Source organism: Salvelinus sp. IW2-2015, linkage group LG19 (genome assembly GCF_002910315.2).
Source record: "Salvelinus sp. IW2-2015 linkage group LG19, ASM291031v2, whole genome shotgun sequence".
NCBI classification, from domain to species: domain Eukaryota; kingdom Metazoa; phylum Chordata; class Actinopteri; order Salmoniformes; family Salmonidae; genus Salvelinus; species Salvelinus sp. IW2-2015.
Window position 1 is genome coordinate 3,331,553 of NC_036859.1, and position 130,218 is coordinate 3,461,770.

Genomic DNA, 130,218 nt, shown 5'->3' on the forward strand with positions numbered 1-130,218 from the left:
GCATATGTAGGTTGGTGGTTTGCTCTGTGTGTCTGTGGTCTGGCCAGATGCAGACTTCTGTCTGTCTGTCTGATCAATGTTTCCCACTTACCTTTACTGAATAATGGGCCAAAACTGCATTCATTTCCGATATGCTAATCCTGCAGTTGTACCACTGATCTAAAATCAGTGAAGTCCTCAAAACGTTTTGTGATCTAACCCACCAGAAGGGTTGATAATAAACAGTAATGAAAGGTGCACTTACGTTTTAAAGCAGGGGTCCCCAGACATGAGCTGTGTACTAATGACAACCTGTGACAGAGGTGACAAAAACATGTCAGCCAAAAAGAAATGGCAGCACGGCTCATACACATCCACAGGCCCTATGAAATAGGATTAAGTGATCCTAGACCTGTGTCGAAGTACAAATTCTACCCGAAGCATGTACAATATACATTCATGACACAGGTACTTCTCCAATATCACAGGCTCAGAGGTGCCTGTCTGCACGTACATGTTAGAGCAGTCGCATCATTAGAATACCTAATCCTGAACCCTATGGAGTGGTATTACATACCCGTTAGGAACAGTTTACCCATACACATTAGTAAACATATGGTGACTAGGGGGGAGGACGGTGATAGCTAACCATGTGCTTACTTCCAAAGTGTGCCAATACTTGGGTATGTTGGCTATGACCCAATACTCTCACATGGTTCCCTTCCTGGTCTCCTCTCCCTCATGAACACTCATTAGTAACAGACTGGATAGCTGAAGTTGTGTAGGCTAATCAGTGTATTTCTTTCATCTATCCAGTCCTTCAAGAGCAGTGATCCCGGTGTAGACAAGTAAGGCTCCTCATTGTAGAGTGATAGGACAGAGCCAAGTAGACTAGGGCAGAGAAGGACAGACTCCAGTGTCATACACACGTCCTATACAGTAGATGTTTTGGAGGCCTGTCTAATTGTACCTTGAGTATAGAGTTGTCCTGTCTGGAGTTCTTGGTGTCGTAACCCTCTAGTAAGCATCGGCGCGTTGTTCTGCCAGAGCCAGCAAACTCTGACAGGTTCAGGTCAGCAAAACCCAGCTACAGAAGAGAGAGAACAGATCTATTCAGGTTTACGGTAACCGCTTGGCAACAGAGCCTCAGTTCCATAGAGTTCTAATACAGAGCACTCTATTTCTAACAATCACATCTGTAAGTAGCTATTGTGGTGGTCTTTAACCATTACATTTGTCAGCGGGTGATTGCAAGCAAACAAGCAAATAACTCATGGTAATTGACCATTAACACATTTAGCACCTCCTGGCTTCCACGCATAGCCTATTGATGTAGACCTTTGGAACATCTAAAAAAAAAAATTAAAGTCTAGTACATCCATATAATATAGCCTACACCTTCACAATAAATCCATTATATATATTTTAGACAGGTCTAAAGAAGCATGATTTTAAAAAACGTACAGAATAGTATACTCGTGAGTTGTCCTTATGTTAGGTTCTGATGTGGCTATGCCAAATCTGTGGGCTATACTGGTTCATTTAGCAGGCAAGATTTGCTTAAAATTCCGTGGCATTATTTTATGTCATTTTATAGTTTGAAGAATACAATTGAACAAATCTGAATAAAATATAAATATTTTCTCCAAACGATTTGAGGGAGTACGCACATGCGGCTATTCTGTGTTGAGGGGTTAACAAAGAAATATATAATTAATAACTCTAAATGAAGCATATAGGAGCAACTTTCGTTGTTCTACAAACGTTAGGCTATATGTTTTGATTTTTAATAGATTGTAAGGCTGCATGACACGACTAATAAAGATTTGAAAAAAGTTGCTTGAAAGGCATGAGCTCTGCTTTGTTTTTTGTGCGCAGGCTGTACACACTTCATTAGTCTCTCATTCACAATTTGACAAGCACTTGATAATGCCTCGAATTTTACGGTGGCATCCCCTTTGTGGCCATAACGCAACCTAGTTGCCCCCGGAGTGCTGCATTGTGCTCTTCACCCCGAGTGCTGTGCGCTCCAAATAGCCTCTCACTCACATCTCCATCACCTGATCGGGTCTTTCTCACAGGCTACAAGTGAAGACAGACATCGGGAAGGTAACTGCGCACGTCCTTATCCAATTCTGAGGTGCATATTGAAGATATTGGAAAAACTGTCCACATTTACTTTATCAGCCAACAAGATGAGTAGGCCTAATGAACAGCAAAAGCCCTAGCCTGTTAATCTACTATCCGCCATAGTACCAAAGTTGACCTATTCTGTGAGAGAAATAAATATTCCAAACATAGTCTGGGGACAGTTGTGGGATGCAATAAATCCCAAATTAATACAACCACTAGCATTAAAAACAACTTTTTTACACAATGCACAATTTTACACAATGCTAATGCAACAGATCAGAATATTAGCTTAAAATGTTGATAAATTAGGCTATTTCTTCATATAATAAGCGCAGCAATACGCACATGGCAGTACACTATAAGCGTGAATGTTCCATTAGCGGGAAAACACCATTATCAAAAGTGACCGCAAATGTGATTATGCATGTAATGGCAATTTATTATGCTGGGTATCATTCACAAGTAATGATATATAATTCACATGTGATAGGCTAATATTGTCACTCAGACTATTCTTGATTTAATCTTGTACTAAATAATATATGTGTGAAATTTGTTTTGATTTAGAATGGACCATTATCATGTACCTGTCTCGAAACAAGGGCAGCGTGAAAAAATGCATGTCATCTATGCACTTAAATAGCAAATGGAGGATGCTTTCCCTCTGGTTAATTTTCATGCCAGCCAGGTAGGCTATACTCCTGTTTTAAAGACAAACAATGCGCTTAATATTAACGAAAGTTGAGAAATAAATATAGTAGGCCTAGTCTATAGAAAGCTGATGGGATCCTCCTCTTTTTAGTAGAGGCCATCACTCTGTTTTCTCACGCAATTGCATAGCCTATTGAAATGTTGCACAACATGTGCTCATGGACTATCATGGACTATCATGAGGTGTTTGATTAGATTTGCATTGATGTCAGAGTGATTAGAGGGACAAGAGTGCAGAGTACCAGGCAGTTAGCAAGTTTGGTAGGCTACTAATGACCATCAGCAGCATCAGAGTCTAGGACCAAGGGGCTCCTTAACAGCTTCTACCCCCAAGCCATAAGACTGCTGAACAATTAATCAAATGGCCACCTAGACTGTACACTGACACCCCCCCTTACTTTTTTTTTTTTACACTGCTGCTACTCGCTGTTTGTTATCTATAGTATGCATAGTCACTTTACAAATGACCTCAACTAACCTGTAACCCTGCACATTGACTCGGTACCGGTACCCCCTGTAATAGCCTCACTATCGTTATGTCATTTTCTTGTGTTACTGACAAGTGATCGCCGGTGTGGCAGTAATACGGTCACCGCAACAGCTCTACTTTCAATGCACTTCCCTTTTAAGAATGAGTCATGCGGTAGTGACGTCATTCTTTAGTTACTGCCACATAAGGATTAATGACCGCTTAAGGACAGATAAGTGTTAAACAGCAATCAGTAACCAAAGACGGAAGTTCGCAGTAACAGGCTAACTAGCCTCTTTAACTTCGCCTTTACAGACAACGGACAAATGACTTTCAGGCGGTGAATGACTAACTAGAATTTGCATTATGATAAGAATGTTCTGTTATGTATTTACTTTAAAATGTCCGCATGCCAAGATGGTCATTGACTGAATTCAAAAGCAAAAAGATTACCTTGGCAAAGGTCTTTCCACCCTTCATTTCCTAAAAAGATGAAAATAAATAGTTATCCATCAAACAAACAATCCTTGTGTGCTGCAAGTACATCGCCACTTTCGATCTCGAAACACAGATTTTGTAGCAATAGTCTTAACAGCGATTGACATCTTGACAGCCTGTAGTTGACCAAGTAGACATATTTTAGCAGTAGACCTATTAGTATACCTACCAGTAGCATACCTATTCTTGTCATCAATTGAACTTGACATAGCATTCACATAACTTTGACAGCACTGTTGTAGTGAGTCCTGTACCTTGCGCACAGACACCCGGCACACACAGGGGTCCAGTACTCCTGTCCCGGCGTTGGCACTCATCTTACACAGGAAGGAGAACCTCTTCCTCCAGCGCACACAGTTAGCCTGGACCTGCTCCCTGGAGAAGACACAGTTAGTAGCAGTACAATCAAAAAACACAACTGTCTGATTAATGGCTAAGATAAATCTAGGCTGTCAACAAAGAACACGGTCAATGAGAAGATCCTGTGTGCGACAGATGAGACGTGGAACATAAAAGCCTTCAAGTAAAAAAAATAACAAACTTCCCCGTGCTCTTTCCCTTCCTATGGATTAGTCTCACATAAATAGATGTAGGGTAGGCTAAATGAATTATAGATTTTGAAAGGTGATGGCAGTGGTCTGCGCTTCTGGCCCCTCACAGTGACAGATGTAGGCTCCAGGAATGAAGAACACTATGCATTGGCTCTTTAGAGCAAGTGATATGTAAGGTGCTTCAGCATTAATGCAGGTGAAAAAAAACGTAGTTGTATTCACGCATGACTAAGTCGCTTTGGATAAAAGCATCTGCTGAATGGCATATATATGTACCATTCAAAAGTTCGGACACCTACTCATTCAAGGGTTTTTCTTGATTTTTTTTTACTATTTTCTACATTGTAGAATAATAGTGAAGACATCAAATCTATGAAATAACACTTTATATTCTTCAAAGTAGCCACTCTTTCCCTTGATTACAGCTTTGCACACTCTTGGCATTCTCTCAAACAGCTTCACCTGGAATGCTTTTCCAACAGCCTTGAAGGAGTTCCCACATAATGCTGAGCAATTGTTGGCTGCTTTTCCTTCACTCTGCAGTCCAACTCATCCCAAACCATCTCAATTGGGTTGAGGTCAGGTGATAGTGGATGCCGGGTCATCTGATGCAGCACTCCATCACTCCCCATCTTGGTCAAATAGCCCTTACACAGCCTCGAGGTGTGTCATGGGTCATTGTCCTGTTGAAAAACATTGATAGTCCCACTAAGAGCAAACCAGATGGGATGGCGTATCGCTGCAGAATGCTGTGGTAGCAATGCTGGTTAAGTGTGCCTTGAATTCTAAATAAATCACAGACAGTGTTACCAGCAAAGCAGCCCCACACCTCCTCCTCCATGCTTCACAGTGGGAACCACATATGCGAAGATCATCCGTTCACCTACTCTGCGTCTCACAAACACACGGCGGTTGGAACCAATAATCTCACATTTGGACTCATGAGACCAAAGGACAGATTTCCACCAGTCTAATGTCCTTTACTTGTGGTTCTTGTTCCAAGCAAGTCTTTTCTTATTATTGTTGTCCTTTAGTAGTGGTTTCTTTGCAGCAATTCAACCACGAAGGCCTGATTCATGCAGTCTCCTCTGAACAGTTGATGTTGAGATGTGTGTTACTTGAACTCTGTGAAGCATTTATTTGGGCTGCAATTTGAGGTGCAGTTAACTCTAATTAACCTCTGCAGCAGAGGTAACTCTGGGTCTTCCTTTCCTGTGGTGGTCCTCATGAGAGCCAGTTTCATCATAGCGCTTGATGGCTTTTGCAACTGCACTTGAAGAAACTCTTAACATTTTCTGGATTGACTGACCTTATGTCTTAAAGTAATGATGGACTGTCAATTCTCTCATCTCCACAGAGGAACTCTGAAGCTCTGTCAGAGTGACCATCGGGTTCTTGGTCACCTCCCTGACCAAGGGCCTTCTCCCCCGATTGCTCAGTTTGGCCGGGCAGCCAGCTCTAGGAAGAGTTTTGGGGGTTCCAAACTTCCATTTAAGAACGATGGAGGCCACTTTGCTCTTGGGGACCTTCAATGGGGCATAAATGTTTTGGTACTCTTCCCCAGATCTGTGCCTCGACACAATCCTGTCTTGGAGCTCTATGGACAATTCCTTCGACCTCATGGCTTGGTTTTTGCTCTGACATGTGTAACAGTATAACTTTAAACCGTCCCCTCGCCCCGACACGGGCGCGAACCAGGGACCTTCTGCACACATCAACAACGGTCGCCCACGAAGCATCGTTATCCAGCCATTTCACATCCGTTACACTCACCCCCCTTTCGACCTCCTCCTTTTCCGCAGCAACCAGTGATCCAGGTCAACAGCATCAATGTAACAGTATAACTTTATACCGTCCCCTCGCCCCGACACGGGCGCGAACCAGGGACCTTCTGCACACATCAACAACAGTCACCCACGAAGCGTCGTTAGCCATCGCTCCACAAAAGCCGCGGCCCTTGCAGAGCAAGGGGAAACCCTACTTCAAGTCTCAGAGCAAGTGACGTAACCGATTGAAACGCTATTAGCGCGTACCCGCTAACTAGCTAGCCATTTCACATCCGTTACACATGCACTGTTAACTGTGGGACCTTATATAGACAGGTGTGTGGCTTTCCTAATTATATGCAATCAATTGAATTTACCACAGGTATACTCCAATCAAGTTGCAAAAACATCTCAAGGATGATCAATGGAAACAGGATGCAGCAGAGATCAATTTCAAGTGTCATAGCAAAGGGTCTGAATACTTATGTAAATAAGGTTTGAATTTCTAAAAACCTGTTTTCGCTGTCATTATGGGGTAAGAATATTATTTTTTTATCCATTTTAGAATAAGGCTGTAACGTAACAACATGTCAATGGGTCTAAATACTTTCTGAATTCACACACACAATTCTCAACTGGGTAACGGTTAGACTTCCCTCATAGAACATTAGAGTTCAAGGAGAGGTCGAACAGACATCGGCTGTCGACCAAAGCAGACAGGTATTCTTGTAAAAAGGCTTTTAAATAATCACATCACTCAGTGCAGCCTTTTCCATTCTTTCAACTCAATCACACATTCAGTGACTCTGAGGAGGCTAATGGCCTGTCTGTGTGTGTGTTCGAATGAGCCTAAGGAAATGTATAATATTAAATAGAGCAGCAAAAACATATTTTTCTAAATAACAAGATACTCATTCAAAACCTCTTCACAGGTTAAAAATAACACGACAATGGCTTGAGTAATGGCTAGGTACAGTATGGTACGTTTCCATAATTGGACAAATGCAGGCTGTTACTCTGGGAATGCCCACCGAGTCGAACATTAGGAGCTAGCACGTGCTCCAGTTGTGTCCACTACTTTCCAGAGACTGACTCATTTAAGTGCAGTCCTCCTCGTGCGGTTGAGTCGGTTGACATGTGAATCTCTTAAAATACCACAAGGAACCGTTAGAGCTGTTAGATCGGTTCTCTCTAGGGAAAACAATAGTCTGTGTGTTCAAATGCCACGGACAAAGTCCTATCCTGAATTCTGAGGAGGGGATGTTACAGGGTCTAAACAGGAAGGAATGGTGAATGGATAACATGAGAGAACTGAGTTAGACGCTGTTAACGTGACTTGACTGATCCAATCTTTAACTGATTCAAAACTAGTTTTTAGCCAAATCTCCAAATGTAAAATCTCCAAATTTACCATGAAAACAGGGTTGGATTGGGGATGAATGATTTCCAAGTGTTTGCAACTAGTCTGATCAATAAGACCCTAGCCAGTCTAAACTAGGAGATATTGGAAAATCGGTTTTGACAAAATGATAAGCAAATACATTACTTTTGCTTGGCATCTCAGAGTGGAAAATGGAATCTTGCGAACGTTAAAACGTCTGCCAATTGAAGGTCAATATTAACGTTTTAAGGTAAGCTACATAAAATGTCAGATATCACAGATCAAGCAAGTCTCACACGTCTAGCCATGTTTGACAGTGGGCCTCGTGACTGGTGGTGTGTTGCTGTGTCAGTCACTCAGAACAATCAATCAGAAGTAGTCAAAACAAGATGTCAGACGAATTACCATGGAAACTACATCAAAATAACAAAGAGGTAAAAATAACATACAATTTGGAATACTAGGCCACATATTGTATAACGTTAATAAATGAAAAGAGACATTGTTAGCTATTAACTTACACACAGCACATTATTCACATGCACCGCACTGTATTCATGACTAAGGTAGTTAGCTAGAGGGTGAAGTTAGTTAGCTAACTATAGCTGCTAGCTGTATCTGGCTAACGATGCCACTATTGCCAGCAGTAATCGCTCTCACCTCTGTATGTTGCTTAAAATAGGAAAAGCGTTCTCTTACCGAGAGGACTCTTTTGTAAAGCCTCGGTCTAGCAGTCGTACTTTGCAGAACAAGACCCCGTTAACAAAGGGAACAGAAGATAGTTCGTCCAACTCGAAATCTACCTTAAATTTGAATTTCTTTTTCTTCATCATAATGAACGACATTATGCTAAAGTAACTCTGTCGGTCGCTAGCCAGACAGACGGCGCCTAATTATAATAGTATCTGTAGCTAGCCAAAGGTCGAGCTTCTTGACTGTCACTGCTCCCACTTGCCACTGACTGTCTGAGTTCATTTAGCGTTTGACGTTGAGTTCAAATACTTCACGCCCCCTTACCGATAGCTAGGGTTGATGAGTAACAGAGCGACTCCTAACTAGTTCACGGCGCAGTGAGTGTTAACACTACCGGCAAGCGACAATTTGAGAGGAGGCGTTCTAGTGCATGTTCAAAGAATGCAAGCAACAAGAGGTGGAGTTAGGGTAGATAGCCCGTCTATTCTGTTACACTTCAAGGACCGGGTACTGCCAAATAAAGTAACCATAGGACACCAAATCAAATTTTATTGGTCACATACACATGGTTAGCAGATGTTATTGCGAGTGTAGCGAAATGCTTGTGCTTTTAGTTCCCAACAGTGCAGCAATATCTAACATGTAATCTAACAATTCCACAACAGCTACCTAATACACACAAATCTAAGTAAAGGACTGGAATAAGAATATATACATATAAATATATGGATGAGCAATGACAGAGCTTCATAGGCAAGATGCAATAGATGGTATAAAATACAGTATACACATATGAGATGAGTAATGCAAGATATGTAAACATTATTAAAGTGACTTGTGATCAATTTATTAAAGTTATGTCAAGTTTGTATTAAGGCAGCAGCCTCTCTGTGTTAGTGATGGCTGTTTAACAGTCTGATAGAAGCTGTTTTTCAGTCTCTCGGTCCCAGCTTTGATGCATCTGTACTGATCTCGCGCCTTCTGGATGGTGGCGGGGTGAACAGGCAGTGGCTCGGGTGGTTGTTGTCCTTGATGATCTTTTTTGCCTTCCTGTGATATCGGGTTCTGTACGTGTCCTGTAGGGCAGGTAGTTTACCCCCGGTGATGCGTTGTGCAGACCGCACCACCCTCTGGAGAGCCTTGCGTTTGTGGGTGGTGCAGTTGCCGTACCAGGCGGTGATGAAGCCCGACAGGATGCTCTCAATTGTGAATCTGTAAAAGTTTGTGAGGGTTTTATGTGACAAGCCAAATTTCTTCAGCCTCCTGAGGTTGAAGAGGCGCTGTTGCGCCTTCTTCACCACACTGTCTGTGTGGGTGGACCATTTCAGTTTGTCCATGATGCGTACGCCGAGGAACTTAAAACTTTCCACTTTCTCCACTGCTGTCCCGTCGATGTGGATAGGGGTGTACTCCTTCTGCTGTTTCCTGAAGTCCACGATCATATATGAATTATTATGTGAGGGCTTATGTACCGAAGCCTTTAAGATGTTATAACTGCCAGAGGTTTGGGCATGTGGCAACAGCCTGTAAAGAGAAAAAGAGGTGTGCCAGGTGTGGAGGGGAGCATGAGTATGGGAAGTGTGGGGAGGGTGTACAACCAAAGTGCTGCAGCTGTGGGAGTGCTCATATTGTGGCATATAGTGGGTGTGAGGCTATGAAGCAGGCAGTGGAGGTGCAACAAGTGAGAGTGGAGAGAAGGGTGTCATGCTGAGGAAGTGAGGGTGCTCCAGGTACAGGGAGATACAGGTTCAAGGGAGAGATGGGTAGGAGCATCTAGACCGGGGATTACGGGACAGGTAGGAGGCGATATGGTATACATAGATAAGAGAAAGCTGGTGACGTTCATAGCAGGAGCTATCAATAGCACTGCTAAAGTAGAGTCTGAAACCGAGACGATTCAGCCAGTAGTGGAAGCTGCTGGGAGACATCTGAGTGTGACAGGGTTGACATGGGAAGAGGTTCGAGATGATCTCAGTCAGCCGAGGGTGGAGTCATGTATTACTGGATCTTAGTTATGGTGGTAATACTACAATGGAATGCTCAAAGCCTGTTGGCTAATGAGCAGGAGTTCAAGCAGTTCATTGTAGATATGCAAGCTAAGCCTGATGTGATTTGTGTGCAGGAAACATGGCTCAAATCGACTGTGGAGTTTATCATACAGGGATATGTAGTGGTTTGGAGGGACAGAGATGTAGGGGGAGGGGGGGTACCACCTTAATAAAGCAAGGACTTCCCTACAGGATGCTAGGCAGAGGTATTGAACAGGAATATGTGGTGGTGGAGGTGTGATTGAGAGGATTGGTGCTAGTGGTAGTGAACTACTATAATCCCTGTCATATTTTATCTAGAAGTGCTGGAGAGGGTGGAGGGCAAGAATAGAAGCAAGGTAATGTGGTGTGGGGATTTTAATGTCCACAACACACGCTGGGGGGGGGGACAGATGGATGGAAATGGGCAAGTGATGGAAAATCTGATAGAAATTAAAGATCTGAGGGACCAGGTTTGATGTAGCCACAGGGAAAGAGTCTGCCTTGGACCTCACTCTGGTATCTAGTGCGATGGCAGGAATCTGTGAGTGGGAGGTGTGGGAGGAGTCGGCAGTGCGGAGTGATCATTACCCCATAGTATGCACAGTAGGCCAGAGGGAGGAGGAGGTGTCAGTGGATGGAGTAGGCAGGTGGGTGTTTGGAAGGGCAAAGTGGGATCAGTTTCAGGAGCTGAGTGAGCACGTGATGGCTCAGGTGGATATGAGAGGGGATGTGAATAGTATGAATAACTGGGTGAGAACAGTGTTAGTGGGGGCAGTATCAGAGGGAAAGAGAGAGGCTGAGATCTAATATGAGGGAGAAGGGGATACAGGAAATTAGTTTAAAGAGTATATATTATTGAGTAGAACGTCATTAGATATAGTCTCAAATATTTTGTTATCTTTTTTAAGAACAACAGGGCTGGCAGGTAGGATTTAGATTCTCCCTGTCTCTGGCCCACACTCCAGTACAGTAGGTGGCGGTAATGCACCATAACGTTTGATGTTGCCGCTGAGAAACCCCACCGAAGAAGAAGAAGTACAGGGCGGAAATCAGGCCTACCACCTTCGTGTCGTCTGCAAACATAATTGTGGTGTTGGAGTCGTGCGCGAACAGGGAGTACAGGAGGGGACTAAGCACACACCCCTGAGGGGCCACGTGTTGAGGGTCAGTGTGGCGGACATGTTGTTGCCTACCCTCACCACCGGGGCCGGCCCGTCAGGAAGTCCAGGACCCAGTTGCAGAGGGAGGTGTTTAATCCCAGGGTCCAGGGTTCATACAGACAATGGCAAGTCAAATTCAAGGACTTTCAAGTACTTTTTCAAGCACTAATATTTATTTTCAAGGAACATCAATTTCTAATAGTTCATATTATGCAATTGTTTCTGGCAGTATAGCACAAAAAAAAAAAAACTCTGCAAAAAAAGAAAAGTCCCTTTTTCAGGACCCTGTCTTTCAAAGATAATTCGTAAAAATCCAAATAACTTCACAGATCTTCATTGTAAAGGGTTTAAACACTGTTTCCCATGGTTGTTCAATTAACCGTAAACAATTAATGAACATGCACCTGTGGAACGGTCATTAAGACACTAACAGCTTACAGACGGTAGGCAATTAAGGTCACAGTTATGAAAACTTAGGACACTAAAGAGGCCTTTCTACTGACTCTGAAAACACCAAAAGAAAGATGCCCAGGGTCCCTGCTCATCTGCGTGAACGTGCATCAGGCATGCTGCAAGGAGGCATGAGGACTGCAGATGTGGCCAGGGCAATAAATTGCAATGTCCGTACTGTGATCCCTAATACAGGGAGACAGGATGGGACAGCTGATCGTCCTCTCAGTGGCAGACCACGTGTAACAACACCTGCACAGGATCGGTACATCCGAACATCACACCTGCGAGACAGGTACAGGATGGCAACAACAACTGCCCGAGTTACACCAGGAACGCACAATCCCTCCATCAGTGCTCAGACTGTCCGCAATAGGCTGAGAGAGGCTGGACTGAGGACTTGTAGGCCTGCTGTAAGGCAGGTCCTCACCAGACATCACCGGCAACAACGTCGCCTATGGGCACAAACCCACCGTCGCTGGACCAGACAGGACTGGCAAAAAGTGCTTTTCACTGACGAGTCGCGGTTTTGTCTCACCAGGGGTGATGGTCGGATTCGCGTTTATCGTCGAAGGAATGTTAGTCACATGTCTGTGGAACTTGTTCAGTTTATGTCTCATTTGTTGAATCTTGTTATGTTCATACAAATATTTATTTACACATGTTAAGTTTGCTGAAAATAAACGCAGTTGGCAGTGAGAGAACGTTTCTTTTTTTGCTGAGTTTACAAGGAAAGTTCTAAGTGACCCCAAACTTTTGAACGGTAGTGTATGTCCTTTGATTTGAAAGAATAACACCTTGCTGAGTTAGTACAACTGTATTACCTCATCATTACCAAAACACAAAAGGACCTATGGTTCATTTGCTCAATTATTTACATTTTTATTGTTTGCCCACTCTATTTGAGGGTTATGTGGATTGTGGGTCCAAATCACAGAAAATAGAGTGTACAATTTGTCCGGGAAGAACATTGTAAATTCATTGTAAATAATGACGTAAAATGACAAAAAAGATCTACTTCATTAGCCTATCCATTTCAAAGCCTATAGAATGTCTACTATAGTGAATCCCTATTCAGTTATTGGAGGTTCAATCTTCCGTCTATCTAAGGCGATCCAAGGATAAGACGCCACCTAGTGAGCAATGTCTACAATGCGTGAAAGGCAGCTAGAAATTTGACACCTAACGTGACATGTTTTAAAATAAAATGTCTCTGCTCATTCCAGACCACCAAGCCAACGCCCCTAACAAAGTAACCTTATCCTGCACAGTGCAAGCTATTGTAAAGGCCACCTTAGTTATAAAACACGTTATTAACGTTGACAGGTTATTAGCCTACTTATTGCACTGCACAGCCAGGGGCTCTCACTGCATAAAGCAGTGTGCCAACCCCCACTATTTGGGTGCCTTCTCCATTACCGTTCTCCAAGCAGCAGGATGTTATGCTGGTAGCACGATCGCGACTACATTTTCTTCCAAAATAAGAGTCTCCCTGCAAAGACACGCTAAACTGGGAATTTAGCACTCTAGTGCAGTACCAAGTTTTTTTCACAGCTTTGCTACCACCTTTTAAAAAATAAATTCATATCAACTGGGGTGGGAAATACTCAGTCGGGTATCTACTAACCAAATATGGTTAGATTTTGGGGGAGGACTGTGTCATACGGCCTGCCCCCTCCATAGCCCCCAATGCAATACACTGTAATAGACTTTACATGGGATACATATTGGCTTGTAGAGAGAGCACTTACAGTTGAAGTCGGAAGATTACATACACTTAGGTTGGAGTCATTAAAACTCATTTTTCAACCACTCCACAAATTTCTTGTTAACAAACTATAGTTTTGGCAAGTCGGTTAAGACATCTACTTTGTGCATGTGTAACAGTTTAACTTTAGACCGTCCCCTCGCCCCGACCCGGGGAACCACTACTTCTAGGTTTCAGAGCAAGTGACGTAACCGACTGAAAGGCTGCTAGCGTGCACCACCGCTAACTAGCTAGCCATTTCACATCCGTTACACATGACACAAGTAGTTTTTCCAACAATTGTTTACAAACAGATTATTTCACTTATAATTCACTGTATCACAATTCCAGTGGGTCAGAAGTTCACATACACTAAGTTGACTGTGCCTTTAAACAGCTTGGAAAATTCCAGAAAATTATGTCATGGCTTAAGAAGCTTCTGATAGGCTAATTGACATAATTTGAGTCAATTGGAGGTGTACCTGTGGATGTATTTCAAGGCCTACCTTCAGACTCAGTTCCTCTTTGCCTGACATCATGGGAAAATGAAAAGAAAACAGCCAAGACCTCAGAAAAATATTGTAGACCTCCACAAGTCTGGTTCATCCTTGGGAGCAATTTCCAGACGCCTGAAGGTACCACGTTCATCTGTACAAACAAAAGTAGGCAAGTATTAACACCATGGAACCAAGCAGCCGTCATACCGCTCAGGAAGGAGACGTGTTCTGTCTCCTAGAGATGAACGTACTTTGGTGAGAAAAGTGCAAATCAATCCCAGAACAACAACAAAGGACCCTGTGAAGATGCTGGAGGATATAGATACAAAAGTATCTATATCTACAGTAAAACGAGTCCTATATCGACATAACCTGAAAGGCCGAAATTGAATTAAATGTCAGGAATTGTGAAAAACTGAGTTTAAATGTATTTCGCAAAGGTGTATGTAAACTTCTGACTTCAACTGTATATACCGGTCTCAGTTAAAGTGGGGTGTAAAATACCCAGTTGTCTCTACTAACCAAATATGTGCAGGTTTGGAGGGGGACTGTGTCGTACATATCCAGCAATACTTCGTTCTTCACCCCCTCCATAGCCCCCGATGCAATACATGTCAGATAGTAGTTTAACTGAGAAGGAACCAGTACACACTGCAAATTATTGTGAAGATGACTGAGATAAACAGACGGTAATCAAAAACATAGATGTAGGACCATTGATAAGCAAGGAAACACTTGAGTGTAATGATTTTGAGGATGAAGTAGATAAACAGCCAATAATTCAAATAAGCAAGGTCAAGAACACCCCAGTGTGTTTTGTCAGCTGAAACAACTTTTAAGCAATTTAGGCAGGAAACTGCAAGTAAGTCAGTGTTTACACTGACCCTTAATGAATGGGAAAAGGTCCATTCACAAAGAGGTGTCAGGAATTTTAAGACATATAGCTGGGAAGGCTTATTTGCAGCAGAAGTAAAGGAATCAAATCCCTATCGTACAATTATTTTTTAGGAATCGCCACTTTTCCGTAAGTAAAAAAAATGCAGTGAAACAGGACAGACTACACAACCATTGCTTCAACAGAGGCTTCAAAACAGCTATATGTGTGACATTATATTAATCTTTTGTGAAGGAAATGCTACCTGCAAATTTCATACCCAATGATCTCCTCCACATCCAAAGTTAATGCTCTCAAAATTGCAGTCGGTGCAAGAAAGCCATTGATAGCCAGTGTAAATAACGAATAGTTGAACCAAGTCATATTTCAGACAGATAGAAAAGTTCTCTCTACAAGAATATATGTATGCCAAGTACAGTATATTACAGTGTATTTTATTGGGGGCTATGGAGGGGACGGAGTGAAAAGCCAGCAGCAGGCCGTGCGACAAAGTCCCCCTCCAAAACTAACCATATTTGGTTAGTAGAGACGCTACTGAGTATTTCCCACCCCTCTAGCTGAGACAGGTAGAAGTTCTCTCTCTACGAGCCAATATGTATCCCATGTATAATATTTTACAGTGTATTGCTTTAGGGGCTATGGAGGGGGTGGAGAACGAAGTGCTGCTGGATAAGTACGACACAGTTCCCTTTTTTGAAAAACTAAAACTATACTGAAACTATTACCTTTGACAGAAAAACGAACTAAAATAAAATAATAAATCATCCTAAATTATGTTTAGATTTCGTTTTTTGCTTCTAAACTTTTCTAATGGTGTTTTCAAGCTTCTGAATCTGGCGGGTAAATGCTGCAAGTAGATGCCGATGTTTCAAATAGGCCTAGCTTGTGCATCACTATCACTATCTATCACTAGCTAACAGGGAAGAAATCCAAGGTCAAGCACAGAGCGTGACTGGGCCAAGCTCGAACAGCTTGTGAAGTTGCTGGAACCGTTCGCAATCCACACCGACCAACTTCAAACTGACAGCCAGTCGCTGTCTAAGGTGGTGTCATGCTGTCTCAATTTTGAGGCACACTTGCGGTCAACTACTGTTGCAAAACAGTTGGCACAAGTCCTCCTGAAATCACAGTGTGAGCGCTTCGCATGCATACTGAAACCTCTGGTAGCCAACTTCGATCCAACCCCTGCAGCAGCTTGCTTGATGGACCCAAGTGTGTCTGGCACTTCGCTCAACAGATATGGAGCCACTGATGAGGGAAGCAGAGACTTTTGCACTTTAGTTAATCAGAGTACAGCCGTGGAGCAACAGGACCCCAGGAAGATGCCAGCATGATGAATCCAGCAAGCATCTTGGCCACAGTGCTTCAGAAATGTATCTTCCTATCGAGGATTGTGTCAGGGGTCACTGTCCAGCCGGAGGGTCAACCTGGCAGGGCATTATCAAATTTTATTGGTCACACATATTTAGCAGATGTTATTGTGGGTGTAGCGAAATGCTTGTGCACTAATATGTAACAATTCACAACAATACACATAAATCTAAGGAATTAAGAAATATATAACTAATAATGTAAGAAAGAACACAAAAAAAACTAAGTACTGCAAAGTGGCTTAGCAGCTAGAAGCAGAGCCATCTTACGGGTGCACTATGCAGGATTCCCTCCACCATTTTCTGATTGCTAAAATTAGAATAGTTAGCCTAATTTCAGTTTATGTGACAAAACAAGCATGTATAGTGTAGAGCCCTCGAACTCAACTCTGGATCTCAAAGCCAGTACCACTGCGTTGTTTCATTGTTCCCCTCTAATTAGGGACTGATTTAGACCTGGGACAACAGGTGTGTGCAATTAATTATCAGGAAGAACAGAAAACCAGCAGGCTCCGGACTCGTAGGGTAAGAGTTGAGTACCCCTCATTGTACCATCTAACCTGCTGTGAAATATATTTTCTATAGCCAAAAAGATTGTATTTTCAGCTGTTTGAAGCTGGTGTACAAAAACGGAAGTAAAAGACGCAAAACAAAACTTAACAATGGGACGCATAGAAATAGTGCACATAGAACAGATCTACTGCTTCTTAAACTTGCTTTTATTGAGAATTACATATCTATAACAAACATTTCAGGTCGCCCAAAAAGTTACATATTGCAGTTTTAAGTGCCCAGTGTGAGCTGTGGAAATAGCTGGAAGAAGGAAAGGGGGGCATGTTTACAGTCACCTCTCCAATTCTGTCAGGCAATGATGGCTTTTTATCTAAAGCTGTGCCCTCTGGCACTAGATCTGGTTTGTGCTCCTGAATCCCAAGTATTCGTGGAGACAGTATTCTGTCTGTGGACAACTGTCATCAGACTTGAGAAACTGAATGACCACTTCTCTGGAACGCAGTCTTCTTAAAGATAAACCCGAGAATCTTGTTTGGTTGAACAGAAACACACACACACACAAGCTGGCTGTGAACTGGGATTGGTAATAATCTGAGAGATTTATGGAGTCCCATTGCTTTAAGACTTGGTCAGGTGGTTTAAGCATGTCCCAGTTTAGGTCACCTAGCAGGACATATTCAGACTTAGTGTAAGGGCTGGTTGGTGCGGATGGAGGACGATAACACCCAGCAACAGTCAACAAAGAGCTATTTGAAAGTTTAATGCTTAAAGCCAGCAAATTAAATTGTTTGGGGACAGACTTGGTGGAGACAACCGAGCACTGAAGGTGATCCTTGGTAACGATTGCTACTCCCCCACCTTTGGAAAATCTATCTTGCCGAAAAAGGTTATAACCAGAAAGGTTAACATCAGTATTCAAAACACTCTTCCTCAACCACATCTCAGTAATGACCAACACATCTGGATTGGAGCTGTGAATCCACACTTTCAATTGATACATTTTAGGTAATAAGCTTCTAGTGTTAAAGTGCAGAAAACCCAGGCTTTTACGAGAGCAGAAATCAGTGAAGCAGATATCAGAGCACAAGTCAGAATTGGGGCTATCAACAGTAGATGGGCCAGGGTGTACATGCACATTTCCAGATATCATCAACAGTAATACAATCAAGGCACGCAGAGGACAGGGAGAGCTCTGCAGTGTTGATTTATGACATTTGAATGTGCATTAGATGGCAACACATAACAAGGCTCCTACCCCCCCACGGTTAGTAGAGACCCTACTTAGTATTTTCCACTCCACTTTAGCTGAGATAGAAAAGTTCTCTCTACAGCCCAATACTATTAACATTCCAGTGACAACATGGTATTTTTTCATTATTGGTATTTTTTCATTATTGGTCTTTATTTTTTATAAATTACGTATTGCCTTTTCTTGTTGGCACAATACAAGTGGCCATTGATAATTTTAAAAAGTATACATTTTTAAAATTAGTTATCCCCATTGCAATGGTTTGAATATCGGGCTTTTTAAAAAAGGTTTCGAAATTACCATACAAACGTGGCGTCATCATTTGTGCTGCTGAAAGAATACTAGTGCGTCCTTCTTTATACCGCCCACCCTCAATATGACTGCAGTAATCCCGACAAGTTCGTTTCAGGTTATTTACTGATATGCAGCAGTATTTGTAGGATATATGAAGCTGTGTCAGATTGTCGTCTCAAAATTCGTGTACCGGTATGTTCCTTGTCGACCACGGAGATAATTGCGAATTTGCGACGGATTACGAGGACCGACCCTTTTCTCAAACCGCGGTTCCGTATTGACTGAGCACTATGCATTCAACTTTCTGAAAAACATTGGGCCTTGGCTATCTGTAGCCTCTTTGCCAACAGCAACAATGTATCATGTTATAAAAGGACTTGTTCTAACAGAATCCCGATGCTGGGATCCCGATAGTGAAAGGTCATACCAAGACCTATTCGATAAACTGGACACCAACAAGGATGGGAAGGTCGATGTTGCCGAATTGAGAGCGGGCCTAACCGCAATGGGCATATCATTCCGCAAAGGTGCAGCGCAGGTAAATGTAAATGTAGAGCCATGCCGTTTCCCGTCGTGAAGGATTTGGGATTGGGACATACACTATGTGTAGCAAATATACGCAACACAGACCTAGAAATATGCCATTCTCGTTCACTTAGCCTATTCGCCCATGTGTGGGCATTTCCCTGTAAATAAAAAAACCTACACTTTATATAAACTAAATACTAAACTTTAGCCGACTAACTAGTTTCTCCCTGTCACACGTGTTACATCCTGGAGCGATAAAGCAGTAGTAACAGTGTTCGTGTTTGGTGTTATCAGAGCAGGACTGGTTTAAAGGGGCAATCGGCGATTCAAACAACAACGCGGACACCCTACCACTGTTTCGGTAAACAGCTGAGGGATGAGACTGGATAAATGTTATATAAAAAGGGGGAGGGGGACTAAATATGGCTCCATCCATATGTTAGTACAACATTTGATTTATTGGCCCGGTTTTGACGAAACTTGGGTGGATGATGTGTCTTGCCATTGAGATGTCACATTTACAAAATAACACTGATTGGCCCAATGGGGGCGCTGCATCATTCTTGGAGGATGTCATGTTTACTGTTGCCTTGTTTTAACCATGTTTTGAGGCTATACAGTATTTGTTTACATTGAAATAACTAAAGTAAATCAAGCTTATGTTTTTGGTTCTGATGGGGTTAGACAGTTGAACTAATCTCATGAGGCTTTTATAAGTCATATTCTTCAAGAATCAATGAGTATGTATCATGTGTATGTATCACCCCCAAAAATGTATGTAGCAATCACAGATTATCCGGCAGGACACAGGTTTCATCATTAATATGACATCTACAATATGACATCTACAAATTACTCATCCCCAGTATTAGGGAATGAAAACAGATATTGGTTTGTGTTGTTACTAGCACCACTCGAGTGGAAGATACCTGCCCCATTGACTTGGCCATCTCCAGTCATTATGCAATATTCTTTACCATTCAATATTCATTCATGTGCACAACATGCTCTTATAGTTACACAGTAACGCTATAACATTAGCCTACCACTTAATGATAGCATTGAAAAACTAGTACTGTTCCTGTGTGAGTCAGTATGCAACTGCTTGAATTAGTGAGGCAGCCTATGTGATGCATATGAGTCGTAGTCGTGTGTGAGTAACCTTGCCAATGTACAAAGTTCTGTTTCAATGATTCAACTTCCAACAGTGAGGCAAATAAACTAATCCTCTCATTTGTGTTTGTGCAGACAATTGTATCGTCTGGTGACAAAAACAAAGATGGAGGGCTTGACTTCAATGAGTTCAACAAATATCTGAAAGAACACGAGAAGAAACTGCGCCTGACGTTCAAGAGCTTGGACAAAAACAACGATGGTAGGTCACCATATCATATCCTTCTCCACAAAGCACTGGTGATTTTTGGGGGGGGAATCACTGGTGACACAAAGTGTAGGGAAGTACAGTACTTGATGAGCAGCGAGATCACTACAGATAGACTTCAGTATTTTACATTTGTCCAGGACCCTAGGATGACGGGAGATGCATTCAATACCGTCCACTAGGGGCAACGTGAGCAGGTATTACCGTCTGGCTCCCAGTTTGCTAAGGCGTTGTGGATGGGGCTACAGGAAGGGTCACGGCTTCAATCCCAGCTTGGCACTCATTCTGTTTTCTGTTTTAACCTTATCCCAAACCTTAACCCTTACCATAACCAGTCGGAATTGATGCCTAAACTTAACCCTCAAGTTTTTTTATGATTAACCGTCAATTTGTTCTGTTTTTACAACTTTCACCTTTTACCTACTTTCACTTCACCCATAGATGTTTATCCCCCCTTGATACTGAAGTGAGACTGTGAGATCTTGTTGTGATGAGACCTGTCTCTGTCAGAATGACTGCACATGATTCTCATAACAATGTAGTATCACTGTTACAACAACAAGGCATGATAGAACATGCATTATGCTTATGAACATATACTTATGAACTAGAGAATGTAATTAAACAAAACCTTGAAATGTTTCTATCATTTTCTCCAGGGCACATCGATGCCTCTGAGATCAAGCAGTCCCTTGAAGAGCTGGGCATGGACATAACCAAGGAAGAGGCCCAGACGATCCTACAAAGGTTTGTCCTCATAAGCTAAGTGTCCCTTCATTAGCCATGTCATTTCTTACAAACTATAAGCATTTTAGTCGATTCAACTTATCAACTAATCATCAAAACCTTGATTAGTGCTGGGCTGGAACAAAAATTGTCAAGTTGGCTAAAGCAGAAGTAGAATGGTAACCAGGCTAGTACTGTTACTACCTGCTCTGTGACCTCATATCCTGTCTGTGCAGCATGGACATCGATGGCACCATGATGGTGGACTGGAACGAGTGGAGGGATCACTTCCTGTTCAATCCTGCCCATAACCTGAATGAAATCATACGCTACTGGAAACACTCCTCGGTGAGTGGGTTACCCAGTCCGGAGTCTGGAGTCACACCTGCACCCACACACCCCTTGAAAAACAAGATATGTACAAGCAATGTTGTGGAGAAACTCCTATCCTATTGACTTTCTGTCGACAAAATCTGCATCTCCAGTGCATTGTTTATCTCCAGTGGATCATCTTACAAATTCTGTTTCTAGGAAATAGTGAGTCCCTTTTATAGCTTTTTGCTGAGACACTACATGCTAGGCTGGTGTTGCTGCAACTTCTCAAGCCACAACTGGTGAGATAGCAGGTCTGGATAAGAAGTTCCTCTCTCAGCAGTGTGTGAGAATAGGCCTGTTGGTAGGGTAGGTGGTAGTGTGTGTTTGTCTACAGAAAGTTTTGTTGACCACATGTGTTGCAGTTTATCTTACAGGCCTGACTGATAAAGTTGCAACAGTATAAAAGGCAAACATTAACATTTGGTTGTCATGGGGGCTATTGATCACCACCGCACAAGTTTTCAAATATCTTTCCCGATGTATGCTTGAGTGCAAAGTGCTATGAAAAACGTTCAAAACTCTTGGTGGCGGTTGACGGGTATAAGGACAATTTAACATCATTCTTCTTTCACTCACTAGGTGCTGGACATAGGTGAGAGCATTGCCATCCCTGATGAGTTCACAGAGGAGGAGAAGACCTCGGGTGGCTGGTGGAAACAGCTTGCTGCCGGGGCGATGGCTGGGGCAGTCTCTCGCACAGGCACCGCCCCATTGGACAGGGTGAAAGTCTTCATGCAGGTTGAGTACTGGAAGGGTCGTTACTAAAGAGGATTGGGAATATAATGCTTTATTACTACAAGTATGATCTAACCACAACCCTTATTCCTAACCTCATACCTAGTGAAAAAAACGACCAGTATATGAATGCAAACATTTAACCAACCCCTGTGGTTGTGTTTCAGGTCCACTCCTCCATGTCCAACCGGATCACCCTGTTGGGAGGATTCAAGCAGATGATTAAGGAAGGGGGCGTGGCCTCATTATGGCGAGGGAACGGGGTCAACGTGCTAAAAATAGCCCCTGAGACTGCTATCAAATTCATGGCCTACGAACAGGTTGGACACCGTTTCTTCTGTTTAGTTGTCACATTTGATGGACGGAGGGGGACAAGCAGGGGGAGAGAGAGACCTATAGAGAAAGTTATAGCGAGATATTTAATACAGAAAGTAAATAATACAATGATAGTGGGAATAGGAAATGTGACAGAGAGGGGAAGACAGACAGGGAAAATGAACACCTCTACAGTATGTGAGAATGCTGTTCATTGACTACAGCGCAGCGTTCAACAGCATAGTGCCTTCCAAGCTCATCACTAAACTATGGACCCTCGAGTAGGTTAAAGTACTTGAATTTGGCACTCTGAAATTCAAGTACGGGTATATCTTGAAAATCAGACATTTTCTCAAGTTGGCACTTGAAAGTACTTGAATTAAAATGAGGGGAGAACAGATAATGATCAAATATGTTTATGAAAAATATTAGAAACATTTATTGGTTTTGCAAACTATTTTCCAGGCAGACTACCAAGTTTTATTTCCTCTCGTGTTTCACGCTGTGGTTGCCAGGCGAGCTCGCTCATTCCACCCACACTGCCACTCAGCTAGGCAGGTACAGAACTGACTGATTAGGCGCGGCCAAACGTCACATCGATAGCTAAAATTCCCAGGGCGCCCGCGATATTCCACTTTATCAAGCGGCAGCTGTGATTCTGCTGTTCTGGTGGCCGTTCACGTGCCATTTTCCTCATACAGCCCTCCCGCCCTTCTCCAGTAGGCATGTCCCAAAACTCTGCTCATCACTACTCAAATTTCAAAATCATCAGTACTGACTTAGCACTCATGTATGTAGTAAATAAGTAGTGAAACAGTGAATTATTGAGAAGAACTTGTAAGGTAGTGATGAATATTATGTTTCTTTTCTTTTCATGGGGTTGTGGTGCTATACTGCCATCTGGTGGCGACTAGTAACAATAGCATAATATGAACTATTAGAAATTGATGTTCCTTGAAAATAAATATGAATTTGAAAAAGTACTTAAGTCCTTGAATGTGACTTGTCATTGTCTGTATGAACCCTGGACCCTGGAGTTAAACACCTCCCTCTGCAACTGGGTTCTGGACTTCCTGACGGGCCGGCCCCGGTGGTGAGGGTAGGCAACAACATGTCCACCGCACTGACCCTTAACACGGGGCCCCCCTGTACTCCCTGTTCGCGCACGACTCCAACACCACAATTATGTTTGCAGACGACACGAAGGTGGTAGGCCTGATCACCGACAACAATGAGACAGCATACAGGGAGGTCAGAGACCTGTCAGAAAGACAAAAGAGCTGATCGTGGAATACAGGAAACGGAGGGCCGAGCACACCCCCATCCACATCGATGGGGCTGTAGTGGGGCAGGTCGGGAGCTTCAAGTTCCTCGGTGTCCACATCACTAAGGAAGTATCATGGTCCACACACACACACACACACTCCAACACAGTCATGAAGAGGACACAACAATGCCTCTTCCCCCTCAGGAGGCTGAAAATATTCGGCATGGGCCCTCAGATCCTCAAAAGTTCTACAGCTGCACCATCGAGTGCATCCTGACTGGTACGGCAACTCCTCGGCCTCCAACCGCAAGACACTGCAGAGGGTAGTGCGTACGGCCCAGTACATCACTGGGGCCAGGCTTACTGCCATCCAGGACCTCTATACCAGGCGGTATCAGAGGAAGACCCTAAAAATGTTCAAAGACTCCAGCCACCGATGCACCAAGTCTGGAACCAACAGAGCCCTGACCAGCTTCTACACCAAAGCCATAAGACTGCTAAATAGTTAACCAATAGCTACCCGTACTATCCACATTCATTATTTTTGCACTAACTCTTTTGACTCATCACATACGCTGCCGTTGCTGTTAATTGTCTTTCCTGTTGCCTAGTCACTTTATCTCTACATGTATGTACATATCTACCTCTACCTTTCACTGCTAGTCTACGGCTGTTGTTTACAGAGAGAGAGAGAGAGAGAGGGGTTCTAATAGTATCTCTGTGTTATCCTCATGGTGTATCTCAACTCTCTCCCCCATCAGTATAAGAAGCTGCTGACACCAGAGGGAGGGAAGGTCCAGACCCACCAGAGGTTCATGGCTGGCTCTCTGGCAGGAGCCACCGCCCAGTCATCCATCTACCCCATGGAGGTGAGAGGACAACCCACTGTTACCGAGGGTCTCCGTCACTGTCAGATCCCTGGAATTCATTTGATCAAGTAGCATTCCCATAATAGAGCAACATTAATCGGTCAACTGCATTCACGTTAGCAGGTGGTATACAATTCATTTAACATAATAAAAAATAATCTCGGGAAGAAATATGTCCCTGAAAATATATTTGTCAGGTACATTTTGAACCTAAAAGCTTAACCTAAAACGTTAGTGTAACTGAACATACAAACGTTTCATGGGAACGTTGCAGGAACATTTCTGTGTATCAGTTGTCAGGACGTCACCTGATGGTCCCAAAGAATCGTCGTTTTTTTTTCATTACACATCACACCTTGTTACCTTGTTACTTTTGCCAAACCCATCAAGGCCCTGATTGGTGAACCACTGATCCATTCACAGCTCTACGTTTTTGGCAAGGTTAGGGCACACGCACGCACGCACAGTGCTGTTAACATAGTGTTTTCAACTTTCATACTGTATTTGACACACTTTGACATGATTACATTGTGCATTTTCATTTATACAGTCATTATTACTCAGTGTGCAAAGCTGTCATCAAGGCAAAGGGTGGCTATTTGAAGAATCTCAAATATAAAATATACTTTGATTTGTTTAACACTTTGTTATTTCATAGTTTTGATGTCTTCGATATTATTCTACAGTGTAGAAAATAGTCAAAATTAAGAAAAACCCTTGAATGAGTAGGTGTTCTAAAACTTTTGACCGGGTATTGTATGTTAATGTGTTTATTTGGCAAACACCCTTCACTGATCAAATTAAAATCAGTTTCTCATTGAAAAGATTGCAATCTGTAGGATCAGCACAAATTAGGACTGCATTTCCGCTACCTCTCATAAACTATCAGTACTTATTTAATTGTATATAGCTGAGCGTCATCTCTCCATTGTCTTCTTTCTCCTTTTAGGTCATGAAGACCAGACTGACTCTGGGGAAAACTGGCCAGTATAATGGAATGTTTGACTGTGCCAAGAAGATTCTGAGGAAAGAGGGCATCAAAGCCTTCTATAAAGGCTACACTCCCAACATGATAGGCATCATTCCCTATGCTGGCATCGACCTTGCTGTTTACGAGGTATGCAGGCTGACGATTTCTATCACAGAGTCAAGGCTGTTTCTCATTCCACATTGTAGTACTGCAATGATTTACAGTTCACTGGCGTGTATTACCGAAAACAGACAATTCCATAATCTTGGACGTTTTTCAGGACTCAAGATTACAATCCAGTGAATCCACTGAATTGCGTTCGTCAAACGTTGTGTCATTCTAAATGACAGAAGGCTTACCACATTAATGTGACCACTGTCTGAACACAGATTCTCTTTGGCGCCAGTCACACCCCCTAAATCATGATACTTCCCTTGTCCCTTACCCCACCCTCTCTTTGTGTTCCCCAGAGCCTGAAGAATGCATGGCTGTCCCGCTATGCCAAAGACACAGCCAACCCTGGCATCTTGGTGCTGTTGGGCTGTGGCACCATCTCCAGCACCTGTGGCCAGCTGGCCAGCTACCCCCTCGCCCTGCTTCGCACACGCATGCAGGCACAAGGTAATAAATACATCTGGAACTAGATGAGATATTCTTTATTTATTGAAGCCGAAAAACATTCCAAATCATCTCTCCAGCAGCACAGAAAGAAATCTTTGACTAATGAAACCAGCTGCTACAGATGTCCTGATATGTAGGCTGTGTAACCTTTTTCTTTCCTTCTGCATCCTTTTTTTCATTTACTGTCTCTCAGCAACTCTGGAAGCGTCGGACAAGTCCACCATGACTGGACTGATAAAGGGGATCATGGCTAACGAGGGTTTCTTTGGACTGTACCGGGGTATCCTGCCTAACTTCATGAAAGTGATTCCTGCTGTGAGCATCAGCTATGTGGTCTACGAGTACATGAAAACCGGCCTGGGGATCTCCAAATGATGCAGGGACAGTCAGACAGGATGTTAAGTCTTTAGGTCTTTTGGACAGTTTAGTTGGAACTTAGTGATCTGCACAGACTTTTATGATCTCACGTAGACAACCAAACGTTGCCATCTTGTGATCACTCTGTGTACTGAGCGTTACGAGGAGAACCATGAAATCGAGGTTGGGTCTGAGATAGGCCAGTAGACTCTCCAAAAATGATGCTCTCCTCTTTAACTCAAGGTGAAATTCCAATATGGTACAATATACCTGTTAAGAACTGCATTATGGATCTTAAAACAGAGAGGGTGAGAGGACGAGGTATTGATGTCTTCAGGTGAACACTGTGGACGAGGTTCAAGAGCTTTGTCAAAACTATTTTTGTTCCACTGTAATATTAAACGCTCCATGCGCACATTTTAGAGAATCCCACACTACTACAGTTTACTCAAAAATTCTGTGGTAAATTGTAGTCTGGGTACCAGTCAATTTAGCTAACGTTCCACTACCTGTACTCCGTGTCATATGCCAAAGATATATTTATATGACATGGAGTAGGCTACAAGGTCGCCAGGTCAAGACTGGTACACATCATCAACGACCACTCGGGGTCGAGTACGATTATCCTCCCGGTGGGTCCTGCTTGTGGGTCTTCAGATGGCTGAAGAGGCCGATCCGGGAGCCACGTATTTTGATGCGGTATGGGCAAGGGTGAGTGGTGGTGGTTGGGCGTTCTTGATGGGAAGTCTCTCCTTTGTACCATGCCACTTTGTCATGGACAGCTTTTCTCCATGTCGACCTGTCGAGGAGTGGAATGTTAGCCAAAAAAGGCTGATACCCAGGCTAAGTATACTGTAGAATACTATACGACACACGGTAGTATCACTCGATCATGTGTAATACTTACTGTAGAATTCTGTAGTAAATTGTAGAATACTATACTACACACTAGTATCCCTCGATCAGGGGTATTACTTAATATATAATTTGGTAGTATACTGTAGAATACTATACTACACAGTGTGGTATCCCTAATTCATGTGTAGTACTTACTGTATGATTATGTAGTGAACTGTAAAATATTTGAATTTGAATATGCCCAGCCAATTCCCCTCCCCATATTCCAATTTGTGCCACCCGTGAGTGAGAAGCCTACATGCCAAGTATAGACCATATATTGTGTTCCCTACAGGTTATGGAAATGTGCTCTTTTAGTATTCGTCCAGTAGGTTTCCTCAAGGAGAAAGCCCCCACTTCTATATCAAAGACAATAAAACAAAAGCACTATAGTAAATACTACAGTAATGTCTGAAAAAAACACCACAGTAAATACTATAGTATATATTCTAAAAAATGTTAACTATAGTAATATTACAGTATTTATGCTATAGTAAATTGTAAATACTATAGTATATTAGTAATATATGCATAAAACACTATAGTAAATAGAACAGTAATGTCCACAGAGCACTGCAGTACATACTATAGTTTTTTTAACTATAGTAATACTACAGTATTTATAAGTGTGCCTTACACTAAGTTCAATATCATATTTTTCTATTTTATTTGGTTGGTTCTATTTATTTTTACAGGTTAGTGTCATTTACAACTGCTGTTTCAATGCTGTGTTTTCATGTGTTTTAACAGATGATTTACAAACATGTCTTTTTTTACTTTATGCTTTTCTTGAAAGACAATGCCTACCTTGTTGTTGTTGTTGACTGTTAAGCTGAATCTCAAGCAAAAAATATTCATAGTTACAAAAGCTAGCATGCAAATATTGTCTGTGAATCATTACTGGAGCTAGGGGGGGAAGTCTTAAAAAATTCTGCCTCTTTTTTTGCTAAGCTTGACTGAAATTCAAGTAGGTTGTGTACACTGTCAATACTGGTTTCCAATTCAGAATCACTTCAGGATCCCCCCTACACACACACACACACACACACACACACTCCATATGCATGCCATGCACCCACTAAACATTTTTACTACTTGAGGCCAATGGTTATGTTGCCTCAATGTCTTATGTCTTAATTATGTTTGAATATGTAATAGGTCTACTATACCTGAATCGATTGACATTGTGAGAGTTGTATGAATGTTCTCACAAAGCTTAGACTGAAAGGAAAGCAATGCCTGTGTTATGGGTCCAAACAAATGTTAACAGATGGTTGTCCACGTATAAATATTCACAATGGAATATTTACAACTTCAATTTAAATGAATAGTGCAAAGCCAAATGTTCAATGCTGTGTGCATGTCGCATCTACAGGTCTTGCAGTGCACGTTTGTGAATGCTTGTTGCGCGAATGATTTAATTGAACTGTGTCAATCAACTCTAGATCATTGTCATCCCTGTGGAGACATCCAAAAACCTATCCAATCATTTTACAGTGTACCTTTTTTTATTATTCATAATACAAAAATCAACAACTTCCATTGCTACATCAAACATGTTTAACAAAACAAAACACAGGTATTAACAAGAAAATAATAAAACACAAAAATATCAATAAAATATATATTTTTTTTAACTATTCTAGTGCAATTGTATTCACTCTGTAAAAAAATGTCATTATAGTGATTCAGGAAGATGTTATTCTTGTTGTTATTTACTAGGGATAATGTCTTAACAAGATAATTAAATTCAATCAGAAATATGTGTAATTTTGGTATAGAATTCTGGAATTTTTGGCAACAAGAATAAAAGAAATTCACAACCATTTCAATGGTCTTGTTATCATTGCAATAGTAACATGTTATATCCTTCATGTCAAAAACATGGGTAGTGTTCATAATGGTAAATAAGTATTCTGCAAGATTTTCCCAGAATTCTGACACAAATTTACATTCAAAGAACAAGTGAGTCAGATTCACCTTTTTCGCAGAAAACGCAGATATCATCAATAGCCACAAATTTGGACAACATAAAATTTACATGGACATATCTTATGTAGAATTTTAAAGTGCACTTCCTTAAATTTATTTGGTATACAATAACCAAGCTTTTTCTAGACAATGTCAGGAATAAGCCCGTTCCATAAAAATGTTCCTCTCGGCGTAAATTGGTTTTGTGAATGGAGAATTTGTCTTATATATTTATTACAACAAGATTTCTCAAGTAAGCCCACGCCTTCCAATCTGAGTTCTGGGTAAACTTTGTGATCATTACCAAAGCTAAGATGAGTTTTTCATTAGTGTAGTTAGAACACTGTGAACGGCTTTGATCACAGGAATCAACTCTCTGAAAGGTATTGGAAACTCATTCAATGTTATAAATTGTTCATATGTAAGAATATTACCCCTGATGTCAAAAACATCAAGAACAAAGTCAATATTCCTCTCATGCCAGCTGGGGTAGAACAATGACTTATTCCTTACAGTTATGTCTGAATTATTCCACAAAAGAGCTTTACGTGGGGAAAAATTGTGCAGGAAACATTTTCCAGGCCATTAAAGCTTGTTGGTGAAACCTAGCCAATTTAGTGGGTAATCATTCAGGAATATAATTACATTTCAGTAAAAATGTAACTTATTAAACACATTATTTGGAATGAAATGCCATATTGAATCAGTACTAATCAAACATATTTTCAACCAGTTGATCTTGAAAGTGTTATGTCAACAAAATCCAACACTTCTAGACCTCCTTGAGCCCTTTTATTAGAGAGGACTGACGTTTTTAGTTTGTGAGACTTATTTTTCCAGATGAAGTCAAGAAAGGTCTTTTTGATCTCTTTACAACTAGAGGGACTTACAAATAAAGATAATGAGGGGTACACAAAGCGAGACAGTCTCTCTGCCTTGGACAGAAGTACTCTCCCAAGCATAGAAAGATCCCTTTGTAGCCAATAATTAAATATATTTTTTGTTTTCTTAATTTTAGGAGAGAAATTCATATGTTGTCTGACTAAGTGCTTTTTTTGACAGATGCATTCCTAAATATTTAACACAGTCCTTTACAGGAATATTTTCTATTTCTTTATCATCAGAGTCATATAAACATAAGATTTCACATTTAGAAACGTTCAGTTTTAATCTTGATGCAATAGAGAATGCAGTGATAGCATTAAGGGCATGTGCGACCTGGTCTTTGTCTCTTAAGAAAAGAGTAGTATCATCAGCCAGTTGGGAGATTTAGATTTTTTTGTTAAAAATCGTTAAGCCATACAAATTTGCATTATTCAGAATATCTAGAGACAGAAGTTCCACAACCAAAATGAATAAAAATGGCGAAATTGGGCATCCCTGTCGTACACTTCTGTTGATATTGAATATTTTGGATGTATTAAGGTTTAGTAACACAGAACTATTTATATATTTGAAAAAACATGCGAATGACTTTGATAAAATTTTCACCGAAAAAGTTTACGGATTTAAGCAAATGTATGTTGATGTCGTAATCGATCGAACGCGATGAACTAACAAATGTTTTTGAAATTAAACAAAATATAGATTTAAACAATGCCACAAAAACGTTTCTTCATAGATAACTGTTCGCTATAGAGCTCAGCTTACTACTGAATATGGTAAATTGTTGTTTATCATGTTTACTGAGCTTTCAAGAATGTACTATATTTGTAATCTGTCTCTCGCTATTTGTATAGGAGAAACCCTGGGTGAAAGAATTGAAATGGGTACTAGAGGATTTGAAGGATGACCCTAGGAAAGATGTCTGTCGACCAAGTAGCAGGACCAAAGTTAAGAAAATTGTAAGACCTTTCTAAATGCGCCATCAACCATAATATGGAGGAAATGAACTATACATTTAACACATAAGGATAGTCACTTCACTATATGTACAAATGACCTCGACTAACCTGTACCCCCGCACATTGACTCGTTACCGGTACACCCTGTATATAGCCTCGTTAGTGTTATTTTATTGTGTTACTTTTTATAATTTTTTACTTTAGTTTATTTGGTAAATATTTTCTTAACTCTTGTACTGCACTGTTGTAAAGGGCTTGTAAGCATTTCACGGTAAGTTCTACACTTGTTGTATTCGGCGCATGTGACAAATAAAGTTTGATTTGATTTGAAGTAGCTAATGAGATCAATTTAGGTCTGCATTATTGGTGATTCCGGAAGAAGATAATGCGTTAAGCACACGTTATTCTTCCAGAATCCTTATACTTGATACGCATTCTCTAACTAAAGACATTTCTTACAGTACATAACCGCTGATAATCAAGAGTATCTGAAGGTTAAGAAGAGGACCAAACAAAAGTCAGAGAAGGTATCTAGCTAATAATAATTTATTATTTTATACAACACTCCCATACAATCAATAGATTAACAATGCCTTGTGCCATTTTGTGAATGAGGTGTATGCGTCTCAGTTAATGTAGTAGGCTTCTAAGATCTAAGCTCAACACACAACTTTGATAGAATAATCAAAAGAAAGTCCTAACATATAACTGGTAAACCCAGTGTCTTGTCTACATTTTCTCTGCCCCCCCAGTCCTATTCCCACTCCTCCAGAAGCAGGGCAGTGACGACCCCAGTCGTCCCTATAGCTCTGGGGGAGCTGGATTCCCCTGGGACCAGTGATGATGAGAAGGCCACAGACCGGAAGGAGCGGGTCTCCAGTGCCAGGGAACGCCATGAGCAAGCCAGAGCCATGATGGACACATTCACTGAAAAGTTCCACTCTGTCGCAGAGGATCTCGAAGAGATGAAGGTATAGGTCAGAGAAGGGACCAGTGGTCTCCCAACCCTAGACTTTGAGACTTTGAGTATGCAGCAACCTTTGTTCCAACCCAGCGCTAACTGATTCTACTGATCATCAAGACCTTCATTAGCTGAACCGGGTTGGTTAGTGCTGGGCTTTAAACAAAACCTTGTACACCCTGTGGTTCTCCAGGACCAGGGTTGGCGACCATTTAGAACTCTCCACCATAGGGCTGTTGATCGCTAGTTTGTCAGCATAGATATGTGTGAAAACCCTGCGCCTCTGAAGAGATACTATGTTTATATCAGAATCCTACATGAGCTGTAGAACTGTGATGTGCTACTTTCCCCCTTGACTGCACCTAGATTCCCAGGAAGAGCTCCACTCGACTGCGGTCATCATGCTCCCAGTCTGCCAATGAGGATGGATCACCCCTGGCCTCTACCCAATCAGATAAGGCCCTGAGGCGAGACTGGTCACGACATATGATTACAGCCGGAGAGGCCGGTGGTGACATCATTCGAACATCTTCATCAGCGTCATTATTATCTTTGCCAACCATTTATGAGGGCGTCAAGGGGAGCAGCGAGTCCAAACCTGATGTATCCGGAGAAGATGATGTCAAAAAGAGCAAGAAGTCCAAATGTAAAGTCAGGCAAGGCTTTCGCAATTTCACCAAGGCTCTGACTGGACTGTTGGTTCGTACGTTTTATAATTATTTTATTTTTTTACAGCTTTTTTCTCTGTGTCTGGTATGAGACCTTAACTGTGCGTGTAATTGGTATTGTTATAGAATAAATAGTTTTCCATCGGTGCTATGCTTCTGCTGGTCTACAGTATTCTCCAAAACACGTTACAATACCGTGGTCTATTGATTGAGTCATTGTAAGTTCCTTATTTATATGAAATAATGAATGACTTCATGTCTCTTTTACTTTTCATGAAACTCCCAAAGCGTACAAAAGATGACCATACTGGAGATGGACGGATTGCGCGAAGTGTGACACCATTCAATGACACACTCAACATGGTCATGGTTCCTCCACATCCCACTCACTAACTGGCATTTGTGAGCTACATTCAGACAAAAAGGCAGCCGCATTTGTACGGATGATATTTAGCAGAGGATATGTTTTTCTTATATAAAGGATACAAATGAATAATACAACTGTTCTGTTGGGAGTAGCGGTGTGTGGGTAGAATCACTGGGGAAGCCAGAAAAAAAGGCATATTACAACCTATGTGTTTTGATAATTGCGTTGTTTGCTCTATAAATCCTGTTAGTTCATATGCATTGCGACCGTGATGTACAGCTCTGTAAAGAAATTGAGACAACTGCAAAATGATCAGTTTCTCTGGTTTTACTATTTATAGATATATGTTTGGGTAAAATTAACATTTTTGTTTTATTCTATAAACTACTGACAACATTTCTCCCAAATACAAATATTGTAATTTAGAGCATTTATTTGCAGAAAATGACAACTGGTCAAAATAACAAAAAAGATGCAGAGTTGTCAGACCTCGAATAATGCAAAACAAAATAAGTTCATATTCATTCATACAACACAATACTAATGTTTTAACATAGGAAGAGTTCAGAAATCAATATTTGGTGGAATAACCCTGATTTTCAATCACAGCTTTCATGCGTCTTGGCATGCTCTCCACCAGTCTTTCACATTGATGTTGGGTGACTTTATGCCACTCCTGGACGCATGAATCAAGCCACGTACAAGGTTGTCCTGGAAGAAAACTTGCTTCCTTCTGCTCTGACAATGTTCCCCAACTCTGAGGATTTTTTTTTCCTGCCGGAGAGCACTAAACATTTTCGGAACAATAAACAACTATTGATTTAGAACCACCGAGAGTTACTGCAAGTCACAAAGAAAACAGGAGCTGCCTCCACTATTCCAGCACCATTTCAACGTCAACATTTCAACATCATCAAATCACCTCTGCTCAGTCTAATACAGTGACAACTAAAAGATACCAAAAACTATTTAGTCCAAATGTAAGCTAAATATGATGTGGCTGTCCATGGTTCTGATTTTTGTGTGCTTGTGCGTGTGTGTGCACATTCGTGCAAGTAGAAAAAACATGTTTACCCACCCTACTTCTAGAGAAACGCCAATGCCATCCTCCTCTCTTGCATGCCGACGAAAGTGTCTATCACTCCGTCATACATATCAGGCTTTTATGTTTTGTTTTCCTAGGCCACCTAGCTAAAATGCACGCTTGCTAGCCTAACTTCCTTTCATGGGCAACGTTAGCTAGTTAACATTAGCCTTCTAACATCTATCTACATATTGAACTCTCAGGCCAGGGGCACAATGTATGAATTAATGTTTGGATCAGGATCACTGTTATAATCATTGGCCAACTGCCAGTACTGAGAATTAAGTAAAAACACAAGTCCAAATCCCTATCTCACATCCATTGCTAATTTAGGAAAGGCTGGCTAGCAACCGGAGGACAACAACACAGCAAGATGCAACAATTCAAGTTGTTTCTGTTAATAACGTATGCTCTCAATGCGATTTGATAGGAGTGACGCCAATTCCAAACTGGCTTCCCTCGTAGAACAGCTAAGCGCATTGTTAAATACTTTTCAGCCCTTCCGCGTCACCTTACTCACAGAAAATATCTGCTAAATATAGAATCACATGGTTTATCCGTCTCTCTGTAACCGCCCATAACTTCACAACAAAGTTCCCAATGTCTGCAACTGATACAAACCATCAACGTATAAAGGTATAAAATATAAACAGTTGCATATTTCAATCATATTGAAAAACATTTCATGTTCACTCAATTGAGTTATATTTTGCTAATGTACGCTACTGTCTGTAATGTGTCTCAATACATTTCAGAATGGGTAGCCTAACATCAAATAACATTTTATTTGTTACATACACGTGTTTAGCAGATGTTATTGCGTGTGTAGCGAAATGCTTGTGTTTCTAGCTCCAACAGTGCAGTAATATCTAATACGTAATATCTAACAATGCACACAATCTAAAGTAAAGGAATGGAATTCGGTGCTTCTACACCTGCATTGCTTGCTGTTTGGGGTTTTAGGCTGGGTTTCTGTACAGCACTTTGAGATATCAGCTGATGTACGAAGGGCTATATAAATAAATTTGATTTGATTTGATTTGAATTAAGAATAAATAAATATTTGTATGAGCAATGTCAGAGCGGCATAGACTAAGATACAGTAGAATTGGATAGAGTACATATGAAATTAGTAATGCAAAATATTTCAGCATTATTAAAGTGACTGGTGTTCCATTATTAAAGAGGCCAGTGATTTCAAGTCTGTGTATATAGGGCAGCAGCCTTTAATGTGCTAGTGATGGCTATTTAACAGTCTGATGGCCTTGAGATAGAAGCTGTTTTTCAGTCTCTCGGTCCCAGCTTTGATGCACCTGTACTGACCTCGCCTTCTGGATGATAGCGGGGTGAACAGGCCGCGGGTCAGATGGTTGTTGTCCTTGATTATCTTTTTGATCTTCCTGAGACATCGGGTGCTGTAGGTGTCCTGGAGGGCAGGTAGTTTGCCCCGGTGATGCGTTGGGCAGACCACAACACCCCCTGGAGAGCCCTGCGGTTGCGGGCGGTGCAGTTGCCGTACCAGGCGGTGATACAGCCGACAGGATGTTCTCAATTGTGCATCTGTAAAAGTTTGTGAGGGTTTTAGGTGCCAAGCCAAATTTCTTCAGCCTCTTGAGGTTGAAGAGTCGTTGCACCTTCTTCACCACACTGTCTGTGTGGGTGGACTATTTCCGTTTGTCAGTGATGTGTACGCTGAGGAACTTGAAGCTTTCCACCTTCTCCACTGCGGTCCCATCGATGTGGATTGGGGGGTGCTCCCTCTGCTGTTTCCTGAAGTCCACGATCAGCTCCTTTGTTTTGTTGCTGTTCGGTGTGGTTATTTTCCTGGCACCACACTCCCAGGGCCTTCACCTCCACCCAGTAGGCTGTCTCGTCATTGTTGGTAATCAGGCCTACTACTGTTGTGTCGTCTGCAAACTTGATGATTGAGTTGGAGGCGTGCGTGGCCCCGCAGTCATGGGTGATTAGGGAGTACAGGAGGGGGCTTAGCACGCATCATTGTGGGGCCCAAGTGTTGAGGATCAGTGAAGTGGAGGTGTTGTTTCCTACCTTCACCACCTGGGGGCGGCCCATCAGGAAGTCCAGGACTCAGTTGCACAGGGCGGGGTTCAGATCCAGGGTTCTCAACCTTAATGATGAGCACTATGGTGTTGAATGCTGAGTTATAGTCAATGAACAGCACTCTTACATAGGTATTCCTCTTGTCCAGATGGGATAGGGCAGTGTGACGGCATCATCTGTGGATCTATTGGGGTGGTAAGCAAATTGAAGTGGGTCTAGGGTGTCAGGTAAGGTAGAGGTGATATGATCCTTGACTAGTCTCTCAAAGCACTTCATGATGACAGACGTGAGTGCTATGGGCCGATAGTCATTTAGTTCAGTTACCTTTGCTTTCTTGAGTACAGGAACAATGGTGGACATCTTGAAACATGTGGGGACAACATACTGGGATAGGGAGAGATTGAATATGTATGTAAACACCAGCCAGTTGGTCTGCGCATGCTTTGAGGACGCGGCTAGAGATGCTGTCTGGGCCGGCAGCCTTGCGAGGGTTAACACGCTTAAATGTCTTACTCACATCAGCCAAGCCTGTTTTGCTTATAATCTGCGCAATGATATGCCAAATCGTTTTATTGGGTCATATGTGGTAATATTTCTCTGGGAGCTGATCCGTGCAGTATTGTGAAATAATTAAATGGAGAAAGCAGTGCTGCCTTTTAAAGTGTTTATCCTATCAGTATCGAAACACGCTCCAATGACGCACAGCGACTGTTCTCTCTGGGTGGTGTTTTCTCTCTGCGTAGTGTTTTGGGAAACACATGATCCATCTTCGACTGTTGAAGAAAGATGCATCGTTAAAACACTCGTAAACCTAAATTCGGGAAACCGGGCCCAGGTTAGGTGTACGTGTGTCACCTTTTCAGTTCAAGAAACGGGTTTCTCTATTTGTCCCAATGTATATATAGTTTTTCCTGGTGGGGTATCCGTAGTTGGTGATACGCATTGTGAAGAAGAATGTTGATGTTGTCAAAGTTGAAGAGAAAGACTCAGTGGTAAACAAACTCCAAATCGTGTAAATTGGTGAGTAACTGCCACATACAGACTCGATTGATTAAAATGTGGTGTCATGATGTTATCATAATGTCACGTGTTGGCATTTCACACCCTAAGTATAGCCTAGCCCACGAAAGGTGTTGAACCAGCTAAAAATATTCCCTGCTGCGATCAGGGAGAAATTTAACTAGATATCTAGACTATAATCATTGCCAGGTTGCTTGGTCGTTCAAGTTAGTTTCTTCGTTAATTTGGAGCAGCAAATCCAATACCGACTTGTTGATTGTCAGAAGTGTCTAGACAGCTGGTGGGCCAAGCAGAGCGCTTCCATTTATGTAGCAGTTAACGTTACCTAGCTAGGTCAGCTGTACAGCTAGCTAGCTAGCTAAGTACAGTCAATATTCAGCTGTTACCATTATCACAAACTTTAGACATTGATTGTTCGCAGATTTGCTGGCTATTCTGTATAGCTAGCTAGCTAGCTAGCTAGTTATGCAATAGCAGGGTAGCACAAATGAAAAGGCAAAACATTTTGTTTAAATGTCCAATGTAGCCTTTTTTATCTCGGTATCAAATAATTTTTGTGTAATAATTAAAGCTGTAAAATGTAACCGACCAAATTTACATAGAAAAGTGAGTTTTAGATCTGTTATTCTCATTGATAGCAAGTCTAAGAAGTGGTTGATCAGTTCTATGTGTGCTATTTCTATCCTTCCCATTTTTAAATACATTTTTTGGGGTACTTTAATTTCAGTTTTCTACACCAGCTTCAAAAAGCTGAAAATACAATTTATTTTGGTAATTGAAAATATATTTCACAGCAGTTTAGATGGTACAAGGATTCTCTATCATTGTTGGTACAATGATATCATTGTACCTTCTAATCTGAAATTATGCGAACTATTAGCATTTTAGCAACCAGGAAATGGTGGAGTGATTTCTGCATATTGCACCTTTTTAAGTACTTATTTATAACAAGGGTTACATGGAGAAAATGTATGGCCCTCCTTTCAGCTAAATATATTTTACCTAAACCCTCTCTGAATGCTAAAAAAACAAACAAGTGACCCTCCCCTATACCCACAATAATAATTAAAACATAAAGTGGATAGCAGAGAACATGTCTACCGTTTACCCTCACTTCTTGGACAGACCAAAGCCTTAGATATGCAGTTTTACTGTTCTTCGTCCTGTAAGCATTACATGGCAAAGCAGGAATTTTAATAGCGCTGTGGGCCAGAAGGTTCTGGTTTCGAAGACCACCGTGGACAAGAGTAGGGGTGGAAAGATCTCCGTTATAGTAAAAGCATCGCATGAACATATCATGGTATTTTTTTCAAATTTAATACCACACAAATGACCGAAGTTACAGGATAATAATGGACAGAGAGGTAAGCCTAAAGTATGTGTTCATCTTATCATATTTATCCAAGGACAAGTCAGTGCATCTTGTTTGGAACTAAACACTCCCTGTTTGCAAATAATTAAATCTGAAACTTAGTAGGAATCTGAGCATGATACTTTCAAATATAATTTTGCTCTATGCTTCTCCGGGCATGCACTTCGTAGCCTATAGGCTATGGATCATTCGATTGAGACCACGCTAAATAGCCTATAGGGGCACTTGATATTGGAAACGGCGAGTGGAGAATCACAGATGAAGGGCAGCATCAGGCAGGCATCGATATATAGCCTAATAAGCAACTCATTCTAAAACACTGAGAAACATTGACATTTCATCAATTACAAATGACATTTTCCTCCAGGTAACCATTCTGTATATTTCGATTTATCCCTTACTGGCGTTTGTTTTAAATGAAAATGAAAAAAATGAATTAAAATGCTTCTTAGCGAAGAGCTATTTCTCAAGCAACAATTTAGCATGGACTGTCTGGGAATGGTCTGAGTGGGGAGGGTAAAACTGAAAACTAGCTGTTATTGACAGAGAGGTTTGGAAGTGGAACTCTCTTTTTTTTTTTATTGGTCTGTTGACTAATTGACCAAATCTCCATCCCAACAAAACAGGGATGGAGTTTCAGGCTGTATTTTCAAACAGCTCTTACACTAAAATGGCATTATCATTTTCACAATTTTACAGTGTTATTCCAACCTCATAGTGTGGGAATATAAACTCCGCAAAAAAAAAAACGTCCTCTCACTGTCAACTGCGTTTATTTTCAGCAAACTTAACATGTGTAAATATTTGTATGAACATAAGATTCAACAACTTAGACATAAACTGAACAAGTTCCACAGACATGTGACTAACACAAATGGAATAATGTGTCCCTGAACAAAGGGGGGGTCAAAATCAAAAGTAACAGTCAGTATCTGGTGTGGCCACCAGCTGCATTAAGTACTGCAGTGCATCTCCTCCTCATGGACTGCACCAGATTTGACAGTTCTTGCTGTGAGATGTTACCCCGCTCTTCCACCAAGGCACCTGCAAGTTCCCAGACATTTCTGGGGGGAATGGCCCTATCCCTCACCCTCCGATCCAACAGGTCCCAGACGTGCTCAATGCGATTGAGATCCGGGCTCTTTTCTGGCCATGGCAGAACACTGACATTCCGGTCTTGCAGGAAATCACGCACAGAACGAGCAGTATGGCTGGTGGCATTGTCATGCTGGAGGGTCATGTCAGGATGAGCCTGCAGGAAGGGTACCACATGAGGGAGAAGGATGTCTTCCCTGTAATGCACAGCATTGAGATTGCCTGCAATGACAACAAGCTCAGTCCGATGATGCTGTGACACACCGCCCCAGACCATGACAGACCCTCCACCTCCAAATCGATCCCGCTCCAGAGTACAGGCCTCGGTGTAACGCTCATTCCTTCGACGATAAACGCAAATCCGACTATCACCCCTGGTGAAACAAAACCGCAACTCGTCAGTGAAGAGCACTTTTTGCCAGTCCTGTCTGGTCCAGCGATGGTGGGTTTGTGCCCATAGGCGACGTTGTTGCCGGTGATGTCTGGTGAGGACCTGCCTTACTACAACAGGCCTACAAGCCCTCAGTCCAGCCTCTCTGCCTATTGCAGACTGTCTGAGCACTGATGGAGGGATTGTGCATTCCTGGTGTAACTCGGGCAGTTGTTGTTGCCATCCTGTACCTGTCCCGCAGGTGTGATGTTCGGATATACCGATCCTGTGCAGGTGTTGTTACATGTCTGCCACTACGAGGACGATCAGCTATCCGTCCTGTCTCCCTGTAGCACTGTCTTAGGCATCTCACAGTACGGACGTTGCTAGGCATCTCACAGTACGGACGTTGCAATTTATTGCCCTTGGCATACCTGCAGTCCTCATGCCTCCTTGCAGCATGCCTAAGGCACGTTCACCCAGATGAGCAGGGACCCTGGGCATCTTTCTTTTGGTGTTTTCAGAGTCAGTAGAAAGGCCTCTTTAGTGTCCTAGGTTTTCATAACTGTGACCTTAATTGCCTACCGTCTGTAAGCTGTTAGTGTCTTAACGACCGTTCCACATGTGCATGTTTATTAATTGTTTATGGTTCATTGAACAAGCATGGGAAACAGTGTTTAAACCCTTTACAATGAAGATCTGTGAAGTTATTTAGATTTTTACGAATGATTTCTGAAAGACGGGGTCCTGAAAAAGGGACGTTTCTTTTTTTTGCTGAGTTTATATGAAGCAAAGGAAAATCATGTTTTTGACTGCACTGGCCTTTTCAACATTCAGTCCCCTTCTTTGGTCTCTCAGCCTCTTCCACTTCAGTTCAAGAGGTCTAGGCCTACATCAAGCATTCTATGTTTTCTTTTGTATTTCTGTTAACTTTTATTGTTGACCGTTATCTATTTTATTTCGCCTTTATTTAACTAGTTAAGTCAGTTAGGAAGAAATTCTTATTTACAATGACGGCCTACACCGGCCAAACCCGGACGGCGCCGCCCTCTGGGAGTCCCAATCACGGCCGGTTGTGAAACAGCCTGTTGTGACGTTTCTAGCGCTGAGATGCTGTGCCTTAGACCGCTGCGCCACTCAGGAGCCCTAACGGGTTGTTCCACCTCAAAAAGTACAAGAAAGTGAATTTCGACACCCACCATCTCAAATTGTTATGAAAAATGTTTCAGTTGTAAGAAAAACAGATACGATTAGCATTCCTGCAACATTATTTTGTTAATAATATAATTTGATCTCTGAGAAATTAAGCGAATTGATTTCACCCTAATTGGCCATTTTGTTGTTGTTCTCAGATTCGTGTAACATTCAATAAACATTGGTCCAAATCAGATATTTGGTACTAACTTTTTTCTAACAGTGAGTTAGACATGAGGAATCCAAAGAAATGCTCAAAAGCCACACTTAGTATACAGTATCAGTTCTCTATGTCTGACAAGTAGTATGGAGCTGCGGCTCAGAGTATTGTTTCTTTATCCTATATAATGTGCTCTCAGTAAATTTGGTGGTGTTTTTTTTTTACCTGTTCAGAGAAATTAGTCATTAGTTGTTGGGTTTATGTCCCATCCTACATCCTGATATTACCAGGTTCTGACCACTAGATGGAGAGTTTCATGCAGTTAGGTGATTACAAAATTACATATTGTTTTTTTTACCCTGTAAGCAGTCTACGGACCAGGTATGATAGCAACCCATGCTTTGGTTTTGTTTCTGGCCACTCTTTCAAATTCTAACCTTGTAACATTGTGTCACAAATCCAATGCAATTCCGTGGTACCTATATTAGCATTTTCACAGTTCATGTCCAAATCATCCTAAAGTATCTAAAAAATTGATTGTGGAACTCAATGATGTTACAAATAGATGATTTTGATATGAAGCATGAAAATGCTAATATAGGTACCATTGAGATGCATTGGATTTATTGCCACAAATGCTAAAAAGTTTGCATTTGAAAAGTTTGGTCCAAATCGGATGTTAGGTACTATAACTATTGAATATTATATGAATCCTATAAATGAAAATGGACAATTTGTGTGCAATCTTTTAGCTTTTTCTCAGATCAAATTACATTTCAACAAAACAATGTTTCCGGAATGCTTATTTGATCTGTTTCTAACTACAGAAATAATTTCAGAACACTCTGCGATGGTGGGTGTCATGCCTTGCTGAAATGACCTGTAACGACCCTAATATGCAAGAAATGCTCAGAGGTTGGTGTGGGTGGCAAGCTACGTCTTGTTTATAAGATGGTGGTGATGATTTTTCTATTTATTTCACCTTTATTTAACCAAGTAGGCAGTCAATAACACAATAGATAAATCTGTATACAGTGTGTGCGAATGAGGTAAGGCAATAAATAGGCCATAGTGGTGAAGAAATTACAATTTAGCAATTAACACTGGACTGATAGATGTGCAGATGAGGATGTGCAAGTAGAAATACTGGCGTGCAAAGAGCAGAAAAACGAAAACAAATATGGGGATGAGGTAGGTAGTTGGTTGGATGGGCTATTTACAGATGGGTTGTGTACAGCTGCAGCGATCGCTAAGCTGCTCAGATAGCTGATGCTTAAAGTTAGTGAGGGAGATATAAGTCTCCAACTTCAGTGATTTTTGCAATTCGTTCCAGTCATTGGCAGCAGAGAACTGGAAGGAAAGGCGGCCAAAGCAAGAATTGGCTTTGGGGATAACCAGTGAAATATACCTGCTGGAGCGCGTGGTACGGGTGATGATGACTGCGTGCGTTTTCTTTCAGCTTGTCCTGGCTGGAGACCTGAGTGAAGGATCATGGGTAACACAGGTGACCGGATGTCCGGTGATCGCCATGGCGCTAAGGCCCATCGATCGGACAGCAGAGGCAGCGACAAAGACCATGAGCCCAGCAAGATGGTGGACAGCACAGACGATCCTAACATCTTCAACACACACGGACTGGGGTCCTCCAAGGTACCTCAGCACTGCACTGGATCATAGGATTTATTTTATGGAGGGCTTTGAAGACCTTCACTGTAGCCTACAACCCTTTACCCTAACCCATCAAAAAGTTGTAATGAAACCAGTTGGATGTGATCTGTTTTTAGGAGTGTGGAAACAGATGTAGGTGGGGGGAAATGTCCAGCCCTTTTGAAGGAGATGACGCCACCTTAGCTCAGGTCCAGGCCGCACGTAAACGCCACGGACGAGAGCTAAGAACACCTAGACCCTGTCATTCCCACGTTGTGATTTCAGCTGATTCTCCCCTCAGGCCTCGGACAAGGAGGAGCCTGACCTGGATGACTTGGTGAAGACGGGGCCTCAGTCCAGACCTACAGTCATCCGCTGGGCCGGAGGAGGGAAGGAGGTCTACATCGCGGGCTCCTTCAACAACTGGGGCAACAAGATCCCCCTCAATAAGAGGTAGGAGAGGAGAGGCCCTGGCTTGCACACTGTATTAATCATATACTACCTTTTATTAGTGACAACATTTTGACAGTACATTAACACAGATCTTTCCCCCCCCCAAGCCACAATGACTTTGTAGCGATCTTGGACTTGCCAGAGGGAGAGCACCAGTACAAGTTCTTTGTGGATGGACAGTGGGTCCATGACCCCTCAGAGGTAAACCCTATATAGGGCTCTGGCCTAAAGTAGACTACTAGATTGATTGATTGATTGATTTTATTTTCCAGTAAAAATACATATAAAGTACATTCGGGAAGTATTCAGACCCCTTGACATTTTCCACATTTTGTTACGTTACAGCCTAATTCTAAAATGGATTAAATAAATAAACATCATCATCATTCTACACACAATACCCTATAATGACAAAGCAAAAGCAGGTTTATTAAAAAAACAAAACAGAAATACCTTATTTACTATGAGACTCGAAATTGAGCTCAGGTGCATGCTGTTTCCGTTGATCATCCTTGAGATGTTTCTAGAACTTGATTGGAGTCCACCTGTGGTAACTTTAATTGATTGGACATAATTTGGAAAGGCACACACCTGTCTATATAAGGTCCCACAGTTGACTGTACATGTCAGAGCAAAAACCAAGCCATGGGGTAGAAGGAATTGTCCGTAGAGCACCGAGACAGGATTGTGTCGAGGCACAGATCTGGGGAAGGATACCAAAACATTTCTGCAGCATTGAAGGTCCCCAAGAACACAGTGGCCTCCATCATTCTTAAATGGAAGAAGTTTGGAACCACCAAGACTTCCTAGAGCTGGGTGCCCGGCCAAACTGAGCAATCAAGGTAGAAAACCAAAGCAATCAAGGTAGAAGGGCCTTGGTCAGAGAGGTGACCAAGAACCTGATGGTCACTGACAGAGCTCCAGAGTTCCTCTGTGGAGATGGGAGAACCTTCCAGAAGGACAACCATCTCTGCAGCACTCCACCAATCAGGCCTTTATGGTAGAGTGGCCAGACGGAAGACACTCGTCAGTAAAAGGCACATGACAGCCCGATTGGAGTTTGCCAGAAGGCACCTAAAGGACTCTCAGACCATGAGAAACAAGATTCTCTGGTGTGATGAAACCAAGATTGAACTCTTTGGCCTGAATGCCAAGCCTGGAAGTCTGGAAGAAACCTGGCACCATCCCTATGGTGAAGCATGGTGGTGGCAGCATCATGCTGTGGGAATGTTTTTCAGCGGAAGGGACTGGGAGACTAGTCAGGATCGAGGGAAAGATGAATGGAGCAAAGTACAGAGAGATCCTTGATGAAAACCTGCTCCAGAGCGCTCAGGACCACAGACTGGGGCGAAGGTTATTCTTCCAACAGGACAATGACCCTAGGCACACAGCCAAGACTATGCAGGAGTGGCTTCAGGACAAGTCTCTGAATGTCCTTGAGTGACCCAGCCAGTGCCCAGACTTGAACCCGATCAAACATCTCTGTAGAGACCTGAAAATAGCTGTGCAGCGACGCTCCTGATCCAACCTGACAGAGCTTGAGAGGATCTGCAGAGAGGAATGGGAGAAACTGTGCCAAGCTTGTACCGTCATGCCCAAGAAGACTCAAGGCTGTAATCACTGCCAAAGTTGCTTCAACAAAGTACTGAGTAAAGGGTTTGAATATTTATGTAAATGTTCTATTTCAGTTTTTTATTTTTAATGAATTTGCCAACATTTCTAAAAACCTGTTTTTGGTTTGTCATTATGGGGTATTGTGTGTAGATCGATGAGGGAATGTTTTTATTTTAAAAAAAAATAATAAATTTTTGAATAAGTCTGTAAAGTAAATTCAAGGGGTTGATTGATTGATTTAATTTATTTGACAATTATTTAAATCCATATATAAGGGTGCTCCAGCCGCTTACGCCTCCACATACAATTTAAGAATATCATCAAGGATAACACATTGAAGCTTAACAGCTTATTTCCATTGTGGTCCTTTTGAAGGGGGAATGCAACAATGTTAGGCGGCAATTGTAATGGCAACAGACAATGACAGACTGTTGTTTGTTTTATAACATGAGATAATTAGTACAATTCCCTTGCCTAATAAACAACTATGAACATACCCTTAATATATAAAACAAGGAAATTCCTAATATATACAAGACAATCACAATATGATAAGCAACAGGCACCAAAATACTATATGCAATCCCGGGCGTTTCCTTCTCAGCCACGTACTATAATCTTCCGACTCACTTTTGAGACATGCTACTATTTAGCCATTTCTTTCAGTGAGAACTTGAAACTACCTATAGAGGTTCTACATTTCAAATTCTTCGGGAAGACTATTCCAAAGAATGGCAGCTGAGCATAAAAATGTTTCTTTCCCCGTACCACTTTTAAATCTAAAAGGAACAACGTCAGTTTCACTCCTTCTGGTGGAATAGTTATGGTTATCCCGGACCAAGTTAAAGTAGTTACGTACAGTGGCTTGCGAAAGTATTCCCTTCCCTTGGCATTTTTCCTATTTTGTTGCCTTACAACCTGGAATTAAAATATATTTTTTTGGGGGGGGATGTATCATTTGATTTACACAACATTCCTACCACTTTGAAGATGCAACATATTTTTTATTGTGAAACAAACGAGAAATAAGACAAAAGAACAGAACTTGAGCGTGCATAACTATTCACCCCCCCAAAGTCAATACTTTGTAGAGCCATCTTTTGCAGCAATTACAGCTGCAAGTCTCTTGGGGTATGTCTCTATAAGCTTGGCACATCTAGCCACTGGGAGTTTTGCCCGTTCAAGGCAAAACTGCTCCAGCTCCTTCAAGTTGGATGGGTTCCACTGGTGTACAGCAATCTTTGAGTCATACCACAGATTCTCAAATGGATTGAGGTCTGGGCTTTGACTAGGCCATTCCTATACATTTAAATGTTTCCCTTTAAACCACTCGAGTGTTGCTTTAGCAGTATGCTTAGGGTCATTGTCCTGCTGGAAGGTGAACCACCGTCCCAGTCTCAAATCTCTGGAAGACTGAAACACGTTTCCCTCAAGAACTTTCCTGTATTTAGCACCATCCATCATTCCTTCAATTCTGACCAGTTTCCCAGTCCCTGCCAATGAAAAACATACCCACAGCATGATGCCGCCACCACCAAGCTTCACTGTGGGGATGGTGTTCTCGGGGTTGATGGGAGGTGTTGGGTTTGCTCCAGACAACGTTTTCCTTGATGGCCAAAAATATATATTTTTGTCTCATCTGACCAGAGTACCTTCTTCCATATGTTTGGGGAGTATCCCACATGCCTTTTAGCAAACACCAAACGTGTTTGCTTATTTTTTTCTTTAAGCAATGGCTTTTTTCCCAGCCACTCTTCCGTAAAGACCAGCTCTGTGGAGTGTACGACTTAAAGTGGTTCTATGGGCAGAAACTCCAATCTCCGCTGTGGAGCTTTGCAGCTCCTTCAGGGTTATCTTTGGTCTCTTTGTTGCCTCTGATTAATGCCCTCCTTGCCTGGTCCGTGAGTTTTTGGTGGGCGGCCCTTTCTTGGCAGGTTTGTTGTGGTGCCATATTCTTTCCATTTTTAATAATGGATTCAATGGTGCTCCGTGGGATGTTCAAAGTTTCTGATATTTTTCTATAACCCAACCCTGATCTGTACTTCTCCACAACTTTGTCTCTGACGTGTTTGGAGAGCTCCTTGGTCTTCATGTTGCCACTTGCTTGGAGGTGCCCCTTGTTTAGTGGTGTTGCAGACTCTGGGGCCTTTCAGAACAGGTGTGTATATATATACTGAGATCATGTGACAGATCATGTGACACTTGACACAGGTGAACTTCATTTAACTAATTATGTGACTTCTGAAGGTAATTGGTTGCACCAGATCTTATTTAGGGGCTTCATAGCAAAGGGGGTGAATACATATGCACGCACCACTTTTCTGTTTTTTTATGTTTTAGAATTTTAGAAGTAATTTTTTTCTTTTCACTTCACCAATTTGGACTATTTTGTGTATGTCCATTACGTGAAATCCAAATAAAAATACATTTAAATTACAGGTTGTAATGCAACAAAATAGGAAAAATGCCAAGGGGGGTGAATACTTTTGCAAAGCACTGTAGGTACCTGGGGACCATACTCTGGACAATCTCTTATGTACAAGACACAATTTAGTCTGAGAGGCTCCTCCACCTTGAGCCATCTAAGGCTTTCAAAGTGGGAACAGTCAAGATGCCTAAGTGCTGGAAGTTTAAGAATAATCCTGACTAATTTGTTCTGAGATGTCTGCAGTTGGTAGAGCATGGCGCTTGTAACGTCACGGTAGTGGGTTCGATTCCCGGGACCACCCATACGTAAAACGTATGCACGCATCACTGTAAGTCGCTTTGGATAAAATGGCTGAATGGGTCTGAATACTTTCCGAATGCACTGTACTTCTATGCCATTTTATCCAAAGCGACTTAGTCATGCGTGCATACGTTTTACGTATGGTGGTCCCGGGAATCGAACCCAATACCATGCCGTTACAAGTGCCATGCTCTACCAACTGAGTTACATATGCACACGGTACAAAAACGTGACAGGGATAGCAGAATAAAGTCAGTGACTTGACTTATTTCCATGTTATTTTTGAGACGCAACCCAGGCCTATTCCCCCCCCCAAAAGAAAATGGCCATTTGCAGTCATGTGTTTTGGCGATCCAGCTGTACTGGCTTTGTTATTAACTCTTTAAGCCCTGGTTAACCCTGCTATAACACTCCCTCCCTCCTGCAGCCAGTGGTGACCAGCCAGTTGGGCACCATCAACAACCTGATCGAGGTGAAGCAGTCGGACTTTGAGGTGTTCGATGCTCTGCAGGTGGACTCTCTGGAGTCCACTGACAGCTCAGGTCAGTAGGCTCTCTAATCCTCTGTTGTCCCTTTTTGGGTTAAGCATAGCATTGTACTGACCAAGATGTGCCAAGGCTAACACAGTCACGTCAAACCGTTTAACTAGAATAACAGCAAAGTAGTTGCGTTTCATTTCGTTTCACCTGTTTTTCTATTGATATTTATTTTGTATATACCCATACAAATTATGCTGATTCATGATTTCGATTGGCTGAGAAAATATGCCAGTCTTGTCCTGACACGTTAATTCTGAATCGGACAGTGGAGATCGAATTTTAAGATTGAAACTATGTTGCAAATGTCGAGAGACAGACAGAAACGTTTGTACACCCCCCCCCCCCCCCCCCCCTCGTTGTTGCAAACCAAATGTTAGGCTAGAAGCAAGGGGTAATAATGTGTAGATGCCTTTCACATTGGAGATCAAATTAATAAATTGGCTGGCTGAAAACAAGATTCTAATTCTTGTGTCATAGGCTTACCTGTGATAAACAGGTTTTGTACTATGGCTTAGAACGCTTCTCAACCAATCACAATGCTTGTTTTGACCAACCCGCTGTAGAATTAATCATGAGCAGGTGTTTAGGATAAGTTATGTAAGTTGGTGAAAACACAAGAAATCAGCATCACTATTTGAGAGTATATGAATGTCATGGTGTGTGTGTGTGTGTGTGTCCTTAGATCTGTCCAGCTCCCCTCCAGGGCCCTATGGACAGGAGCAGTACATGTTTAGGCCTGAGGAGCGCTTCAAAGCCCCGCCCATCCTCCCCCCACACCTCCTCCAAGTCATCCTCAACAAGGACACCAACATCTCTGTAAATGTCTTTCTTCCTCAGTCTCCCTCTCTTTCTATCTCTCTCTTGCTCTCCCGCTCTCTGTTCTCTTTCTCTCTCTCCCGTCGGCGTGTTGTAAATACAAATTTGGAAACGTCTTGATCCGTCTTTCCCTCTCCTACAGTGCGACCCAGCCTTGCTGCCTGAACCCAACCATGTGATGCTCAACCACCTTTATGCTCTCTCAATAAAGGTACTGTAGGAGAGCATCAACAGCCCCCATCCCACTTCTTACTGCAATACTTATAGATTTGAGTAACAGTCCCTTTCATAACATAGCATTAGTAATGTATTACTTTACATGATCGATCTGTCTGTCTCTCACACACTCACTCGCTTTCCCCTCCCTCAGGATGGAGTGATGGTGCTCAGTGCGACTCACAGGTATAAGAAGAAGTACGTCACATCTCTGCTCTACAAGCCCATCTAATCTGTCTGTGTAGGTGCAGAGTGCTATAGAGAGTTTACTGATGAGCTAGGGGGTCTGTGGCTGAGACTGGGGGCAAATCTCAAAGGACACCCTTTTCCTTGTACAGTGACCTACAGGGCTCCACAAAGGGCTCAAAGTAATGCACTCGATGGGGAATAGGGTTTAATGTGAGTGTCGGCGTGTGACCCTCACAAGGGAAAATACTATAAGAAAAGGGACTGAGAAGGAAACTGCTGTTTATGTTTGTGTGGAGCACTTAGATTCTTTGCATGCTGGTGTGTAGAAAGAACATTTAGTTCCATTTAAAAACATGAAGGTTTGAAGAAAAGTCTTCTGGTGGAACTTGGAAATGCATATAATCAAGATGATGTTTTATTAAATGAGCTTTTAAAGGATATGAACACGGAAAGAGGGCCGTTGAATGTTGCTGGCTTGGATTATCGTACGCTCCCATTTTTTCTCTCCATATTATTACTGTAGTTGGACAATGACTGGAGTCATTGGAGGTTCATGCAGGGTCTTGTTTGGTCCCAATGGGTCGATGACCACTAATCGAATCATGATATGCAATTGGACAGGCTGTAAATTGAACTGAATTGTAATGAAGTCAAAGTATAACAAACGATGGGTATTATGTAGTATAGCCCGTTTAAGCCCATCCCACTGGGCAAATCAACTTTGTTTCCACGTCATTTCAGTGTTAGTACATCTGTGCTCATTGGGATACGAGTCACACTTTTGAAAATGTGAAAATCCCTTTAAACTTCTGTAGAGGCCTCCATATTAATTATAATATATTAACTAGGGGTTCTCTTGTGGAATGTTGGGCCGTGGCTGTAGACCTGTGCTTAGTGCTGCTATTGTCTTTATGACACGATGCTGCAAGCACTTTAGTTACCCACCCATGTGTCTCCAACAAATGCTTTGAGCAGGACTGTTGACATAAGCTTTTAACTATGCAGGTATACGGAAAAAATATTGTACAGTAGCTTTATATTGGACCTCGGTGTCCAAGCTGCATTTTACTGGCCTAGGTACAGAAATGGCTGTGCTACGTGGGTTTCTCTCTCTAGCCCATTTTCTGTTCGTCCAATAGGAATCTATTTGTCTGTGTGCCATATTTATAGCTTACACTCCCAAATACTGGTTTGTCTTGAATGTTGTGGAGGAATTGAATGTCTAGTACGAACAGTTTACTGTAGAATATGTGGTGGATTTCACAAGTGTGGTCTCATTACGGATTTCAATCAAGATTCAAAATGTCATTCAGTAAAGTATAAAATGGTCCATATGGATTTCATAAGAATGTGAAAAAATTGACTTTCATCAAGATTGTTACATTACAAATGTTTGACCATACACCATTTCATATGTGTACTTTGTAAGAGTACTGTACCTGTGATACCAGTAATCAATGTGGGCCGATATGTAGGTAATATACTCCAAAGAGAATATATATATATATATATATGAGATTTTATTTGAAGAAACTGAGTAAAGAAACTATTACTGAAAGCCATATCTCACTCTGAGACTATACACTGGAACACCTTCCTAGTATTGAGTTCCACCTCGCTTTGCCCTCAGCCTCATTTCGTCAGGGCAGGGCCATGGACTCTACAAGGTGTTGAAAGCGTTCCACAGGGATGTTGGCCCATTTTGACTCCAATGCTTCCCACAGTTGTATCAAGTTGGCTGGATGTCCTTTGGGTGGTGGACCATTCTTGATACACACGGGAAACCGCTGAGCGTGTAAAACCCAGCAGCGTTGCAGTTCTTGACACACTAAAACCGGTGTGCCTGGCACCTACTACCATACCCAGCTCAAAGCTACTTTAAATCTTTTGTCAGGCCCATTCACCCTCTGAATGGCCCACATACACAATGTCTCAAGGCTTAAAAATCCAGCTTTAACCTGTCCTCCCCTTCACCTACACTGATTTGAAGTGGATTTAATAAGGGGTTATAGCTTTCACCTGGATTCACCTGGTCAGTCTGTCATGGAAAGAGCAGGTGTTCCTGATGTTTTGTACACTCAGCGAACGATATGTGATATTCTGGAACTTGATTAGGTAAAAACAAAACTTGAATTTTAAATCTGTTAGCTAACATGTGTTTTTTTTTCTTCAAAATGCTTTGCAGCATCGTTGTAAGCCAAGTACGGTAGAAGGTTGTTTGCCAATAAAAAGGGAAGACATGTCGACTCTAAAGTATCAGTCGTGCCTCTGACGGATGTTTGATGTGACTGACTATGTTCTATCTGGCCCAGCTGTAGAAAAAGCATCAACATAATCAGTAAATGTGGAGATGTTTGTACATTCCCCACGTTCTGTACAGACACACCTATAACGTCAAAAGTTGTGACAAGTTCTTTTCATTTTTTTCCTTTTTATTATTTTTTGAACACAAAAAGTCCTCTGTGATAACACTGTGGCAACACACACACACAGTGACCATCTTCAGAGACAGAGCCCATAGTCAAGCTCTGTGTCGGCATCCTAGTTAGCTTCATCACACACTTCACGCACACACAACCTGGCAAACCAAGCTGCTCTTCGATTTCAATCACATAGCATTATTTACAATATATAAGTACTACTAGACACAGCTAAATACTGCTGTTTGATTCCTTTCTACACAACGCATTGTTCACGTGCTCTGGTAAATGTACTGTTCTACTCTGATCCAATCGGACACAATCCTATACATCTATGGTTTGTGTTTCTGCTTTGGTATAAAATATTCATTTTCCTTCATCGTTCTCAATCTTCTCATCAAATCCTTATTTGTCAACTGAAACACACGGCATGGGGTTTTATCTTAGAATGTTTGGCAATTTACCTCTAGGGATTATCAATTGAGTTGAGTGCAAACAAGACCTTGTTGGCAGATCTACTGTGATATATATCTAGGATAGACACCAAACGCTAGTCACTCCAAGTAAGTGTTAGGAGCACATTTTAAAGGCAAGCAAAGCAACATTATCTATCCAAAGCTTAATATTAGGTGGGCGTGTAATACCACTGTTTGGTTTCCGTCATATTCTAAGAAAAGGCATACATTTATGATTTCATAGCTGTGACTATTTTTTTACAATCTGGCATAATCAAAATCTAATAAACCATACAAAGCAGAAGAGAAAACACTCAAGGAAGCATAACTATTCTTAATAAAAGGACGGTTAACGTCAAAATAAAGCAGATCGTGCGTAGCTATTGCACAGCTACCCAGATATTCAACGTTTGCGTGTAGAGCAAAAGTCTGACATGATTATCCACACACAAAAAGGTCAACAGAATACAGTGAAAAAAAACAAGTCATTCACAACGTGAAAATTGCTAAATGTACAGCGAGAACACTTAAAACAATCAAAAGCAGCATAGGAAGAAAAACCTTTGGGTGTGACAATCTTCACCGATTGTGAAATCTAGAACATTGGTCCCACCAGTAGCCTGCCAAAGTTTGGAACAGGTAGGAGAATAAGGAACATGTTGCCAATAACACCATTGGAATGCAATGACGGTCATAAACCAAGACAAATACCTCAAAGAAGTCCAATGGAAATTTAACAATCCAGAATGATATTCTCTGGTTTTGTGGTACATCTCTCACAGGAGCCCAATTTAGTTTTTTTGTAATTCACAAAGCAGTAGTAGCCTAGTGTGAAAGATTCTCATTTTGAAAGGTTTGTTCCATTAATGACAAGATGTGCTCGTTTATAAAGCACATGTCCAAATAAGGTGAACCAATCATCTGACAGTTACCGTCTCTGCTTCAAATGGCTCTCAAAGAGCAGCCAATCAAATTATATCTCCATCATAATGTCATAGATGGTCTCATACGAGGCTGATGTCTTCCTATAGAGTCACATCGTGCTTATAGTAGGCTATGTCATTCGCATAGGTAAGGCAAACAAGTATGCGAAGAGTTCAAAGTTCAAACTTTGGCAAGTAAATGGTGATCCTCTGTTCCACGAACAAAGGTTGAGACTGTTCCTTTTAAAACCTCTCGGATGCATCGACACTGCACAAAAACTACATTTCATTTCACTCAGTAGTATTCAGGATAGTAAGTAGTATAACATTGCACTGACGATCTTTTTCACCTTATCAAGAGTGGCTAAATGCTTAAGTTCCAGTGTCAGGCAAAAAGCAAAAATAGCTGGCGTTGCCATGATCATTTAAATAACAACATTCATTATTGCACATGCTCGTCTGAGGACTCCTAAAGAGGAGCTTGAATACGCGTGTTCGGCCTCGGCACAATTTCAGCCCCTAGCGCCTTCTTTAGCCCTTACCCATTCAGTGTTAGATCATCGGAGGGCTAGGTGGAGCCGTAACCATATTGCTTTCACCTATCTGGTCCATTCAGATCTGGGAACACCGATGGGGTAGGTGCTAGGGGAAGGGGCTAGTGATTGAAATGGAACGGGGCCTTTGTTCTGCTATCCAGAAGCCTTGGCTAATGGCAGACAGACCATTCAGAGGCATCATCCTCCACAGATAAATATAGCACACAATTACCTAGAAGTGCTACACCTATACATTCCTCCACTGCGATTCCAGCAGATGTACATATGCTAGATTGTGGATGTCATTGTATTTTTTGCATTGTATTTGCAAAGAAAGTCCTCATTGGTGAAATGCCACAAGAAGAAGGCTTGCATTTCTGTGGCAATCGAAGTTGAAGATTTGTTTGAAAAGAAATTGATTGATCATGTATGTATGTATGTGTGTGTACTGTACTTTGTGTGTATACGTTTGTATACATTTCCTTTCTCAAGCCTTGAGTTCACATGCGTTGACACTTATCCCGTCCAAAAGCTACCAGGCAGAGGAGCACACTATCTATGCTCTGGGTAGAAGCTTCCCTCAGCCACAGATCTAGGATCAGCTTAACCTCCCCATTACCTTAACCATTCGGGAAAAAGCAAATCTGACCTTAGATCAGTGTCTAGGGGCAGCTTAATCCTACTTCTTCTACAGCAGTCAAGGACACACATTACTGTTACCATCAGAGGCACATTTCAAACCACCTTCTTCTTCACACTCACAAGGCAAACATCAGACTGAACCAACAGTCTCTGGAGTTAAAAGACACCAACAGAAGAACAGGGGTGAGTGGAGGTGGGAGAAAATAAAGGGATGAATGAAGAACAGTCAAACGAGGGTAGAGGAATGAACACTAAAGGAGGAAGAATTCAGGTAAGGCTCGAGGTGCAGGAGTCTTGGGCAAGAATTGCCGGCAGGAGAGAAATGGTGGAGAAAGAAAGAATGGATGGAGTGCTCTGAGGGTTTACGTTCGATGCTATAGACTAGGCTGAGAGGTGGATGGGGTGATGGGTGAGGCAGAGGAGGGGTTGTGGGGTCTTCTGGCGTTGAGGTCAGAGGTCGTGGTGTTGGGCTGGCTGGTTCTTTAACAGGTCAGCACCTGGAGCAGGCACTGGCTGCCACGCTTCCTGGTTCCCGGACGCTGATTGGACTTTGCCGGGGCGTCACCATGCTTCAAGAAACTCCAATCAGTAGGCCGTTCATTGGCTTGACTTCGGTCTTCAGCTAAGAGGGAAAAACAAGGAGAAAAGAAAGAAAACAATTATTATTCACTGGTACACTCCAGTTACACACCCAGATGAGGCCACAGCCAAAAAGTTTATGAAAAATTGTTACAACTTCACACTGCAATGAAGAGTAGAGTTAGGTTATTCTGCAACGATTTTGAAGATTTGTTGCGGTTAAAGGTTAATGGAATACTTTATGTTTTTGCTTTGTTAGCATGAAACCACAACAATAGCGTAAGTGCTTGCAGATGAAGAAAAGCGGAAAATGCCATTGAGTGAGTGATAGTTGCAGCATGTATATTGTTATCTAAAATCTGTTATCTAAAAACCTTCCCTCAGTAAGTAACCTGTATTAAGTGTAACTACCGGTAAAAGTATTGAAAAGATTCAGCCTGCCCTGGCTTTCAGCCAGTCACACCCACTCCTGTCAAATGATTTCATTACTCTTTTGACGAAGGACAGCAATTAGTATTTTTAAAGGCTATCAGGCTATATTTGTGTGTGTGTGTGTGTGTGTGTGTGTGTGTGTGTGTGTGTGTGTGTGTGTGTGTGTGTGTGTGTGTGTGTGTGTGTGTGTGTGTGTGTGTGTGTGTGTGTGTGTCTCTCTCTCCTTGGGAGAGAAATAGTTTCTAGTATTTTAATGATTGCCTTCAGAGAATGGAAACTATGCATATATTTAAAGTCTGCAATGGTACAGAAAATCATCATTGTGGGTGGTCCCCATAGTGGATCACTTAGGCTGCGTTTACACAGGCAACCCAATTCTGATCTTTTTTTGCACTAATAGATTTTTTTTCACATCAGATCTTTTTTAGAGCGGATGTAATTGGTCAAAAGACAAAACACAGCCTTAGTACACTGAACAAAAATATAAATACAACATGTAAAGTGTTTGTCCCATGTTTCATGAGCTGAAATAAAATACCCCAGACATTTTTTATATGCACGAAAAGCTTATTTCCATCAAATTTTGTGAACAAATTTGTTTACATCCTTGTTAGTGAGCATTTCTCCTTTGCCAAGATAATCCATCCACCTGACATGTGTGGAATATCAAGAAGCTGATTAAACAGCATGATCATTACACAGATGCACCTTATGCTGGGGACAATAAAAGGCCACTCTAAAATGTGCAGTTTTGTCACAAAACACAATGCCACCGATGTCTCATGTTTTGAGGGAGCACGCAATTGGCAAGATGACTGCAGGAATGTCCACCAGAGCTTTTGCCAGAGAATGTAACGTCGTTTTAGAGAATTTGTCAGTATGTCCAACCGGCCTCACAACCGCAGACCACATGTAACCACGCAAACCCAGGACCTCCACATCCGGCTTCTTCACCTGCGGGATCGTCTGAGACCAACCACCCAGACAGCTGATGAAACTGTGGGTTTGCACAACCGAAGAATTTCTGCACAAACTGTCAGAAACCGTCTCAGGGAAGCTCATCAGGGTGTCTTATGGTGGCAGTGTGGTTATGGTATGGGCAGGCATAAGCTACGGACAACGAACACGATTGCATTTTATCAGGCCTCCCGAGTGGCGCATCGGTCTAAGGCACTGCATCGCAGTGCTTGAGGCATCACTACAGCCCCGGGATGGGATTTTCTTGTCCCATCGCGCTCTACCGACTCCTTGTGGCTGGCCAGGCGCCTGCAAGCTGACTTTGGTCGCCAGTTGTACAGTGTTTCCCTCCGACACATTGGTGTGGCTGGCTTCTGGGTTAAGCGAGCAGTGTGTCAAGAAGCAGTGCGGCTTGGCAGGGTCCTGTTTCCTGATCTTCGCCTCTCTCGAGTCCGTACGGGAGTTGCAGCAATGGGACAAGACTGTAACTACCAATTAGATATCACGAAAAGTGGAGAGATAAAGGGGTAAAAAGTTTTAAAAACTAACTTTTTTTTCTCGCGCATTTTGTCGATGGCAATTTGAATGCACAGCACATGAGGTTGGTGGCACCTTAATTGGGGAGGATGGGCTCGTGGTAATGGCTGGAGCGGTTAATGGTATCAAATGGTTTCCATTTGTTTGATGCCATTCCATTTGCTCCGTTCCAGCCATTATTATGAGCCGTCCTCCCCGCAGCAGCCTCCACTGATGCACAGATACCTTTTACGAGATCCTGAGGTCCATTTTCGTGCCATTCATCCGCCGCCATCACCTAATGTTTTAGCATGACAATGCAGAGCCCCAATGTCGCAAGGATCTGTACACAATTCCTGGAAGTTGAAAATGTCCCAGTTCTTCCATGGCCTACACTCACTAGACATGTCACCCATTGAGCATGTTTGGGATGCTCTGGATCGAAATGTGTATGACAGCGCGTTCCAGTTCCCGCCAATATCCAGCAACTTCGCACTGCCATTGAAGAGGAGTGGGACAACATTCCACAGGCGACAATCAACAGGCTGATCAACTCTGCATGAGGCAAATGGTGGTCACACCAGATACTGACCAGTTTTCTGATCCACGACCCTACTTTTTTTTTTAAGGTATCTGTGACCAACAGATGCATATCGGTATTCCCAGTCATGTAAAATCCATAGATTAGGGCCCGTAACTCAGTAAAATCTTTGAAATTGTTGCATGTTGCGTTTATATTTTTTTTCAGTGTATAAACAGCATTTAAATATAATTCTATGGATGATAAAAACCCCATTGAGGTGTTGATTTAGGACAAGGCATTGGTTTCTACGACTTATATTCATCCATTTGTATGACTTATATGATAGTCCTTAAATATTATTGTTTGATTGGATGGTAAAACTGTGATGTCACACAGCACGACAGGCACAACAGGCCAAGCCACAGTGTGCCAAACCATTTACCGGCATAAGGAGTGGAAGAGGAGGAGCTTAGAGAGGACATCCTCCGATCGTTCTTCTGGAGGTACTCAGGGGAAAGGAGGAGGAGGAGGAGGAAGGAGGGAAGAGACAAACACAGGATGAAGGAACAGGTGAAACAGACAGGGAGGGTGCAAAACAGAGACAACACTAGAGATACAGTACTGACACTAGGACAGGGTAACCAGAAACTGAACACAACACATGAACAACATTTTATGTGGTATACAAGATGGGAATACTTTGGTATACAACATAGAGTATGTATTGAGGAAAATGACAATCTCTTACCTCCAAGTTAGTCCTTGCTTTTTTCAGCACATCGCGAGTCCTTGATACTGCAATGAAAAGGTGAAATGCACAATAAGAAGAAACATCTAACTAGGACCTTTTTATGTAACACACACACACACACACACAGGGACACCAGACCAAACACACACACACTGGGACACCAGACCAAACACACACACTGGGACACCAGACCAAACACACACACTGGAACACCAGACCAAACACACACACTGGGTCACCAGACCAAACACACACCACATGGACACCAGACCAAACACACCACACCAACACACTGGCACCAGACCAAACACACACACACACACACTGGACACCAGACCAAACACACACACACCACTGGGTCACCAGACCAAAACACACACACACACTGGGACACCAGACCAAAACACACACACACACACAACTGGGACACCAGACCAAACATACACGCACACACACACTGGAACACCAGACCAAACATACCACACACACACACACTGGACACCAGACCAAACACACACACACACACACACTGGACACCAGACCAAACACACACACACACACACACACACTGGGACACCAGACCAAACACACACACACACACACACACACACTGGGACACCAGACCAAACATACACGCACACACACACTGGAACACCAGACCAAACAGACACACACACACACACTGGGACACCAGACCAAACACACACACTGGACACCAGACCAACACACACACACACACGGACACCAGACCAAACACACACCACACACCACCACGACACCCACCAAACACACACACACACACACACACACACAACACACACACAACACACACACACACCACACACACACCACACACACACACACACCACACACACACACACACACACACACACACACACACACACACACACACACTGGACAACCAGACCAAACACACACACACACACACACACACACAACACTGGACACCAGACCAAACACACACACACTGGACACCAGACCAAACACACACACACACCACACTGGGACACCAGACCAAACACACACACACACACACACACACACACACACTGGACCAAACACACACACACTGGGACACCAGACAAACACACACACACACACACTGGGACACCAGACCAAACACACACACACACACACACACACACACTGGACACCAGACCAAACACACACACACACTGGGACACCAGACCAAACACACACACACTGGGACACCAGACCAAACACACACACACTGGAACACCAGACCAAACACACACACACTGGACACCAGACCAAACACACACACACTGGGTCACCAGACCAAACACACACACACTGGGACACCAGACCAAAGACACACACACTGGGACACCAGACCAAACACACCACACACTGGGACATAAGACCACGCACGCACACACTGGGACACCAGACCAAAGCACACACACTGGGACACCAGACCAAACCCAAACAACACACACACTGGACACCAGACCAAACACACACACACTGGACAACAGACCAAACACACACACGCACACACACACCCACCCACCCACCCACAAACACACACACACTGGGACACCAGACCAAACACACACACTGGGACACCAGACCAAACACACACACACTGGACACGAGACCACACCCACCCACAAACACACACAGACACTCACGCTGGTTGACGATGAAGTGCTCCATGCTTTCCTTGGTGCGGCTGGTGCTCCTCAGTCTCTGATGTTCCCTGAAGCACCTCCCCCTGCTCCGAGATACGCCCTCTCAGAGACAGAATCTCCTCCTGCATACACTGCTCCTGCATGGGTCACAGCAATCAATCAATAAATACAATGATCAATCAACTCAATATTTCAATCAAACAATAAACGAAACAACAGTTCATATCTCTGCCTAGCAACCTGCATTACCAATAGAGTGCCTCACAGCCACCACATGGTTGACAAACCACCAATTACAACGAAATAATTCATAATATGCTGGTAGTAAATAATGTACAGTGCACCTTCTTAAGGTTATGGGTGGAACGGTCTGTGCTGGGCAGGGCAGCCCTCCAAAACATCTTCGTCAGGGACACAACCTCCTCTAGGATCTGTCTCAGGGTCTTGGTGTTCGACAGCAGACTCCTCACACACCCATAGTCCAGGAGGACCTATACAGAGACACGGACACAGTTAGCTAGACACCTTCAATTTCCTGAAAGTAGCTGTAGTGACAGACTGTTTACATTGAGTAGGTGGCCAGCGCGCATGATTTGATTCTGGGTTTCGAGATGAGGTCATCTCCAGTTCAGTTGTTGGCGCAAATAGTTCTACTTTCCCTTTGACCTCCTCTTACCTGGTCCTGGCTGCCCTCCAGCATTGATTGGCTGAGGCATGCCTGCAGGGCTGTTTCCATTCGCTGGACCAGATTCCTCCCCTCCAGGACCTGCTGCTGCAGAGCGCTGTAGTCGTCCACGTGCCCGATGGCATGGCGCCCGTTCCGGTTAGAGAACGAGCCGTCCGGGGCGTCACCCTCCAGCTCTGAGTGGGGGTCCAGATCTGTAGGAGGGGAGGAAGACGGAGAGACAAGGGCTTAGTGTCAGACTAACGGGTAAACGAGAGAATTTGAGATTATTATTTGGTTTTTTGAGGTAATGAGAGGGATTAACATCCGGAATAACATCCTTCCTGGACTATTTTAACCTTAGAACCAGACTTATGTAAAATCCTACAGATTTAAAAATCCGATATGTACAACTCTCATTTCCCCATTTGTCACAGCGTGATTAAACAGGATGCAGTTAGCGTTAGAGTCACACCATTGGCAGTGAGCGGGGTCTCCTCCAGGTCTGTGTAGAGAACGTGGTATGGAGATCCACAGTTAAACAGCCCAATGTCTCTGACCGGGGGAGACGGAGCTGGGTCTGCAGAACAACACACACACAGACAGACAGGGATGCTCGGCCACCACACACACAACCCTGAACATTCAACATTCACTAAATGATAATGCTTTCAATAAAGAAAAAATGTCTGTTGTTATTAGTTCATTAAACACAGCAATCAGTCAGTTCAATGGGATTTACATGAGACAAACCGGTTGGTCCTATTGATAGTGTTGAAGAGTGGGCCTAGGATTAAGCTTAGGCTGGTATTGAGTATTGGTGCCTTTCAAGCTGATATCAAAATGTATTTCCATACTGTAACCCCAAACCACACCAGACAACATGCCCTTACCATGCAGTAGCTGCCGTCTGTAGAGGCTGTCCCTCTGGGGGCTGTCTGTAAGGGCACTGAGAGACGGGGTACGAGGGGGCTCCATCCCCCCAATGACCCCCACCCCTCCGTGGACCCCACCTCCCAGCTTCTGCTCCAGGTGTTTGTGGAGCTCCATCTGTTTCAGGACACTGTTCTCCTGGACACTGGACTGGAGCTGGGCTCTGAGGCTCCTCACCTCCCCTAGCAGCTCCCCCAGCTCCACGGGCAAGGCAGGGACCCCAACGTACTGGCCCTCACACAGGTACCCTGAAAATCACAATAATAGTGTCAGTCAATATAACACTGAATGTCGTAGGCCCACAGCAAGTATAAAGTCAAAACAGGAACTTCTGAGTGTAATTTGGAATTCTATGCAAGCAGTGTCTGATATATGCAAATGTCCCAGTTATGTGCACGTATCTCAAGTTAGGTTAATATTTTAACAAATGTTTCCATTGCTGAGCATTGATATAAAGGCAACCTCCTGAATTGCAGTGCTATATGAAACCACTAGCTTGTGGATAAAGTGAGTAAGCTGACCTTGGTTGCCCTTGGTGTTGGCACACACTCTGTCGTACACCTGCAGCTCACTCTGCAGAGAGTGGAGCAGCTCCCTGCTTTCACACAACTGCTGCTGCAGCAGGGACACCTCATGCTGGAGCCTGGAGACCAGAAAGAGATACAGGGTGAATACACACACACACACACACACACACACACACACACACACACACACACACAACACACAACACACCCTACACACACCCTACACACACACCTATTGTTCTTGTCATGGCTGTTCTGCCTCTCCTGTCTGAGTGTGTGTATCTGCTGTCCCTGCTCCTGTCTGAGTGTGTGTATCTGCTGTCCCTGCTCCTGGCTGCGTGTCTGCAGCCGCCGGAGCTCCTCCTTCCACTGCTCCGCCTCTAGCTCCGCCTGCTTCAGGCGGGCACGCCCCGTCACCACCACCTCACGCAGCTGCTCCGCCTCCTCACACGTATCTGAGGGGAACCACATATGATGGCGGGGCAAAGTTAGACACTACATCCGATCCTTTGGAACAAGATTAAATGATTCAGCCATATAGAAAAAATATGCAGAATGCGGTTCCATGTTGACCACAGCGTGGGTTGGTGAGATGCTGTACCTGAGCTGGCCTGCCGTTGTGCCTGGAGAGCCAGGTTCTCCTCTTTCAGGACTCTGATCTCATTGGACAGCTGGCTGACAGAGTCCAGCCCCTGGATGTAGATGTTAGTGGGGGCTCCTCCGTCGCGGCCGGTGGTGGCCAGGCGTTCCTCCAGCTGCTGTCTGAGCCTCTCGTTGGTCCTGATGGTCTCCTCCAGACGCTGACGCAGACACCGCACCTCTCTCAGGTGCTCTTCGATCAGGTCCACACCTGGGGAACACAGGACGGAGACGAGAGTTCAGATTCTTGTTTACATCAGCATCTTTGTGCACAGTGCATATTGTGCACGCCTTGGTCATAGATGAAACGAGATGCTGTAAAATAGTGTCTAGCCACTATGTGAAGTTCATCCAACGTTGAAGTTCATGGATTAGCACACAAAGATAAGTTCAAAGAGAAATCTTTCAAGTGCCCTATGAATAAACATAACTTGTAATTTATATGGAAAATCATTTGATTAATGGAAAGGGGTCTTCATACCAGTGAAGCTGTTTTTTGAATCGTTTCCTGATGACCCAACCCTGGCTGGCTGAACCATGTTCTCCATATCCCACAATGCAGCATTCTCCACCAGGTCTGTGGTGGCCTTCAGGGCTTGGCCCGCGGGTCGGCTGCCTAGCTGGTGTGGGTAAAAGGCATGATGGGTAATCTGGCCGTAAGGGGAGTGGTCTGGCTGGTGGTGTGCGGCTGGTGCGAGGTTGGACAGAGCGTTGGCGTGCGGAACCACAAAGCCTGAAACCATGGATATGGGAGAGATGTCAGAAACACAGCCAGAGTCTGTATTTATGAGCCAAACTTAGGTGCGGTTAAAGGAGTAGTTCACTAAATTAAAACTTGATGTTAGATGGTTCCTCGCCCTGAAAGTAGTCTATGGGCCAAGATAAACTGTAATCCATGGTTCATTTTTCTTTAAACAGCCACTACAACCTTCAGCTAACCTTAGCCACCACACGCTAACAATCAATGGAAGTGATTGGGGCATGTGGGCATGTTTTAAAAAATGATGTCCAATTCACCTGAAATCAATTCCATATTTGTTTTTGATGTTACTTTAAGGTGATATGGCGCCAACTTGTGTTTAATGAGAGCCTGCTTCTGGTCCAGGTATGCTGTAATACCATCTATAGAGAAAGAATTCTTGTTAGAGGGTATTACAGTATACCTGGACCAGAAGCAGGTACTGTATCATCAAACACAAGTTGGAGAACACCATACTGAGTAATCTTCCTCGTTGGAGTCTCTAGTCTAGGATCTCTCAACCCCAACATTGACACATCCACACCAAGTCTTTTACTCTATTCGCGGTCTCATCCTGATCCACTCTAGGCATGCTATGCTAGCCCTAACATCATCCAATCAATCACATGTATTTATAAAGCCACTACTCCAGCCAATGCTGTCCCTGTCGGTATCACACGAATACATGCTACAGATTCTACTCCATTCTGTTACTCCCACAATCCATAGCAACAAGCCTGTCCCTCAGTTAGTATGCTCCAAAAACACATGCTAACGCTAACTCTGCTCACTTTCATTCATAGTCATCTGTCTGGGCAGTGTAACCAGCTCCTGTTGCATCGCTTCCATAGACAAGGTCCTGGTCTGGGGGTTAAAGGCCATATGCCAGGGGTCATGGTTAGGATACAGACCGGGGAGGGACTGGGAGGCGGGTAGGGAGCAGGACATAGGACCAGTCTGACTGACCAACTCAGGGGTGGAGTACAGCATGTTAGGACAGCTGCTGGAGGACTTAAGACAGGGTGGAGGGAGGGAGTGGTGGAGGTCTGGAAAAAAGAGTGGTGAAAGGGATGAGAGGAGGTTGGAAAGAGGATGGAGGGAGGTTTAGAGTATGTGTCTATGAATAGCACATTACCTAAGTTTAAGTGGCTACTATACCTGTGTTTCCTGGGCCATCTCTCGCCCCCTGTTCCTGCTCTTCCTGAGCGTATTCGCTGGCTTCATCCACATCTGAGCATAGCTCCAGGTCCTCATTGGTCCGGCACTCGTCTGACACAAAGGAGGTCCTGTCTGATTGGTCAGTGGTCTCCGAGTGGGCATGGCTGCTGCAGGGGGTGTCGGAGCGCTGCTGTAGCTTGGTGTGGAGGGACTCGATGATCTTATCCTTCTGCTGTAGCTCTTTACTCAGCCTAGGGAGAGGGAGAGAGATTGATTATCTCATCCTTTGCTACAGATCTTTACTCAGTTCCTACAAGACATACACTACCGTTCAAACAGTTTGGGGTCACTTAGAAATGACCTTGTTTTTGAAAGGAAAGCAAGTTTTTTGTCCATTAAAATAACACCAGTCTCAACGTCAGCAGTGAAGAGGTGACTCCGGGATGCTGGCCTTCTAGGCAGAGTTGCAAAGGAAAAGCCATATCTCAGACTGGCCAATAAAAAGAAAAGATTAAGAGTGAGGAAAAGAACACAGACACTGGACAGAGGAACTCTGCCTAGACGGCCAGCATCCCAGAGTCGCCCCTTCACTGTTGAGGTTGAGACTGGTGTTTTGTGGGTACTATTTAATGAAGCTGGCAGTTGCGGCATTGTGAGGCATCTGTTTCTTAAACTAGACACTCTAATGTACTTGACCTCTTGCTCAGTTGTGCACCGGGGCCTCCCACTCCTCTTTCTACTCTGATTATAGCCAGTTTGCGCTGTTCTATGAAGGGAGTAGTACACAGTGTTGTACGAGATCTTCAGTTTCTTGGCAATTTCTCGCATGGAATTGCCTTCATTTCTCAGAACAAGAATAGACTGATGAGTTTCAGAAGAAAGTTCTTTGCTTCTGGCCATTTTGAGTCTGTAATCGAACCCACAAATGCTGATGCTCCAGATACTCAACTAGTCTGAAGAAGGCCAGTTTTATTGCTTTTAATCAGAACCACAGTTTTCAGCTGTGCTAACATAATGCAAAAGCGTTTTCTAATGATCAATTAGCCTTTTAAATGATAAACTTGGATTAGCTAACACACCATGCCACTGGAACACAGGAGTGATGGTTGCTGATAATGGGCCTCTGTAGATATTCAATTAAAAATCTGCCGTTTCCAGCTACAATAGTCATTTACAACATTAACAATGTCTACACTGTATTTCTGATCAATTTGATGTTATTTTAATGGCCAAAAAATGTGCTTTCCTTTCAAAAACAAGGACATTTCTAAGTGACCCCAAACTTTTGAACGGTAGTGTACACGTACAGACAGACATAACCACACACACAGACATAGGCCACCAGAAAACAGGCCACAAACCAGCAGCATATACCTGGAAAGATCCACCACAGAGCTCAAATACCGCAATCAAGTTCCAATACAAGTTGTATAACCATTTTGGAGACACATCATTAGGACATAAAAACCCACCGTAAAGCAAGCAGCTCATGGCCCATCTTATCATCATGGAGCTCAGCACGGTCGCCTGAGGAGAGAGATGGAGGGGTAGTGGAGAGGAAAGGGAGGACAGAAGATCAGGGAATGTGTGTGTGTGTGTGTGTGTGTGTGTGTGTGTGTGTGTGTGTGTGTGTGTTCTCCACACTCACGCCCACTGATCTTGGTGCCCACTCGTTGTGCCAGGGCAGTGCTCTGTGCCAACTGCTCTCTGAAGCTCTGCCCCATGTAGTAGTCGATGTCGTTGGCACGCAGCAGCTCCTCAAACGCCTGTCGAATCAACCACATTCAGTTAATAGTTAAATATATTTTTCATTTATTTCAATTACATTTATTTGATTCAATCACTGTGGTACATAATGTCCTAATCTGTGGAGAGATCGTCAGAGTGTCATACCTTGGTGGTGTCTCCCAGGTGCTGTGTGAGGATGTGACACACGCCGCGGCCCTCCCTCATCTTCTGACGCAGGTGGGACAACTCCCTGGCCTGTGCCTGGATCAGAGTGTTGTACTTCCTGTGCAGAGAGGGAGGAATAGGAGGGGTCAAGACATAAAAGACAGAGATCGTCATCATCACCATTATCATTGTTATCATAGTCATCATCACCATTATCATTATACAGTTATCATTACCATTATCATTGTTATCATAGTCAATGCCATCATTATTTCCTTCCTTAATTTCTTCTCTCTATTTCTCCACTCACCCAGGCCAGGTAGCACACTTCCCCTCCTCCACCGCCCCTCCTTTCCCCTCCAGCCTGGAGCTCTTGAGTTGCGCCTCCAGTGAGGCCACTCGGGACATCAGCTCTCGCAGCTCCCGGCTGGGCTTGGGTTCCATGCGAGGCCCCAGGCTGTCGGACATCCAGCCCTCATCCTCCTCCACACCCCCGGGGGCCGGGGAGGCCTCGAATGCCCAGTTCACCTGATAGAGAGGAGAGAAAAGACTGAATAGTCACAGAAAATGTCATATCAGCCCATGAAGCAAGAAGCGAACAAGACACTGAAGCAATCAATCAACTGATCAATCAATCAATCAGGTCTTGTATGTATATGATGTACCTTGCGCGGGGGGCGTTCCAGACTGGATGCGTAGTCACTGGTGGTGGATAGTGAACGCACACGTAGCTGCAACCCACGAATCACCTTGTGACAGCGGGCCAGCTTAGAACGCAGGTCCTGGACCAATTGCTGTAGAGAGCCTGTCACTGACTCCTCCCCCTCATCATAAGCCCCACCCACCCCCCCATCACCATGGAACCAAACCCCGGCACGCTCATAGTCCTGCTGGTGGCTCAGTGGGGTGCACATCTCCAGATCATCAAACTCTGAGGGAGGAGCGATACAGAAAGAGACTAACAAGTTGTACAGATCATCACACAGGCAAGGTAGTGACAGGTGAGGTGTGTGTGAAAAGTCAAGTAGGTACTGTATGGTGAGGTTGAGATGTCTCAAGTGACAAAGTGAGATAAAAGCAGTGAGAGGTGACGTTGTAAGTGAGGTGACAGGTGAGAGAGGCGTGAGACAAGACAGGAGCGAGAGAAAAGACAGGTGAGACTGGAGAGACAAATAAAGGAGACACAGCTCAGTTACCCGGGCTGCTGGCGTCCTCTCTCTCTGCCTCGTTCTCACTACGGCCACACGTCTCATAGCCCAGGTCCTGTAGGTCCACCTGGACCTGCTTATTGTCCTGCTCAACTGATGTCTCTGCTGTGAGAGTGTGCGTGAGAACCATTACTCATTGAGTAAATTACATCGAGTGATTCAATGAAGTGAATCAGCTACACTGTATTTAATTTCCAGCCATTATTATGAGCAGTCCTCTCCGTAGCAGCACCCTGTGGTATGCATGTATGTTTTCGGCGTAGGTGTATGATGACTCACTCAGCAGTTCCCTGTAGTCCTTGAGTTGTTCAGCCTGTGCGTGGACCGTGGCCTCAGACACCATGAGTCTCTCCTGCAGCTCTCTGCTCTCCTGTCTGCTCAGCGCCAAATCAGAACGCAGACGAACCACATGCTCACGGAGACCCGTCTCCACATGCTGCCAGAACCCGCCCACATCACCAGTGACATCATCAGACCCCGCCTCCTATAGGAATCAAGACAAGGCAAAATTCACTTGAATGCCCCTCCAACTAGTGGGAAACTCGTCTATAAATCTTGAGTTCCGACTTCTCCCACACGCTGGCCTCTGACGTCACCTACTAACGAAATACCTTGATAACAGGCAGTAACAACGAAACATTATTTATAAAAAGCAATATATTAATATGATTTTTGAACATTTAATTACAAACATGATAGCTGTACTTTTAGTTTATAATTGATGCAGCTTGTTGGCCATTAGCCAATTAGCATTTTCTAAACGAGTTCAAACCATTTGAACGCATCCAACTGGTATTTACGACTTCACAACTGGTAATTTACACCTTCCCACTTGGTTATGAATGCAGCATGAGTTACAAAAAAATAAGACAATGCCTGCTGATTCACTTTTACATGAGTAACCTAACAAGCTTAAACCATAACGGTTGAGCTTAAACCATAATGGTTGAGCTTAAACCATAATGGTTGACCTTAAACCATAATGGTTGAAATGTTGTTATATCTATAGCTAAAATAAATATAATGGTAGCAGAAAAAAGACGTCAGAAACATTTGTATTCATTATGGAAACAAAGCATTCACATGTATAGCAGATTGAAAAATCCTTAATACAGTTGAAGTCGGAAGTTTACATACACTTAGGCTGGAGTCATTAAAACTTTCAACCACTCCACACATTTCTTGTTAACAAACTATAGTTTTGGCAAGTCGGTTAGGACATCTACTTTGTGCATGACACAAGTAATTTTTACAACAATTGTTTACAGACAAATTATTTCACTTATAATTCACTGTATCACAATTCCAGTGGGTCAGAAGTTTACATACACTAAGTTGACTGTGCCTTTAAACAGCTTGGAAAATTCCAGAAAATTATGTCATGGCTTTAGAAGCCTCTGATAGGCTAATTGACATAATTTGAGTCAATTGGAGGTGTACTGTGGATGCATTTCAAGGCCTACTTTCAAACTCAGTGCCTCTCTGCTTGACATCATGGGAAAAACAAAAGAAATCCGCCAAGACCTCAGAAAACAAATTGTTGACCTCCACAAGTCTGGTTCATCTTTGGGAGCAATTTCAAACGCCTGAAGGTACCACGTTCATCTGTACAAACAATAGTATGCAAGTATAAACACCATGGGACCAAGCAGCTGTCATACCGCTCAGGAAGGAGACGCGTTCTGTCTCCTAGAGATGAACGTACTTTGGTGAGAAAAGTGCAAATCAATCCCAGAACAACAGCAAAGGACCTTGTGAAGATGCGGGAGGAAAGTATCTATATCCACAGTAAAACGAGTCCTATATCGACACAACGTGAAACGCCGCTCAGCAAGGAAGAAGCCACTGCTCAAAAAACGCCATAAAAAAGCCAGACTACGGTTTGCAACTGCACATGGGGAATAAGATTGTACTTTTTGGAGAAATGTCCTCTGGTCTGATGAAACAAAAAAATAACTGTTTGGCCATAATGACCATAATGTTTGGAGGAAACAGGGAGACGCTTGCAAGCCGAAGAACACCATCCCAACCGTGAAGAACAGGGTTGGCAGCATCATGTTGTGGGGGTGATTTGCTGCAGGAGTAGCAACTACTATATCTCAGGCATTGGTAAACTAAGGGATCCGTTTGTAGATACACACAAATTTGCTGCAGGAATTTGCTGCAGGACTGATGCACTTCACAAAATAGATGGCATCATGAGGAGGTACAATTATGTGGATATATTGAAGAAACATCTCAAGACATCAGTCAGAAAGTTAAAGCTTTGTTGCAAATGGGTCTTCCAAATGGACAATGACCCCAAGCATACTTCCAAAGTTTTGGCAAAATGGCTTAAGGACAACAAAGTCAAGGTATTGGAGTTGCCATCACAAAGCCCTGACCTCAATCCTGTAGAAAATGTGTGGGCAGAACTGAAAAAGTGTGTGCGAGCAAGGAGGCCTACAAACCTGACTCAGTTACACCTGCTCTGTCAGGAGCAATGGGCCAAAATTCCCCCAACTTATTGTGGGAAGCTTGTGGAAGGCTACCCAAAACGTTTGACCCAAGTTAAACAATTTAAAGGCAATGCTGCCAAATACTGCCAAATACTAATTGAGTGTATGTAAACTTCTGACCCACTGGGAATGTGATGAAAGAAATAAAAGCTGAAATAAATCATTCTCTCTACTATTATTCTGACATTTCACATTCTTAACATAAAGTGGTGATCCTAACTGACCTAAGACATGGAATTTTTACTCAGATTAAATGTCAGGAATTGTGAAAAACTGAGTTGAAATGTATTTGCCTAAGGTGTATGTAAACGTCCGACTTCGACTGTATGTCCTGTGTCCTATTTCATTAAGTGCATGCAGAAACACAGAACACTCCTTTCCTCTCGCCTGAAAAAAAGGAGCAGCAGTTGCCTGCCCAGAGCCAGTGCTGCTTATATAAACTATCCCCAGGCTAAGAAAACAGCCCTACATAGACTGCTATAGCTACACCAACACAGAGATATGAGGAGAGGGGGAAGGAAGTAGACACAGAGAGAGAGAGAGAGAGAGAGAATGAGATAGACAGAGAGAGATGAACATTTTGAATTATACAGAGCGTGAGATGTTAACACTATTCCGGCAAGCACTGGTTTTGGGTAGAGGATTGTACCTTTACCTTCTCTGTGTGGTCTGGCTGACGGTGGGACAGGAGAGTTCCCAGGTCTAAGGAGTGAGGTCTGGTACACTGTCTCTTCCCCATTCCCTCTCTCATCCTTACTGCTGGGGGCCCACGCTTGCTCTGGGTGGGTCCCACTGCTGGTAGTACCTCTTCCTCCTCCTCCATCTCCTCCTCCTCTTCCTGTTCCCATCCTTGGCACGCGTCTGTTGGATCTTCCAGCTCTCCTAGACCTTCTACCTCCCCTTGGTTCTCTTTTAGGGCCTCGTTCTCTTGCTGCAGCCTCAGCAGTGTACTCCTGCAAGAGACGGAAAGTAAACCATGGGATTCAGTATGAATAACAGCTACACTGCTTAAGGGTTACTGTAATTGCTTGGATAACCTTATCCACTATTATGTATTTATATTGGTCATTCTTTATATGCGGTGACCACTGCACAGAGCACCGGACGAATTATCACTGTGAATCATTGCAATGTTGTATCATGTAATGTTTGTTTATGTGTCAATTAATGCCGTAAGGGATGGGCCGCCAAAAATACATGTAATTCATCCATTAATTCACGACAACAACTAACGCAATGACAATCAGACTGTGAGCCTTTGACAGTGCTTGTAGTAGGTAGATGTTGGACATGATCTGGGCTAGGGCTACAGTATAGACCAGTGGTACTGATTGTGCGGGCCCGCATGCCTTTAATTTGCGGCTCGCGGTGATGTTCCTATTTCCCATTCATAATACATAACAATGATACAATTTCAATTCAATGTGTTTAATGCAGGCCTGAACACCTCATTGAATGTATATATTGTTCCCTTGACGTCAAATAGGTGGCAGTATAGCGCAGCCGTTGAACAGAAAGGCCAAAATAGAACGTTTGCCGAAATAGAACGTAACTGCTCAGCTACAGCGACATCAGTTTTCTACTAGCTAATTTTGCAGTTTGGTCGACATGGATCGAATTATTGTAAAAAAGAAACATGAATCTATTGACAATGAAAATGAGGGGGGAGAGCTGGAGAACAACGTGACAGCTATGAATGAACAACCACCGGAAAATCAGGAAGATGGCGGCGGTGAAATGCGGCTAGCTAATGTTGCTAACGTGGCTCCGGTGGCTAAGAGACGGATACGGTCGATTCAAGAAGAACACAGAAAGTCCCAAGAGAAATGGACAAACAAGTATTTTTTTTGTACTGCATAATGGGACTAGCTCACTTTGTCCTATTTGCCAGAAGGCAGTCAATTGTTTTAAACAAGCAAATGTAGAGATATTTCCAGTCACACCATGCCCACTTTGACAAAAAATATCCGCCACAAAGCAACCTCAGAAACAACAAAATAGCGCAACTCAAAGGACAGCTCAAATGATGACAACAAAAATGATTGACAGATCTAGCGCTGTTGCAGAGAAGACGACAGAGGCAACATATGAGATTGACTGGATACTCGTGAGAAACAAGGCCCTCACAGACGCGGAGATTGTCAAATAATGTTTTTTTTGGCCTCCGCAGAAATATATGCTGATTTCACAAACAAGAAAGCTATTTTAAAGCACATTAAAGGACTGCAACTCTCAGACTCGACCATAACAAGACGCATAGAAGACATCGGCGAGGACATCGGTAAGCACCTGAGTACTGTGTTTGGGTTCGTTTCCCTCAAAACGAGTCATTCAGAGAGGAACTTTTATGTTTACTGCCCCTTCAGGAACAAACAGGAAGAGAGGATATTCTGAAAGCCCTTGTTACATTTTTTGCTGAAAACAATATTGACTGGTCAAACCTGGCATCTGTGTGCACTGACGGTGCCCAAAACATGGGAGGGAAGGAGAAGGGACTCAACAATGAATATTGTGAAACAAAAACAGAGAAGCAGACTGACCAATGCACACATGGATTGCCTCACAAGGATAGCAACAACAGACTATGCAGTTGAAGTCGGAAGTTTACATACACTTAGGTTGGAGTCATTAAAACTTGTTTTTCAACCACTCCACAAATTTCTTATTAACAAACTATAGTTTTGGCAAGTCGGTTAGGACATCTACATTGTGCATGACACAAGTAATTTTTCTAACAATTGTTTACAGACAGATTATTTCACTTATAATTCACTGTATCACAATTCCAGTGGGTCAGAAGTTTACATACACTAAGTTGACTGTTGCCTTTAAACAGCTTGGAAAATTCCAGAAAATTATGTCATGGCTATAGCAGATTCTGGTAGGCTAATTGACATCATTTGAGTCAATTGGAGGTGTACCTGTGGATGTATTTCAAGGCCTACCTTCAAACTCAGTGCCTCTTTGCTTGACATCATGGGAAAATCAACAGAAATCAGCCAAGACCTCAGAAAACAGACTGGTTCATCCTTGGGAGCAATTTCCAAACGCCTGAAAGTACCACGTTTCATCTGTACAAACAATAGTACGCAAGTATAAACACCATGGGACCACGCAGCCGTCATACCGTTCTGTCTCCTAGAGATGAACGTACTTTGGTGCGAAAAGTGCAAATCAATCCCAGAACAACAGCAAAGGACCCTGTGAAGATGCTGGAGGAAACAGGTACAAAAGTATCTATATCCACAGTAAAACGAGTCCTATATCGACATAACCTGAAAGGCCGCTCAGCAAGAAAGAAGCCACTGCTCAAAAACCGCCATAAAAAAGCCAGACTACGGTTTGCAACTGCACATGGGGACAAAGATAGTACTTTTTGGAGAAATGTCCTCTGGTCTGATCAAACAAAAATAGAACTGTTTGGCCATAATGACCATCTTTATGTTTGGAGGAAAAAGGGGGAGGCTTGCAAGCCGAAGAACACCATCCCAACCGTGAAGCACGGGAGTGGCAGCATCATGTTGTGGGTGGTGCTTTGCTGCAGGAGGGCCTGGTGCATTTCACAAAATAGATGGCATCACGAGGAAGTAAAATTATGTGGATTTATTGAAGAAACATCTCAGACATCAGTCAGGAAGTTAAAGCTTGGTCACAAATGGGTCTTCCAAATGGACAATGACCCCAAGCATACTTCCAAAGTTGTGGAAAATGACTTAAGGACAACAAAGTCAAGGTATTGGATTGGCCATCACAAAGCCCTGACCTCAATCCTATAGAAAATTTGTGGGCAGAACTGAAAAAGCGTGTGCGAGCAAGGAGTCCTTCAAACCTGACTCAGTTACACCAGCTCTGTCAGGAGGAATGGGCCAAAATTCATCCAACTTATTGTGGGAAGCTTGTGGAAGGCTACCCAAAACGTTTGACCCAAGTTAAACAATTTAAAGGCAATGCTGCCAAATACTAATTGAGTGTATGTAAACTTCTGACGCACTGGGAATGTGATGAAATAAATAAAAGTAAATAATTCTCTCTGTAAACGTCCGACTTCAACTGTACATTTAGAATGAATTCAGTCAAGGAGCAGAAGAGACATTTTCGCTCATCCAACTACTGAGGTAACCCTTAATATGGGTCGTATACATGTGATGTAGCCTATTTGATGTGTGTATGTATATTTGTGATGTGCTGTACATCAAATCAATTGTGTGTGCTCTATTGCTCTGAATTTGCTCTCAATTGATAATATTGGAAGAGAAAGTAGAATAAATTAAAGATCTGTGCGGCTCTCTGAATGATTGTCTTACCCCAAAGTGGCCCCCTTGCAAAAAATAGTGAGTAACACTGGCATAGACCATTTAATGTGTTCTAATAGTAGGTGAGTGGGTACTGTGTATGTACATACCTCATCTGGGCTAGGGAGGAGTAGCCGGTGGTCTCCAGCTGTGTTCTCATCTCCTCCAGTTCTTCTTCTATTGCCCTCTTCTGTTCAGCCAGCTGCTTCACCTGCCCCATGGCCCCCTGGGACAGTGCTCCACTCACCGGTCCTCCAGACAGCACCCCCTGCCCACAGGCCATTCCAGATTTCTGGTCAAGAAAGAGAGGAAAAGAGAGTTAGAGAGAGGGAAAGAGAGGGGTAACAGAATTACAGTTTCATAACATGAAAAAGGACTTGTTAGTCTGGGTACTGGTCTGCGTCTGCTTAAGCTAATCGCTTTGTTATTGTCTTATTTGACAAGGGAACAATGCAGCGTTGTTGAATACAGAAACAGTCTGGCAACCAGGCTGGAAGATTGTCAACATTAAGCTCTAAAGTACAAGGGGATGAGATAAATGTTGGAAATCCCATACCTAAGGCAACAACATTGGAACATTGATACTGGAACATTGGTACATTGTGAGAGGCAACCAGTCTGTCTAGAGAGACTACGATGAGAGGCAACCAGTCTGTCTGAGAGACTACGATGAGAGGCACAAGGGTAGTGTACAATTTAAGATTTAAAAGTAAAAAGTCACATGTACCTTAGTGGAGGCCAGGCTTTTGGCAGTCAGTTTATCCTCATCGTCTTCGATACTGTCTGAGAACTCATCAGTGCTGCCCTGTTCATCATCTCCCTCCTCCTCTTCCTCCGTGCTGAGCTCTGAAAACACAACAGCCAACCGATCAGATCAGACACTTCCTCGTCCTTCTTTTCTCTCTCCGCCTCCCTTTGTCTCTCAACCTCTCCCCTACCAAGTTTGTCTATATCACACTCTACCACTCTCCCTCTAACTATCTTTCTTCCTCCCTCTTTCTCTCCCTCTCTCTCTCCCCCTCTCGCTTTCCCTGGTCAGAATCAAATGTTATGTCAGGAGTAGACAGCCAAATATACACATTGAGCCCAGCCCAGCCATGGATAGGACAGCCCCTCTGTCTTCTGCCCAACCCTGTAGTGTGTGTGTGTGTGTGTGTGTGTGTGTTCACTCTGTGCTGGGGATATGGACACACACATACACACACACACACACTCTCCCTCTCTGTGGCGCTATGAGGCACGAAGTAATAACAACCACAAAGATCTATTTTTAACATTCTGTCATAGAATGCATGTTCATGCTTTTACAGTATGATTTGACAATTAGATGTTCAATGCTTATTTTTTGTTGTTCTAGTTTCACCATATTAAAATGACAATTCAAGGACTTAAAGTGAGGGACAGACAGTAAATGAATCACTAATCACAGGGAATAAATAATAATCTCCCAGAAATGACTTTGTCAAAGCAAAAAAATAACCAGGGGATTGACAATGATGGTGAAACATGGATACATTTGGGGGTTAAGTGGGTTAAAATCTTCCTAGAGGGGACAGGGTTGACGGAAAAACATGGAGACATTTGGGGGTTAAGTGGGTTAAAATCTTCCTAGAGGTGACAGTGTTGACGGAGGAACATGGAGACATGTGGGGGTTAAGTGGGTTAAAATCTTCCTAGAGGTGACAGTGTTGACGGAGGAACATGTCAAAATGCTGAATTTTGGCACTTAAGCAAGTCTTTGTTTAAATAAAAAATCTGATTTATTTAATTCTCCATTTGGTCTCTATTTAATAGTAAACGGCTTTCAAATTTTCAATATTGGTGCACAATTCCTACTTAAAATATCAAAGGGACGCAAAATGCACCCATTTTGTGGAATGACCCTACTGTGTGCATTCTTCGCATAACGACGCACCTCTGCCTCCGTTTAGACCGAAGATAATGAAATCTTCTATGGAAGAGTCTTATGGGAGAGATTATTCTTGGTGAACTGCCTATAACTCACTTATAACACTTGGCATTGTGTATTATTCAGCCTACAGAACAGTAGCACATTTTAGACAGCTGGTGTGTCTGACACTATGACAGAGCTATTTGTCTGAAGGAGTTCATACACGTAACTGCCAAAATAAAGGAAACGTCAACATAAAGTGTCTTAGTAGGGCGTTGGGCCACCACGAGCCACCAGAACCGCTTCAATGCGCCTTGGCATAGATTCTACAAGTGTCTGGAACTCTATTGGAGTGATGCGACACCATTCTTCCACAAGAAATTCCGTCATTTGGTGGTTTGTTGATGCTGGTGGTGAACGCCGTCTTAGGTGCCGCGCCAGAATCTCCCATAAGTGTTTAATTGGGCTGAGATCTGGTGACTGAGACAGACACACACCTACACCCTTTAAACACCCTATGTTCCTTTGAGACCCCTCTTTCAATGTCACTGAGATCTCTTCTTCTAGCCATGGTAGCAAAATAAAGGGCAACTGGGCATTTTTATAAACGACCCTAAGCATGATGGGAAGTTCATTGCCTAATTAACTCAGGAACCACACCTGTGTGGAAGCACCTGCTTTCAAAATACTTTGAATCCCTCATTTACTTGTGTTTGATTTATTTTGGCGGTTACCTGTATGTACAATAGAAGCATCTCTCTGAACGCGTTATGAAATGGTATATTCATGTAATTATAGTTGAATGCTATATAATTACATGATATTACAGTTAAATCATGACATATAAACCATATGAACTAATAATTTTCACATCTCCGTGTCCAGTCCTTACCAGAGCCTCTGGTGGTGACGGTGAGACACATATGAAACACACAGATCCAGACCGTGCAGACATGTGATGTGCTAAATTCACAGGAGGCTGCTAAGGGGAAAATGGCTCATAATAATGGCCAGAACAGAGCTAATGGAATGGCATCAAATACCTGGAAACCATGTTTGATTTATTTGATACCGTCCACTAATTCCGCTCCAGCAATTTCCAGGAGCCCGTCCTCCCCAATTAAGGTGCCACCAACCTCCTGTGCTATCTGTATATACCTTGTATAATCTATCCTGTTAGATATAATGAATGGAAATCATTACTAGTGTGAGGCAGAAGGACTGTTTCACATAATATACTATACTGATTATGTTTTCTCATACCTAATAGTGACTTACCTGTGTCAACGTTGTCAATCCACATCACAGTAAACTAGCCATGCAAACAACATGCTGGGATTGCCATGCACGTGGCAGAGAAGTCATGGGTTAACGACAGAGATGGTAGTGTAACTCCCTAAAAACACGAGAGATCTCTTTCTTCTGTGAAAGAAAACGTGTTTTATAATGATATTCTTAGAATATGTGTGAGCGTGTGTGAGAGCATGCGTGTGTGTGTGTGTATGCAAGTGTTTGTGGGCGGTAATGTTTAAGAGTGTGTTTTAAGCACAGAGACTATGGAGACAGAATGTAGAGACAGAGGCGACTCTTCAGACAGGGATGAGAAAAGCACATGATCACCCCTTTCTTTCTTTCACCTCAGGGATAGACAGAACACCCTTTATCTGTTCTCTACTAGTTGGGGGTGAAGGGAGGGTTTGTTGTATTGGATAAGGGGGCAAAAAGGGAGAGGGAATCCAGTCCCCAATTTAAAAAAACAGGAAATATTTTATTTACTTTCCATTTCAAAGTACAATTTTTTTTACCCCAAATCTTAATTGAAAATTCCTTCACTAATCCCAAAATCCTTAAAACCTAATCAATCTGGACCAATCGAATCTCGAATGATTCTAGGTATAATCTTATTATCATGTCTTTATCACATCGTGATTGGTACAAAGTCTATCAATATAAATGCAAGAAATAGGCCTGCTATCTAAGATACTTGGGTTGTGGGGTATCGAAGAGGGATAACAAGGTTAACAAATAACTAAGATAAGGATTCTTACTTTGTTGAGAAAACACTATTGACTACTCACCTAGTGGTCCATGCATCGTCTTCGAGACTAAGAATAACTATGAGCAAATTACAGAATCTTTAAAACCTGTGGAATGGAGATCTGCGGAGGAATACTAACTACTTGGCCATCCTTTTGATTTCAGCTAAAATATCTTGGGCCTGCATATGGTATGTACACAAAGATGTTATTAAATAATAAGATGGATGACTTGAAGACATTTACTGTAAGGCATGAGCTGGACTGTCTACACAACACATCACATTACCGTAAGGCTGGACACATTGACACCGAGAGACACAGTACAAATACAAAAATAGCATTACAGAACAGCCGCACTGCAAAGCATTACGCAGGCAGTTTGTAAAAACAATACAAACACAACAATTCAAAACACACTCACAGAATATATGAATAATAATAAATAATAAAACATCTGAGTTGCACGTTGCCACTTCATACAGTAATTAAAACCACCCCAAAAACGTGTTGTTGTTTAGAACAGGCATCGGTTATTGTGTGGTGTCTGTGTCATCCAAAGAGGAACAAAGTTGCCCATAGTCACTGACCTTAGGTCAGTATTGAGTGTTTGGATGACTAATGGTTAAGGTTAGGATTTAGGTGAATTTAAACCGATCCTAGATCTGCACCTAAGGGCAACTTCTACCTGCAGTGCATTTGTCTGACTCGTTGGTGCAGTGGCTAGACAGAATATCCTACAGAATTAGTAACAGTGCCCCCGGTAGCCCTGTCGGCCGGTCCCTGCCCGTCCCCACCTCCAAAGTCAGACTGCCTCTTAGCTGCCCTCTCCAGTGCCAGGGCGGTCTTCCGGGTCCTGGCTAGGACCTCCTCCAGCTGCCCTCGGAGTGCCTGAACAGAGTCCAGTTCGGTGTGCAGGGCCCGGGTCTTCTCTGAGCTGCTGAGAGAGGGGCAATGACACCGAACACAAACATCCTCAAACACTGATTGTGGTTTTAACAGTTGTTACTAGCCTACTACTGCATGCAGCAATGTGTACTGACACTGGCTTACACTGTCCACAAATGTGTGTATTTGTAGGCACCCAGGTGTGTGTATTTGTAGATGTGTTTATTCTTGGCCTCAGTGAAGGCCTCTGTTGCCATCTCCTACCTGTTTCCTCTGTCCTGGATGTGGCTCAGACTCTGGTATAGCCTCTTCTCTGCCCTCAGAGCATCATTCAGCCTGTGGTACTCACTGACCAACTGCTCCAGTACACTCTGACAGAGAGGTTGGGAAAAGGAAAGGGGGAGGAAGAGACAGAGAGTGAGAACACACACTCCACTCAGTAGGCACCAGACCTTAATTAACAAGGGCAATGTTGTAGACAAATAAATAATTTCAGAGGAGAGGGATACCTGGTGGTCAGTTTTGGAGGGCTCCCTGGCTACTACTCCTGGGGCCAGGATCTTAAATCTATCCCCCTGCTTCTGGGCCTGCTCCTGGGCCTGAGCTAGAGCTGAACGCAGGGCTGAAATCTCCAGCTGAGCCTCCTTCTCCTTCTTCCTGACCAGCTGCAGCTCCTCCCGAATGGCCTGTACCTCTTCTGCCCCCTCTGGTGTGGAGAGCTCCATGCTCTCCTCCTGGCTCTGGGTGGGGAGGAGTAGGAGAGTTAGTGTGTGTGTGTGTGTGTGTGTGTGTGTGTGTGTGTGTGTGTGTGTGTGTTGTCATCCAGTGTCCCAGAATTCACCTGGATAAAAGCCTCTTTCTCCTTCAGCAGGTTCTGCAATCGCTCTGCCTCTCCCATTCTCTCCTTCTCGCTCTTCTTCCGAAGCTCACTCATCTCCCGTTCCTGTGACGACAGCTGCCTGCGAAGCTCCTGAAGCTGGCCCGTCCGCTCGCCAATCACTTGAGAGAGCCTATCAGAGCAGTCCTGGGAGAGGAGGTCGGAGGGAGAAAAGAGAGATTCTGAAATCGACTGTCACTTTATATGTTACGTCCATTCTATCATAAATGTTTCCATTTCTATAATAGACTATTGGATTTTTCTTAGTGATGTTGGGCTGAGTACACTGTACAGCTGACATAAGCTCATCATTCATATTCTCAGAGACAGGTCCTAGATCAAGGGTGTGTGTGTGTGGTACCTGTATGTACTGGTCCTTGGTGCTGATGGTGCTGAGCAGGTCCTGGACCTGTGCTTGGTGTTCGTGGCTCTGGCGGCTGCGGTCTGACAGCAGTTCCTGAAACAGTTTCTCCTTCAGCGCGAGGCGAGCCTTCAGCTCCTCCACCACCCCACTGGGGCCTGCCTGGACCTTAGCCAGGAGGGCTGCCGTGAGGTCCTACACACACATAGGAGAAAACAAAACAAACACACACACACACACGTCAGTGTATCTGTCGTTTTTGGAGGGGTCAGAAATAAGAGCAGGTTTTTCCTCATTGGACTAGTTTGAGGTTGTTAAAGCACTGCAAGTCATTCATATCAACCAACAATGAAAAACGTCAACAATGGAGAGAAACTAGTGGAGAAACGTGTGTCCTTTGGTTACAAGAACAAACAGAACGCAAACTGGTGGTACAGCCAGTCCTTACTAGTGTGACCTATCTGAGCTGTTGATCTAGTTTAGCGCACGCATGTTTTTGCGTATGTGTTTGTATTTGTGCGTGTGTGTGTGTGTGTCTTTGTGTGTTTACCTGTGTCTCCTGGCTGCGTGTCTGCAGGGCAGTCTGTAGCTGGCTGATGAGCGTGTCTCTCTCTCTCAGAGTGCACTTCTCTCTCTCCTCACTCCGCTGCTGGAGCCACTGCAGGTTCCTGTGAGCTTCGGCTGCCTGCTCCACATCCAGCTCCTTGCCCCGCACCAACGCATCCAGACTCTATCACAAAGCAAACAGTAAAAACACCTCAATGTATATAGATGTGCCGTGTGTGAGAGTGGGTGTATCCTCATGGTTGCTCGAGGTATCGTCCTTTATAGTGTGTGTGTGTTTGTACCGTGATGGTCTCCTCGTTGTTGGACAGTATACAGCGCAGTCTCTCCAGGTCTCGCTCCTTCTCTCTAAGGGCCAGCTGTAGTCTCCTCACCTGCTCCTCCCTCTCCTCCAGACCACTGAACTTCTCATCTATCGACCGCTGGACGGAGAAAGAGAACATCAATCATTATTATTAGTGTCCATCCATCCATCCATCCATCCATCCATCCATCCATCCAGTAAGTGTCCTTACCTCCAATGCTCTGTCCCTGTCTCTGATGCGTTCTCTCAGTTTGTCCAGCAGAGCATCTCTGGGTTTGGAGCTGTCTGCTGATTCCGGGAGTTCAGAGTACTCCTACAAAGGGTGAGGGAGATAGGGTCAGTGTGTATGTGTGTGTGTGTGTGAGTTCATGTGTGTGTGTGTGTGTGTGTGGGTTGATGTCTCTCACCTGTAGCTGCCTCTCCTTGTCCTGAAGGGAGTGTTTGAGCTGGGTGATGCTCTTGTCTCTCTCCTGAACTTCTGTGCGTCTCTCCGCCTTACTCTCCTCCAGCTGAGCCTCTTTAGCCCGCAGCTCAAAGCCAGACTGAGCCAGGGCACTGCGCAAGTCCTACAGTGGGACAGAGGATAGGTTACACACACCACCTACATCATTGCTACAGGGGTCCAGATTGTACACACACACACACACACACACACCAACACATCCACACACAGAGCACACACACACACGCACCTGGTTGTGTTTGTCGGTGACCTCCCTGTGCTGCAGTGCCTCCTTTAGGTCAGAGTGGAGTCTGTCTTTAGCTCTGCTTAGGTCCTCAGCCTGTCTCTGGCTCTGTCTCTGGCCTCTCTGACTGGCCTCCAGCTCCAGACCCAGGGTGAACAGAGAGCTCTGTAACCCCACCAACTCACCCTGAAGCTGGGCTAAACTCGCACCCTCACTGCCCCCCTCTGGATCCTGGGAGAGAGGACCAAACGATCAAAAACCACTGGGGTTAGACTGGTCATGAAGAAAGGGCGTCTCCATCCATCCACCCATCCATCCATCCGTCCATCCATCCACCCATCCATCCATCCATCCATCCATCCATCCATCCATCCATCCATCAACAGTTGGGTTATTATGGCCCTTTATTAACTGGTGTGCTGCTGAGTGCTTGTCTGGACCTGTCTGGGGTGTGTGAGGTCTCACCTCAGTGTGTGTGATCTGGTTGCGGTGGGCCATCTCTCTCAGCTTACACAGTGTGGCGTTCTGCCCCTCAATTAGCTGGTACAGCTCCTCGGCCTGAAGAGGACATAGCGAATATTCTGCAAATCACTACTGAGTGTGTGCTCAAATGTAGTCCCCTGGCTGCGTCTCAGAACGGTTCTGGGGCAGCAATGTAACCTCAGTGTAGACCACACATACCTCGTTATCCTTGGTACTGACAGAATCGGTCAGGCATTGGATGGTGCGCTCCTGGAAATTAGCTCCCTGGCGTATGGAACGCAGTTCACACTCCATCTCAATGAGCTTCTCCTGCAACTTCTGGAGAGGGAGGGAGGGAGGAGGGAAACAGAGAGAGAGAAAGAGCGAGAGAGGATGAGTAAGTAGAGAGAGAGAGACAAAGGGGACAAGAAAGTGTCTGTGTGTGTGTAATGGTATGCGTTTGATGTATAGATGGGTAATGTCTCTCTGTAGCCGTACAGCGTTGTTGGCTTCGCTCTCCTGGCTCTTGGCCTGCAGGGACTGGACCTGCAGCTGGGCCTTCTGCAGCTCACTGACACACTGACCTGCTGCACACTCATACTGGTTCAACTGGCTCTGCTGCTCCTCGATCAGAGTCTGGAACACACACACACACACACACACACACACACACACACACACACACACACACACACACACACACACACACACACACACACACACACACACACACACACACACACACACACACATTACAGTCCACGTTTACCGAATCTTGCTTCGCTCACAAATGAATACTATGGGAGAGATAGAGACAATAGTTTGGCACAGTATTGCTATCCAACCGCTTTAGCCAGACCTGAGAGACACATCTGTATCAGGAAAAGGAACAATGCACTGAGCTGGGCTGTTGGTGACTGTACTTTCCAAACCAAATGTTCTGTTCCCCCATCTTTGTATGCTGTTAAAAGCAGATCCATCCTGCGGATATTCTCTCGAGAGCTCCCTGTGTTTTCGAGTGTATATTAAGTGCTCTGCGGTGTCCCTAACGTAACTTACGTAACCAGCGTGTCACCATCTCCCTTACAGCACTCACATCCTATATTTATAGGTTTACACTACGGGAGGAAATCCCACAACACACACACATGTAAGTAATATAAATACGTTAAATCCCTGTTAGAATGGGAACATAGGCTGATATTATGAGCTGGTAAAATCTTCTTATACTGTAATACATAGAGTAGAGGTCCAAAGAGCTACAGTTGACTATAGATACTTAAAGGTCCAAGCCAAAAACATACTACATAGCCATAGTCCAGGCCATTTGAGTAGCACGGAGAGATACCGCACCTGCCATAGAAATAGAATTACTTTGAATTAGAAAGTCCATTCTAGTAATTATATGCCTATGGTACATGCTATAATATAATGACATCCACTAGCCTGGTCTGACATTGCGCGGTAGTATCAGGGTTTGCTGCCTCCGAGGCTTATCGCTGCTGTGAAAATAGGCCAATAGTGGTGCCACTCCACTCCATGTCCCCCCATGCGCTAACCTAGTTTAGTGAACAGGGCTGGGGCTGGCTGAGGCCTGAAATCACATTCACATTAAGGAATGCTCCTAAATCAGACACAGACACTGCCTGAATCTCTGCCACAGACTATTATCTACTGAGGCTCACAGAGGAACGAGAGTCAAGATGATTGTAATTGAGCGCGCATAGAGCCACTGTACCAAAGCACCCAATGAACCTTCATTTTATTCCAAAAGGATGCTTACATATCTTCTGTATACCGTGTTTGCTCTTCATTTCAAGGGCCTTGGTTAGACTGCAAGGCAACATGACGTGAGACAGCCTACTCTTTGTTTTGCAGTAATACACTGAGCTTTAAGTACAGAGATCCAGCTTTAAGAGTCCGGGATGCAACTTGATTATGGAAAGAGAACCTGGATTTGTCAACGCAGTTCTCACCACTCATCAGATTTCTGTAGCAGCCCCAAGGCAAATACCTGCTATTTGCATTAATTATTTGAGGATATACACTGAGTATAGAAAACAGTACGACATCCAGGTGAAAGCTATGATCCCTTATTGATGTCACTTGTTAAAGCCACTTCAAAATCAGTGTAGATGTAGGGGAGGAGACAGGTTCAATAAGGATTTTTAAGCCTTGAGACAATTGAGACATGGATTGTGTATGTGTGCCATTCAGAGGGTGAATGGGCAAGACAAAAAATGTGTCTTTGAACAGGGTAGGGTACAAAACACCGTTTTGTGTCAAGAACTGGGGGGGGGGGGGGGGGGGGGGGGCGCAACTCAATACTAGGAAGGCGTTCCTAATGTTTGGTTTACTGTAGGTAGATCATACACAGTACCTCAGGTTCTACAAATGTAGGATCTTAATTTGATCACACTGTTGTGACAAATTCAAAACATGTATTGTATTCAAGGTTTATAAAGGCTTCTGAAGTTAGTCATTTCCAGTTTGGAAAATTTCAGACTTGGTTTTCCTTTTCGAAAAATGTATTAACCTCTACAAACGTTTCCATAAATTATAATAATTCATATTTCCTGTTGCTGCAGGATTCTTTTCCTGCTGTAGCAAACTGGCTCAAATCAAGTACCTCTGTACTGTGAAGATGACAATATCATTCTAGGTTTGTTAATGTGCCTCTGTGGTTGGCCAACCATGACAGCCCCACTCTCTGACCGCACACACACTCATTAGTATGGCTGACTGGCCTGACGGCTCTACATGAGAATCACTCACTGCTTTTAACACACAGACACACAAACAAAACACACACATGTAGACACCTGAGTCACACAATGATCTCACAGACACAGATGCACCCGCACATATACACACATTGATTCCAGTGCTACGGAGCGCACATCCTCTGTGCATCCTCTCTGGAGAGGGAGAGAGGGGGCGGGGGAGGAGAGGTTAACGTGATGTAGATGGACAGCTGGATTATCCAGCTAATTAGCCCGGAGTGTGGTGAGATCACGGAATGTTCTCACGGTTGGGAGCACTGCACTGTGCTGAATTCACAGATAACTAACTAACCTTCTGGAATAGTCTCCATATTCTGAGATTTGTATATCTGTAGATGATTAAAATATGCCACAAAAAGGTTTGTAGTAWAATAAGGTATCCTATTGAAATAAATTAAAAACTCCTTTTGATTTCAGCTAACTACAGACCAGTGGTGAACCAATGGCCAGAGCTGACTGGAGAGCTGCAGTGTTATACCTGGTGGGGGCGTGGGGGAGGACACTCATGATACAGATCCTCCCACAGCTCCTCCATCTCAGCMAGGTCCAGACCCCCATCTAGCCCTCCATCCAGCCTGATCAGAGGGGCCTCCAGGTCGGGCACATGGACATGAATCTCCCCCTCTCCATTCAGACCTCCATACAGCAACCCCAAGGCTGGCTCATGGAAGCTCAGTCTGGAGCCTCCGCTGCTGGGGCTCTGTCTGTTGAGTACAGGCAGTCTGCTTCCCTTGGGGCTCTGGACTGGCCGGTACACACAGTTCTGGACCAGGCAGAGGGCCAGTGAGAGGCGGGTGGCTGACCTCAGTGGAGTCACCAGGTGGTGCTCCTCGGAGAGGGAGTCGGAGAACCGATCATCCAGGGGGTCCTGGGGATACTCTAGCCCCTCGTCCCCATCTTGGATTGCAGACAGCTGGGTAGATTCTCCGGTTATGTCCAGGGAGTCTATAGAGGGGCTGGAGCTGGCTCGRCCCACCAGGGTACGGTCGCTGTCCGAAGCCCGGGGCGTAGGGTTGGACCCAGGGATCAGCGTGAGCGAGGAGGGGGTCCCCTCTGGATCTTTCTCCCCTCCTCTTCCACGTCCTCCTCCAATCACGCTGACCGAATACCTCGTCAATGGGTCACAGGAAATACTCCGTGCCAACTTCCTGGGTACTTTACACACAGCCTCGTAGTCTGAGTCCGCCACTCGCCACACCGTGCACCCTCGGCACTTCCTGGGTGAACGCGTGACAGTCCCACAGCGCTGTGACCCCACAGCCGTCACCTCTGACGCAGGCCCTGCGCACTGTGGGGGAAGCCCATGATGATGATGGTGACCCCCGAACTCTAACCCCTCCTCAGCCCAGGACTCATACAGAGAGTACACCAAGTCCTCCTGGAGCAGGGCACAGTACTTAGCATGGGTCAGACCGGACATGTCCACCATACCATCCCCCTGTACCCTTCCTCCCCCTCCTCCCGTATCCCCAGGCCCAGTAATGGCCCCTCCACCACTGCCTCCATCCTCCCTGTTGGTCTTCCGGTAGAGGCCACCGATGAGGCCCCGTAGCCGGTGTTTCTCCTGGAGCAGCCTCTGCAGCCGTTCAATGGACAGAGCCTCCACCCGGGCAATCACCGTGTCAAACCTATACATGCGGTCCAGTATGAAGGCACACTTAGAGCARGCGAACTCGCCGCGGCCGTCGCGGATCAGCTCTCGCCCCAGGGCGTGGGACAGGAGCACCTGCAGGTTGAGTTTGGAGGCGGGGTGGAAGATCCATCGCCGTTGGTTACCGCAGAGCTCCCTCGCGCAGATACGACACGCCTCCTTCATTCTGATGTCCAGCATTCCACACACACACAGTCAAGACGGAGGTCATTCACCTGAGCTTGGTGAATGCTTAGTCTAATGCCCGAAAACACCTTCATTTTGTATGATAAACAAGAACCTTTGTATTAAACKTCCATTTGCCTGAAGAATGAATGGCGTTCCCATTTCCCCAGAGTTCTTCCRCTGACGTCACCTCTGATGCTCCTTGGTGGGGTTGAGGTCCCGGGTTGCCGTTAAGTGTTGTATAAATAATKAATAACATTTGATTGATGGAGGTGAATGAGATGATGCGATGCTGTTATTTAGCTCCAGTATGACTGCTCATCCATCCACATCTGTGTATTATATCATTTATTAAGATGTGAATATAGGCATATTGCATGGAACAGTCCTCTTATCGGTTTCTCTCTCTTCAGAAGAGATGCAAAACAAACAGCAGCCATGTGGTTTCAGACAAATAAATACCACTAAAATTCAATATAAACAACAGATAGAGAGTCATTGGAGAAACTAAAATATTGTTACTGGTAGCCTGCAAWGGAAAAGCAGACAGCAGCTCACAAAATCCAATCCTCTAGATATAATGCCTTTTTCCCCTCTTCATATTCTGCCAGAGTTGCTGTTTCCATAGGAGTGTAAAGCCGTTGGATGGATTCTAATAGCATATTGCTTGTTTGAGCAGCAGATGGCAGCCAGCAAGTCGTCCAGTATCCTTGGTCACCGATTCTGTTGCATTCCGTAATGGAAATTCTGATGCAATGACTTAAATCCGAAAGGGAAATATAAAGTCATTCTGGTGTTATATTCTCTAAATACACATGAGCCTTTCCTCCTTTCGCTTCCGGTTGTTTCATTTCGCGTTTCCCAACACAAGAAAAACACGCGTACGTTCCGCTGCATCACTTGGTTTGGCTGTCATGGGAGCCTCCCGCTTGATCAGGTTGATCATCACCGGTAGGCTACCGCCGTATCCCTTTAACCAAACACCGTCACTGCAGAGAATTGACACACCAAAACAATTACTTCGGTAGCGGCATATCAATTCATGATTTATTATATCAACGGTGAAGATGGCGCGCTTCAGCCCAGCRGTATAGTAGATCCTTTTGGTAGATAATGATGTGGCAACGTTGTAGTACTAGCAAGAACGGCTGCAGCGGCGGAGCGCACCATTTCACGCGCTAGGGGTGCTAAAATATCTAATCGTCTATATCAATATATTAAAAAGTAGTCCTATATGACATGATAATACCGGTTTTACTGTGATATAATAAGAAGTTCATTTAAAGCTAAAATTCAATCAATTTTGTCAATGTTGTAATAAAATATTTTGATAATCTACAAAATGTCACCCGGGGTGCCATTAGTTATTTTGGTCCAGTCTACACTAAACTTTGTATTCCCTTCACTGAGCAGGTGAAATGCCTACTAGCATTTAGTAGCATATAGTGACATTAGTGTTTGCATAAACTCTTACACGATGTAAAGCAGTAGATATATTTTAAATAATATTTAAAAAAATAATAACATWATTTTCTCTAAATTTTGTCATAATAACCACCAGATTAGGGCTCCCGATTGGCGCAGTGGTCTAAGGCACTGCATCTCAGTGTAAAAGGTGTCACTACAGTCCCTGGTTTGAATCCAGGCTGAATCACATCTGGCTGTGATTGGGAGTCCCATAGGGCGGCGCACAATTGGCCCATTATCGCCGGGGTAGGCCATCATTGTAAATAGGAATTGGTTAAAAGTTTAAAAAAAATATATATAATTGAGCTTTTAAGGGGGCAATATCAATTTCTTATTAAAAAAATAGTATTTAATTTTTACCCCCTTTTCTCCCAATTTCGTGATTACGATCTTGTCTCATCGCTGCAACTCCTCAACGGGCTCGGGAGCTGAAGTTCAAGTCATGCGTCCTCCAAATCGCGCTTTTTAACACCCGCTCGCTTAACCCGGAAACCAGCAGCACCAATGTGCACCAATGAGCCCAGTAAAGCCCCCCCAGCCAAACCCTCCCCTAACCCGGACGACGCTGGGCCAATTATGCGCCGTCCTATGGGACTCCCGGTCACATTGGGCTCAAACCCCAGGCTGTAGCGACGTCACAACACTGCAATGAAGAGCCTTAAACCGCTCGGAGCGCAGTTTGGCAGGTCATGTTTCGGAGGATGCATGACTCGACCTTCGCCTCTCCCGAGCCCATCGGGGAGTTGCAGCGATGAGACAAGATTGAAATTGGGGGAAAATGGGTAAAATACACACAGAAAAAAAAAGATAATGGCACACACAGTCAGCCAGCCAGAGAGTTGACTTGGACTACAGTGTAATTTTCAGTGAACGGGTAGACTTTCCATCCTTGTGTTTCTAGCCTCTTCTATATGCAAATAAGATCTCCTAAATAGACTTACAAGTAAAGGCCTTCAATGCATTTCAAAGCAGAGGGGATACATCTGGACCCTAGATTTAGCTTTTGTCAGGAAAACATATCAGGAAAGTACTTCCATAATAGTGAAGGTGGTCACTCTAGCTCGATCATTAATCAAAAATGGGAAGAAAACAATAAAGCTCCCCATTTATATAGTCCAGATCTGCCATGTATGACATAATTGTACGAGTGGGATATAACCGTAGTGGGTGGAAACAGTGTTAGTTACACAACTGAGCAGATCTGAACAGATGGTCTGGCCACGGCTCTCATAGCTCCAGATAATGCTAAGTGCTGCGATAATATGTTTCTATTCTACTCAGTCTTCCTGACTGACCACATACCCTGACCAGGGACAAATCTGGACCCTAGATATAGCACATGGCCATCAAGTCACGTGGTCAAGAAAAATGATTGGATATTGTATTATATTCTAGAACTGTATATCACAGGAGGACCAGGCTCCAATGCCTTCAACCAGGCATCTGTCTGCAATATATAGATGACTACATAAAGCTATCCATCACAACTAGCCATAAGGCAGAGAGGAACCATGCTGTAAAGCAGAGAGGGAAATACCATGACACAGTAGAACAAGGGGGCCATGAAACTGGTTACTACGACTACAAATGCTACAAGGAGAGAACAAAGAGAGAGGCATTTGTGGTGCAGTGTGCACAAGCACTGGTGGACGGGTGACCGCTATTGTAGCGGGTGCTGTGAATGAAGGGATGTTGAAATGAAGGTAAACCGGTTTTGATGTTTTGATTGAAATTAATGATTGCATTTTCGGCAACATGAGGGATGCTGCCGCATATCAATCATATAAATTCACTTAGTGACAAGGGCAAACCAGGGACATCAAAACACCACATTGGCTACACCGTGAGTACACATTTTAAATATGGTTTGGCTGTGCTTTAAGCTCAATGGAATCTGCAGTGACCGTGTATCCCTGATAGTGTACAGACAGACAGTCATGCACTCACACTGTGACTTCACTTATCAGCTTTGGTCCTCAAAATAACATGTTGCCTCAAAACAGAATTTTACATGGCTAGAGATGACTACTAGGCCCAGGTCTCCCTTGGAAAATTAATTTTGTTATCCCCAAAGGGACAACTGTGTTATATAAAGCCAAGAGTAAGATATGAATCACAACAACAACCTGTGATTGTGCTCATACTTAACTATGCTTCATTTTCAAACCCACGTAGGCTTCATTGCCTTATTACTATATGAGTGTATGAAGAGGCAGCCATTTTGCCGAAGGGCAGAGCTGACCTTATGTCCTAGCTCAGCTTCTCACTAGTGCCTGATTATGGCTTAAAATTTTAGTGGCTTAAAAGGATAGTTTGAGAGTGGTTGGGGGTCCTTGATTAAGCTTGTTGAGGATTTGGGATTTAAAATGAGGACTGCTTAAGTACGAAAAATCTTCTTCGGGTAGAGTCCACCGCGACATCAGAGTTGCTTCAAACTCCTCTTTAAGCATAGCAAGCAAGAGAGAGAGCTGGAAACAACAAATCACACAAAAAAGTACTTGTCTCTCCTCTTCTTGAGAGCAACATCAAATTAGATMATTTATTTGATTTTGTGTCCTAGCATAAATAGCATCAGCTGCCACTGTCCTTTCCCTACAGCCCATCACAGTACATTTCTCTCTCCTGGACGGCCTGACATTTTGATTGATCTCATTAGCCGTGGTGTCTGGGGAACCAATTAGAAGCTAGGTGTTAGTGTCTGTCTTAGACAACACAACTTGATATCTGTGTGTGTGTGTGTCATTGTTAGCACCAGAAGGTCAGCATGACCTATTGACAACCTTGCTGAAACACGAGCCACTTAAATGCACACCAACACATATGCTTGCACGCACTCACTCAAAGTACATGGATTTTTACAACGGTGGGGGAGTGCCAAGATGGAGGTTCTGTGGCTTCAAAACAGCACCCCCCAGTCAGTCATCTAGTGTATATATAAATGATTGATTCAGACGCTTACAAGTGCACACGCAGCAAGCAACCTTTCTGTCTTGTATACAGTTGTGTACACACGATTGAGTTCATATATAGAACACGTTGACAGACAGGTGAAAAACAAATTCTACCTCACTATAAGGCGGAACTACAGGCCAGAATATAATGATGTTTAGGTCATTTGCTGTCATTAATGTGGCAAATAAATACAAAGTCTAATGTATGCCATTGCCTATGCCTGTTCCTCTTATTCATTCGTTTTCCACTTGCAAAGACCCCTCCTCCTGATATCGATTGGCCCTTTAAATGCAACAATGATCCATTCAGCCTAAGTGACAGCCAGCTAGCGGTGGTGGCCCTGGGCAGTAGGGCAGCGTCACTGTGTGAAATCTGAGCTGATATCGGTCCTGGCAGGCACATTTGCATCCCAGAGCCAAGCTGATTTACAAGGTAAAATGCCTTTAGAGGCACACTGGGGCTTTGACTGCTTCTATTGAGAAACTCCCACTACAACAAATATGTGTAGGATTCAAAGCTGTTGCCAGATGAATAGAGCCAAGAGCCTTGGGAGTCAACATGAGAGAAATACACGTGATCATATCATACTAATGAATTGTAATGACGAGCAATAGATAATGACTAATAAGTGATAATGGCTCAGAAGAGATAACTGTTGATTAGCAAAACTAACAAGTGACAACGATCAACCAAACAATCTTGCTCAAACTGACAGGTGTACAGTGTGGATACACTACACTGTACTGCAGCCTTACTTCAGTTGTAGGCCTGTGAGGTGTTGTAACACTTTTTTTACACTTGAAATAGCGTTGGATTTCTTTTCACTTGACACACAGTACCACACAACACCTATTTAATTTCTGTGACCTAGCTCCACTCCAGTCGACACACACCCGTAAGCCTGTTATGCTGCTGTCTGTGTAATCTGAGAACCCCTCCTCTCAGAATATGACTGATGAGAATGGAAAATGTGTGTGGTCTGTTCATAAATACATCTTCACATCATTTGTTTACCACAGACTAAAATAACCCAGGTCACCCTCCCTTCAGGCCGACAGCTCCCAACACAATACACAGGGATTAACAGCCATAGAGACATTGACGCAGACTGATCTAGGAATGCTTTATTACTCAGGTCTAGCAGCTGCTCTTTACTGAGAACTTATGCGGTTGTCATCTAACAATGGCTACTTTACTTTCAATGAATTCAATCAACTGCAAAGAAACAAAATACTTTAGTGGGTTATTTGATTTTCATGTACTTTTCTTTCGATGGTGACTACATCTTCTGTAGTGAATGTTACCTTACTTGGTGTGCCTGTCTKTCTGCTATGCATTTGTTATCCAGTAGAGGGCCTGCTCTCACCAACAGAGTGGGACCTGGTGCAGGCCTACCACCTCAAAGTGCACACTCTTTATTTATCCTAATAAAGAACTCAAAGCTGCGATGTTAAGTGTGTTTCTGTGCTCACTTCAGGATTCACTCACCTGCATCTCCTGCTCAATGCGCAGTCTCTCCCTGCCCAGCTCCTCCTGGTAGAACTGTAGGAGAAACAGCTGGGTTAGAAAAGTAGGCTTGTGTGTGTATGTGMGTTGTGTTTGAGTGATGGTGATATCTGTCCGACAGAGGGTACTATCTCRTTCTCACCAAAGAAGTACAACAGCTGTAGTGGTGATCAGATCATTCAGAGAGTAGCAACACCACATGCAACACTACCCCTCCCTGCCTGCTACCACAACAACACAACTTAACACATCACACAACACAACAGACAGATTGAACAGAACCAGCTGCATGGGTTACAGTAGATATAAATTAAATTAAATGATTCTGAACCAGATTAAAGCATTACGTTTTACTTCTCCGTCTTATGACAACTCCATTGACAATGAAAAATGGATGTCCGACTCCTAAATCAAGACAATGTTCGATTTTGACAACTGAAAGGATTTAGAAAAATAAGTCATATTTTTATTGGGTAAATACCTTTAGTRACCTTTAGTGGACTGAAGTAGGCTTGAACACAAATAGGCAGGTCGCTATGTGCTTTTTGACCGTGGTGTTTATGTGTGTGTTGCGCTGTGTTAGCTATAGGTGTGTTYCCACATAATAGACAGATGTGTTTGCATGTGTGGGGACAGGGGAGATATGAGGAAGAGGAGGAGAGGTATGGGAGAAGAATGGGTATGGGTGATTATTTGTATTATTATTCATATTTTTTGGGTACTTTTATTTATTCAGGGGCGCCCAACTGAGAACAGGGTCTCATTCACAATGGTGCCCTGAGTACAAACATTTTCAGAATCAAGAAAAAGGAACATTCCAAATAAAACAAGATGAACAACAAAAGGTACAATTACAATAATATACAATTTCAACAAATAAACCATTACAATCATTCAAAACAACTGCAATCCTCAATGACTTCATGTAACACCAGAGCTGTAAACAGGCCTAGTAGCACCAGGGAATCAAAATGAAAGGTTATTCCATAAATTGGGGGCACTAAAACTAAAGGAGGTGTCACGTTCGTGATGAGAGACGGACCAAGGAACAGCGTGATTGAAGTTCCACATCTTTTAACTTCTTTGGGGTAGGGGGCAGTATTTTCACATCCGGATGAAAAGCGTGCCCAGAGTAAACTGCCTGCTACTTAGGCCCAGATCCTAGGATATGCATATCATTAGTAGATTTGGATAGAAAACACTCTGAAGTTTCTAAAACTGTTTGAACGATGTCTGTGAGTATAACAGAACTCATATGGCAGGCAGAAACTTGAGAAAAAATCCAACCAGGAAGTGGGAAATCTGAGGTTTGTAGGATTTCAACTCTTTGCTTATCCAAGATACAGTGGATATGGGGTCATGTTGCACTTCCTAAGGCTTTCACTAGATGTCAACAGTCTATAGAACCTTGTTTGATGCTTMTACTGTGTAGAGGGGTGAATGAGAGGAGATTGAGTAAGGTCTCTCCCAGAGTGCCACGAGCTGACCATGCACTGACCATGCGCGTTCATGTGAGAGTTAGCTGCGTTCCATCGCATTTCTGAATGTTCCGGTCGGAACATTATTGAAGATTTATGTTAAAAACATCCTAAAGATTGATTCTATACATCGTTTGACATGTTTCTACAGACTGTAACGGAACTTTTTGTACTTTTCGTCCGTACTTTCCACTGGACTTGCACATGCGTCGTGAGTTTAGATTGTGTACTGAAAGCGCGAACAACAAGGAGGAATTTGAACATAAATGATGGACATTATCGAACAAAACAAACATTTATTGTGGAACTGGGATTCCTGGGAGTGCATTCTGATGAAGATCATCAAAGGTAAGGGAATATTTATAATGCTATTTCTGACTTATTTTGACTCCAACATGGCAGATATCTCTTTGGGTTGATTTGTCGTCTTAGCGCCGTACTCAGATTATTGCATGGTTTGCTTTTTCCATAAAGTTTAAAAAAAATCTGACACAGCGGTTGCATTAAGGAGAAGTGGATCTAAAATTCAATGTGTAACACTTGCATTTTCATCAACATTTATGATGACTATTTCTGTAAATTGATGTGGCTCTCTGCAAAATCACCGGATGTTTTGGAACTACTGAACATAACTCGCCAATGTTAACTGAGAATTTTTGGATATMAATATGAACTTTACCGAACAAAACATACATGTATTGTGTAACATGAAGTCCTATGATCATCAAAGGTTAGTGATCCATTTTATCTATATTTCTTCTTTTTGTGACTCCTCTCTTTGGCTGGAAAAATGGCTGTGTTTTTCTGTGAATAGGCACTCACCTAACATAATCATTTGGTTTGCTTTTGTCGTAAAGCCTATTTGAAATTGGACACTGTGGCTAGATTTACAACAAGTGTATCTTTAAAATGGTGTAAATGTCACGTTCCTGACCTGTTTTCTGTTGTTTTGTATGTGTTTAGTTGGTCAGGACGTGAGCTGGGTGGGAATTCTATGTTGTGTGTCTAGTTTGTCTGTTTCTATGTCCAGCCTAATATGGTTCTCAATCAGAGGCAGATGGTAATCGTTGTCCCTGATTGAGAATCATATATAGGAGGCTTGTTTTGTGTTGGGATTTTGTGGGTGTTTGTTTCCTGTCTCTGTGATTGTCTGCACCAGATAGGTCTGTCTCGGTTTTTGCACATTTGTTATTTTGTATTGTTGTTTGTAGTGTTTCACTTGTTCGTTATTAAACATGTTTAACACTAGCCGCGCTGCACTTTGGTCCTCTCCTTCACCCCTGGAAGAAAACCGTTACAGTAAAATACATGTATGTTTGGAATTTTAATTATGGGATTTCTGTTGTTTGGAATTTGGCGCCCTGCAGTTTCACTGGCTGTTGACGAGGTGAGACGCTACCGTCCCACAAACCCTAGAGAGGTTAATAAAGCGAAACTTCCAAACAAATCAATAAACAAACAACGAAACGTGACATCAGTGGTGCTACATGCACATACACAAAACAATATCCCACAAAGCAGGTGGAAGAAAGGGCTTCCTAAATATAATCCCCAATTAGAGGCAACGATTACCAGCTGCCTCTAATTGGGAACCATACAAACCAGCAACATAGAAAATAAATGACTAGAACCCCTCCTAGTCACACTCTGACCTAAACACCATAGAGAACCGACTGCTCTCTATGGTCAGGGCGTGACAGGAGGTCAGTGTCAACCCGTCATTCTGCCCCACCTGTTTTGAGCCCCACCGGTTTAGCTAAAAAAAATGAATAAAATAATAATAATAATATAACAATCAACAACAAAAAAGGAAAAGCTCCGCTGTCAGGACAGCGTTATGTAGGCCCTAACAGTTTGTGGGCAACTTTTGTCACCAGTATAGTGCAATTCATGTATTGCTTAGTGTTTTGTAGTGGCTTTGCTGGAATGCATATACAAAAATTGGTTGATTTTCCCCCACCAAGATTAACATGCTAAAAATCACCACTGGGTGAGGTATCCCAGAAACCCTGTGAATTAAGCTATGCACCTGTTATTATAGGTCTGTACACACTACAGGAACTCAATCAGTCAAATACATACCATACATAAAATAACCCAATCAATCATTGAACCATTGACCCCAATGCAGCCCCGACGCAGGCAATTTTCACATAATAGGGATCCTACGTACCTCCGCATCGCTCTCTTTCTGCAGCAGGGAGGAGGAGAGGTCCTCTACCTCTCCCTCCAGCTCTCCCACCCTCAGTGTCAGAACACTCTTCTGTCCACTCAGCTCAGTGATCATAGCCTCCTTACAGCGCAGCGCACTGGTCAGCTCCTCGATCACCCTACAGGAGGGGAAGGACAGAGGGGTCCGTGCCATAGACACGGTGGGCAAAGTTTGACTTCCTCAATTAGTGTGAAGGTGTGGATTGCAACTTTTAGGCCACTGGTTCAAATCTGTCTCGAATGACCATGTATGTGTGTTTACTACCTCTGTAGGTGTGTGATGCGGGGTAGTGAGACTGGGTCTGGAGATTCTCCTCCTCTTGACTGTCCTCCATATCCTCCAAGAGGGGCTGGGAGCTCGACCAGTCAGGGAGGCCATCCTCTCAGCCTCACCTCGCGCTAGCTGGGCCTCCTGGAGGAAACACATGAAAAGGTCTGGGTGTCCGTCTGTGTACTTGAAAGCTGATCTAATAACCGAACAACTCATTTCATCTCAACAAATAACGCAACCATTGTTCGAACAGTTTAATTATGTGCGTGTGTGAGTACCTCCTGCAGGAGTTGTATCTTGGTCTCCAGCAACTCCCGCATATGGTCGATCTCCTGCTGTCTCTCCTCACTTCGTCTCTGCAGCTCTGCCTCATTGTGACTGGACAGGCTCTCTGCTGTCGTCCTTTTAGAAGAGAAGAGAGGAAAAATGAGGGGGAATTGTGATTGGTCAGGGTGTCTTCTGCTGTCCTATCACAGAAATGAAACGAGAGGCAACATCTATCAATAACTACCAACAGTCATCCACTGTGCACGTGCATACACACTGGTGTTGCTTGCTGTTGTGCCATCGGTGCTGGGCAGACGTGGCGTCAGACCTGTGGCATTTTAGGTTTGTAGTGTGGTCAGGTCAGGACTAAGACAGGATATGAGGTCATATGAATTCCCCCTGCTATAGCTCATGTGATACCCTACACCTCGGAGTAACATCTTATTCAGTTAACTTCTAGTTCTGTGAGAGCGCAACAAAAACATCACGCAGACCAAGGCTGGAATTCGGTCGAACTTGACGCAGCTCTCATTATCAACTAGCTCTCGCGGTCTCGCGTCAGAATTAGATGTTCATCCATGTTTCTCGAACGTCAAATGTCAAAGTTCTTCCAAACATTAATTTCAAAGTGTTTAAAGGCTAAGTTTAGACATAAACTCTGAATTTTTAAGGGTAGCGTTAAGTTTAGACATAAACTCTGAAAATCTTAAGTGCAGGCATTAAATAGTTAAGGTAAGGGTTAAGGTTTGAGATAGGCTTAAAACAAAAATCTCAAAATTCAACTTTTTATCACTGGATTTGAACATGCAACCTTTAGCACCAGAGGCAGTTGCCTACACCAATCTGCAATGTCCTAGCAAAACCCAAACCTACTTGAAGGTAACAGTGCTCACTGTTGCCCCTAGTGGCCAGTTTCCATCTCATCTTCCGACGTCCTCAGACATGGATGGATGTCGAATACTGACTTGTATCACGGGTGACCTGACTGATCATTATGCAGAGTCTTTGTTTACACATTACTGAGCTACCTCTTTCTTCAGCCTTGCACACAAACACTGCTATTGCCTAATAATCATATTGCATAGGCTATATTACATGGACGTCACCAGCTACAATTTAGCGTTCTGTCACATGCAAGTAAATCATTGCTTTTCATTGGCTGATATGCATTTTGAGCTGGAGAACCTATTTAACTTTAAATGTGTGTGTGTGTGTGTGTGTGTGTGCATGTCTTTAAGTATCTGTTTCACTGAGTCACTCAACGACGCCATCCCAGAATTCCTGCTGTGGATCCCAAAATGGCACACACCATCCCGTCTGCTCTGTACGTATATTCTACTCCGCCTGTCCTCTCGTCCTCTGCACTCCTCTGTTTTTAACTCGGACCATCTGACTATAGCAGACGGCAGCTCAGATAACTAGGATTATTTTGAACCAGACTGTGTAATGCTACTGTCTGTCTGCATCGAGTGTCTGTCTGCATCGAGTGGCTGTTACTGCTGGGCAGTCTAACTGGTGGAGAAGAGTAGTCCTTTAACTAAACTAGATATTTATATTATGACAATGAACTAAACACACACTCCCCCACACGCATGAATATATTCACAGCACACACACACACAAACATAAGCGCTTTTACATTGCCAAAAGGCCCTTGCACAAAGGCCCTTGCATACACTACGCTTGACATACAGTCCAGACCGTCACTGGATTACCCAGACTGAAACTGAACTCAAAAACAACAAACTCAGAACAAGTGTTCTGTCCAGCTCTTGATGACTCCATGTGGGGTAATAATGACTCAGCTATTCTGATCTCCACATTAATACAGTAATATAAGGATGCCATGTGAGCAGAAAGACAGGGGGAACACAATGTACCCATCACACCAGCTGTGGAGCTGGCAGTGATTAGGAGCTAGCATGCTAAAGGGTCCCCTCCGTCAGCAACATATTTAATGCTGAGACCCCCCCCCCCCATCTCCAACACATGCCCCCTCAGATCTCAGGCTATGGACTCTAGGCTGGAGGYACGAGCCAGCAAAGTGGACCTTTAATCTCATAGCAATCTGATGAATACACAGAATATGTCCATCAAATTAATTCCGCTCCAGGGGGGGATATTAAATTCAAAGCCTAGCGACTACAGCAGGGGGGAGAGGGGTTAGGGTTGACGTGCCAGGTATTGCCTTTCATATCCCGTCTGCACGCCAAGATATCAGCATTGCCCTTTTGGAGCTGGCGAGTGTGCGATCCCATTGGGTCGGATACCAGGAGTGCATGTGTGTGCGGGAGTGTGTGTACAGTATGTGCAATGTGCGTATGAACATGTGTGTGTGTGTGTACGCTCCTGTGTGTGTATGTCCTGTCCTCTCTCACCCCACCAGCTGTGGAAACATGATCTGTGGTGTTATCTCTAAAAGATTGTACCCTGTGAGGAGTCCCTACTGATCACTGGTCTATGCCTACAGTTTTAGGCTGCTGTAGGCTTGTTAGCCAGCTATAACACCATCTTAGTGAGAAACAGCCTTGTTAAGGCCCATCAAACAAAGACAAACACTCACCAGGGTGTTTAACCCTTCCATAATCCCTTGGGCAAATTGTCGGTCTTTGGAAAACATTAAGATAATTGCATTTGATTGGTTTTGTACTATGTTAGAGAGGCTGGTCTCGAAGGGCATTTCAGGAAGGATAAAAGGACAGTATTATCTGGGTGGATACAGTATGTAGCATTGGTGATGTCATTGTTAGGCCATTAAGGCCATTCACAGTGCATGGTTACAATCTGTTGGTTGGCTGTCAGTCTACCTCACATTTGAATTTGAAGCCAGTGTAAGAAGTGTCAGATATTCAGATGAGATGACTACAGTCGGTCAATACATTCATTCAACAGTCAGTCCGGATGTGTCGTGCTGTACTTACAGAGCCTTGTCAAGAAGGTCTTGTTTCTCCTGTAACTCCTGCTTCAAGCTCTCCACTTCTACCTTCAACTCGATGTTCTGAAATAGAGGTGGGATGGAACATGGAATGATTACTTATTGTACAAAAGATTGGAATGATGTATGATAGCACACATGACGTTGTGTTATCCTCCTAACCCACATCAAAACGATCCATCTCAAAAGACGAGGAATATCAAAGAGACATTTTAAAACAAGTCAATGAAGTAGGAATAGGAACTCAAAGAAGTTCAGACACCACTGGTACTGTAAAASACAGGAGGAGGATTGCAGTCTCACACCAGCTATACATGGTGACTGATACAAAACCATAATCACAATATAGTGGCTATATCCAGGAAAGCCAAAGTTCCAAAAGCTGGGCCTAAAATAGTGAATAAGAGATCATACCATTTTTTTGTTGCTGTGACTCTTATGTGGATGATGCTAAAAATTATTTGTTGGTCTGATGTGATTAATAAGGAGCATCCAGACGCTGCATTTGATGAATTTATCAAAACATGCATGTGATAAGAAACTGACTGGAATTGAAAAACTGTATGGTTGAAAGAGATGGGGCAAAAAGAGTGGCTAATAAGTCTGGCTGTACATCTGACTGGCTTACTTACTGCAAATTGAGAAATTATGTGACTAAACTCAACAAAAAGAAGAAGAAACTGTGTTATGAAGCCAAGATCAATGATATAAAGAATGATGGAAAACAACTTTGGAGTACTTTAAACAAAATTATGGGCAGAAACACAAATTCATCTGGAGTGCTGCATCAGATGACCTGGCCTCCACAATCCCCCGACCTCAACCAAATTGAGATGGTTTGGGATGAGTCGGACCGTAGAGTGAAGGAAAAACAGTCAACAAGTGCTCAGCATATGTGGGAACTCCTTCAAGACTGTTGGAAAAGCCTTCCAGTTGACTACCTCATGAAGCTGTCATCAAGGCAAAGGGTTGCTATTTRAAGAATCTCAAATGTAAATATATTTTGATTTGTTTAACACTTTTTTGGTTATTGCATGATTCCATATGTGTTATTTCATAGTTTTGATGYCTTAACTATTATTCTACAATGTAGAAAATAGTAAAAAATAAAGAAAAACCCTTGAATGAGTAGGTGTTCTAAAACTTTTGACCGGTAGTGTATGTGTTATGGCTTTTCAACATCTGCCATATTGTGGTTTCAGAACTACAGTATCTATCTAATAGAACTCAGAGGCTTTTCTTTAATAGAAGCTTCTCTAATGTCAAACATGTAAAGTTTGGTGTACCGCAGGGCAGCTCTCTAGGCCCTCTACTCTTTTCTATTTTTACCAATGACCTGCCACTGGCATTAAACAAAGCATGTGTATCCATGTATGCTGATGAGTCAACCATATACCTATCAGCAACCACAGCTAATGAAGTCACTGAAACCCTTAACAAATAGTTGCAGTCTGTTWTGGAATGGGTGTCCTGTAATAAACTGGAACATCTCTAAAACTAAGAGCATTGTATTTGGTACAAATCATTTCCTAAGTTCTAGACCTCCAGTTGAATCTGGTAACGAATGGTGTGGCTGTTGAACAAGTTGAGGCGACTTGGTATTACTTGGTATTAGCTTAGATTGTATCTTATATAACGCAAGTGAACAGCAAACTTGGTTTCAAAAAACAAATAAAGCAACACCTCACGGCACAACGCCTCTYCCCCATGTGCCCTTCTTGTTGTGTGTATATACTGACATATGTGTTACTGATAGATGCACACACACACTACATGTTAATGTTTTTACACTGTAGTGTAGATGGACTGCGTTATGGACTGTAGCTGGACTGCTGTATGCCTGTAGATGGACTGTGGTATGGACTGTAGCTGGAATGTAGCTGGACTGTAGATGAACTGTGGTATGGACTGTAGCTGGACTGTAGATGGATTGTGGTATGGACTGTAGATGGACTGCCGTGTGGACTGTAGATGGACTGCCATGTGGACTGTAGATGGACTGTAGATGGACTGTAGATGGACTGCCGTGTGGACTGTAGATGGACTGTAGATGGATTGTGGTATGGACTGTAGATGGACTGCTGTATGGACTGTAGATGGATTGTGGAATGGACTGTAGATGGATTGTGGTATGGACTGTAGATGGACTGCCATGTGGACTGTAGATAGACTGTAAATGGACTGCTGTATGGATTGTGGTATGGACTGTAAATGGACTGCCATGTGGACTGTAGATGAACTGTGGTATGGACTGTAGATGGACTGTGGTATGGGCTGTAGATGGACTGCGGTATGGACTGTAGATGGACTGTAGATGGACTTGCGGTATGGACTGAAGCTAGACTGTAGATGGAATGCAGTATGGACTGTAGATAGACTGTGGTATGAACTGTAGATGGACTGTACATGGACTGTGGTATGGACTGTGTTGACTGTAGCTGGACTGTGGTTTTCTGTATGGACTTGGTGGATTGTAGCTGGACTGTGGTATGGACTGTGGTGACTGGAGCTGGACTGTGGTATGGACTGTGTGGATTGTAGCTGGACTGTGGTATGGGACTGTAGATGGACTGCCGTGTGGACTGTAGATGAACTGTGATATGGACTGTAGATGGACTGTCCTGTGACTGTATGACTGTGTGTGACTGTAGCTGGACTGTGGTATGGACTGTGTGGATTGTAGCTGGACTGTGGTATGGACTGTAGCCGACTCTGTGCTGATGCCTCAGTGCAGGTGTTGCCCTTGCTCTATTTTCTCCCACCTGTCTGTGACAAACCTCAGCAGGGATTCTCCAGATGAGAGATGAGAGGTGTTTGAGAGCTACAGTGTTGCCGTGCAAAGAACCTGTACTGCTGTGCAAAGACCCCTGACAAGCAGAGGACACAATATACCCTCCTTGAAACTCCTACCTTCCAAATGCACCTACTATTTTGTCTTGTACGTTATCCAGTGTCCCCTATTCCCCTCAAACAGCTAGCCAGCAACCCTACATTCACCACCTGCCCCCTCTCCTTCTCACCCCCAACCCTCAAATAACTTAAACATCTACACCTGACCTCCCCCATCCCTCCTATCCTGCATGGATTTCCCATAATCTCCCCCCTCCCTCTCCCTCCCTCTCTCTGCTGTATTAATCAGAGTGGTGTGGTGGTGTAATGTAACATCATGGGAACATGGCATTCCGATGTCACAGAGGTTATATTTAGACCAGGGGGAATGCAGAGCAGCTCTGGGGCTTATACCAGGAGTCAGGGGTTAAGATACACATTTTGTTTACCTGCCTAACATACACAGCAAGCCATGGACAGTCTCTCTCCCTCTCTTTCTCTTAATCTCTTTCTCTCTCCAACACCATCATCACCAGATAGGCCTGATCCCCAGCGACGATGAGACAGCCTACAGGAGGTCAGTGACCTGGCAGTGTGGTGCCGGGACGACAACCTCTTCCTCAACTTCAGTAAGACCAAGGAGCTGATCGTGGACTAAAGGGAACAGGGGGGGGGGGGGGCGAGCTACCCATCCATTTCAACGGGGCTGCCGTGGAGCAGGTCGAGAGTTCCTCGGTCTAAACCACTAAGGACTTAAAAGGGTCCACTCACACGCGCACAGTCGTGAAGAAGGCGCGACGGCGCCTCTTCCCCCTCAGGAAGTTGAAAAGGTTTGGTATGGGCCCTCAAATCCTCAACAAGTTATACAGCTGGACCATTGAGTGCATCTTGACTGGCTGCATCACTGCTTGGAATGGCAACAGCACCGCCCTCGATCGCATGGCGCTACAGAGGGTGGTGCAGATAGCCCAGTACTATATCAGGCGGTGTGATAGAAAGGCCAGGAAAATAGTTAAAGCTTCCAGCCACCCGAGGCATAGACTGTTCTGTATGCTTCCACACGGCAAGAGGCACACTCACAGGACTCTACACACTCACACACACTGACACTCTAACACACACATAACATGCACACAAATGTATGCTGACTCTACACTAGGGTTGCACATTTTGGGGAATATTCAGAGGTGGAAACTKTCCGTGGGAATTAACGGGAATATATGGGAATTAACGGGAATATATGGATTTAACGGAAATATATGCATATTAATATTAACACCATTTAAATGTAGATGTTTTTTGTATTGGATATACTTACCATATCATATGGAGACAGAAACATAAACCTTTTACCTTATCATAAGTAGACATAATTGCAAATGATTAAATCCTTCCAATAGAAATAGAAAAAACKATTTAGTTACAAACTGAACTTTAATTAAATGAGTTGACTCTTCACATGGGATGATTTCACTGAACAACAAAAGACAGGGAATATTGAATGATCCATCGCATCTCCCAAAAACATTTTCAACATACATCTGTAAAATGATGGTCTAGAAACTAAAGCTTTGGTTGTCTTCCTCTCAGRCTTCCATGTCTTCTCCCTGGACCTCCTCAATATCCACCTCTTGAACATCAAACTCTGAGGCCACATCTTCACTGTCACTTTCCAACCTTGTTGAGGATGGCTCGTTGTCAGGCTCAAGAAGCCTCAAATTTGCCCGGATGGCCACCAATTTTTCAACCCTTGTTGAAAAATTGGTCAGCCTGTTGCGTGGTGTGTGTGTTCCCAAACAAGGACCAGTTGCGCTCTGAGGCGGCTGATGTTGGTGGGATTTGGAGAATGATGGAGGCAACAGGGGAAAGAGCCTCAGATACACAAAGTCCCTTCCACCAGGTGGCTGATGAGATATGTTGGCACGACTGTCATATTGCATCTCCATCCAAAAGCCCTTGCTTGGAAGTGTACWTCGCCAGACTGCCAAGAACCTTGCCCTCATCCAGGCCAAGGTGGCGAGACACGGTAGTGATGACACCATAGGCCTGGTTGATCTCTGCACCATACAGGATGCTCTTGCCAGCATACCTGGGGTCCAACATGTACGCTGCGGCGTRTATGGACTTCAGGCAGAAGTCTTCACGCTTTTTGATGTACAGTATTTCAGAACTACAGTTTACTCTGCTTGGAGCAACAGCGAAGTGGGCAGGGCAGTACGGATTTCTTCTCTTACATCTGCAAGCAGAGTCTGAACATCAGACAGGATGGAATTGTCACCCTCAATCCATGCAATGGCTACTGCTATAGGTTTCAGGAATTTCAGGCTGCTTACCACTCTCTCCCAAAATACATCATCCAGGAGGATCCTCTTGATGGGGCTGTCCATATTGGCAGACCGTGATATGGCCATTTCTTGGAGACACTCCTTCCCCTCCAGGAGACTGTCAAACATGATGACAACACCACCCCAATGGGTGTTGCTGGGCAGCTTCAATGTCGTGCTCTCATTCTTCTCACTTTGCTTGGTGAGRTAGATTGCTGCTATAACTTGATGACCCTTCACATTCCTAACCATTTCCTTGGCTCTCTTGTAGAGTGTACCCATTGTTTTCAGTGCCATAATGAGGAGCAGATTCAATGCATGAGCAGCACAGCCAATGGGTGTGATGTGACGGTAGGACTCCTCCACTTTAGACCAAGCAGCCTGTGGTCCAAGGTCATTGATGACTGCCTTCAGCTCATCTGCAATGTAGAGACCGGTGTGTCTGTTGTCCCTTGTGACTGTGCTCTTGTAGATTACTGGTTGAGGGGTGGAGATGATGTAGTTCATTATTCCTTGCCYACGAACATTCGACCACCCATCAGAGATGATTGCAATACAGTCTGCTTTCTCTATGATTTTCTTGACCTTCACTTGAACTCTGTTGAACTGTGCATTCAGCAAATTAGTAGATAAAGCATGTCTGGTTGAAGGGGTGTATATTGGGCGAAGAACATTCAGAAATCTCTTCCAATACAATAAAAAAACACCAAATACAATTCCATGTACAAATAAATAGTTAAGCAGTTAGATTAAACAACTCCTTTGTAAGATAAATGCTTTAAAATGAAACATGTATGGAAACAGGTGAATTAACACTCCTCAGTTAGCAGGCTCAAGCAAGACAAAACCCACATGGTAGCAAAAACTAACTAGCAGAAATTGTTAACAAGTTAGAAATGATTTAAACACACTTTGCTGTAGGCTACTATTTACTAGTTAACAAAAAGTMATGTATGTCATATCAAATATATTCACCCACCGAGTATTGTAATCAAAACCAGAAAGCATKTAGTCCTTGGCTCAGACAGTGTAGTAGTGTGGGCTCAATAGCATCTCGTTAGTGTGCAAGATCTTGAGAATCAGTTGTACATGTGATGGAGGAATGCACGATGCATGCAGAGGGTTGCAATTCCATTGAATTGGGGATAGTTTAACCAAAATATGCCACAAGACCTAGAATTTCCTTATGTGTATGCCACAAAAAAAGGTTCACTGTTAAAAGCAAACTTTTTTGATGAATTTAAGCAAAATTCCCTAAATTCTAGGGCTTTACTTCCCATGGAACATTTCCGGAAAGTTTTCGACCCTTTGCAACCCTACTCTACACACACATACACGCACACACACTCCCATACAGTCAACATTTACGATGCTGCTACTCTGTTTATCACATATCCTGATGCCTAGTCACCTTACCGCTATGCATATCTGCCTCTATCACTCCAGTATCCCTGCACATTGTAAATATGGTATTGGAACTGACCAGCTTCTTACTTTCTCGTTTTCTACTTATTTTTTATATTTTTTATTCTGCTGTGTTTTTACTTCACCGTAAGTWATTTTTTGTGCTACATTGATATTGATTACTGCATTGTTGGTTTTGGAGCTTGCAAGAAAGACATTTCACTGTACTTGTGCACGTGACATTAAAACTTGAAATGTTATTTTATAAAGCATTACTTTTCACATCATGCGTCACTGCATGACAGGCAGTAACTGGGATGTTTTCCTGTTATCCACACAGCTCTAAATATAGCAGTCTATGGTGCACCTGCTATTGCTGCCCCCCCGCCCCCTTGGCCCACAGCAACAGTTCCCCTTATAACTAGACATGCACCGGAATGGGAAGAGGCGGCCGTGATTGGCCTAGACCTGGGATTAAGAGTAGTAATAGGCCTATTCGCTTACATACACACACAGTGCACCCACATACAGTATACGCCACAGATAGATCCCTATACTGACATACACACACAGTGCACCCACATACAGTATACGCCACAGATAGATCCTATACTGACATCACACACAGTGCAACCACATACCAGTATACGCCACAGATAGATCCCTATACTGACATACACAACAGTGCACCCACATACAGTATACGCCACAGATAGATCCTATACTGACATGTGCACCCACATACAGTATACGCCACAGATATATCCCTATACTGACATACACACACATACAGTATATACGCCACAGATAGATCCCTATACTGACATACACACACAGTGCACCCACATACAGTATACGCCACAGATAGATCCCTATACTGACATACACACACAGTGCACCCACATACAGTATACGCCACAGATAGATCCCTATACATGAATGCAACACACAGTGCACCCACATACAGTATACGCCACAGATAGATCCCTATACTGACATGCATACACAGTGCACCCACATACAGTGTACGCCACAGATAGATCCCTATACTGACATACACACACAGTGCACCCACATACAGTATACGCCACAGATAGATCCCTATACTGACATACACACACAGTGCACCCACATACAGTATACGCCACAGATAGATCCCTATACTGACATACACACACAGTGCACCCACATACAGTATACGCCACAGATAGATCCCTATACTGAAATGCATGCACACAGATTGGAATGAAAAAGCACAGTTGAAACCCATTGCAGAAGAACAAATGTGTTGATCACATTATTGCACTCAAGCTTGGACTTTACATAGAATCCCTCTCATTCCTACTGTTGGTCTGAGCAGTGAGTGTAAACCAAGACAACAGAAACAGTGCCAGGGAAGTAAGTGGGTCGTGCAGATCTCCAAAGAAACAATCCAACGCCAATCTTTATCTGAGACAATCAAATCTCATTGGTCACACACACATGCTTAGCAGATCTTAGTGCGAGTGTAGCGAAATGCGCGTGCTTCTAGTTCCCGACAGTGCAGCAATATCTAACATGTAATCTAACAATTCCGCAACAGCTACCTTAATACACACAAATCTAAGTAATGGAATGGGGTAAGAATATATACATATAAATATATGGATGAGCAGTGACAGAGCGGCATAGGCAAGATGCAATAGATGGTATAAGATGCAGTGTATACATGAGATGAGTGATGCAAGAAAACATGAAGACAATGAAGTGATCGCATCATCATATTGTCTTGCATGGTCTTGAAGTGAGACTCCCCTTATGTGTCCATTTGATGACGTGTTATTGAGTCTCCAATAAAAAGGTTATTAAACCGATTAAGCTTTAACCGTACAGTTTGAGATATTGAGCGCCATAGGGCTTACTACCCTACTATAACATGCTAAAACATGAAAGTGGACAGTTTGGTCGAACCTCGCTCCACTCAGTTAGCTGTGGCATGCAGAGATAAAGGACGATAAGTCAAGAGCACATTCAGGTCTTGTTTGTTTGGATCAGGTCAGCCATCTTGGAAAAATACAAACACACACGCACACACACGAACGCAAGCACGAAAGCACACACACACACGCATGCACATGCAGCACATAGCCACGCGCACTAATCTATCTACTTAGCTGGAGTGGTGGTCTATAGGGATTCTGGAGGATTGACCAATTTCCATATGCACACAGACAACAGCTGGTTTACAGAGTCACACAGTATATGATCTCACACACCCTCCCATCTACCCCTTTTGAACATGCATCTTTGGGGGTCAGGCAGCAAGCTAACACCCTGTGACCCCAGACTGCTGCCCTTTCCCTGGGATTAGGAGCTGTCTGTGTACCATTGTCTGAGGGTAAGGCCATAGGAACTACGATAGCTATACAGATACTCACTGCATGGCTCCCTGTGGTAGGACAATGACATCACAGGGGAAGGAAGTGCTAGATTCTCCACAGAGGGACACACACGGTAGCCCGGTCCCAAATCTGTTTGTGTTGTCTTTCCAACTCCTATGGTCATTGTCACGCTAAACAATACTCATCATGAGGAAAAGGCCATATATATTTATTTAAATGTTTAAGTGCCTCAATGGAATGAAAGCCTGCAGGTGTTGAGACATTCCAGACCCCACGTTCCTTACAGAGGTGCTAAAGCATCGTTCAGTGTATCAGCTCACCTCTTCTCTCCTCCAGCTTAAAGTTTGGCTCAATTCTATTTCAAACGGGATCAACGACAGGCAGTCTGTATTAATGTGTGCCAGTTACTCACCGTGCGGTAGACATGGTCGCTGCTGTCCTCGTACTTCTGCTGGATCCTTTCCTCCAGGAAGTAAATGCGGAGCTTGAGGCTGAAGTTCTCCTTCTTCAGGTCATTGAGGTGCTGCGAAAGAGTACGGTGACCGTTAGACATGTCCCTTAGACACAACGGCAACCCGCAGACATGTCCCTTATACGTCAGAGAATACGGTACCCATTTGACATGGCCGTATTACATGAAAATACGTCAACCGTAAAARAAAATGTATATGGTAAACGTTTGAGATGTCCGTGATATAGATCAGAAAGTCCGGTAATCGTTAGATATGCTATGTCTTCTTCCCGGTGGGCATAATATGTCAGTCATCGGTCTTGCGGTGTCAAGTGAAAAAACAATGGGAGAAAAAAAATAACAAACCAAAAAACACTACAAAAGTGGCTTCATGACCTCTTGGAAGCCACAGCGAATCCAAACACACACACGAACGCTAAAACACACAGACACGGGAGTGTTGTTGGGCCGTTTAGCGACGCAGAGGGCTACTCCGCGGCCCGGGCGTTCAGAGCTGTGGCCATGGCGGCTCCATGGTGGGTTCTGGAGAAGACGGGCCGAACACAGGAGCTTATTTTACTGACACAGACATGCCTGGAATCTCAGACAGCCAGGAGAGAGGGAGAGGGCGAGGGGGAAAGATAGAGAGAGAGAGAGAGGGGAGAGCGACTGTGGCGGGGGCAGTAATATGGGATGGCACGTACTTGTGACATGTAAGGCGATCATCCCAGAGAGAGGGAGAGATAGAAAGAGGTAAATAGGAAGAAGTGCTAGGTGGTCTGAATGATCGTACATATTCTCTCTCTGCCCCCCCCCCGCCTTACTCTGTGTAAACTTTAAAGCACATGTGAATGACCAGCTGAAACTCTGTACCCTGACAACATCAATCTTATGTAACATGTCAGTCAACGTAAACATTATACTGTACCTTCCTATCCCACACTCTGTCCATTTGTCAGTCTATCTGCGCACAGGTACATTGTATCTTAGGCCTGAGTCATCAATTTAAATCTATAGAAATCTCCCTTTACACTTAGATCTACAATTGACATGAATGTATGATACACAGTGGTTTGAGTTACACACAGATTTCATGTTCGGACACGTAAACGGACTGTTGGGATGGACAGATACACTAGAGCAGGGGTGTCAAAGTCATTCGGCCTTCACCGAGGTCCGGAGTGCCACACTGATTTAAAAATCTATATTTCTGCCTGTACCCCTCTGAAGACACCAGATAGGTGTTGGTAATATGGTGACGGCCTTCGCCTCTTAAACAATACCAATCATATGCATGTAAGCACATTGTGTACAAGGGCACACACTTTAAAGGAGATACACGTCTATTTGTCATTGGCATTGCAGGTATTCATAAGGTAGGCCTAAACAATGACTCGCTGGCTTTTTTAAGGGTGTTCCGTTGGCTATACACGGACTCCCAGACTGATTGCCTGGGTACCATCATCAAAAGTCAACAATGTCCCTCTGYAGATTCAGTGACAGTGTCCGTTAATGCTTCGAGTTACAAACAGTTTCTTACATAATTCACCAGAGACACGGGCTAGGCACCAAAGCTTATTTAACCACAACGTAACACGAGGAAGACATAACTGCTGCGTGTTTAAAAAACAACAACACACACGTGGCGAGTTGCCGGGCCGAATTAACTCCCACCACACACTGGACATTTACTCGTCGACTGGGGGGGTACAACAGCCACGAGGGCATGCCCTCGCCCTCACACAGTCACTTCCCCTCACACTTCCTCTGATCAATCAACCCGTGCATCACGGTTGACAACTCCACGGTGTCCCCCTCCCAGAGTGCAAAGAACCTTGGCGTGACCCTGGAGAACACCCTGTTCTCCGCAAACATCAAAGCAGTGACTCCCACCTACAGGTTCACGCTCTAGAATGGTGATAGGCAACTTTGATGGTGGTGTGGGGCCCACGAAAACATCTGAACTCATCATGAGAGGTGGCAGTGGCTCACGGGTCTGCATACCCACATCCATACATGCAGTCATGTGCTTGTGGGAGGGGGGGGGAGGGGGGGGGGGGGGGGGCATCCTTGCAAGCAAAACATTTTAGCTGCATCCCTCTTGACAAAGGAGGGACAAAAATACATTTTGAGTTCCTTTCATGCAATTCTTACTCATTTTGCCATGGCGGAGAGAATGATTTGCAGTTTTACAGTGTGTGTGTGGTGTATGTGTGTGTATGTGTGTGCGAGCATGCTTATATGTACACTGCATGCCTGTGTGTTATTTATGTGTGAAGGTGTAACTTCCTAAGAGGCTAACGTCGGTGCCCATGAAAGAGATGGTCGCGTTGGGTCGCAACCCTCTTTTGGAGTGGAACCTCTGCTTTCGTGAGAAGCTGCTGCACATCCTATTTTACAGAGAGCAGCAAAGCCTCCAGAATAGCATTAAAGGAGGAGCATCTACATTCTATAAACTGAATGGTTCGCTGCATGACTCCACTAGTAAGCTATTTTGATTTGGAATGTGTTTGAACCATGGACTGTTGATCAAGTGATTTTGAGATTGATGAGAGAAAAGAGTTGGGGAGGGAGAGGTCGGGAATTAGAGGACGAGTGATGTGTGGAATAGAGTGAGTGACAGAATGGGGGGGGGGGGGGTTGGAATGGGAGGTAAAGTAGATCAGATGGAGAAGAGTGAGAAAGAAAAACGGTGTGAGTGGCAGACAAACCGGTGTTCATATCACATGGTGTGGCATCAAATCAAACGTTAAAAAAAATTTTATATTTTTTTTATAAAAAAAATAATAATGTGTTTGGCATGAATTCAGGGTCTAGAAATAGTCTTCTTTGTGACTTTGAGACAGATTATACGCTCTATAACTGGGACATGCTTTAGCCCGAGGCATGCTGTGGAGAAGAAGCTGTGTTGGGTATGTTCCATCCCTCAGACAGTTTCCCCAGAACAAGTGCTTTAGCCAGGAATCTGAGCAACAACAAAGACTTTCCAACATTACACGTACACGATCGGAATGGCCGACCTGACCAGGAAAAACCTATCGCTAGGATTCAGAGTTTTTCCTGGTGAGGTCACGTGGTTAGGAAGAACGCAGGGTTCTTTTTAGTTATCGTTTTCCCCCCAGATTTTCGTTGTGTAGACTGTTGTTTTCGTAGACTGAATAATTTACTTTAACATCCAGGCTCTTGCAACAGCAGCTGGCCTACTTGATCCGCTCCTCACAGACTTGTTTTCAGTCTGCTTCATTACAGTACATTTTGGGCCCACAAGATGGAGACAACAAGTTAACACAGTGAGGATACAAAAGGTTTTGCGCATTGAATTATGCCCCAAAAGAGAAAGAGGAGAGCTCACCTGTTCAAACTCTCTCAGAGTGTGAGGTTGGAGAGGAGGAGAGTTGTCTGTTTTATCACTACATACATCTGCATCGAGAGAACATAAGAACCATTTTCAACTTCTTTAGTACATGGTAATTACGGTTATCACATACTTACTACTTTACCCTGCAACTGTTTCAAGTTTCACGTTTTAATGTCCCATGCACAAGTACAGTGAAATGTCTTTCTTGCAAACTCAAAATCCAACAATGTAATAATCAATAAAAATGTCATACTAGAAAAAACACACGAAAAATAAGAAGAAATATGAACACAACAAGTAAGTAAGAAAACGATATAAAGGGTCAGTTCCAATACCATATTTACAATGTGCACGGATACTGGAGTGATGAAGGTAGACATGTATAGCGGTAAGGTGACTAGGCAACAGGACATAAGATGAACAGAGTAGCAGCAGCTTGTATGTGAGTGTGTAGAGTCAGTATAAATGTATGTGCATATTATGTGTGAGGGAACAGATGATGGAGTGAGTGTGCGTGTTTGAGTGTGTAGGGCCCTGTGAGTGTGCATAGAGAGGTCAATAAAGATACAAGGTTAACTCAGATAGTCAGTGTAGCTATTTGTTAGCTATTTATCAGTCGTATTGCATGGGGATAGAAGCTGTTCAAGAGCCTGTTGGTGTCAGATTTGACGCACCGGTACTGCCTGCCATGCGGAAGCAGAGAGAATAGTCTATGGCTTGGGTGGTTGGAGTCTTTAACGATTTTCCTGGGTCAAAGCTTTGGGACAATCAGGAAGTCAAAATAAAAAGGGTTACCTGTCATGTGACCTGTGCTCCTGGATGAGGACTCCTCAGAGTGGGACACGGTGAGTAGCCTACACACACATAAACAGACACACACATATTTAACTAGAGTGGCTCTGTGGTCAATATTGCTTCACAGAAGTAGATAATTTTTTTAGCATACTACATACAGTACATACATTGTAAAATGGAACAAGAGGGAAAGGCAAAGAAAGGAAGAGGCTCCCCTTTATGATAACAGTACCCCCATTAACACATATATGGGAGAGTGGGGGAGTCACACAGTGGGGGAGAGATTCGGGGGATGGAGAGTAAAGGATGAGGGTGTGGGAGGTTAGGGGGTAGGGTGGCAGACACATGGGGTCAGAGTTTAAACCTATCAGGAGTTCTCACTGCTGCGTCCAGCTACTCCCCAAAAACTAACACCACACAGCTGCTGCTTTCAGTGTGTCATACACGCACCCCCCCCCCCCCCCCCCTTCACACACGCCCCCCCCCCCCCCCCCCTCCACACACTGGCCACCATCCATTGTGATGCGGGGATGGAGGCGTGATTCTCAATAACGATAAAGGGGTGAACTAATTAAAGACAAAAGTCACAACCCCACTGGGTTTTAAAGCTGCTAACTTTTAAATGAGGGATATCCTGTCCTTATTAGCCAAAGCCAGGAGGGACTGAACCAAACAGACACAGAGTAAAGGAGAACCATACATTGCTGATCACCTCTTCAGTTCTATATTTGACTAAGTCTATCTCTAAAATCGTATTTTTTTAATGCGGTACCTAACCTTTTCTGATATTAATACCATAGCATTGTTGCCTTTATAATATTTTTTTATTTAACCTTTATTTAAATAGGCAAGTCAGTTAAGAACAAATTCTTATTTACAATGACGGCCTACCAAAAGGCCTCCTGCGGGGATGGGGGCTGGGATTAAAAATAAATAAAATGAAAAATATAGGACAAAACACGCATCACGACAAGAGAGACAACACAACACTACATAAATAGAGACCTAAGACAACAACATAGCATGGCAGCAACACATGAAAACATAGCATGGTAGCAACACCACATGACAACAACGTGGTAGCAACACAACATGGCAGCAGCACAACATGGTAGCAGCACAAAACATGGTACAAACATTATTGGGCACAGACAACAGCACAAAGGCAAGAAGGTAGAGACAACAATACAACATGCGAAGCAGCCACAACTGTCAGTAAGAGTGTCCATGATTGAGTCTTTGAATGAAGAGATAAAACTGTCCAGTTCGAGTGTTTTTTGCAGGTCGTTCCAGTCGTTAGCTGCAGCGAACTGAAAAGAGGATGTTTAACAGGGACCTTTAACAGAATGTGACTGTCAGAACGGGTGTTGTATGTGGAGGATGAGGGCTGCAGTAGGTATCTCAGATAGGAGGGGAGTGAGGCCTAAGAGGGTTTTATAAATAAGCATCAACCGTCTTGCGACGGGTTTACAGAGATGTCCATTTTACAGAGGAGTATAGAGTGCAGTGATGTGTCCTTTAAGGAGCATTGGTGGCAAATCTGATGGCCGAATGGTAAAGAACATCAAGCTGCTCGAGAGCACCCTTACCTGCCGATCTATAAATGACATCTCCGTAATCTAGCATGTGTAGGATGGTCATCTGAATCAGGGTTAGTTTGGCAGCTGGGGTGAAAGAGGAGTGCTTATGATTATGACCAAGTCTAGATTTAACTTTAGCCTGCAGCTTTGATTTGTGCTGAGAGAAAGACAGTGTACCATCTAGCCATACTCCCAAGTACTTGTATGAGGTGACTACCTCAAGCTCTAAACCCTCTCACCGGTAGAGAGAGGGGCATTCTTCTTAGCAAACCACATTACCTTTGTTTTGTAGGTGTTCAGAACAAGGTTACGGGTAGAGAACGCTTGTTGGACACTAAGAAAGCTTTGTTGTAGAGCGTTTAACTCAAAATCCGGGGAGGGGCCAGCTGAGTATAAGACTGTATCATCTGCATATAAATGGAGCTTCCTGCTGCCTGAGCTATGTTATTGATGTAAATTGAGAAGAGCGTGGGGCTAAGGATCGAGCTTGGGGTACTCGCTGAGACAGCAGAGCGGAAACCAGACTGCATACCAGAGAGAATACTATAGGCATCAAGATAGCCAGTCAGTTTTTCCAACACTTTTGATAAACAGGGCAAAATAGAAATTGGCCTATAACAGTTAGGATCAGCTTGATCTCCCCCCTCAAGTAAAGGACTTACTGTGGCTGCCTTCCAAGCAATGGGAACCTCCACAGAGAGGAGAGACAGGTTAAAAAGGTCAGAGATAGGCTTTGTGATGATAGGGGCATCAACCTTAAAGAAGAAAATATCTAAACCATCTGACCCAGATGTTTTTTGGGGTCAAGATTAAGGAGCTCCTTTAGCACCTCGGACTCAGTGACTGCCTGCAGGGAGAAACTTTGTTGCAGGGCAGGGGAAAAGAGGGAGGAGCATTGGGGCTAGTTGCATTAGAAGGGGTGGGAGATGAGGACATGTTGGACGGGCAAGGAGGCATGGCTGAGTCAAATAGGAATCCTGACTTAATGAAGTGGTGATTAAAGACCTCAGCCATGTGCTTCTTGTCAGTAAATACCACATCATCAACATTAAGGGACATGGGCAGCTGTGAGGAGGAGGGTTTATTCTCCAGGTCTTTAAATGTTTTCCAGAACTTCTTGGGATTAGACTCAGAGAGAGAGAACTGCTCCTTAAAGTAACTAACTTTGGCCTTCTGGACAGCCTGAGTGCACTTATTTTTCATTTGCCTGAACGAGACTCAGTCAGCCTGAGTATGCGTGTGGCGAGCCTTTCGCCAAATTCAATTCTTGAGGTGTAGTAACTCTGCCAGATCACGTTTGAACCAGGGGCTGAACCTGTTTTTAATTCTCATTTTCTTAATGGGGGCGTGTTTGTTAACAATAACATTGAAAATATAAAAAAATAAGTTCCAAGCGTCTTTGACAGAGGGGATCAAGCTGATTCTATACCAATTTAGAGGCCAGGTCATGAATGAAGGCTTGCTCATTAAAGTTTTTTAGCAAGCGTCTATGACAAATCAGGAAATGGATAGTGCTATCCGGGATCCTTGGGACGTACTTACTCTAAACCCTAACTCCTACCCTGATTCCGATGAATATCCTACCCATGCCAGATTACGGAGACGTAATTTATAGATCGGCAGGTAAGGGTGCTCTCGAGCGGCTAGATGTTCTTTACCAATCGGCCATCAGATTTGCCACCAATACTCCAACCTCTTAAGGATCCGCCCCTTTTTTTAAATTTTCGCCTAAAATGACATACCAAAATCTAACTGCCTGTAGCTCAAGACCTGAAGCAAGTATATGCATATTCTTGATACCATTTGAACGGAAACACTTTGAAGTTTGTGGAAATGTGAAATGAATGTAGGAGAATATAACACATTAGATCTGGTAAAAGATAATGCAAAGAAAAACATGGGTTTTTTGTATATATTTTTTGTACCATCATCTTTGAAATGCAAGAGAAAGGCCATAATGTATTATTCCAACCCAGGCGCAATTTAGATATTGACCGCTAGATGGCAGCGGTGTATGTGCAACGTTTTAGACTGATCCAATGAACCATTGCGTTTCTGTTCAACATTTTGTATCAAGACTGCCCAAATGTGCCTAATTGGTTTATTAATACATTTTCAAGTTCATAATTGTGCACTCTCCTCAAACAATAACGTTGTATTCTTTCACTATAATAGCTACTGTAAATTGGACAGTGCAGTTAGATAAACCAGAATTTAAGCTTTCTGCTAATATCAGATATGTCTATGTCCTGGGAAATGTTCTTGTTACTTACAACCTCATGCTAATCGCATTAGCCTACGTTAGCTCAACCGTTCCGCGGGGGACCAACCGATCCTGTAGAGGTTTAAAAATATTTGAGCCTGGCTGTCAGTCCATCAGTCTGTGACAGCTGATGATGCGCAGGAGCGCAGATTTTTAAACACTGGCGGGTCTGTTGTCAAAAAGTTGCTTTGATATTGCTAGTTTTGAGTTTCTGAATGAAAACTGGAATTGTGGGTGATTTTCATTCAGCAAGGGATTAAGAATATTTTCTTTCTAGTTGCACCATAGTTTAGACTCCTCAGCACGACCAGTGCATGCTGGACACTATGGATAATAATCACGAAAGCCAGCTCTGTCTACTGGTAAGTAAAGCACCGCATTGCTTGCAAATGTGCATAGCCTACCGGTGGGTGATTAGCCTATAGCCACGGGAAGTAGGGATGCCCCTTGAAAAATCTGAATTTTAAATAAAAGATAAAAAAATTGTGTTTTAATATTTTTTTCACACAGCTCTAACAACTATTTGATACTCCTCAGTAGTGAATGTAACGTTGTGTGTCCTCATGAAATCTGGATAATCATATAGTTGCCCATCATTATTCAATAATTGTTTAACCCAGAAAATGCTGTTGTCAAACCAGCTCTGGAGAAACAAAGACTTATTTTTGTAATTTATGTCTTTATTATTCCAGATTGTAAATCTATGTGGGGAAAAAATTTTGTACATAAGGTTCTAACACGTTTCAGGTAAGACCCAGATGCAGAGTGAACAAAAGTTGATTACTAATACAGGGGCAGGCAAAAGGACAGGTCAGGGGCAGGCAGAGGTCAGTGATCCAGTATGGGTTCAAAAGGTCCAGTTAAATCTCGTTTCAATTTTCTCTACAATAGGAGAGAAATTTAAGTTGGCCCGTTCTTTCTGATCTTTGCTAACTTTAATATCAAGATATGTGATCACAACTTTTACAGGGATATTACATACTGAGGTTAAGTAACATCTTTTCAACGCAAATAATTCACATTTCCTAATATTCAGAGATAAACTTGATTCATGTGAGAAGGCATCATTATGATATTGTTTTTTAAATGGTGGTTTTCTCAGCCAATTGTGAACATTTTATCTCTTTATCTATGAATATGTCACACCCTGATCTGTTTCACCTGTCTTGTGCTTGTCTCCACCCCCCTCCAGTTGTCGCCCATTTTCTCCATTATCGCCTGTGCATTTATACCTGTGTTGGTATACCTGCAGACTGGGATAGGGATTGATTGAATATGTCCGTAAACACTCCAGCAAGCTGGTCTGTGCATGCTCTGAGGACGCGGCTAGGGATGCCGTCTGGGCCGGCAGCCTTGCGAGGGTTAACACGTTTAAATGTTTTACTCACGTTGGCTGCGGTGAAGGAGGTAGCAGGTTTTGGTAGCGGGCCGTGTCRGTGGCACTGTATTGTCCTCAAAGCGAGCAATGAAGTTGTTTAGTTTGTCTGGGAGCAAGACATCGGTGTCCGCGACAGGGCTGGTTTTCTGTACTCTGGAGCGGGATCGATTTGGAGGTGGAGGGTCCGTCATGATCTGGGGCGATGTGTCACAGCATCATCGGACTGAGTTTGTTGTCATTGCAGGCAATCTCAATGCTGTGCGTTATAGGGAAGACATCCTCCTCCCTCATGTGGTACCCTTCCTGCAGGCTCATCCTGACATGACCCTCCAGCATGACAATGCCACCAGCCATACTGCTCGTTCTGTGTGTGATTTCCTGCAAGACAGGAATGTCAGTGTTCTGCCATGGCCAGCGAAGAGCCCGGATCTCAATCCCATTGAGCACGTCTGGGACCTGTTGGATCGGAGGGTGAGGGCTAGGGCCATTCCCCCCAGAAATGTCTGGGAACTTGCAGGTGCCTTGGTGGAAGAGTAGGGTAACATCTCACAGCAAGAACTGGCAAATCTGGTGCAGTCCATGAGGAGGAGATGCACTGCAGTACTTAATGCAGCTGGTGGCCACACCAGATATTGACTATTGCTTTTTCCCCCCCCCACGCGCAAGCCAAGCGCCACCACTACTATCAGTAGCACTGTCAAAGCTGTACAAAAAGTCTGCAAACAAGCACACACTGGCCACGAACGATGTGTTTACAATACCGCGTTGGTAATAAGGCATTATTTGTTCGACCGCAACTTCTTTGGTATTTAGCTAGCTTTAGCCTAGCTAGCACCAATACAACTTGTTGTTTTAAAGTGTTTTTGGGGAAGAACATTGTTTGCATCAAATCCATCAGCTAGTTAACTTTTTTACAACCAGCACTGTCCAGAGCTTGGGGAAGGCAGCACATTCCAGGGCTTGGGGAAGGCAGCACTGTCCAGAGCTTGGGGAAGGGCAGGTGCGCGAGACAACTTTAACAGCATCATAGCGATACGTATCGATTAATCGTTGTGACGATTTGAAATACGAGTGATAGTGTAATCAATTGTAATCAATGTGTAATAACTAAGTAAAAAATGTATGTGCGTGTTAAATCATTATGTGACGTGCAGTCATATTCAGGTCCTGATTGGTCAACAAGCTTATTTGACACGTCAAATAGTGTTATTTGACACTTGACGTGTATCTTTTTTGACATGTAAAGACTCAAACGACGTTCCATACATAGCATCCAAATGTTGACTCTATTGCACGCCTCAAGGTGTCATGTGACTGGCAGGCTGTTCTATTTGATATCGGTCAATTCCCTTGCTCTGACGTTGCGTGCATCAACCAATGGTTGCGTGACACGTTTCAACTGTGTCATCGACTGACAGATTACTATAACATATGATGTGGATTGCTGATATTTAAAATATCTATACAGGTGTTCTAAGATCTGGCAGGCATCGGCAACTCCTGGGCAGAGGAACGCGCCAATAGCCATCTGTCCAACATCAAACGATGTATGAGTAAGTAAATGTATCGAAAACCGCCCAAATCCTCTTCAGGTACTTGTTTTTCTAAATTACTTCTCTTTTTTTGTGTGCTATGAAGCGCTTTGAGATTTTTTGAAAAGCGCTATATAAATGGAATGAATTATTATTAAATAAATATTACATGGCCTAATTAATGGCCTAAATTGTATAGGCTATAGCTTGGACACACGAGTTTATGACTACAAAATATTAGCTCCACATAATGATCCCAATATTAAATGTACATGTAAATATACACGCCAGAAAATGTTGGTCGGTTTGTAAATGTTTAGGGGATCATGCAAATTTGCTGTAAACACCATAATAATAAAGGCCTTGTAGGCTATGTAACTCACGCGGATAAATTATCGCAAGCTGGTTATTGTTGAGAACACAATTCCAGTTGATATTTTCGATTTTACCCTCAACGACCATTGTAATTGTGAAACCGCCACCTTGGAAATTAAACCTTTATTCCGATAACAATAATATTAGACTGCATGCTATTCAATCATGCCACCATTCACATTCTCAAGCCCGAATCATAGAACGAGATTTTTACCTTTCAGACTCGCTCCAGGTCTGTTCTGGCGACGAGGTCCAATCCATATATTCCGTCAGTTAAAGGGTAACCTTACGGGGAAACCCGAGCATATCATCCTGCCATTAAAGGTTTCGATAAAAACACGACATGTTTGTAATGGGTTCTCCAACCATTACTGCGTTTGGAAGAGGCTGCGCGCCTTGAAATGTACCAAGGAGGCTGCGGGGGGTGGGTATTGTCATACACACGACCCTCTACACCCCTCCTCCAGCTCAACATAAAAGTCGCAGTGTTGCCTCGAATGTTTCTAAGGTGTCTATGGGGTTTAGGAGAATATGTTGTTTTAGATAGAATGTCTGACAACAAGAATTTTCAGAATGGGCTACATATTTTTTGAATGGGTAGATACAGTCAGTGGCGACCCGTCATTCAGGGCAGGTGGAGGGTTAGCTAAAAAAAAATATATATATCGTTTTTTGTTGTTGCCTGTTTTGCATGTTATTTTGGAATTAATACCTGTCACATTTCTGTTTGCAAACAATGTAAATAATAATAATAATTGAGTTAATAAAGCTGCCTACAAACATCATCTCTTTTTTGCTTTCTTGAGTTAGGCAGCACCAAAATGCGGGTGTTTCAGCCTGGCTCAGTCCTTTCTGTGGTGGTGGGGCAGCCAGCGGAATATACGGAGCGTAGAAGTTGGTAACGTTCTCGTTTTGCACCGTGATTGGCTCAGTGTTCTGTCACTCATGGGGACACTACCTCAGCAAAATCTACCGGGAGAGCTGAAAATTCAAGCCCCTTGGGTGCTGCCATAGATTTACATTAGAAGTGCCCATCCAGAAAGGCTCACGGTCATTGGCCACAGATAAAATTATGTCAAATTACATTATATCTACCGTAGCTTTGATTGGATTGATCATGTCAATATCATACTTTCAAAATCTTAGCTAGCAAGCTAGCACTCATCATCATACTGGTAGATCCTTTTTAATCCTTGTCATATGAAGATGAATAATTTAGAGAAACTAGATAAAACGTATCGGTGCACATCAGCCATTGGACATAAACATTACACAACAAGTTGGAAATCGCATATTCAACAATGAGTGGTTTGGATGGAATCAGTGGCTACCTGCAAACATTGCAAAGCATTCACTAGCCTGCTATTCAGTGGAGTGGGTGTGTGGTCCACGTCTGGGTTAAAGGGTCTCGTTTCCAAGCTTGAAAGGATAAACATTCAACACCATGGGAATTGGCCATGCTGTTAATCCAAAATGACTTCTGCCACTGTCAAAACAACTGTAAACTCGGAACTGGGAAATCTCAGACTTTAGTGAATTCAAGACAACTGGGAACTCTGAAAAAACACGAGCTCCGACTAGGAAAATATGTTTTGAACAGTCATCCAACTTGGAATTCCAAGTCGGGAACTCAGGCCTCTTTCTAGAGCTCCAACCGGAAGATCACTGACGTCATGATTCAATCTTGTGGTTCCCAGTTGTCTTAAAAGCACCATCAATCCAGAGAATTACAGACTTTGATGACAAAGTTTGATGACAAAACTTGCCCACAAAGGACCACCGCGCCACCTTCCTGTTCAAGTGAGCACAGCACAACAAGGTGAGTTCAAAAATGTGTTGTATGCTGCTGCATAAATGATGTAGTATGCCAGGGAGATATGTATACTGTAGCTAAGAAAGTAATACTAAGTGTATCTTGTGTAGTAAGCTGTCAGTAACCCATGTGCTTCACCTTAATAATTTGGTCCCTTGTCCCCTCATAACTTAGCCTTCTGTTTTGACTTTGTGGTGCACATGTAGCCTATAGCCTGTTTTAGAGAAATTTAATAATTTCTCTAAGCTTTCATTGTTTGCATATATGCCCCCGTTATTTATCATACGGTTCTGACTTGGTGTACAGGGAGAGTACTGTAAGAACGGCCAATGTTCTGAATTCTGGCGCTGTACATTTCAAAAGTGTTGAACAAATAGTTATATTGACTACGTCCATCCTAGCTCACTCATTAATGTCTTAATCGAAATTACGGATTGCCTCTTATCCGCTCGTCATCCCCTTTTGGCATAGTTTGTACATCTCAATTGTTAGTAGAAACCACATTTGCTTAAGCAAGTCAGCCACATCAGCTATGTTTTTTTTAAAGGCAGTAAATGAGGCTGAATGAACTGTTTCGCTGCCAGACAAGGCTCCGCTAATAGCCAGGTGTAGCAGTGGTAAGGTGCTGGGACTGCTGTTGGGACTCTGCTGTTGGGACAGCTTTAGGTAGGCCCTAACAGTTTGTGTGCACTGTTTGTCACTGTTATAGTGCAATTAATGTATTGTTTAGTGTTGTGTTGTGTAGTGGCTTTACTGGCATGCACCTAATAACATTTTGKGGAGTTTGTCAAACCAAGATTTACATGCTAAAATCGCCACTGGATACAGCAAGCCTACTGTATTTATGTGATGATTCACTGTTCTCTTTAGCCTGATTTTCAAAAAGGTTTAGACCAAATGTCTTACTTCAAATTTGATAGGTGAATGTAGCTCAGGTAAAAGAGAACACAGAAGACCAGGGGCAACTCTGTAACAATCAATTATTATGGAGTTTTGAGAAATGTGTATTGTGACTGTTTTACTGTTTTGTTATTGGAATAATGTGAATTATGCACATGTGTGATACAGAATAGCTTACCTGTGTTACTGTGTGTGTAAAATAATGTTGAGGTACATAATGTGTATGGTCACCTAGAATGTCATGGGTGTAAATGAGTTGTAATGTCCCTAAGAGGCACTAGATGTCCCCATAAGCTTTACAATTACTGTTTAACCAGCAACCTAGTATGGGCTACTGTATTGTGTTTGAATACTACAGTAATAACTCTAAAATGTCAACCATTAGAAGTTAAAGAGTCCAACATTAAAAACATACATCCGGTGAAAAATATCTGATACAATCTTGACACAAGCTGTAGATCTGTACAGTTTGTGTCCTTTCAAGTGTCTGTGGGGTTTCAGTTCAGACTTGAAATATTGTTTTGGTTATCAGCTGTGTCACCAGAAAATTGTGATAGTGCTTTAGATGTGTCACAGACAAGCAAAAAAAAGTGTATCACATCAGTTAAAGTCTTGTGAGAAAACTCACATGGTTTCTCTGGTTCCTCTCTATTATTTCAATTTCTAGGTCCACTCCTGTCTGGCTGCCACGTATGTCTCCATTTATGTATCTTCCCAAAAAAACATGCGGGGTCCGGTACGGGGCGGGCGTGGCTCATTCAGGTTACCATTGGAGATGACCCAGATGGCAGGGGTACGTTGCTTCCCCTCCATGACCTGCTCCTTGATGTCCTCTATCGTGCAAATCTCCTCCAGCTCTGATTTGGTGTCTGGAAGCCAGTCAGCCATGAACCTAGCACGTCCTTGGCCTCACACACGTTCACCGTCACCTCTGGCTGCTCCCCGAACGGGACGGGAAGTGGGGGAGGGACGTGAGGCAGAACTATGGGGTCAGGTGTTGATACATTGACAGGTGTTRCAGGTGAGCACTGTGAGGTTGATCGCATGTGTTTATAGGACTTATAGTTTTGAAATCGAAGTGTATCTAATGAATATACAATGGTAGTTTACAATATATGTGTTGCTTAGAAAATGGCACCCAGAGGGCATCAGAGTTTAACTAACAACTCCAATCTTAAAGCAATTTCATGTGGAGCAGGAACCACTGACTAGCTGCATTTAGCTATTATCAAGCAGTGGGGAACCGTCATGGCCCTCTATGCAGAGAGGGCCTAAGGATAGATACAAATCTGTATACATTTTTATACACTGCTCCAAAAAATAAAGGGAACACTAAAATAACACATCCTAGATCTGAATGAATGAAATATTCTTATTAAATACTTTTTTCTTTACATAGTTGAATGTGCTGACAACAAAATCACACAAAAATGATCAATGGAAATCAAATTTATCAACCCATGGAGGTCTGGATTTGGAGTCACACTCAAAATTAAAGTGGAAAACCACACTACAGGCTGATCCAACTTTGATGTAATGTCCTAAAAACAAGTCAAAATGAGGCTCCGTAGTGTGTGTGGCCTCCACGTGCCTGTATGACCTCCCTACAACCCTGGGCATGCTCCTGATGAGGTGGCGGATAGTCTCCTGAGGGATCTCCTCCCAGACTGGATAAAGCATCGCCAACTCCTGACAGTCTGTGGTGCGCAACGTGGCGTTGGTGGATGGAGCGACGACATGAATGTCCCAGATGTGCTCAATTGGATTTCAGGTCTGGGGACCGGGCGGCCAGTCCATAGCATCAATGCTTCTTCTTGCAGGAACTGCTGACACACTCCAGCCACCATGAGGTCTAGCATTGTCTTGCATTAGGAGGACCCAGGGCCAACCGCACCAGCAAATGGTCTCACAAAGAGGTCTGAGGATCTCATCTCGGTACTAATGGCAGTCAGGCTACCTCTGGTGAGCACATGGAGGGTGTGCGGCCCCCCAAAGAAATGCCCCCACATCATGACTGACCCACCGCCAAACCGGTCATGCTGGAGGATGTTGGAGGCAGCAGAACGTTCTCCACGGCGTCTCCAGACTCTGTCACGTCTGTCACATGTGCTCAGTGTGAACCTGCTTTCATCTGTGAAGAGCACAGGGCACCAGTGCGAATTTGCCAATCTTGGTGTTCTCTTGGCAAATGCCAAACGTCCTGCACGGTGTTGGGCTGTAAGCACAACCCCCACCTGTGGACGTCGGGCCCTCATACACCCTCATGGAGTCTGTTTTCTGATCGTTTTGAAGCAGACACATGCACATTTGTGGCCTGCTGGAGGTCATTTTGCAGGGCTCTGGCAGTGCTCCTCCTGCTCCTCCTTGCACAAAGGCGGAGGTAGCGGTCCTGCTGCTGGTTTTTTGCCCTCCTACGGCCTCCTCCACGTCTCCTGATGTACTGGCCTGTCTCCTGGTAGCGCCTCCATGCTCTGGAACTACGCTGACAGACACAGCAAACCTTCTTGCCACAGCTCGCATTGATGTGCCATCCTGGATGAGCCTGCACTACCTGAGCCACTTTGTGTGGGTTGTAGACTCCGGTCTCATGCTACCACTAGAGTGAAAGCACCGCCAGCATTCAAAAAGTGACCAAAACATCAGCCAGGAAGCATAGAACTGAGAAGTGGTCTGTGGTCACCACCTGCAGAACACTCCTTATTGGGGGGTGTCTTGCTAATTGCCTATAATTTCCACCTGTTGTCTATTCCATTTGCACAACAGCATGTGAAATTTATTGTCAATCAGTGTTGCTTCCTAAGTGGACAGTTTGATTTCAAAGAAGTGTGATTGACTTGGAGTTACATTGTGTTGTTTAAGTCTTCCCTTTATTTTTTTGAGCAGTGTATATTCAAATTTGTCATTTTGTTTTCATTGATTCAATATTTTTTGGTCTTAATTGTAATGATCTTCCTATTGCATTTCTTCAGTTCGTGTTGGAAAAAGAAGGGTTCATTTCCAAGAGAAAAAAATATCCAATCWGATTTTTTTTTTSCTAGTCTCTTGGTAGAAATAATCTAGCTGGGCTCAACTCTCATTAGCTAGGCCCTCAGGCTTTGAATAGAAGGCACCAGCCAACGTCATTGACACTGACTTCTGATCTCATCGTTATGTACTCAATGTCTGACTTTGAGGGTAAGAGCCTGGCTGATCTGTTCCACTTTCTCCAACAGAAGAGACTAATTGATAGTATGCACTAATTGTATCTGCTTTACCTGTCTAGTTTTGACCATTCCAGTGTCCACTGCATCAGTAGAAAGAACATTGTCTGCACTTAAAAGGATCAAGACATATTCCAGGAACAACACTGGATATGCTTGACTGTCAGCCCTGGCTTTGATCTCAATCAAAAAATTACTTCTTTCCGATTTAAAATCAAAAGACAAGCTATATGAACCTGCCATTTCCCATTTCATAAAGAAGGACAGGTGAAAGGACTTCGTTTTTAAATGATAATCATAATGGTGAGTGGACTTTTTGTTTTCATCTACAGCTTGCTTTTTTGTTGCTATCTCGTTCATATCATTTTGAGTACAATGTGTAACATATTATTTCAGCTTTAGATCACTGGTTGTGTGGTAAAAACAAAGGTAAAGACGTTGCAGTTGGAAGTTCTGGGTACATGACATTTTGTGTTGTGGTGCATTTTTTAAATTGTGCATGCTGGCGATACAGCGCAACTTTGTTCTCTCTGACAGGATATACTGTCCGTGGTCTTGAAACAATGTGACTAGATGTGTGGTTGAATTTATTCCACCGCTATTTGAGTGACTGTTTGTTTTGGCAAATGTTCCTTTGAAAYGACGCAACTGTATTTTCTTCTAACGTGGTTCCTGCTATCGATATTTGCGACCGTTGTGTACGTGTGCTGCTTCTGTGAGCAACAGCCGAGGCGTGACTTAGGACCGTTTGACTCTGTCATCAAAGAATTGCTTCTCTTACATAGGTCTGCAAAAGAAAGGTCTCAAGTCATGCTCTGTATACACAGGCATCCGAGTTCTCTATCTATATCTATGACGCCAGATCTTTTTCTGCGACTGAGAGCCTAGCTCCAATAGTCACGGTTCGCCACTGTTATCAAGAAATCTGCTGGTACCTCTTAACTGATTAGGACAGCTCATGAGGTCTCCGAAATATCTGTTGACTAGGTGTGACTCTTATGACTAAAGAGGCTTCATGCATAGCTTTTATTTTTACCCTTAAGAGTAGGAGTAAAATGTCCCTATTCTCAGTACTTACGACCAATGTTTTACTCTGACACGCTTTTTGGCTATGGCCTTGGTTTCATTGACGGACTCTTTTGGCATAAAGGAACTACTTTACTGCCTTATCCGCTTGAATGAAATACAAAATAGTATCTAGCAAGATGGAGATCAGGGAGGTTATTTTTAATGAGTGCTTTTTGCAAGTGGCTAGTTTGCATCMACYWCCTTCACYAAAACCACCACAGATGTTTTGCATGCAAACTTCGCTTTCGGATCACAACGTTCTGGCATGTCTGAGTTGTGATTTGTTGGGAGTGTTCTCTTTCTGAAGAAAAACCCTGATTTTTTATTTTTTTTCCCCCCTTATCGAAGTTGCCAAAAGATAACATAATAGCATACCAGCCTGGTTGTGGATCAGGTCCATGTAATAACATAATGATATTGATAACATACCTGCCAGGTTGTGGATCAGGTCCATGTAATAACATGATAATGACATACTGTACCTGCCAGGTTGTGGATCAGGTCCATGTAATAACATGATAATGACATACTGGTATCTGCCAGGTCGCCGGGTGGGGGGGGGACCCCAGTCAACCGCTCTGCGCCCCGGCGCAGGCCGGGGGTTTAATTGTCTCCCCAGCCCTCACGGCGCTCGGCGCGGAGGCGGCGGGTGAGCACCGGAGGCCCCAACAACACCACACTTCGTTCTTGAACTATGGCCTCTCTCTGGCGAGTGCGGGCGGGGAAAGAGGAACTCCCCAACTCCGTCTAGCAACTAGCTCCGGTGTAACATAAAAAACGAGTACAACTCTTAGCGGTGGATTCACTCGCTCGTGCGTCGATGAAGAACGCAGTAGCTGCGAAATAATGTGAATGCAGGACACATTGATCCATCGACATTCCGAATCGCACCTTGCGGTCCAGGTTCTCCCTGGGCTCGCTGTCTGAGGGTCCGTCTTTGCCATCAATCGACCTCCGGGTTTCGCGGCGGGGCAGCTTGTCGCAGGCGGCCACCGTGCGGCCTTCGTCCCTAGATGGCAGACAGAGGACCGCTCGGTGGGAGCATTGTTGAGGATGGCCTCGCTCATAATTCTCCCCGCGCGCCCATCCTTTCCTTCGCTCGGCGGAGGCGCCCACGCTTCCCGCATGTCGGCGCTGCTTGCCTGGTGGACTCTTCTCCCAGTCTCCGCTTACGCATGTGGTTCTCGGTAGCTCGGGGTTAGTTGGGTCGCGGAGCTCCGACGCGCCCGTAACCGAATTGAGAAGGTGGAGCCCGGGCCGCCCGGGTAACCACACCAAATTCACTTTGACTACGACCTCAGATCAGACGAGACAACGCCGCTGAATTTAAGCATATTAACTAAGCGGAGGAAAATAACTAACCAGATTTCTCAGTAGCGGCGGCAGAAGGGGAAGAAGCCATCCGCTGAATCCCTTGACCGCGGGACACGGGACATGTACGTATAGAAGACGCTTTGCCGGTGGTCGATCGGGGCCTGAGTCTTCTGACGAGGCTCGACCCGTGGACGGTGTGAGGCCGGTACGTGGCCCCCGTCGCGCGGGGTCCGGTCTTCTCGGAGTCGGGTGCTTGGAATAGCACCCCAAAGCGGTGGTAAACCCATCTAAGGCACATACCGCACGAGACCGGAAGTCGACAATTACCTAAGGGAGTTGAAAAAACTTTGAAGAGAGAGTTCAAGAGGGCTTGAAACCGTTGAAGGTAAACGGGTTGGGTCGCGCAGTTCTGCTGCGATGATTCACTCGGGGGTAGGGTCGGCCGTCCGGTGTTGGGTCGGATCCCCTCGTGGGACTTCACCCCGGTCGGCTCGGCCCCGCCGGCGCATTTCCCCGTCGGTGTGTGCGCGCACCGGCTTCCGGTTCGGCCTGGAAGGGGCCTTGGGCGACAGGTGGCTACCGGTTTGGCGTGAGCTTTAACAGCGTCCCGTGCTCGTATCGGCCGCTTCCGGGGCGAGGACTTAGTACCCCGCAGTCATGTCCCCTGCGGGGGAGCACGGGGTCCCCGCCTCCGGCGACTGTCAACCGGGCAGGACTGTCCTCAGTGCGACCCACCGCGTT

General features: G+C 43.7%; 5 protein-coding genes and 1 non-coding gene across 6 annotated transcripts in view; 3 read left to right on the forward strand and 3 right to left on the reverse strand.

The window, feature by feature from the left end:
- Positions 1–8,423, reverse strand: part of LOC111979810 (EEIG family member 2) — a 13,527-nt gene extending 5,104 nt beyond the window's left edge. Inside the window, exons 1-5 of the mRNA XM_024010522.2 lie at positions 8,188–8,423; positions 4,045–4,165; positions 3,746–3,775; positions 950–1,066; positions 245–291 (exon numbers count right to left, since the gene is read on the reverse strand). Of these exons, the coding sequence (XP_023866290.1) occupies positions 245–291; positions 950–1,066; positions 3,746–3,775; positions 4,045–4,165; positions 8,188–8,333 (461 nt within the window). The 5' untranslated portion in view covers positions 8,334–8,423. The remainder of the gene's footprint in view (positions 1–244; positions 292–949; positions 1,067–3,745; positions 3,776–4,044; positions 4,166–8,187) is intronic.
- Positions 8,424–18,418: 9,995 nt separating this feature from the next.
- LOC111979523 (mitochondrial adenyl nucleotide antiporter SLC25A24) lies at positions 18,419–29,254 on the forward strand. Its single transcript, XM_024010119.2, has 10 exons — positions 18,419–18,924; positions 20,163–20,289; positions 20,955–21,042; positions 21,258–21,369; positions 21,976–22,134; positions 22,299–22,451; positions 24,475–24,582; positions 25,532–25,699; positions 26,023–26,173; positions 26,367–29,254. Exons 1-10 carry the CDS (start codon positions 18,742–18,744, stop codon positions 26,546–26,548), a joined length of 1,431 nt encoding a protein of 476 aa, XP_023865887.1. The 5' UTR covers positions 18,419–18,741; the 3' UTR covers positions 26,549–29,254.
- LOC111979846 (U7 small nuclear RNA) lies at positions 27,730–27,782 on the forward strand. Its single transcript, XR_002879382.1, has one exon. It is a non-coding gene; the product is annotated as a U7 small nuclear RNA (small nuclear RNA).
- Positions 29,255–37,110: 7,856 nt separating the features above from the next.
- On the forward strand, positions 37,111–52,055 carry LOC111979520 (5'-AMP-activated protein kinase subunit beta-2). Its single transcript, XM_024010117.2, has 8 exons — positions 37,111–37,403; positions 43,054–43,244; positions 43,543–43,694; positions 43,802–43,895; positions 48,464–48,578; positions 49,258–49,391; positions 49,534–49,602; positions 49,762–52,055. The coding sequence occupies exons 2-8, from the start codon at positions 43,086–43,088 to the stop codon at positions 49,837–49,839; spliced, it is 801 nt and encodes a 266-aa protein (XP_023865885.1). The 5' UTR covers positions 37,111–37,403; positions 43,054–43,085; the 3' UTR covers positions 49,840–52,055.
- A 142-nt stretch (positions 52,056–52,197) lies between these two features.
- Positions 52,198–88,557, reverse strand: LOC111979006 (myomegalin-like). Its single transcript, XM_024009274.2, is given in 39 exon segments — positions 52,198–55,394; positions 58,222–58,276; positions 58,528–58,574; positions 60,207–60,268; positions 60,270–60,343; positions 60,551–60,697; positions 60,883–61,085; positions 61,346–61,450; positions 61,764–62,051; positions 62,325–62,446; positions 62,563–62,785; positions 62,932–63,180; positions 63,451–63,702; positions 64,500–64,754; positions 64,867–65,117; positions 66,339–66,393; positions 66,515–66,632; positions 66,760–66,877; positions 67,070–67,287; positions 67,425–67,690; positions 67,956–68,072; positions 68,247–68,451; positions 71,121–71,418; positions 74,868–75,049; positions 75,485–75,603; positions 79,482–79,624; positions 79,837–79,943; positions 80,082–80,312; positions 80,414–80,596; positions 80,811–81,005; positions 81,361–81,540; positions 81,659–81,796; positions 81,890–81,991; positions 82,086–82,244; positions 82,371–82,595; positions 82,830–82,922; positions 83,046–83,165; positions 83,325–83,462; positions 86,088–88,557. Coding segments are annotated over 39 exon segments (7,536 nt in total). The 5' UTR covers positions 87,441–88,557; the 3' UTR covers positions 52,198–55,254.
- An 8,648-nt stretch (positions 88,558–97,205) lies between these two features.
- LOC111979007 (myomegalin-like) lies at positions 97,206–121,597 on the reverse strand. Its single transcript, XM_024009278.2, has 7 exons — positions 121,397–121,597; positions 114,055–114,113; positions 113,254–113,321; positions 109,863–109,973; positions 100,499–100,575; positions 97,589–97,712; positions 97,206–97,451 (listed from the first exon to the last, which is right to left on the reverse strand). Exons 1-7 carry the CDS (start codon positions 121,441–121,443, stop codon positions 97,221–97,223), a joined length of 717 nt encoding a protein of 238 aa, XP_023865046.2. The 5' UTR covers positions 121,444–121,597; the 3' UTR covers positions 97,206–97,220.
- Positions 121,598–130,218: the final 8,621 nt, after the last annotated feature.

Excerpts from the sequence above, each read along its gene's own strand:
- LOC111979523 (XM_024010119.2), top strand. The coding sequence starts at position 18,742 with ATGTATCATGTTATAAAAGGACTTGTTCTAACAGAATCCCGATGCTGG. Across the intron at positions 18,925-20,162 it reads TCCGCAAAGGTGCAGCGCAG|ACAATTGTATCGTCTGGTGA; the intron begins GTAAATGTAAAT and ends GTGTTTGTGCAG. Across the intron at positions 21,043-21,257 it reads GCCCAGACGATCCTACAAAG|CATGGACATCGATGGCACCA; the intron begins GTTTGTCCTCAT and ends CTGTCTGTGCAG.
- LOC111979007 (XM_024009278.2), bottom strand. The coding sequence starts at position 121,443 with ATGGATTGGACCTCGTCGCCAGAACAGACCTGGAGCGAGTCTGAAAG. Across the intron at positions 109,974-113,253 it reads CTCTGAGAGAGTTTGAACAG|CACCTCAATGACCTGAAGAA; the intron begins GTGAGCTCTCCT and ends ACTCTTTCGCAG. Across the intron at positions 97,452-97,588 it reads AGATACAACTCCTGCAGGAG|GAGGCCCAGCTAGCGCGAGG; the intron begins GTACTCACACAC and ends TGTTTCCTCCAG.
- LOC111979520 (XM_024010117.2), top strand. The coding sequence starts at position 43,086 with ATGGGTAACACAGGTGACCGGATGTCCGGTGATCGCCATGGCGCTAAG. Across the intron at positions 43,695-43,801 it reads AAGATCCCCCTCAATAAGAG|CCACAATGACTTTGTAGCGA; the intron begins GTAGGAGAGGAG and ends CCCCCCCCCAAG. Across the intron at positions 48,579-49,257 it reads GGAGTCCACTGACAGCTCAG|ATCTGTCCAGCTCCCCTCCA; the intron begins GTCAGTAGGCTC and ends GTGTGTCCTTAG.